General features: G+C 37.5%; 1 protein-coding gene and 2 long non-coding RNA genes across 4 annotated transcripts; all 3 read right to left on the reverse strand.

The window, feature by feature from the left end:
• Positions 1–14,076: 14,076 nt before the first annotated feature.
• On the reverse strand, positions 14,077–18,327 carry LOC140847920 (uncharacterized). Of its 2 annotated transcripts, none has more exons than XR_012128197.1 (3): positions 17,651–18,327; positions 16,283–16,410; positions 14,077–14,246 (listed from the first exon to the last, which is right to left on the reverse strand). It is a non-coding gene; the product is annotated as an uncharacterized lncRNA (long non-coding RNA). The 2 variants fall into 2 exon arrangements; XR_012128196.1 differs by having other exon boundaries at positions 16,273–16,410.
• Positions 18,328–46,624: 28,297 nt separating this feature from the next.
• Positions 46,625–78,879, reverse strand: LOC140845268 (uncharacterized). The gene is made up of 4 exons (XR_012124085.1): positions 78,768–78,879; positions 68,736–68,818; positions 62,893–63,023; positions 46,625–48,466 (listed from the first exon to the last, which is right to left on the reverse strand). It is a non-coding gene; the product is annotated as an uncharacterized lncRNA (long non-coding RNA).
• Positions 78,880–91,074: 12,195 nt separating this feature from the next.
• On the reverse strand, positions 91,075–108,727 carry LOC140845666 (coiled-coil domain-containing protein 144A-like). The gene is made up of 7 exons (XM_073220372.1): positions 108,556–108,727; positions 107,206–107,871; positions 105,652–105,795; positions 99,513–99,689; positions 98,759–98,967; positions 91,565–91,634; positions 91,075–91,212 (listed from the first exon to the last, which is right to left on the reverse strand). The coding sequence occupies exons 1-7, from the start codon at positions 108,604–108,606 to the stop codon at positions 91,075–91,077; spliced, it is 1,455 nt and encodes a 484-aa protein (XP_073076473.1). The 5' UTR covers positions 108,607–108,727.
• Positions 108,728–144,179: the final 35,452 nt, after the last annotated feature.

Below are 144,179 nucleotides of genomic sequence, written 5' to 3' on the forward strand. Positions count from 1 at the left end.
TTTCTATGCAGAAGATCTAGGCCTATCTTGGCTACCCAGGAAATGAACTAAGATACGATATGAGGAGGAGCTTTCGGCATCAGCACTCTCTGGAGGACTTGTGCCGGGGGATGATCATCAAAACGCCTACACAGGGGTCCCGGCGATGCTGCGGTTGTGGCTGCGTCCACCCCACCGTTTCCTGGACTTGCCATTGGAATGAGGAGGGAGATGTCTAGGCTGGCATGTGCATACAGTGAGACAACGAATTTGACCGGATCTGTACTGTTGGAACTCAACCAGGAGTTGGGAGGGGTGCAAGTTGTAGCACTCCAAAATCTTATGACTATAGACTATCTACGGTTAAAAGAACATATGGGATGTGAACAGATCCCAGAAATGGGTTGCTTTAATTTGTCTGATTTCTCTCAGACTGTTCAAGTACAGTTGGACAATATCCATCATATCATAGACAAATTTTCACAAATGCCTAGGGTGCCAAAATGGTTTTCTTGGCTTCACTGGAGATGGATGGTAATTATAGATATGCTTTGTTTATGTCACCGTATTCCTATTATGTTAATATGTGAGCGCAAGTTAGTTAGTAGTTTAAAACCTATACATGCTTAAGGTACTCTATAAGAAGATATGTCAAAGAATCAATCCTCCCATGTTTTCTTCCATATGCTACCTCTATAGCTTTTCTTCTTCCTTCCTAATTACAACCCTTAAATAGAATTCGTGCCTCATATCGAATTTACCGAGTATCATAATTCCTCCAGGTGGTAAAGATACCTCGAGACAAGTGCTGGGCATAGAAGCCACAGGGCATAAATCTGCAAAGAAGTAAAAAGCTAACCTTTTCAAACAATATGGCTTCTCTCTTACTTACCAACTTTACATTTCCCTGTATGGCCCCGGAAGATGACTGGTTAGCCAGAGACGGGTAAGATTCCTCAAGGGAGGAACAACCTAAGACAGGCACAGTCGCAGGGGTGCCATCAGGTGAGAAATTGGGGATCAACAGAGGTGAGGCTCAGAACCTCACCCCCCCCCCCTGTTTTGAGAGAAATCTTCTGCATCCGTGGATGTTTTGCTGCCCTTGTCTAGCTTGGATTAATACTTAGTCCATAGGCACAGACCTGATCATCTACATTTGCCCTCTTACAGCACTAAACTATGTTTTCTACCTTTATCTTGCATCTACCTACCACTTCAGCATTTTATTAAAAATAAATAATAATAATAATAATAAAGGGAGAAATGTGGGATCCACATATAAATCTAGTATAAAAATCAAACGAATATTCATATTTGATCTGATTGTTTATAGTTCATAATGCGTGATCAAAACCGAAAGTTTCTGTGATGAATGCCCTTGTACTGTTCACCATGTAAGAATTTATTCACTATGTAAGAATTCGTTCACCATATAAAAACTGGTTCGTTATGCTTCAGAAGATTGGAGACTGATGAGAATTAGGCTTGAGATGGATTAATGATTGTGCATTGAGCATTGACCCCCCTATACAGAATTTTATTGTTGTTAACAACTATTTGATCAATAAATATGAGAGATGCCCTCTCAAAAAAAAAATTTCCTTTTCAAATGGTTATAAGCCTTTTTTTTGAAACATGGATACCAACAATAACATCTGCCATATTTATGTACAGCCCTTCAATTAAACTTAAAAAAAAAGAAACAATGAGGAATAAGAACACTGTGAGCATTTCAAATATTTTAGTGTACTTCTTTTCAGAGTTAAACATGTATTACAAACTTTACCTGCTCTGGATGTTTGTGTTGCCTTCTCTGCTACTCTTTTATGGCCGACAGAGTCTTTTGCTTCCGTGGCAGGCTGAATGGGTTTTGAAACAAGGTGAATAATAAATAACTTACATTTCATACAATCTGTGGTTATTAAATCAAGATAAAAATATGTAAATTTTACCTCGATGTGATATTTTTCATGAGAACCTAAAAAGCAAAAGGGATATGTAATCAATGATACATTAACAAGAAAGCCAACTATATATTCATGGCAGATATAGTGCTAAGCTGAATCATCATGCTTGGCTATGAAAATTATTACATTAGGATTTGGTGCTTTGTGCTATTTGAGTGTTTAGGACAGCAATAAGATAGAAATATGAATCCAGTGTAAATGCTGAAGAAAAACATAGGACTATATAGGTTTAACAAAACATGCAGTTAGGATTTCAAAAGTAAAACTATGTTTCACATGAGTATAACTAACACAGAAAAATGCACATACTTGAAAGTGAACATGCTGACTGATGGAAATAAAAGTGATCATTAGTCAGAGGAACAAATCATGACCCTGAGGGGATAAATGTGAAAAGCTGATGGTAGAATGCAATGATGTGTCTTTAATGCAATATAGCTGAATCATTTGTAGGGTTATGATCCAAGTATTTGTAAATTTCTTCCATTTGTTCTGAAATTCAGGAAGTACAGAGTTGTGATGGAAATTCAGGGATTGGATGTCTTTCTCATCAGAGAGAGTGTTATGAATTGATCAGTTGGATATGCAGGTTGTAGTGTAATAGTTTAAAAAATACTCTCTTTTTTTAAAAATACCTGTGTGGCCTACTGATATGCCTACATTTCTTGCATCCTCTAGTTTAGCCATCTTTAAATTTCTTGATCCGCTCATGTGAGAAGGTATATAAAAAACACTTCTAAGAGATAATGTATAATGTATAATAAGGTCTCAATATGAAATATGGCTACTGAAAAGGAAGAAAGAAATTTAATTGCCACTGAATTTTTAGATATCAAAAATTTTTATATTTCAAAATCAGTGTAACATTTGCTAAAAATCAGAATTTTAGTATTTAGAGAATGAACTCCCTCATTTCTCATTTCCCAAGTTAGTTTGGCTTGGTGTACAATGATAGCCCTTAAAGAATTTTTGTGAAGCAACTATCTTACCAAAAAGATTATCTTAAGAAAAGACAGCCAGTGCTTCCCTTTCAAATTACTTAAATAACCTGATTAAAAAATGGGCAGAGGATCTGAACAGACCCTTCTCCAAAGAAGAAATTTAGATGGCCAATAGGCACATGAAAAGATGCTACACACTGCTAATTATCAGGGAAGTGCAAATTAAAACCACAATGAGATATCACCTTATGCCAGTTAGGATGGCCCACATCGAAAAGACAAGGAACAACAAATGCTGGAGGATGCGGAGAAAGGGGAACCCTCCTACACTGCTGGTGGAAATGTACATTTGTTCAACCATTGTGGAATGCAATATGGAGGTTCCTCAAAAAACAAAAAATAGAAATATCATTTGACCCAGGGATTCCACTCCTAGGAATTTACCCAAAGAAAACGGGTTTTTGGATTCAAAAAGACATATGCACCCCTATGTTTTTCGCAACACTGTTTACAATAGGCAAGATACAGAAGCAACATAAGTGTCCATCAGTAGGTGGATGGATAAAGAAGATGCCGTACTTATACACAATGCGGCTTCTTCTCAGCCATAAGAAGAGGACAAATCCTAACCATTTGCAACAACATGGATGGAGCCAGAGGGAATTATTCTCAGTGAAATAAGCCAGGTGGAGAAAGACAAGTTCCAAATGATTTCACTCATTTGTGGAGTGTAACAATGAAGCAAAACTGAAGGAACAAAACAGCAGCAGGCTCACAGACTCCAAGAAAGGACTAGTAGTTACCAAAGGGGAGGGGTGGGTAGGAGTGGAGAGCAAGGGAGAAAGGGATTGATTAGCACATATGGTGTGTGTGGAGTCACGGGAAACAGCACAGCACAGAGAAGACTAGTAACTCAGTGGCATCTTACTACACTGATGGACAGTGACTTCAATGCGGTATTGGGGGGAACTTGATAATATGGGTGAATGTAGTAACCACATTGTTTTTCATGTGAAACCTTCAGAAGAGTGTATATCAATGATAACAGAAAAAGGGGACACATGTGGAGGGGGGAGGTAAAGGATTCAGACTGCTATGTAAAGTACTCCCTTAGTATGGCTGTCTTTCCTCCCCAGATGATTAGGTGTCTCTTTCTTTGGGCCTACCTTAGTGCTTTAAAGATTTTTCTTGTATGTCTTTACCATACGAGCTATGAATTATCATCAACGTGTTTATCCCCTTTTGCTCTGAAACTAGGCGACAGTCTCCTATATCATCTTTGTAAAAATAGTCTTTATTTACTTTACTCAATTGTTATTTATTGAGTTCCAGCTAAATACTTAAAGGTTTAAAGAAGACCGAGGACAACAGGAATCAGGAACGGGTTTTTAGAGACAATGCCTGTGCTGACTTAAACAGTGAGGTTAGCCAGAACCAAATCGATAGTGGGCAGGAATGTGGAGGGCATGCAGGACCATTGCAAGACAGGCAGAGCAGCACATGATGGGGTGACTATCTGACTGAACTACACGGATTGGTTAGGCTGGCATGCCCAACAGTTCAGAATGCCAGAGAAGAGGGTGGGCAGTAGAAAAGGCTGATGGTAGGGAGTTAGGTAGGACTCAGATTACCAAAGCCTTCCTTATATGTAATTTTGGATGCCTGGACATAAATGTGTTTTAGGGTGCTTCATGGTTGTTATTTATAGCTGCGATAGGTCGCTCTAAGTCCTGAGGGGAAGGATGAATATGGGTGGGAGAGCAAGCAAATAAATGGAAGCAGATATATTATAAAGCAGTAATGTAAAATAGAGATGATACAGGCCTGAACTGAGAGGATTCTGGAAATATATTTAGGATGCAAAATTACCAGGGCTCATCATAAAATTAAGGTCCCTAGAAAACTAACTCTGCTCATTACTTTGTAAAAGGTATTAGCTAAGAAGAGCAATGGTCCACATGAACTGGTCTAAGTTGCTTATATTTAATTCTGTAGTATTTCTCTCTCACATCTTCCAATGCAGCAGGAACTTCTGTAGCTGTTTTGTTTTAAATGTCCTGCTCTTTGGGTCTGCCCAACTTGCGAGGAAATAGAGCAAACGAGTCTGTTGTACAGGTAAATAACTGGGCTGACAGCTCAAAGTCATCACTACTCTAGGATATAACTGAAAATCTTTTGTGAACTACATTGCTAATTCTAAAGGTAAAAAGAAAAAGAAGATAAAACTAAAGGGTGTGAAGAATATTATATAACATTTTAGTGGATACCTGAGCCTATGACTTATAAAGGGCACTGAATTAACTGGTGCATAAAGTTAGAATACACATTACATGTGGTTAATCAGCAGACATATTACATGTGGTTAATAACAGACTGTTATCCTAGCAGTATTAAAATTGGTTTTCTGTATTTTAGTTTTAAATGATACAATCCTCAAAATAACCAACACTCCTTGTGAATTATTTATTCATTAAAAAATTGTAAGACAAGTTGACAGACTATGTGTACATATCGGAGGCGGCACTGTGTAGTAAATTCCCAATAATTCCCATTACTCCTTGGAAAGCTAACTCTAAATTAAATAAAGTGATAGAAAATACAAGGAATATTTTAATTTTTGGCTTTGGAAGGTGCTCTTTTAGTTACACTTAATGTAGCTGTAACTAATACTTGTGAATTCAGGGCTATAAAAATAAAGCTAGGAGACTACGTTTGGTCTGAGTAGGCAACCTTTAGCTATCTACCTAGTTTCCCAAACAGTCCCTAAACTCTAAACTCAATCCTGTTACACACTCTTAAGTATATTCTCAATACTAGCCTAGAAGAAATTACTCTTTCTCCTAATTCTGTTATTTATATATTGTTTTGGGAGAGACAGAACGCCAATCATTGCTAAAAGGTATTATGTTTGCATGTAGGTTGCATAGAAAGAGTAACCACAAAGATTTTGTCACAAAATGACTTTTGAAAAATCAAAACTACATGAAGCCATGCAGAGGTGATCAGGGGTTGAATTCCCTGTGCTTTTTTTCTTAACTTCTGTGCTCTCACTGTCCTCTGGAAGCTGTGATTCACAAAGGTCAGAGTTTATAATCCTCTAACAGAAACACAGCTCCAATATTAATCTTTCCTTTATCTCTGTGGGTCATCTGTCCAAATTTTGTGGATGCTGACTGATTTTTGTTCATTGACAGTGACACAAATGGACACTTACCTTCAGTTTTCAGATCTCCAGGTGTCTGATTGGACACATCACTGACAGTGATACCAGGCGAGACCGAACCTGAGAAATTGGAAAACAAGATTTCCATGTGTTAGTCTGTAAGTAATGATACAAATATGGCTAACTTATGCAACGTGTTTATCAGAGAAGCACTCCCACATCCTCCCCTCCTCACTGAGACACACTGCTCCCTCACCGCTTAAATGCCCCGTACTGCCATTCACGTAGGTAAGCCTAATTAACTAACCCCGTCTTCGCACAGTTGTCCAGCACAAGCCACTAGTGGTTGCCATTCTCCCAGGAGATGAAGGCCACCTACCAGCAAGAAGGGATGTTCTCGCAGCCACCACATGTGCCAGTTCCCCACAACTACCTCTATCGCCATGAAAAGGCAGAAGAATTTGACACAGGTAAGTCCAACCCAGACATCCTCCCCTGAGAAGGAATCTGGGGAGATAGACCTAACCAATCTCTCTGAAAAAGAATTCAAAATAAAGTTTATAACCATGCTAATGAAGCTGCAGAGAAACATGCAGGAGCTAAGGGATGATGTCTGGAAGGAGATAACACAAATGAAACAATCTCTGGAAGGATTTATTAGCAGAATGGAAAAGATGCAAGAGGCCATTGATGGAATACAAACCAGAGAACAGGAATGCATAGAAGCTGATGCAGAGAGAGATAAAATGATCTCCAGGAATGAAACAATATTAAGAGAGTTGTGTAACCAATCCAAAAGGAACAATATCCGCATTATTCGGATACCAGAAGAAGAGAGAAAAATGGATAGAAAGTGTATTTGAAGAAATAATTGCTGATAACTTACCCAAACTTGGGGAGGAAATAATCATTCAGAGCACAGAAGTACCCAGAACTTCCAACAGAAGGCACCCAAGGAGGACAACACCAAGACACATAATAAATAAAATGGCAAAGATGAAGGACAAGGACAGAGTTTTAAAAGCAGCTAGAGAGAGCAAAAAGGTCACCTACAAAGGAAAAACCATCAGGTTAACATCAGACTTCTCAACAGAAACCTTACAGTCCAGAAGAGAATGGCACAACATATTTAACGCAATGAGACAGAAGGGCTTTGAACCAAGGGTACTGTATCCAGCAAGATTTTCATTTAAATATGAAGGTGGGATTAAAAAATTCCCAAACAAGCAAAAGTTTAGGGAATTTGCCTCACACAAACCACCTCTAAAGGGTATTTTAGAGGGACTGCTCTAGAAGGAAGCACTCCTAAGGCTAAACAGATGTCACCAGAGAAAATAAAATCAGAGCTAAGAAAGCAGAACTATCAAATATTAACTAAAGGGAAAAAATGAAATCAACTACCCCCAAAAGCAGTCAAATGAAACAAAAAAGAGCACACAAATAAACCACCTAACGTACAAAGAATGGAGGAGGAGGAATAAGAAGGGAGAGAAATAAAGAATCATTAGACTGTGTTTATAATAGCTCAATAAGTGAGTGAAGTTAGACAGTAAGATAGTAAAGAACGTATCCATGAATCCTTGGTAACCACGAACCTAAAGCCTGCAATAGCAGTAAGTACATATCTTTCAATAATCACCATACATGCAAATGGAATGAATGCACCAATCAAAAGACACAGAGTAATAGAATGGATAAAAAAGCGAGACCCATCTACATGTTGCTTACAAGAGACTCACCTCAAACCCAAACACATGCACAGACTAAAACTCAAGGGATGGAAAAAGATATTTCATGCAAACAACACAGAGGAAAAAGTAGGTGTTGCAGTACTAGTATCAGAAAAAATAGACTTCAAAACATGGAAAGTCACAAGAGATAAAGAAGGACATTATATAATGATAAATGGGTCATTCCAACAAGAGGACATAACCATTATAAATATATATGCAACCAATACAGGAGCACCAACATATGCGAAACAAATATAGAATTAAAGGAGGAAATAGAATGCAATGCATTTATTTTAAGAGACTTCAACACACCACTGACTCCCAAGGACAGATCTACCAGAGAGAAATTAAGTAAGGACACAGAGGCATTGAACAACACACTAGAAAAGATGGACTGAATAGACATCTATAGAACTCAACACCCAAAAAGGACAGTATACACATTCTTCTCAAGTGCACATGGAACATTCTCCAAAATAGACCATATACTAGGCCACAAAAAGAGCCTCAGTAAATTAAAAATGATTGAAATTCTACCAACCAACTTCTCAGACCCAAAGGTATACAATTAGAAATAAATTGTACAAAGAAAGCAAAACAGCTCATAAACACATGGAGGCTAAACAACAAGCTCCTAAATAATCAGTGGATCAATGACCAAATCAAAATACAGATCAAGAAATATATGGGAAGAATTGACAACAACACAAAGCCCCAACTTCTGTGGGAAAGCAATTTTAAGAGGAAATTATATAGCAACCTAGGCATATTTAAAGAAAGAAGAACAATCCCAAATGAATAGTCTAAGGACACAATTATCAAAATTGGAAAAAGAGGAAGAGATGAGACCTAAAGTTAGCAGAAGGAGGGACATACTAAAGATCACAGAAGAAATAAATAAAATTGAGAAGAATAAAACAATAGCAAAAGTCAATGAAACCAAGAGCTGGTTCTTTGAGAAAACAAATAAAATAGATACACCTCTAGCCAGACTTATTAAGAGAAAAAGAGAATCAACACACATCAACAGAATCAGAAACAAGAAAGGAAAACTCACGACGGAGCCCACAGAAATACAAATAATTATTAGAGAATACTATGAAAATGTATGCGCTAAGAAGCTGGAAAACCTAGGACAAATGGACAATTTCCTAGAGATACACAACCTTCCAAGAGTGACCAAGGAAGAAACACCAAATCTAAACAAACCAATTACCAGCAATTTAATTGAAGTGGTAATCAAAAAACTACCCAGGAACAAAACCCCCAGCCCAGATGAATTTACCTCGGAATTTTATCAGACATACAGAGAAGACATAATACCCATTCTCCTTAAAGTTTTCCAGAAAATAGAAGAGGAGTGAATACTTCCAAACTCATTCTATGAAGCCAAAGACCCCACCAAAAAAAAAAATTACAGACCAATATCCCTGATGAGCACAGATGCAAAAATACTCAACAAAATATTTGCAAACCGAATTGAAAAATACATCAAAAGGATCATACACCATGACTAAGTGGGATTCATCCCAGAGATGCAAGGATGGTACAACATCTGAAAATCCATCAACATTATCCACCACATAAATAAAAAGAAAGACAAAAACCACATGATCATCTCCATAGGTACTGTAAAAGCATTCGACATAATTTGACATCCATTTATGATAAAAACTCTCGGCAAAATGGGTATAGAGGGCAAGTACCTCAACACAATAAAGGCCATATACTATAAGCCCACAGCCAACATCATACTGAACAGTGAGAAGCTGAAAGCTTTTTCTCTGAGATCGGGAACAAGAAAGGGATGCCCACTCTCCCCAGTGTTATTCAACATAGCAGTGGAGGTTCCAGCCACGGCAATTAGACAAAACAACGAAATTCAACCAATCCAAATTGGTAAAGAAGAACTTAAGCTGTCACTATTTGCAGATAACATGACACTGTACATAAAAAACCCTAACGACTCCACTCCAAAATTAACACACAGAAATCTGTAGCTTTCCTATACAGTAACAATGAACTAATAGAAAGAGAAATCAGGAAAACATTTCCATTTACAATTGCATCAAAAAAAATAAAATACCTAGGAATAAACCTAACCCAGTAAGTGAAAGACCTATACCTTGAAAACTACAAGACACTCTTAAGAGAAATTAAAGGGGACACTAACAAATTGAAACTCATCCCATGCTCTTGGCTAGGAAGAAATAATATCATCAAAATGGTCATCCTGCACAAAGCAATATACAGATTTGATGCAATCCCTATCAAATTACCAAAAGCATACTTCAACGAACTGGACCAAATAGTTCAAAAATTCATATGGAATACCCAAAGACCCCGAATAGCCAAAGCAATCCTGAGAAGGAAGAATGAATTGGGGGGGCAGCTCACTCCCCAACTTCAGGCTCTACTACAAAGCCAAGGTAATCAACATAATTTGGTACTGGCACAAGAACAGAGCCACAGACCAGTGGAACAGAATAGAGACTCCAGACATTAACCCAAACTTATATGGTCAATTAATATATGATAAAGGAGCCATGGACATACAATGGGGAAATGGCATTCTCTTCAAAAGATGGTGCTGGCAAAACTGGACAACTAGATGTAAGAGAATGAAACTGGTCACTGTCTAACCCCATACACACAAGTAAAGTAGAAATGGATCAAAGACCTGAATGTAAGTCATGAAATCATAAAACTCCTAGAAAAAACATAGGCAAAAATCTCTTGGACGTAAACATGAGCAACATCTTCATGGACATATCTCCCCAGGGAAGGGAAACAAAAGTAAAAATGAATAAGTGGGACTATATGAAGCTGAAAAGCTTCTGTACAGCAAAGGACACCATCAATAGAACAAAAAGGTACCCTACAGTATGGGAAAATATATTCATAAATGACAGTTCCGATAAAGGGTTGACATCCAAAATATATAAAGAGCTCATGCACTTCAACAAACAAAAAGCAAATAATTCAATTAACAAATGGTCAGAGGAGCTGAAAAGACAGTTCTCCAAAGAAATTCAGATGGCCAACAGAAACATGAAAAGGTGCTCCACATCGCTAGTGATCAGAGAAATGCGAATTAAAACCACAATGAGATATCACCTCACACCAGTAAGGATCGTCACCATCCAAAAGACAAACAACAACAAATGTTGGCAAGGTTGTGGAGAAAGAAGAACCCTCCTACACTGCTGGTGGAAATGTAAATTAGTACAACCATTGTGGAAAGCAGTATGGAGGTTCCTCAAAAAGCTCAAAATAGACATACCACTTGACCCAGGAATTCCACTTCTAGGAATTTACCCTAAGAATGCAGTACACCAGTTTGAAAAAGACAGATGCACCCCTGTGTTTATCGCAGCACTATTTAGAATAGCCAAGAAATGGAAACAACCTAACTGTCCATCAGTAGATGAATGGATAAGGAAGACGTGGTACACAATGGAATATTATTCAGCCATAAGAAGAAAACAACTCCTTTCATTTGGAATAACATGGATGGAACTAGAGCATATTATTCCCAGTGAAATAAGCCAGGTGGAGAAAGACAAGTATCAAATGATTTCACTCATATGTGGAGTATAAGAACAAAGAAAAACTGAAGGAACAAAACAGCAGCAGAATCACAGAACCCAAGAATGGACTAACAGTTACCAAAGGGAAAGGCATTAGGAAGGATGTGTGGGAAGGGAGGGATAAGTGTGGGGATAAAGAAAGGGGGCCTTACGATTAGCATGTATAATGTAGGGCGGGCATGGGGACGGCTGTGCAACACAGTGAAGACAAGTAGTGATTCTATAGCATCTTACTATGCTGGTGGACTGACTGTAATGGGGTATGGGGAGGGGTGTCTTGGTGAAGGGGGGCCCCTAGTAAACATAATGTTCTTCATGTAATTGTAGATTAATGATAAGAAAAAAAGTGTAAGACAAGTTGATAGACTGTGTACATATCAGAGGCGGCACTGTGTAGTCAATCCCAATATTTTCCATTACTCCTGGTCGAGCCAACTCTAAATTCCATAAAGTCATAGAAAATACAAGGAATATTTTAATTTTTGGCTTTGGAAGGTGCTCTTTTAGTTACACTTAATGTAGCTGTAACTAATACTTGTGAATTCAGGGCTATAAAAAATAAAACTAGGAGACTAAGTTTGGTCTTTGGCTATCTACCTAGTTTCCCAAACAGTCTCTAAACTCTAAACACAATCCTGCTATACACTCTTAGGTATATTCTCAATACTAGCCTAGAAGAAATTACTCTTTCTCCTAATTCCCATTTTACATGCCCTGTACTGCTATCCACGTAGGGAAGCCTAATTAACCACGGTCCCTCATTTTTTCTACTTTTATATTTTCTACTATCACTTACTTTGACTTGCTCATCAATCTCTATTACCTATTCTATATTCTGTAGAGCTTAATGAGGAATTAAGATTCTTCAAGGTATGAATTTTATTATTAATGACATTTATGGGTAACCACTTATTTTACGTTTAAGCGTGCATACTGGTTATTGGGTGCTGTAAAGACATAGGTTTCATAAAAGTTGTCAGTGAGTGGCATCACTTTAATTACAGTATGCACCAGGATCTTCAGAATTCACTTGTTAAACCTGGAATAAGCACAGTCAGTTATGTGAGAAAAGACAGCCTTGAGTGGCCTGTTTCCAAGTTAAAAGAGGGCAAGTTGACTCCAGAGTATAGAGTGCCATGAGTTAGGAAATGAATATATAACAAAATTATTTTCTTTAAGACAAAATCATCAGATTTAAACTCTAAATTTTAAGCAAGTGAGCAAAAAAAACCCCGAAATTTGGATGGAAACTTTGAAGCCCTTCCATCACAAGGACTGCTAAAAGTTTCATCCATGAGCCCCGCCTGGCTTAAAGTGGTGGTTGTGAAACATCACCTGGGAGTCCCTGGAGTCCCAAGATCCATCTGCTCATGGGGTCCAAGAGGTCCAAGTATTTTTGCTATAAAGCTCAATGTTACTTGCCATTTCCATTCTCATTCTCTTTACAAGCATACAGTGTAATGTTCCAGAGATATGGTATGTGATAACATCAGAGCTCTAATAGTTAATGCGATGTATGATCATGTACATTTGTATTTAGAATGTTTCAGTTTTAACTTCTAATGTCATGACTATCAATAGATACAACCCATTTAACTAAAACTTCCTAGGAATTCTCAGCAATTTTTAATAATACAGAGGAATCCTAAGACCAAAACATTTCAGAATTACTGTTTTAAAAGTCTACCAATATTTATCAGGGTATAATTACTTTTCGCATTTTTAATAATCAAAGACCTCTCTCCCTCTCTCTCTCTCTCTGTCACAAATGGCCAACATTGGAAGTTGAATAAATTGAGCACCCGGACTGTGTTCATTTCACTACCATTGGGTGAACACCTCAAGATGGGCTGATATGAGTCCAAAGAAACAAAAACTTCCTTTGGCTGTGTCACCTTCTGTGTTTTCCTTCACTGTGTCCTCTATATGAAGGGTCATCAAGCTGTGGCCCACAGGCCAAATCCAGTCTGCCATCTGGCTTCAAAACAGTCATCTGGGAGCAGTCATGCTTATTATTCACTTATGTCTTGTCTACGACTGCTTTCAAACTATTATGGCCCCACTTAGCAGATGTGACAGCACCTGGCCTCTCTCATTCAGGTTTGACTTAATGAGGTATGAAGCTGGTAACAGGCCATGTTAGTGTAACAGTATGTAAAATAAGCTGTGTTTCTCAACGAGGCATGGCTTTTCTGACTCCTGTACTTCCAGCAGGAGTCTTTAAGAGCCTGTCTCAGCAGTACTGCTGCACACCAGTGAAGTTCTGAGTGTCTGCCATTTATGTATGGTTCTTCCAGGAAGGTATTGCTGTGTTCCCAGTTTTAAAGACAGTTATTTTTATTAGTGAGATAAATCAGTATGTAATAAGAAACATTCATGTACTAAATGTAATTCACTGTTATAAAATATTCTATTTTTATTTATCATATTTTACCTTATTTTCTACTTTATTATGACAAGTTCAATTTGTTATAATGTGATTACAGAGGAAAGATACAACATTTAACTTAAAAATCTTTTATGTACACAAAGATATATGGGATTTTAGGAGTCATGACTAAATGATTCATTTTCAGACTATTGAAATAAACACCATCTCAAATTTTAAGTTACTTACATTAGCTTTAAGAATAATTCTGAATATTGAACTATTAAGAAAGAAATTTAGAAAGAAAAAATATACATGTAACTTATACACCGTTTTTCTTCATTGGTCTTTCATTATCAAAACTCCCTTATTCTTACTTTATCTATGGTAGACCACCAAGGGCAATTCAGTATCTCAACTCTTACCTGGAGAAGAGTTTCGATTATTTTGAGAAGAATTTTTAATTCCCTTGTCCACTTTGTACATATCAATTAGTTGGCAAATGCTATGTGTAAAGAAAGGTTACAAATAATATTACTACTTTAGTACTGATTTGAAAAACATTTATCAAATAACATTCCTAAGAATATTTTGGATAATAACAGCTAATACAAAGCCTTAATTAGCCCATATACTCCAAATTTCTAAGTGTTACAAACTTTTTATCAAGCAAATAATTAAATATGACAAGCGGTAAGATAGTAAGGTGGACCAGTCATGAACTGAGGGCACTATAGCTCAGTAAATGAGTCAGACTTAGCGTGCCATAATGGATGGATGTGTCTTGAACTCAGAAGGCCTAGCTCTATAACCAACAGCTTTTTGTTATTGGACAAGCTGCTTCTCTTCAATTCAAAGTCTTGCTCTAGAAATTAGGGATCTTGCTCTAGAAAGTAGGGATCTTGCCGCCTCATTTTACAAAGTTGTTGCAAGGGTTTCATAAGCTACTATACCCCCAAAATGCTCACAGGAACACTCAAGGAATGGAATGATTTGCTCTTCAACTTGAAACTATTTTGGAATACCAAATAAAACCCAGTGGGTTTTCACATGTTCTAACAAGTTAGCTGCCGTGTTCAGAAGACGTAATTATTTTCGGTTAACTGTTCTTTCTTTGTGGTAATTTAGGTGATAAGTAACTTATAAATATACTACCTCATTAAGTTGGATGACAGCATTGTCCCCTATCATTGTAGCTAATCACACCGACGGCACAAACCAATAGAAGTCAAAACCTGGCGCCGACTGCTACTTTTTCCTCTCCATCTACTCAAACTTTGAACTAGCAGGTCTTTATCTGAATGATGTTTCATCTCCATGTCATCTCCAGTTGACTTGAAAGACTTACCCCTACTCTTGTACATGTGGACATGGATGGGGCTTAGCTCTCCTAATGCCAAGTAACCTACTTGAGATTCAGAGATTCCTGTTGAGTGGCTGGCTTTCTTGTGAGGCAGAATCTGAAAGTATTTTGAAACCTGAACTCCACTCAAGGCACTTTGGAAATTTTCATCATTATGGAAAACAGACCACTTAAGGGGTGAACCTTAATTATGGAATCTCAGGCAAACTGGTCCCACTATTTAGGTCAGGGCAATATGGGGTGTTCCATGACCTAAGAAACCTGCTACCCTGTGGGTACAGAACATCCTACGAGAAGGCAAGTCTAATCTCTTCCTGCAGCCTTATCTGAACCTCTCTGCTAATATCTGCAGCTAATGGTCCCACCTAATATCGGCAAACAGGACAGACAATATCCTCAAAGGGTGAGTCATTGTGAGGGTCTCAGGCTAGGGTGCAGGCTCTCCATAAGGCTTTTGAGGGTGTGCAGAAGTGTTGCTGAAGCTAGCAGGCCCAGCTGCCAGAACAGGGAGCTCATGCTCTGGAATAGTGGCTGAACATACAAGCATATGTATGTGAACTGAGAAAAGGTGTGGCTTTTCCAGTCTAGTGTGGATCACCATGAAGACAGGAATCTAGAAAGGCAAGGACATCCTGGGAGCAAAGGTCAATCAGCACTGCCTGTAGGGCCATTTCAGTAGCAATGCTGCAGCAGTACAAGCAGTGGAAACAAACAGAACATAGAGTGTCCTTTCCCGCCCCCTCCAAGGGACTTATGAAAGAGCACTGTCTCTTTGGTCTTAGGGAAACCCTTGGGTTCTTGGAAAATTCAGGGGGGAGAGTATAGGGGTAGTACCCAGGGAAAAAAGCAGGATTTTCTGCTATTGTGAACATGTCCAGGTAACAGTAGAAAATTCGGAGATGTGACATTATTTGTGCCTCATGCATAGCTGATATACATAGAATTAAATGGATAATGTTATATCTTAAAAAAAGTCCTGTGATAAAGAACTGGGCACCATTGCTACCAGTCTAGCTTTTTGCAGGGTTTCTGGCTGATGATGTGCCCTATGTGTAGTGCCAGTCCAAAACTGACTGAACCAAACTACGAAATCACCTGTTACATATTGAGTAACAGTTATTTTAAACATTAGTTCAGTGGTAGCTAGCATTTTAATGTAAATACTTACGTATTCAAACCTCTCTTATAAGCATAATTTTCTGCAGTCCATCCAAGGGTATCTTCCGAAAAGACATCAATATCTTGCTGAAGAAGCAGCCTGGCTATAACTGTTGATCCATTATCTATAGCAAGCATGAGTGTTGTTCTAAAATGACAGAGAAATAACTTCACCCTTAGGAACTTTGTTACTTAAATAGCTAACTTGATACACTTTACCAAGTTAAAATCTTGCCTGTCTGTGTAGAACTGACCATTCTCATGGTCAAGGGTTCATCTTTGTAAATTACCTCCAAGACTAAAAGGAATGGACAAAAAGGAAGCCTTTTGTCCCACTTGGCTATTATGTAGTAGAAGTTGCTACTTTCAAGTCCTCTGGTGGACAAGAAACTATAGTGAGGTCACTTTTCTGAAATCGGTGAAGATTTAAATGAAGAATCCCCCATTTCTTCCTTAGTCCAGTATATTATACTTGAAAAAGACTGAAGTCTGATACATTAAAGCTATTTGCAGGCTTATAACAATATTAGTAATAATGGTAGTACTCATAGTTGCAGTTAAGATGCTAAGTATGTGCTAGGCACTAAACTAAATGATGTATCTATAATCTTATACACAACCATTCTTGAAGGATATATTATAATCCTATTTTATATCAAACATATTGGTGCTGATAAGTAATGTTCCCAAGGTCACACGCCTAACAAGCAGGAAAGTGAGGTATCACACCCAGTCTTGTGAGAACCTAAAGCCCACCTCCTTTCTCTTTATCACCCACCTATGACTTGTCTTCAGTAAATGGAAAGTTTGTTCAACTAAAGCTATCTTTCTTCCTTCTACCATACCAATGAAAAATAAAAACATCAAAATATATTAGAAGTGAAAAAGGATAAAAACTCATGAGCCCATAGTATCTGGTAATAGTCATTAACAGTCACTTAGGAATAACCTAGTAACGTCATTATTCTTTAAAGAAAGCAACTTAAAGCAAAGACACTTCCAAAAGACAAAAATCAATTCCTTTTTATGCTCAAGAGGCATCTTTTAGGAAAAAATGTATGTAAAGTAGAGGTAAAAAAAATACTATAAAAGCATTAAGAAGTCCAAAATTGTGTCCTTAAAAAGCCTGTAGTTTATAAAAACCAATATGAAACCCACCCTTTAGCTAATCTAAAAATCATGAGCAAAATGTCAGATTGCAAATGTCATCAGCTAATATTGTAAAAGAACCCTGCTGTACAGACTGTTGCCTAGTCAGAATCACTGCTTTTCTACTAATGATGTGTTGATATTTTCCACTACGTAATTATCAATTAATCCTACACTTAATCTTGATGTGTTTATCACGACGCTAGAGAAATATAAGGTTTAAGAAAACAATACTGTACCTTTTTTTCTTATCAACAGCATGTACATTTGCTCCTTTAGTTAACAAATACTTTGTCATTTCACACTTTCTTTGCCTTATAGCAAGCAAAAGTGGTGTGAAGCCTTCCTGTAAATCAGCAAAAACAATTTACAATTTAGAAAATCATATATTTCTAAACTGAATAAAAAAGTTATGAAAGATCCTCTGCCCTTAAACATATAATATAGAAGGAAAATAAAAAGTGGCCCCTTCCTTCTCAGCCCTCAGTTTTCACCTGCTGCTCCTTCTCTGGCAATGCCCTTCCTCTACACCTCTTCGACAGACTACCTGCAAAGGCATTCTCCACAACTCACTGCAAATACTGAAGTCTTCCAGGAAGTCTTTGCTTCCCTTCACAGTATTGACCATGGTGTGCTGTACTTGCCTTACTGCTTCCCATCTAAACCAAGAGTTTCTTGAGGACAGGGGCTATTTCTTAATCTCTCTGTATCTCCAAGCTTTAAGATGTAGTAGGAAGTGCTTTAACTATTTTTACTGAGTTAACCGAAGTGAGTCTCTCTAGGGTACTGTTTCTTACAACAATTATTCCAAAGAATATGTACTTTACCAAAAGTTAATGACTATGCCACAGTGAGAATTCCATGTTCTGTATTTGAGAAATATTTTAAAGCTGTGCTTTATATGTCTAGTACTAAGGAAATCTGTTTAACTTTGCTTACTCCCTATCTGTCCAATACTTCTTTGTTGTAAACATTAATATTTGAGGAATTAAGTGTTTCAGGGATAGTTCTGACAGCTTTCCAGTAAAAATGAGGGTTTTCCCCATGTGTACAAAATTGCTTGATTCTTCTATCAATGGTGTCAGGTTCCAAGATGTCAATGTCAGGCACTACTGCTTCGAATGGGTCACTAGAAAATGGACTCTGAATTAAAAGCGACACGCTTCGAATGAAAGGATTGCTTATGACCAAATGGTCCATGGGTTTTGTCTTATAAGAAGATAGTTTTCTTTTACCTTTGCTGTTAGTAAGCTCAATATGAAATTTTAATCCCAATTGTAATGATAACCCTGGGTCCACTAAAAAATCTTTTTATTTAGGATTCCATTTTAATTGCCACTTAAAATTGTATTCCATGCAAAATATGAATCAAATAAAAATATAATGGCTTATCAATAAAACCTCTAATACTGATCTACATGGATTATTTGTAGCATAATGGAAGTTAACTAAATCACTTGCATTTTTAAGGAACAATGCTGAGGGAAAAGATATAATATTCTCTACACTAAACAGATAACCTAACTGACTGTAACCATGATCAACCTCAATAGGTTTATAGACATTCCAGTGGGGATAGGATTACCAATAATACATGTAAAAAAATGTCATTTGAAATACCACTTATAGAAAAGATGGCAGCATAAGAGGTGAGACAGAGAACTCCTAAAATGACACATAATATGAAAATATAATTAATACAACTAATCCTGAAAGAGCAACAGGAAAGAAGGCTGCACCAGACTGCATACACATGGAGAAAAGAGCAGACCTCACAGAATATGGTAACATACCTGACCCGGTGGGACCCAACCCTTTCCCCTACCCCAGCCCAGCAGAAGAGGAAGAAACAGAGCAGGGGGTGAGTGGACACCTGTGACTCCTGAACACCTAGCCCTGGAGATCTGCTCTGGGAGCACGAACCTACATTCAACGCTGCTCTGATTTAGTGTGGTTGGAAAGCTAAGACAGGCTGAATACCTGCAGAGATGGAAATTCCAGCTGCTTGTGGAAAACAGGGATTCATATCTGGCTGATGTGGGTGGGCAGTCTGAGAGACTTCCTAAAAGTGAGAGGGCTGCTAAAGGGGCAAGGATTGTGCAGAGCTTACTGCTCAGGAGAATGGACAAGTAGCCAAAATTGTCTGGGTGCACTCTTCCCAGCAGGTTGGGAGCTTAAACTATCTTTAGGCACTCCATCCCCCTGGCTACATACACAGCTCCAAGGCCCCCACCACCACCATGATACACAGCCTGATGTGTCTTACTCCCGCCTGGCTAGCCTGCAGCTGGCTAGGGATCACAAACCAGCAAAACTTGCCCTGCCATCAGGCCAGCCAGAGGGAAGCTCCGCCTACGGCAGCTACAAACACACAGCATAGAGGCTTACACCTGTGTGTTTGGCCCACTGGTTTGGGCAGTGGAGACAGGCATAGCAGCCCGGAAGCAGGAAACAGCTCTTTCCTCCACCAAGGCACCAACACAGCTCTGCTGCGACCCCCGACATTGCTCCAGGCGCTAAACAGCTCCAGAGAGTAGAGCTTCTGGGCACTACAGGGCACCACAGACAAACTATGAACTGTCAAAGGAACTTGGTTGAAAGCAAAATGATGAATACACTTGAGAAAGATTGAAATGAAATCGACCTCATGAATCTTCCTGAAAGATATTTCAAAATAAAAATCATTGACATACTCATGGAGGTATAGAAAAATATTCAAGATCTCAGGAATGAATTTAGGACAGAGATCAAATAGTTGAAGAACACAATGGAGGGTATTAAAAGCAGATTAGATACAGTGGAGACAATAAATGAAATAGAAATTAGGGATATGGAAGAGAAATACAAAGAAGCTGAGGCACAAAGACTGGAAGAATACTGAGAGAACTGTGTGACCAACACAAATGGAACAATATTTGATTATAGGGGTACCAGAAGAAAAAGATAGAAGGTGTCTTTTAGGAAGTAATTGCTGAAAACTTCCCCAATCTGGGGAAGGAGATAGTCTCTCAGGCCATGGAGGTGCACAGATCTCCCAACACAGGGACCCAAGGACAAAAACACCAAAACATATAATAATTAAAATGGCAAAGATCAAGGATAAGGACAGACTAGTAAAAGAAGCCAGAGACAGAAATAAGATAATATACAAAGGAAAACCCATCAGGCTTTCATCAGATTTCTCAGCAGAAACCTTACATGCCAGAAATGAGTGGAATGATATATTTAATGCAATGAAGAAGAAGGGCCTCAAACCAAGAAAACTTTATCCAGCAAGATTATCTTTTCAATTTGAAGGAGGGATCAAAGAATAACCAGATAAGGAAAAGCAGAGAGAATTTAGCTCCCAGAAACCATCTCTACAGTGTATTTTGGAGGGACTGCTACAGATGGAAGTGCTCCTAAGGTTTAATAGCTGTCACCAGAGGTAATAAAAAGGGATAGACAAAAAGTACAGAATCTGATATATAATATATAAGGAATGGAGGAGGAAGAAAAGGAGGGAAAAAGAAAAAAAAGAACCTTTAGATTGTATTTGTAATAGCATACTAAGTGAGTTAAGTTAGAGTCTTAGATAGTAAGAAAGTTACCCTTGAACATTTGGTAAACACAGATCTAAACCCTGCAATGGCAATAAGTACATACCTATTGATAATCACCCTTAAAGTAAATGGTCTGAAAGCACGAATCAAAAGACATAGTCACTGAACGGACAAAAAACAAGACCCATCTATATGCTGCCTACAAGAGACTCACTTCAAAATCAAAGACATGCACAGACTAAATGTGAAGGGATGGAAAAAGGTAGTTCATGCAACTAATAGGGAGAAAAAATCAGGTGTTGTAGTACTAGTATCAGACAAAATAGACTTTAAAGAAAGTCACAAGAGAAAAAGAAGGACATTACATAATGATAAAGGGATCAATCCAACAAGAATATATAACCATTATAAATATCTATGCTCTGAACACAGAAGCACCTACATATGTGAAAGAAATACTAACTGAATTAAAAGGGAAAATAGAATGCAATGCATTCATTCTAGGAGACTTCAACACTCCACTCACTCTGAAGGACAGATCAATCAGACAGAAAGTAAGTAAGGACACAGAGGCATGAACAAAACATTAGAATAGATGGACCTAATGGACATCTACACTACTCTACACCCAAAAGCAGCAGGACACACATTGTTTTCAAGTGCACATGGAACATTTTCCAGAATAGACCACATACTAGGCCACAAAAAGAGACTCAGTAAATTAGAAAAGATAGAAATTGTGCCAACCAACTTTTCATATCATAAGGGTATAAAACTAGAAACAAACTGTACAAAGAAAACTAAAAGGCTCACAAATACATGGAGGCTTAACGACATGCTCCTAATCAATCAATGGATCAATGACTAAAGTAAAGCAGAGATCAAGCAATATATGGAGACAAATGAAAACACCACCACAACGCAACTACTTCTGTGGGATGCAGTGAAAGCAGTTCTAAAAGGGAAGTATATAGCAATTCAGGCCTATTTAAAGAAGGTAGAACAATCCAAGATGAATTGTCTAAATTCACAATTATTGAAACTGTTCAAAGAACAAATGAGTCCCAAAATCAGTAACAGGAGGGACATAATAAAGATCAGAGAAGAAATAAATAAAACTGAGGAGAATAAAACAATAGAAAAAATTAATGAAACCACTAGCTGGTTCATTGAAAAGTAAACAAAGCTGATAAACCCCTAGCAAGACTTATTAAGAAAAAAAGAGAATCTACACAAATAAACAGAATCAGAAATGAGGAAGGAAAAATCACTACAGACCCCACAGAAATACAAAGAATTATCAGAGAATGCTATGAAAATCTGTATGCTAACAAACTGGATAACCTAGAAGAAATGGACAACTTTCTAAAAAAATACAACCTGCCAAGACTGACCCAGGAAGAAACAGAAAATCTAAACAAATCAATTGCCAGCAATGAAATTGAATTGGTGATCAAAATACTACCCCAGAACAAAAGCCCCATACCAGAGGGATTCATTGCTGAATTTTATCAGACATTTAGAGAAGACATAATACCCATTTTCTCCTTAAAGTTTTCCAAAAAATAGAAGAGGAGGGAATACTTCCTAACTCATTCTATGAAGCCAGCATCACTCTAATACCAAAACCAGGCAAAGACACCACAAAAAAAAAAAAAGAGAAAACTACACACCAATATCCCTGATGAACACAGATGCAAAAATACATAGCAAGATATTAGGAAAGTGAATTCAAAGATACATCAAGAGGATCATACACCATGATCAAGTGGGATTCATCTCAGGAATGCAAGGACAGTACTACATTAGAAAATCCATCATCATCATCCACCAAATTAACAAAAAGAGGGACCAAAACCATACGATCTTTCCGTAGATGCTGAAAAAGGATTTAACAGTATTCAACATCCATTCATGATAAAAACTTTCAAGAAAATCGGTATAGGAGGGCGAGTTCCTCAATATAATAAAGGCCATATCTGACAAAACCACAGCCAACATCATACTTAACAGCAAGAAGCTGAAAGCTTTTCCTCTAAGATTGGGAACAAGACAAGGATTCCCACTCTCCGTGCTTTTATTCAACATAGTACTGGAGGTCCTAGCCACAGCAATCACACAACACAAAGAAAGAAAATGCATCCAGATTGGTAAAGAAGAATTCAAACTGTCACTGTTTGCAGATGACATGATACTGTATGTAAAGAACCCTAAGGACTCCATTCCAAAACTACTAGAACTAATATCTGAATTCAGCAAAGTTGCAGGATACAAAATGAATACAGAGAAATCTGTTGCATTCCTATACGGTAATGATGAACTAGCAGAAAGAGAAATAAGGAAAACAATTCCATTCACAAAAGCAGCAAAAAGAATAAAATACCTAGGAATAAACCTAACCAAGGAAGTGAAAGACCTATATTCTGAAAACTACAAGAATCTCCCAAGGGAAATTAAAGAGGATACCTATAAATGGAAAATCATCCCATGCTCTTGGAGAGGAAGAATTAATATTGTTAAAATCGCCATCGTGCCTAATTGAATCTACAGATTTAACACAATCCCTAACAAAATACTGACAGCATTCTTCAATGAACTGGAAGAGTTCTAAAATTGATATGGAACCACAAAAGAACCCTAATAGCCAAAGCAATCCTGAGAAGGAAGAATAAAGCAGGGGGACCGCGCTTCCCAACCTCAAGCTCTACCTCAAACCACAGTAATCAAGACAATTTGGTACTGGCACAAGAACAGAGCCATAGACCAGTGGAACAAAATAGAGAGTCCAGATATTAACCCACGCATATACGGTCAATTAATGTATGATAGAGGAGCCATTGATATACAATGGGGAAATGACAGCCTCTTCAACAGCTGATGTTGGAAAAACTGGACAGCTAAATGTAAGAGAATGAAACAGGATTATTGTGTAGCTCCATACACAAAAGTAAATTTGAAATGGATCAAAGACCTGAATGGAAGTCATGAAACCATAAAACTCTTAGACATAAGCAACTTCTTCATAAACATATCTCCGCAGGCAAGGGAAACAAAAGCAAAAATGAACAAGTGGGACTATATCAAACTAAAAAGCTTCTGTACAGCAAAGGACACCATCAGATTAACAAAAAGGCATCCTGCAGTATGGGAGAATATATTCATAAATGACAGATCCAATAATGGGTTGACCTCCAAAATACAGAAAGAGCTCAGGCACCTCAACAAACAAAAAGCAAATAACCCAATTAAAATGTGGGCACAGGATCTGAACAGACACTTCTCTAAAGAAGAAATTCAGATGCCCAACTGGCATGTGAAAAGATGCTCCACATCACACAAATCAGAGACATGCAAATTAAAACCTCAGTGAGATATCACCTCACACCAGTTAGGATGGCCAACATTGAAAGGACAAAACAACAACAAATGATGGTGAGGTTGTGGAGGAAAGGAAACCCTCCTACACTGCTGATGGGAATGTAAATTGGTTCAACCATTGTGGAAAGTAGTATGGAGGTTCCTCAGAAAACTAAAAATAGAAATACCATTTGACCCAGGAATTCCACTCCTGGGAATTTACCCTAAGGATGCAGGAACCCAGTTTGAAAAAGACATAGGTGCACCCCTATGTTTTTGGCAGCACTATTTACAATAGCCAAAAAATGGAAGCAATCTAAGGATCCCTCAGTAGATGAATGGATAAAGAAGATGTGGTACATATACACAATGGAACACTATTCAGCCATAAGAAGAAAACAAATCCTACCATTTGCAACAACGTGGATGGAGCTAGAGGGTATTATGCTCAGTGAAATAAGCCAGGCAGAGAAAGACAAATGTCAGATGATTTCACTCATCTGTGGAGTGTAAGATCAAAGCAAAAAGTTAAGGAACAAAACAGCAGCAGACTGACAGAACCCACGAATGGAGTCACAGTTACCAAAGGGAAACAGACTGGGGAGGACGGGTGGGAAGGGAGGGATAAGCGGAAAAAGGGGCATTATGATTAGCATACATAATGTGTGTGGTAGGGGGAGACACGGGAAAGGCAGTTTAACACAGATAAGTAGTGATTCTATAACATCTTACTACACTAGTGGACAGTGACCTTAATGGGGTATGTGGTGGGGACTTGATAATGGGGGGAATCTAGTAACCACAATATTGTTCATGTAGGTGTATGTTAATGATGTATCAATAAATAAATGAATGAATAAATAAAAATAAGCAAATAAAAAGGGAATAAGTAAATATAAACCTCTTATAAATTCTAATTTAAGTCAAGCCTATTCCTGAGATTAATATATGACGTAAACTCTACATTGTAAATTAATACAAACCATCTCAAAAATCTTGAATATTTATCAAAAAATACTATAAAATAGTCTAACGTCAAATTGTAACCTCCAGTGTTTATAGAGGCGAAGTAGGTGACTCAAGGAAGTAAAGACCCCAGGTGGGGACAGGGGAACAGAAAAAGGGGAAGCCCTCTGCACAGCACCACACCTCAGAGTAGGCATGGCTCCACGTTGCAGATATGATCCTTTAAGAGAAGCCTGAAGCCCAGATTTCTACATGAGTCTCCTTCATTTTAAATATTGACTCAATTTATTGGGGCAAATTAAATGTATTCAGGGGCCACAGTTAGTCTATAGTTCACTTGTTTTACATTTTTCACATTTCCCAGTGGTTGTGTATAAAACAAATCGGTGTATGCAAAAATCTTCCCTTTTTTTAGTATCATATGGTTTACCAAAACACTGGGCCCCAACATGTAATAAAAATTGCTATTAAGATTCATAATACCCAGAAATAGGATCACTCCTACACTGTTGGTGGGACTGCAAATTGGTACAACCACTGTGGAAAGCAGTATGGAGGTTCCTCAAAAGACTAAAAATAGAAATACCGTTTGACCCAGGAATTCCACTCCTGGAAATTTGCCTGAAGAAAACAAAATCCCTGCTTCAAAAACATATATGCACCCCTATGTTTATTGTCACACCGTTTACAATAGCCAAAATGTGGAAGCAACCTAAGCATCCATCAGTAGATGACTGGATAAAGATGTGGTACATATACAATGGAATATTATTTTGCTCTGAAAAGGAAATCCTGCCACTTGCAACAACATGAATGCATCTTGAGGGTATTATGATCAGGGAGATAAGCCAGGTGCAGAAAGACAAATACCATATGATTTCACTTATTTGTGGAATATAAAAAGAAGAAAAAGAAAAAGAACAAAACAGCATTAGACTCACAGACACTGAGAAGCGTCTAGTGGTTACAAAGGGGGAGCAAACTAGGCAGGGATGTTGGAGGGAGGAGGAGGGGTACTATAGAACCATCGTGCTGTACATTTGATAAAAACCAAAAATGATTCATAATACCACCTCGAAGAATTTTTCCAATGCTTATGAAAGCTACAATCTATTTTTATTTAATTCTCCCAGATTGTTAATCAAATGGATAACTAGTTCTTAGGACTGCTGAACCTAAACTATTAAAAAAATTCCCATCTCTTTTGTCACTAACTACATGGATTTCGATATTTAAAATTGCAATTCTAATTATGCCAGGAATCTATGAATTTAACAGACATACTGAGACACTCTATCACACGGCTTCAGCTAAAAAGAAGGTCCATGATTTACTACTATTGCCATCGGAGAACCCTGCTTGTGATAACCAATTTGTTGGCCTAATGGCTTTAATGATACCAAAAGATGCAAAATCCTTCAAGGGTCAGCCTCTACTTATTAAGACTATCCAGAAGCAAATTACTAAAGACTCTTTGAGTGCTAGGGAATAACTGATGGCTGGAAGGAAAAACATGTTTTGTTTAGGCCAACAGATATCGCCAGTAATATTCTTTTTAAACTTCTCAGTCACAGAGGTAGGGCCAGATGGAAGTCAGGCTAAAATTGTCAGAAAGGAGAGAGCTGAAGGAAGTAGTAACCTATCAAACTCCAACTCTTCTAGGGATTTCTTAAGTTTGTGAGATCTGCAAATTTATATATTACACTTATCCATTCAGTAGTTGTTAAGCAAGAGCTGTATCAGTACCTCAAGGAAATATTTCCAAATATACATACATATCCAGGCCTTACTGGACTTGGTTTTTTAAAGTTTCCCAGGCAATTCGATTAACCAGCACAACCCTAGCTGAGCACTGGTGCACTGGACAATCACGTCATTCTCATCTCTCACATATGTGGTCAATTCCTGCTATCACTAGAGGATTTTATCAAAGAAAGGAAAGCACAAGAGATGAGTCACTTAGCAAAACTGCATTTGATTTTTCTCGGTGGGGGCAGAACAGGGACTTGTAAGGAAACCCAAAATGTAACTTGATTTCGTTATTCATAAACTCCTCCCTTCCCATCAAGATGTTCTAGATCTGAAGGCAGAGTTTAGCTCCCGTCTACGTGGCTGTTTCTGAGAGAACGGGATATATCAGTTCATTACATCATCTTCCCTCGTTTCCCACCTCATCACCAACTGCTCCCTGCCAGTCTGGTTCCTCAGAGTCCTCCTAATGTTGATCTCTAAGCAAGTTTACAACCCATTCATCCTCTTTCCCAAACAAACAATTATTTTCCCTCAAGGCTGAAGACATCTTGCCTAAACAGAGAAAAGCAAGAAGGACAAAGCAAACACAAAAAACCTCGTCTTGTTCTTTCCCTTCATGTGCCCAAATTCCAAATTGGCCTCCATATTTCTGATTGCACTCTCTCTCCTTTTCCCTTTCCTTTTTGCCTCTGAAACTTTAGCCAGTGAAAGAGGAATCGCTTTTACGTAAGTCAGTTTTTTTAATAAAATAGAAACTCGTCAAGAGTAGCCACAATTTCAGATGATAAAATGCATTTCTTTTGTTTTCTTTTTAGATAAAGCCTATTTCCAAAGCAAACTTGGCTTTCCTGTGTTGCTTGACACCAATTAGAAAAAAACTTGGGTGCGGAAAAAATATTTGAAAGAAAAGCTGTACTTCAGCAAATTCAGTGTTTTCACAAACATCTGCCATGAACGCATGTAACAAAGCTGTACTCTAATGCTTTCTTAGAAGAGCCATTATTTTGAGTGAAATCTTAGTTATTTTAAAATATTTTCAGTCAGGAAATGCTTGATTTTCCAAATATGTAAAATTGATCCTAACTATATTAACCTGTTGGGGCTGCCGCATGGGAGGTAACGTACGTCCAGAAGAAACAGCAGGCAGATCAGCTTCACCATCACCTGTTCCCTACATGCAGCTATAAGCTGGTGAGGAGCTGCATGAGGCTGAGCAGGAGCTACTTTGTGATATGAAAACCCTAAGGTGGTACATGGCTGGCAGAGCAGCTGCCAGTACAAGGGAATTGCCCTGCTGATGTCAAGATGTGACCCAAACCCCTCACTGGATCTTCAGAGCCCTGGGGTCCCAGAGTGCCCAGGTCCTGTGGTGTGCCGCTTCCACATCCCACATGCACTCACCCAGCTCCTCTGGCCTGGTACCAGTTCTCCACCTCTCCTTCCACCCATCCCCAGCAGCACCCATTTCCTAAGGCTCTGCAGAGCAGTCAGCCTCCACCATCACCTCACAGCCCCTCAGCCTTCAGTCCTTTGTGGGCTCTGAGCCTACCACCCCCTCCCAGGCAGTCAAGGGAAGGTCCTCCTCCTCGGGGAAAGCAGGGCCAGGAGACTGTTCTGCCCTCTGTATGGGCATCCTTTCTCTAGCCCTCCCTGACTTGGCTTTGGAGGTGTTTCCATGGTGACAGGGCCCGATGTCGAGTATGCAGTATATGTATGTGTCTACATATACACACACATACGGATGTATATGTAAAAGAATTTTATACATCAATGGCTACTAAAGAAATTAAAAACATGTTATTCAAATTTTTGTAGATAAAGGTGGTGGGTGCATACCTCATTGTTTGCCTCAATGTCTGCGTTGTGCGAGAGGAGCTGTGCCACTGTTGTTACACACTCACCACAAGCTGCATAGTGTAAAGCTGTGTTGCCATAGATGTCACTTACATTGGGATCGGCACCATGGTTTAAAAGAATATGTGCGCATTTCTCTTGCTGGCATTGCACGGCCTGTAGGTATTACACAAAGAAACACAGTATAAATTCTAGGATTTCAAAGTAGACACTCTACAGGTTTCACCAGTGAGTTATACTTAAATGAGAGAAATTGATTTATCTTCTCAGCTATTACATCAAATCCATCTCAGGCTGGCATCGACAGCTCCTACATACCTTGATCAGGGGTGTCCTCTCTAGGTTGTCACGGAGGTTAAGCTCACATTTTCTCTGTAGCAGAACAGTTACCACTTCTGCATGGCCGTTGGCACAGGCCAAATGCAGAGCAGTCCTAGGAAAGTGAGTGGACTTGTTAGGAACAATGCACTCTTCTCAAAACATACAATTATTCATGTAATTGTGAACATTAAAGAGCTAAGTCTTCAAAACAAGTCTACTTTTTCTGGAGAAGGTACAATATTTATCAGCCTTATTACTCACCACATTAATGAAAGTGCAGACTACTTGATAGAAATAGCATGACCTGGGGATTCAGCTCATCTTAGGTTTGAATCTTACACCTTAGTGATCAGTTGGCCTTTTGGTGCCTCAATTTCCTCATCAACATAATGGGGATAAAAGTAAGTTATCTCATGGGATACTACTGTTATATTTAAATAAGAATCTATGCTAAATGCTTTAGAACAGTTCCTAGCACAAACAGCAGGTCAGCAATTATTACACTATTGTTATAATTATTACTATTACTACTCCTTTATAAAGGGAATCCAATTTAGTAAAATGATATAATTGTGCCTACTTTACAAAAATGTTTTAATTAGAGCACTGTGTTTGAATCATTTTAAGATTCTCATTCCCTCACATTTTAACATCTCACATTGGAATGCAGCTATAATTCATAACGCCTGATAACTAATTGGCAGCATTTAAAACGTTTCTTATTGGTGCATAAAATAGTACAGCATCAGACAATCCACTGAATTACATTAAATGAAATAATGGTATACACAACAGATCTACTGCAGTTCACATACTTGGATTTAAATAAATTTTAGTTCTTAAAAGCATTATGATATTCATAAATGACAGATCTGATAAAGGGTTGACATCCAAAATATATAAAGAGCTCACACACCTCAACAAACAAAAAGCAAATAATGTGATTAAAAACTGGGTAAAGGAGCTGAATAGACAGTTCTCTAAAGAAGAAATTCAGATGGCCAACAGACACATGAAAAGATGCTCCACATCGCTTGTCATCAGAGAAATGCAAATTAAAACCACAATGAGATATCATCTCACACCAGTAAGGATGGCTACCATCCAAAAGACAAACAACAACAAATGTTGGCGAGGTTGTGGAGAAAGGGAAACCCTCCTACACTACTGGTAGGAATGTAAATTAGTTCAACCATTGTGGAAAGCACTATGGAGGTTCCTCAAAATGCTCAAAATAGACATACCATTTGACCCAGGAATTCTACTTTTAGGTATTTACCCTAAGAATGCAGCACCCCAGTTTGAAAAAGACAGATACACCCCTATGTTCATCGCTGCACTATTTACAATAGCCAAGATATGGAAGCAACCTCAATGTCCATCAGTAGATGAATGGATAAAGAAGATGTGGTACATACACACAATGGAATATTACTCAGCTATAAGAAAAAAACAGATCCTACCATTTGCAACAACATGGATGGAGCTAGAGGATATTATGCTGAGTGAAATAAGCCAGGCAGAGAAAGACAAGTAGCAAATGATTTCACTCATATGTGGAGTCTAAGAACAAAAGAAAACTGAAGGAACAAAACAGCAGCAGAAGCACAGAACCCAAGAATGGACTAACAGTTACCAAAGGGAAAGGGACTGGGGAGGACGGGTGGGAGGGGAGGAATAAGGGCGGGAAGAAAGAAAGGGGGCATTACTATTAACACGTATAGTGTGGGGGTGGGGGAGTGTGAGGAGGGCTGTGCAACACAGAGAATACAAGTAGTGATTTTACAGCATCATAATATGTCGACGGACAGTGACTATGAATGGGTATGTTGGGGGAACTTGGTGAAGGGGGGAGCCTAGTAAACATAATGTCCTTCATGTAATTGTAGATTAATGATACCAAAATAAAACTAATAAAAAAAGCATTATGAAATAGTGGTTCTTCTGAAATATCAAAACAGAAGCAGAAATTTTAAAAAAATAAGTATTTTGATTTTCATGAAACTTTAAGCCAAAGGAAATTCAGGATTCAGTGATAAGGATAGCTGGTTTTATTCAATATTTACATTTACAGGTTGTAAGAAAATTAGATATGTGCGATGATCAACTTAGGACTGAATACTATTATAAACATTCTAGAAGGCAGGCAAACATTATCTTTTACAATTTTGTATGATCAGAAGTGCTTTTGTTTGAAAGAGTAGGAAAAGCTTCAGTTGAGATTAGATCCTAACACTTCAACTTAAAAATTTTCATCTTGTTCACATGGGAAACATGAAGTTTTTAAGAAGGAAAGAATCCTGAGTAGAATTTGTTTGCTGTTGGAGAATTAAGTATTTTTTTTGGAGTTTTGTGTGTTTTATTTAACAATTTAGGCCATAATATTTGTAACTTAAAACTCTCTATATACTATGTGCATGTATCAAAGAAACCTGTAGTAAATGCTTGATAGGAATGTCTTTCCATGGCTTCTTTATAAAATCCTCAGTTATCTTCTCCTTCTTACATCAGGATTATATCTAAAGAGATCATCAGCAAGGGATTCTTCTTTTGCATGTTGATTTTGCACCTCCATTTCCTGCTTTAACCACTCTTCTAATTCACTATTCTTCCGAGTATGATGGGCTATTAGATCTGATCCTCCAATGATGTGTGGAAGTTTTCCTGCCCCAGGAAATGTGACCTTTCTGAATTTCTTGAAGTTCTTTTGTTGACCATAATCATCACTTCCACCAGATGCATTTCTGGAGGTAGAGTTATTGACCACCAGTGATGTAAACTCAGTAACACCTTCCTTGGAAGCATCTGAGCATCATCCAGAAGTTCATCATTGTTAGAGAGTTCTTTAGTTGACCATAGTGAATCTTTCTTGAGCTCACATTTCTTCCCAATTCCATCTTCTTCAGATACTTCGTTACTTTCTGCTTTTACTTCATCATTAAAAATGCCATTTGTTTCTATTTCCAATCTTGGCCTTTTTCTAACATTGACACCATCCTCTTGTTTTGGAACTTTCACTGCAATTTCTAACTCTGGCTATGTGTTCTTGAATAACTGTTCCAATACTGCATTTTCTATGACCAAATCATCAATTTTTTTCTTTTTTCTGATCTTGGTTTTTCCATAGAAAGAGATTTATTGGCAGAATAGTTCACAGTGGATTTTAAATCTGTATCTGTAAATAAGTTATCTGTTTTTTTTCCCAGTAGGCTCATTCTGAGATAGATGCTGCTCCTTGTTGCAGAACTCAGATTTTTCAAAAAGAAAAAGAAAAATACACTGGTACTACAAATTCCACCTGGAACAATTTTTTGTGGGATAAAAATCTGACCACTTATCTCCACATAATTAGCAGGTATCTCTCCACCATTTATAAATGATTCACCTCTTCCTACTGATAGGAAAATGTTATTTGGGCCTCTAGGTCACTTTCCATTCTGTTCCATTCATTTATCTGTCTTTTCAGTTGTTAATAACTCAACACTCTGATAATTTATAGCACATTTTGATATCTAGAAGGGCAAAACCTTTGTTTAATATACAAGACTTTCCTAAATTTCATCACAATAAAAGAGGGACAGCATAAGAAACCTCCAATTTTTAAAAGTGCGATTATTTTTTATTTGGTTTATGTGAAATTTATAAATATAACAGGAGCACACATTTTGAGAAAATGAATCTTCCTATTTAATAGATAGATTTTCCCACTTCAAAATTCCTTTCCCAGGTCCATCAGTAAAAAGCAGATATATACATAGGTGTGCACCCATATAAAATGGATATTGCATTTTACCCAAAGAATTTTTACAAGTTGACAAATAAAAGTTTTCATTTTTCTCATTATGTATTATGTGCTTTTAGGCAGTATTGTTAGGCACTTTTATTTCATTATGCACTTTTCTGTAATATCTAATATTATGGTATGAAAATGTATACATTAAAAATAAAATGCTATCTATACTCCGTTTTCCTATTAGTGATGTTTAGTTAAATGACTGCCAAACTGTCCATAAGTGCTCTGTAATAATTATGAGTTAGTCTGAAATCGCTTGTTTTTGTCTCTTCTTCTCATACTGTGGGCATGGGCACCAGGTACCCTTTGTCAGGCTTCCGGGACCCAGGTCCTGTGGGGCCTTGGTGCCAGGAGGCACGGCTCCCCAGGTGAGCCTGGAAGGTGAGCGCTTTCCCAGGTCCACCCACCTCCTCCCAGACCGCCTCTGGCCTCCCGGCCCCTCTTACCTATTCTTCTTGTCCGTGTCATTCAAGCCATTTTTCCCCATAAACAGAATCTGCTGCACTCTGGCTACTTTGCCCTTACTGGCAGCCATGTGGATCTTTCTGACATCTTTGCTTCGGATATGGTACTGGGCCTGAAAGTTGACTCCCCAGCAGTCAACCTCTGTGTTAGTGGAATGGTTTCTGAAGGAGCGCAAAGATGGCCAACACTTCAGGCCCTGGGATCCAAATATCCTCTCCATCATAACAAAGCCTCGGGCTTCAGGAGACCTCAGCTCCCCTGCTGCCGTCCGCTCCACAGCACTAGTGCTGTATAAGCCAACCTAGGGGCCACAACAGCCCAGACCCCTGTCAGCAGTTAGCACACAATAACTCCAGGCAACACAAGTGCCCCGCCCAGATGACATCACAGGGCAGGGCACTCAGAGACCAAGGGTGTGGAGAGTGTATGTGCTGGGCCCAGACAAGGCTCATTTCGGCTGATGCTTGAGAGGAGCATTGGGGGGCGGTGTGTGTGTGTGTGTGTGTGTGTGGCTGAGTTGGGAAATTGGCAGAAGGTAGACTAGTCCATACGGAAAAGCTGTGTATGGGGGCAAGAGCAGCGTGAAACTTCAGGATGGTGAAAGCCTCCTCCCTACAAAACTAGACCTAATATTGGAATTGAGCAAAGTTGCAGGATATAAAATTAATAGAAAGAAATCTGTGGCATTCCTATACACTAAAAATGAACTAGCAGAGAGAGAAATCAGGAAAACAATTATTCATGCCTCAGAGCACACATTATCCTGGATTATCTAGGTGGCCTCAATCTAATCACATACATCCTTCACAGTGGCAAATGGAGGCTGAAGAGCCCATCAGAATAATGTAGCACAAGAAAGAACAGAGATTCAAAGCATGAGAGGGGCCTCAAGCCACCATTCCGAGTTTTGAATATGTAGGAAGCCAGACAAGTAATACAGCAATCTGGACAGCTAGCAAGGAGCAGAGGATCTCGGATCTTTGACTGCAGGAACTGTCCTCCGCCTACACCTTGGAAAAGTTGGAGAAGGAAACAAATTCTCTTCCTGAGCTTTAGTCAATGAGACCATGTGAGACTGCTCACCTCCAGAAATGTGAGATAATATATCTGTATATTTAAGCAGCTAACTTTGCATCAATTTCCTATGGCAGCAATAGAAAACTAATACAACCATACTACATTTCTACAGACATACCTAGAAGGGAGGCTGATGAGTGTGAGTCACTACAGTTCAAGTAGGAAAGGGTTAAATCCAGGGCCCATGAAAAGAAAAAGATAAATGGGAGTTTAGTCAATGTCAACCGCCCAAGGAAATGCCCACTGTGAGCCATGTGTCTTATACTGGTCGCGAGATGAAGGCAGAGAGAGACCCTCCTGAATTGTAAGACTGCAACATCCTTTTTGGGACCCAGTTTTACTATTACTATCAAAAGAACTGATAATATTCATATGTGAAAATAAAAATCCATTTCTAAAATACATTTAAATTCATATCTGAAACACTGAACAATTTGTATGAGCCATGATGTTTATTGGAGTGTTATTAGTGAGAGCACCGTAGTGCTCTCATTAGAGCTCAGTAATAAAGAATCTGCATAATAGAGAATTGAAACATGCATATAATACAAAGTTTAAATTAATCCCTCTGTCTTTCCGATTCTACTAAAACTACTAAAAGGCACAAAGCTCTATGTGATGATTTCAAAATACAATATTAAGCGTTTATTTCCATTGTAAACTTTCTACAATGCCCATTATGTTTTCATTTGTGCTTTAGAAATTTAAAGGTAGCCCAAAAGTAAAAGAAATACATTTAGTATGGTGTAAAATGGAATACCATAGTCATTTATTTTATGCCTTTCTTCTAATAAATTTTCCAAAAAATTGATTATCATGCTAGATGGAAACCAGTCAGATAGGAAGCTGCTTAAAAAGTATGCTGTATATCTACAGTTTCCCTGATATGGCCTAATTTCCATCCTTCTGCAGTATGTTCTGTGACTGGAAGGCTGACTTACTCCATGAACATACTCTCTTGCCCTCTTGCTTTGTTCTGTGAGAGAAACTAATAAAAGAAAAGAGGGCAGAAAGTATACCAGGTGATTGTGTATATTTCCCAGCCCTGTCCTGGCAGAGGCTGCTAAGGGTTCACCAAGACCGGCTGCCAAAGCACGTCTTTGTCAGGCATCCTTATGCATATAAAGTGTCCTTCTCATGCCTCTTCAGGCCCAGGTATAGCGTACATATACTACATGCCTTTTAGGTTCTCAAAATCAGCCTTATGTTTTTGTGAATAGTTTATTTAGCTTTAATACCTCAAATTTCAAGTTTTATTTTTTACCATAACATCTACCAAAATTGTGCATGATACAAAAAAACATTTAATACTACTGATTTTTGAAAAGGTTAACAAGTGATAATTAGATCAAACAAGTCTAAAACTGGAAACGGTTGTCAAAAACAACCATTTCAGGTCTCTAGAGATTGAAGACAGATAAAAAACTGAAAAATGGTATTCTTCAAAGCCTGCTAGAATTTTGGGCATCTGTGGGATTGCTGCCTCAGTGCTTCCATCCTCCAACTCCATCCTCAGTGATCAGTGAAAATAATTACCTTAGTCAGGTAGGCCTGGAAATTAAACCCAGTATCTTTGATACCAGAAGCTTAGAATCAACTGGGGCTGGTAGCATAACTTCTGGCATTGACAGCTAAACTAGCAAACTTGGTAAAATACAAATGGGTGGATGTCATAGTTTGCCAGTATGACATCGTGATATCTGTTGAGGAAATTGTCAAATTGACAGATTTAACAGATTGACCCTGGAAAGGAGATAGTTAAATCAGCTCTCCATACATCCCTGGCTAACTGGGAAACTGTGGACAAGGAAGACCCACCAAAATGAAGTGGAAGAAAAGCCTAGGGAACTTGAGAGGAGGCTGAATTTCGACTCCATTTTCCAACCTAAACAGAATAATCAGGGTATAGTGGAAGCCTATGGGTTTGAGATGTCTTCACACAATCTCTTCCCAAATCATTCGCTAGCCATTAAGATACAAAGATATAGAAGTTATCCCTTAGAAGTGAGGCAAAAAATAAAAATAAGAATTAAGGAAATAACTGAACAAAGATATCAGTGACTGCTCAGCATAGGGCAGACAGATTCTGCAGCCAGGCATACTGGAAAAAAATAAAACAAATAAACTGTCAGAAAAAAAAAATCCAGAGCTGATAAAATGAATTATCTAAAGTGTCTAATTATCAACCAAAAATTATAAGACACACACACACACATACACACACACAAAGGAAAATATGGTCCATTCCGGTCAGGGAGCAGTCCACTGAAACTGACTCTGAATGAACAAAGTTGGTGATATATTTAGTTAACAAAAAATTAAGAAGCTATTATAATATGTTCAAATTCTTTCTTAAGGAAAATATGGCAGTATCTCAACAAATAGGTAACCTCCATAGAGAAATTTAAATTAGAATGAAAGAGCCAGATGGAATTTGAAAAGTTGAGAAGAACTGAAAACAGAATTAATAAGAAAGAAATAGACTCATAGATGAATAGAATTTATCAAAAAAATTATTATTGAAGAAAATTCAAAGGATATGGAGGCCTGTGTGACAATGATTAGCGTAGTGACATAAGTGGTGAAAGTTCAAGAAGGACAGAAGAGAAAGGGATGACATTATTCTAGGAAATAAAGGCTGAAAACTTAAAAAAATTCAAAGAAAACATTAACCTATTATTCAAGAAATTCAACAATCTTAAATAGAATAAACACAAAGAGATTTATGCCCAGATACATCATAAGTCAAACTTCTGAAAGACAAATATAAGAAAAAATATTAAAAGCCTCAAAACTTTCACTAAAAATCATCAGCATGCTTAGGAGCTAACTTTATATCAGAAATGATGTCAAATGACTGTGGAGTGACGTATTCAAAGTGTTAAAAGATACAAACAAAAAAGGTAAAAAAGGTCAAACAACATTTCTACAAAACTATCCTTCAAAGTAAAGACAAAATAAAAACTTTCCCAGGAAGTGGGTGGGAGCAGGGGAGGGGACAAAAAAAACAACAACAAAAAAACGTTTCCCAGATAAGCAAGAAGTGAGAGAGAATTCATGGCTACCAACAGACCTTCCATCCATGAAAGATTCAAAGAAATCCTACAATATGGACAAAAATGCTATCAGACAGAAACCTGGTTCCATAGTAAAGACTAAAAAGCACCATAAATAGTAAATATGTTGGCAATTATAAACCCTTCTTCTTTCAGTAACTTATGAAATAATATGACTACTTAAACAATAAATATAATGCTGTATTTTTCAATTTATAACATATATGTAATGTATATCTGACAGAAAGAGCGGAAAGAAAGGAGGTTGAAATGGATCTATATTAAAATGAGGGAAAGTTTCTAAATAATACCAAAATTAAGTCAGTATAAAGTTAAAGTGGACTGTGTTAATTTAAAGATGCCTAATTCAATCCCAAGAGCAAATTCTAAAAAATAAAAACAAAAATAAAAGTGTACAGTTAAAAAAAATCAACATAGGTGTTAAAATACTACATTAAAAATACTTGATTAGCATAAGTAAGGCAATTAAAAGAAACAGAATAAAAAGACATGAACCCCCTACAAAAGAAGCAACAAAATGTCAGATGTACATCCAAGCACATCAATATATATTTTAAACGTGATTGTGTGGAAGAATTTAATCAAATGTAGATATTGTCAGACTGGATATAGGAACCATAAGAGAGGTGGAGCAGCAATATTAACATTAGAGAAAATAGACTTTAAGCCAAGAAATGTTATAGAGAGAAAAAACAGACATCTCATGATGATAAAAATGTCCATATCTTATGAATATTTAAGTTATAAATGTATATACACTTAACAAAAGAAACCTAATATATAATGGAGCAAATAACAGAACTAAAAGAAAAATATTTTTTTAATGACAGAGATTTAGATATTACTATCATAATAATTGATATGACAATTAAAAGTCTGTAGAAATAAAGAAGTTCTAAATAGTACTATCAACCAGTTTTACACACCTGAGACTTGAAAATCATTGTCCACCCCAAAATAACAGAGTATATCCATATTCTTTATAAACACACATGTGATATATTCCAAGATAAACCATAACATAAACCTCAATGAAATTTAAAGATCTGGAATCACGTGAAATATATTCTTCGACTAAGTCAATATTAAATTAGAAATGAAAAACAGAAAGAAATAGGGAAGATCCATAAACATTTGAAAATTAAACAATATCACTTTTCTAAATATGTAATCACACATTCTTCTTTAAGATTACACTAATTTTCAATGAACCTTTTAGGACAGAATCATTCATATACATAGATATTTCTCTATTTATATATAATTCTCTTTACACATACACACACACACCAGTAATACATTTCAAGTAACACACTTCATTTCTATAAAGGAAATGCAAGTGTAGGGTATATTCATGAAGGACTTTAGAAGAGAAGAGGAGATCCCCTCATGTTTAGTAGGTAACCTTAGTAGAAGTGTCCGGTGAAATCCTGTTTGCCAATCATGATTTATTTCAGTGGTGTGGTAGTAAAGACTGACTGGGAAGGTTGGATTCATGAAACACTAGCTGAAAGACAGCCTCACATTTTATCTGCCTCCTCTGTCTCTTCTAAAGATGAGGGAACTGATTTTTGGCCAAAATCATAGGTACTTAATGGTGTAGTTAGTACTAGACATTTATTTTAATTCACTGTATCCAGTTTTATCAACAATCCATCCAAAAAAGTGCCTTTCAGGTCTCAGATAACAAAGATGTGCAACCTCAAATACAATAAACAAATCAATACTGCCATTTATTAATGGCTTGTGGATTAAGGCACATAGTATAGATTGCAACTGGAAAAAGGAAAAATTACAAGTGTTTCAACATCAGTTAAAGGGACAGAATTTTCCAAGTTCTTTATATTTTTTTATCTTAGCCTGCTAAAAGGCCCAGCTTATTCTTTCTTTTTTAAGGTATCACTGATGTACACTATTCTGAAGGTTTCACAAGAAAAAGTGTGGTTACTACATTCATCCTTATTATCGAGTCCCACCCCATACCTCAATGCAGTCACTGTCCATCAGAGTAGTAAGATGCCACAGAGTCCCTACTTGTCTTCTCTGTGCTGTACTGTCTTCCCTGTGACACCACACACACCATGTGCACTAATCATGATACCCCAAAATCTCCTTCTCCCTCCCTCCCCACCTGCTCTTCTCCACCCATCTCCTTTGATAACCCCTAGACCCATTTGTAGTCTGTGAGTCTGCTGCTACTTTGTTCCTTCAGTTTTGCTTTGTCGTTATACTCCACAAATGAGGAAATCATTTGGTATTTGTCTTTCTCTGCTTAACCTATTTCACTGAGCATACCTTCTAGCTCCATCCATGTTGTTGCAAATGGTAGGATTTGTTTCTTTCTTATGGCTGAGTAGTGTTCCATTGTGTATATGAACCACATCATCTTTATCCATTCATCTACTGATGGACACTTAGGTTGTTTCCATATCTTGGCTATTATAAATAGTGCTGCAATAAACATAGGGGTGCATATGTCCTTTTGAATCTGAGAACTTTTTTTCTTTGGGTAATTTTCTAGGGGTGGAATTCCTGGGTCAGATGGTATTTCTATTTTTAGTTTTTTGACGAACCTCAACATTGCTTTACACAATGAACTACTTTACATTCCCACCAGCAGTGTAGGAGGGTTACCCTTTCTACACGTCTTCACCAGCATTTGTTGTTTCTATTCTTTTCGATGTTGGCCATCCTAACTGATGTGACGTGATATCTCAGTGTGGTTTTAATTTTCATTTCCCTGATAATTAGTGATGTGGGGCATCTTTTCATGTTCCTGTTGGCCATCTGAATTTATTCTTTGGAAAATGGTCTGTTTATATACTCTGCCCATTTTTTAATCAGGTTATATACTTTTTGGATGTTGAGGCATCTGAGTTCTTTATATATTTTGGATACTAACCCCTTGTCAGATATCTTGCTTACAAATATATTCTCCCATACTGTAGTATGCTTTTTGTTCTGCTGATGATGTTTTTTGCTGTACAGATGCTTTTTAGCTTGATATAGTCCCATTTGTCCATTTTTGCTTCTGTTTCCCTTGCCTGAGGAGATGCATTCAGGAAAAAGTTGCTCATGTTTATGTCCAAGACATTTTTGCCTATGTTTTTCTTCTAAGAGCTTTACAGTTTCATAACTTACATTCAGGTCTATGATCTATTTTGGGTTTACTTTTGTGTATGGGGTGAGACAATAATCCAGTTTCATTCTCTTGTATATAGCTGTCCAGTTTTGCCAACACCAGTTGTTGAAGAAGCTGTCATTTCCCCACTGTATATACATGGCTCCTTTATCATATGTTAATTGATCATATATGCTTCGGTTTATATCTGGGCTCTCTAGTCTGTTCCATTGGTCTATGGGTCTGTTTTTGTGCCAGTACTTAATTGTTTTGATTACTATGGCTTTGTAATAGAGCTTGAAGTTGGGGAACATAATCTCCACAGCTTTATTCTTCCTTCTCAGGATTTCTTTGGCTATTCAGGATCTTTTGTGGTTCCATATGAATTTTAGAACGATTTGCTCTAGTTCGTTGAAGAATGCTGTTGGTAGTTTGATAGGGATTACATTTAATCTGCAGATTGCTTTAGGCAGGGTGGCCATTTTGACAATATTAATTCTTCCTATCATGAGCATGGGGTGTGTTTCCATTTATTGGTATGTTCTTTAATTTCTCTCATGAGTGTCTTGTAGTTTTCAGGGTACAGTTCTTTCATTTCCTTGGTTAGGTTTATTCCTAGGTATTTTATTCTTTTTGATGCAATTGTGAATGGAATTGTTTTCCTGATTTCTCTCTCTGCTAGTTCATTGTTAGTGTATAGGAATGCAGTAGATTTCTGTGCATTAATTTTGTATGCTGGAAGTTTGCTGAATTCACATATTAGTTCTAGAAGTTCCTGAGTGGATTCTTTAGGGTTTTTTATGTACAATATCATGTCATCTGCAAACAGGGACAGTTTAACTTCTTCCTCGCCATTCTGGATGCCTTTTATTTCTTTCTGTTGTCTGATTGCCATAGCTAGGACCTCCAGAACTATGTTGAATAAACGTGGGGAGAGTGGGTATTCTTGTCTTGTTCCTGATCTTAAAGGAAAAGCTTTCAGCTTCTAACTGTTAAGTATGATGTTGGCTGTGGATTTGTAATATATAACCTTTAGTATGTTGAGGTACTAGCTCTCAATTCCCATTTTATTGAGTTTTTATCATGAAAGGATGTTGAAATTTGTCAAATGCTTTTTCAGCATCTATGGACATCATCATGTGGTTTTTGTCCTTTTTGTTGATGTGGTAGATGATGTTGATGGGTTTTTGAATATTGTATCATCTTTGCATCCCTGGAATAAATCCTTCTTGATCATGATGGATGATCTTTTTGATGCGTTTTTTAATTCAATTTGCTAATATTTTGTTGATTATTTTTGCTTCTATGTTCATCAGGGATATTGGTCTGTAATTTTCTTTTTTTTAAGGTGTCTTTGCCTCATTTTGGTATTAGAGTGATACCAGCCTTGTAGAATGAGTTTGGGAGAATTACTTCTACTTTCTGGAAAACTTTAAGGAGGATAGGTATTATGTCTTCACTAAATGTTTGATAAAATTCATCAGTAAAACCATCTGGTCCCGGAGTTTTGTCTTTGGTAGTTTTTTGATTAGCAGTTCAATTTCATTGCTGGTTATTGGTTGGTTTAGATTTTCTGTTTCTTCATGGGTCAGTATTGGGAGGTTGTATTTTTCTAGAAAGATATCTTCTTCTTCCAGGTTATCCAGTTTATTAGCATATAATTTTTCATAGTATTCTCTAATAATTCTCTGCATTTCTGTGGTGTCCTTACTTAGCTGATATCAGCAAAGCTCCTATACCTTTTTTTATTGATTTCTCAGCACTTTTCTACACTTTTATTTTCATTCTTCTAATACCTTCATTTTATACTTTCTCTGGTAAGAAATATATGGACTTTACTATCTTTTTCCAGTCTGACAATCTTTATAACTGGATAATTGGGTCCATTTAGCTCAACTACAAATATTACATGTATATTTATTTAAATTGCTACTGTTTTATGTGCTTTCTACTTGTCCAACTTGTTCTATTTTATTTTTCTTCCCTTTTCTTTCCTTGTGGCCTTCTTTTACTATATTAATGTTATTTTTCCTCTTATTCTTTGTTAATTTGGAAGTTATACACTCTGACTATTATGTTAGGTCTTTCTGTAGTAAATAATACATCCATTTTTAACATATTAGAGTTCAATATTAACTACATTTACCTCCTTTGCACATATATGTTACTTTTGTAATATAATGCAATTCAGTTCATCTAAATACCTCAAGAAAACCATTATTATTGTTTTATACAGAAAATTTCCACTGAGATTCATTCACATGCTTATCATTTTCCTCCCTATTCCTTGCTTCCCACATCTCCAAGCTCATATCTGGAATTATTTTTGTTTGCTTAAGAAAACACTCTTCAATATTTCTTTTATTAAAAGTCTATTCTTGTTGAATTCTCTGTATCTTTCTATTTGATTGAAAATTACTTAATTTTACCTGGATTCTTAAAAGATATTTATAAGATATGTCAAGATAGGATAGCCTTTATTTTTTTTCAGTACAGTGCAGATATTTTTCAACTGCCTTTCTGCTTACATTTATTTCTATTGCAAGTAGCCATTGCTTCCAGTTTTAACTGAGAAGAAATAAGCCCACTGTAGCCCATTTCTCCATCAGACCACAACTAAATGCACTGGGCAAAATATAAAAGGCAACTACCTGAAAAATCTTTAAGAAGATAACAACAAAGACTCTGGGGATAATAATTAATATAATTATAGTGGTTCTCTGGTTTTTGTTTTGTTTTGTTTTTGCTTCCTTTATCTCCCAGAGTTGACATGAGATCAAGACAAATTAGATCATGAACAACAAAACTGTGATACAAGCCCATCTTTCTCACCAGAGGCCTGAGAAGGGACCCTCTGTGAGTCAGGGGTACTGAAAAAAACACTTAAGACATTTTATTTTTTTCGTTCCCTGCCCTGCTCCAAGGCCAGCCTGTGGAACAGCTGCTCATATGAATGTGGTGAGGAACTTGGAACCTGGGTCCCTGATATAGGAGAACCCCATATCATTTCCTCTCTCTCTTTTTACTGTGCCCTGAGGGGAGGTCACACCCACAAGGAAATGTACAACAATGCAGGAGGCTAAACTCTGAGAGAAACTCTGACTTTCTGGAAAGATCAAGGACAGATACTACCTGGGAGCCAGAGAGTGTGGGAGAACTCCTACAGAGAAGTGAGGTGGGGAAGGGGACACCTTAATTCCATGTGTGAACTGAGAGAAATTCTGGGTTCACCCCCTAGCAGTGTGGAATCAAAACTTGAAAACTCAACAGATAGCTTTCCCACCATGGAAGACAAGACAGAATTTAATGTATGAATCTAAGCATGTTTTTGTCTGCCCTATTCATTCTTACCGTAGTCCAAAAAAATGACTGCCCCTTTTCCACCCCCCAAAAAATATATATATTCAAGCCAAATCCCTGGAACTTTCAAACGTTTCCTTATTTGGAAATAGGATCTTTGTGGATGTAATTAATTACGTATCTTGGGGTGGGATTATCCTGGATTATCTATGTGGGCTCTAAATTCAATGAGTATCCTTATAAGAGACATGTGAAGGAAAACAGGCACACAGAGGGATGTGACTTAGACTTCAGTGCTGTGGCATGAGCCTCGGAAGTCAGGACACACTGACGGTTACCAGAAGATGGATGAGGAAAGGGAGGATTCTGTCTTGGAGCCTCCGGTGGGAAGCAGCAGGGGTGTGAACACAGTCCTTATGCTGCATAACAACTCCATTACTTAGTGACACAGCACATGTTCACTGCCTCTGTTTTTTGTAGGTCAGGAACCCAGGAGTGGCCAGCTGGTTGCCTCCAGATTTCTCATAAGGCTACAATCAAGTCCGTGGAAACTGCAGTCTCTTCTGAAATTTCAACAGGAGAGCATCTCCATCTAAGCTCAATATCCAGCCCCAGTGAGGACAGGATCCATAAGGGTGTGCCTCCCAGCAAGGGGAGCTAATTAGGAGTCATCGTAGAAACCAGCTTGTCAAAGCTGGCTGGTCTCTGGGTATCCAGGTTCCTGCCACACACAAAATACACTGCCCCTGACAGGTTCTTGAGTTTCATCCCATTACAGCACCAGCATACTTCAAGATCTTCAATTATTTCAAATGAGTTGGTCATGGAAAAAAAAAGGTAATGACTTCCTACAGATACTTGATCATGTATCTGGTGAAATAATAAAGAATGGAAAAACATTTTTTTGAAGTATTTACTTGAAGCAAGTCTTGTTTTCACAATTCAAGAATTTAATTTTTGCAAATATATTCAGGTCTACCTTACCCAAAATCATAGCAAATGCCCAATGGGAGCTGGCTTAGGCTTTAGCTGGAACCCAGCACACTAAACCATAGCTCCTGCCCTTCCTCCCTTCCCGTTGTGTGAGCATATAATTTAAATAAAATACATGAGCCCCTGTGCAAGTACAGCTTTAAGACAAGTCCCCAAAGCATCCTTTCCTACTGTATACCATTTACTAAATACATTGTAGATATCTTGGAGCCACCTTGAATAACAATGAACTTAAATTAAAACAGTGTGTCTGAATACTTGTAACTATTTTGTTCAATGATCGGCTGGAAAAAGAAAATTTTCAGATAGCCACTATGTTACAGAATTTCCACAAAAGTAGTTATGAAAATGTCCCTATTCCACAGAATTATTACTGCCAGACACCAGAAAAAAAGAATAGAAGGCGGTTGGCATATTGTTATAGTTACTCCAGTACAGTTTTTGTTTTCTTGTTTGCTTTCTTTTTAACTTTTCTTATGTCTATTCTTCAACTGGTCCGTATAGTAAAATATGATTCATTATTAAAAAATATTTCTATAATATTGAGATGTTAATATTCTTTTTTCCAAATCATGTGTACATATATGTTTTATATAATTTCAGTGAAATTATTTTTAAACTTTTTACCTTAATCTTTTATGTGCATTTTCCAGTTGATCTTTTTTTAAATTTATGTTTCTGCATGCTAATCTCCTGAATAGAATTACCTCAGATGTTTATCTCAGTATTTTCCTTTTTACACTTATTAATAAGAGTCAGATTTATATAGGCCTACACATATATGCTTATACAAGATATTGTTTCTAGGTTCTTTTTTAGAGTGAAAATTAAGAGGACTAGAAAATATCCAGCTATCTAAACAAAACTTTTCTAGCTACTCTCAATCTAATTCTTTCTTTATACTAGTCAGCCTAGTCAGCTGTATCCGTTGTATCATCCGCACAGTCATTACACCTTCACTGAAGTCAGCACAACTTTTACATATTGTTATTATGCCTAATAACTCTTCAGCATTTATGTAGCACTATATGATTCCATATATATATATATGTGAGGCTATTTTGTAACCATTAGTACTTTTGAGTGAGGGCTGCTTACAAGGTCCAAGGACACTTACTTAACTTGTGATCACAGGGAGGAGAAAGAACAGCTAGGTAACTGTTAGTAGAGCAATGGCTCTATCATACTGCAGGGCTCTCCCAGCTGCTGAAACAACACTGGATGGGAGAATCGTCTGCTTTCTTAAGTTTCGTGATGAGCATTTCTCACAAGGTTGAAACGCAAGGAGTAAAATTTGACTTCTCCTTCTTGTTCTTCTTTATCCTTACAGATGATAGAGACATTTGCATTATCACTTTTTTAAATATAGCATTGATTTTTCAAATGCTTGTCTTTTGGGTCACAGCATTCTAGCTGAACATATCTTCCAAGGAAACATAGTTTTCATAAGAGTATTCCTAGGATTATTTGGGGTCAATGCAAATTTGGATGTAGATAAATAGAAAAAAACTTTGAATTTAAAATTTAACTTTCTGTTCTTCTAATTTTTTATATAAATATAGGATCATAGCTCATTTTTAGGACTCTAATTATTGCATGTGATGAAATAAGAGGCAATACTTTCATGAGGTATTTTTCTGATTTCTTTAATCCTAGAAACAGCCCTAAAATGTAGGTAAAGCATGAGAGGGAGAGGAATGCTCCTTAGAGAAGTACTGTACTTTGGTGTTTTTGTCCTTGCCAGTCTGAAAACTCTCGCCATCTTCTATGACTTTAATATGATGACACAACCAGATTAGCAAAGACTGGGTTTTGGGGATCACTATTGTCCAAACTAGGCCTCCTTGTTAGTTGAGGTTCCCAGTTAAGTCTTGGTGTATTTGTACCAATCTGGCACCATTTTTTGGAAAAAAGTCATCTGCCTTTATTAATACCACAATGCAATATAATTTCACACATACCAAATAACCAAAAATTAAAAAGACTGGTGACACCAAGAGTTGAGGTGATCTGTGAAAAGAGAATGGTCAGCTACTGAGTAGAGAGTAAATTACACAGCCAATTGGAAAACGTTTGCATTACCAGGAAATGTGGAACAAGTACATACCCATGTCTATCAATTTCATTTCCGGACATCCACTTCCACATCCCCTTAGGAGATGGGGGCATAGCCATTTATGATGGCACTGCTGTGTTTAGTGGCTGCTGGTCCTTCTCATTTTAAGAAGAAATATTTGCTACACTCTTACTTAGATTTGGAAGCAAAGATGTTTATGTCTGGAGGGTCATATATGTGAGGAGAGCAATGACTTGAAAAGCATTCTGCTTGCAGATATGTCAGAACAGATCAGATCAAAACATCATCTCATTTACCTATTTGCATGAATGTTCATGAATTGGTGAAAGACTTACATATTTCTGCTAGACCATTTACATGTTAGACCTCTGAACTTTCCTTGGGATTTCTTAAACGCTCCAACAAGGCATATAAGAATTGTGGGCAGAAGAGAGTTTGACACAGGCATAGATGATATTTAGTATTTTTCAAAATAGAATAAACTTTAACTGATATCAAATAATCCTTAATGACCTACATCAAAACTCAATATGGTTTATGGTTTTGCATATTTTGTTACACTATACTTCCCCTAGAAGTAAGGGGGAGAAACGATTTGATTTGGTTATTAAAGAATAGTGATAATGAGAAGATAGAGATAATAAAGAAACAGACTGGGGAAAAAAGAAAAGCCTAGAGCAGGAGGAGAAAAAGTTGAGAAACCTTTCCTAGCAACGTAGACATGGCTCTAAGGTTTGATTTCTGGGCCCCACGATGACATCTAACTATTCTTGTGCCAGCACAGCCTCAGGTGAGAGCTTCCAGCTCCACGCTGACTCCTGTCACTCTCCTCTCCCAGCACGGCAAACATTTCCAGCTGCAATTCTAAGATCATTAAAGGAATATCAATAATGCTTTCTGAATTCAGTACTGCTTTAGTCCAGAATGACTTTACATATATATACACATTAGGGATTACATGCTAAATATTTATTTCTACTTATTTAACTAATGTAGATGTTTATGTTTGTGAATGGAAATGTATATGTGAAAGTATTCTTGAAGTGATAAATCAGGCTAAACTCTCAAGATAAAATGATTGCCCTTAGGTAAGTTTTCCAGAATAGCTTTCATGTCGGAAAAAAAAATGGCTCATTCTTAGATCAACCCCAGAAAGTTGATGCAAAATTACATATATACTGAATTTACCAAGGCTGCATAACTCCAAGTATTTCTTGAATCACTACTTACATTGTGCTTTGTGAGGTTTGAAATATTAGTTGCTATTGCTTGTAGCCAGTCAATACATTCTTCACCAGATAGGCACTGAATGATCCCACTGCAGACCCCATCCACAGCAATGACTTGAAAAGCATTCTGCCTGCAGATATGTCAGAACAGATCAGATCAAAACATCATCTCATTTACCTATTTGCAACTTGAAATATCTGTTGATAGCTCTTCCTTCACACAATATGAATACAGCTTCCAATTCACATTTGCTTACTTCTCTTTATGAATATTTCTGTGTTTAGATGGAACACTAAAGATGAACCCAGACAACATACAATTTCAAATATTAGACAAAATCTTGAAATGCAGATAAATTTGGAGCACCTTTGAGAGGTATTATGTAAATGGAAGTGTAAGAAATTTTAGAAAGGTTCTTTTCCCAGTTTACCATAAAATTATACATAGAAGTCTATCTATTAGTCTGGCTACAAACATCTCCTGTTGAATTTTTTTTCAATACATTTTCTGATTTATATTGGAAAGATTAAAAAAATCATACAAATATTAAACATCATATAAATAGCACTTTATGTCATAACCGGCAGCATTTTGTCAGTTGTTTAACCACTTTCAATCTCAGCTTATTCATCTTCTCAAAGACAGTTTGGGACAAGAAATTCATTGCTCACCTTTAAATCTGAATTTTCATGGTCTAAATTTATGTGAATGTTATACATTTTGTTAACAACCAACTTTTATTTAAAATGCAATAGCCAGTCTAAATATCCCTATGGCCTTCTGTTGATTTTTTATTGTTTGTTAGAGAAAAGTAGATTATGCCATCCTAAATTGTTTACCAAAGTGCTAGAGAATCTTAAGTGGCTCCCTATGGCTTTAAAGATTTACTTTTTTTTTCTTTATCAAGTTCTTGCACTTTTAGAAATAAGCTTAATGGACAAGTATAGATAGAAACCCCACATTAAATGGAATGCCTCATGCTTGAGAATTGCCTTGTTGTCCAATAGGATACACTTTAGAAAATGCACACATTATATTTAAATCCCAGTGAATTACAAAGCAATGGCGAAGTTCTGTAGTTCATTACTTAAAGGCTATGTAAACTGCATACATTTATATATTTTCCTTTAAGTTCATGCACTTACTGTCTTCTCTGAGCTTTACAACTAGGTATTTGTAGATATTATACATGTTTTCACTTCCGTAAAGTCAGCCACAGAGCATATGTCTGGCTCAACGTCATCATTAAGCCTGTGTCCCCACTCCCTTCTCGGAAGAGCAGTCTGTGCCTCAGAGCCGGGCACGCGGTAAAGCCTTTCAGTTCTAAGGCACTCTGCATCCAAATTAACGTTTTTGAGAAATTTACTTTCATATCCTTGACCACTTTCAACTGATAGCAGGGAAGTGTTCAAATATAATTATTTGTTTTATCTTAAAAACACATGAAAACATCTAAGAGGTACAACTACTGTCTGTCGCTATGAAATAACATTCTTTTGAATTTATGACAAAAAATATGTATAATAGCAAGAGTATTACAACTTCACATGACTTTGTAAGCTTTAATTTTGATATTCAGCAGTGAGCAAGACATTTAAAATATACAGACAGAAGCTCAACCATCCATGGAAAATGAGAGCTAATTTGAGTTTAGTAATATACATTTGTTTCCGCTCTCTGATTATCATAACCTTTGCTTCATGTACCATGAATTAAAGCATGTCTTGAACATATTTGTCCTCTGTGCCTTAAATTAATCATGACTGCTTGATATTTTTAGCTGATTAAAACACATAGATTTGAAATCTGAAATCTATGTAATCGTATATTTTACGTAGTCCCTATATGGAATAATTCTGAGTGACTATTCTTTTCTAAACCCAGGCTTATATATGAATATACATCACTTTTGACATTCTGTTTCAAAGGTTGATTTAATGGAAACCCTTCCATGAATGTAAGTGAAGTATTTGAACAGTTTCTTTGTCACATATGGCCTGTTATAAAATAAGGCTGATCATAAAGATTTCAGTCTGAGTATATTTCTGCCTTTACAATTGGATAAATGAGAGTACTGGCAAATTACTCCATTTAGATGTGCCTCAACATTCCGTATAGGAAAATGTAATAATGTGCTTTACAGCTTTAACAAGTATTTATAGAGTAAATGACAAGATCCAAATACTTTCACAAATAACTGGAGCTCTGAACAGTTTTCTTCTGAATAATCCATTAACGTGGTCTTGATTGCAATGTTTGAAGTGTTTAGTAAGAATGTCTCTTATTCTTTCATGGAGCACTTGGGATGAACTGAGGTGCTTTTGTTTTTATTTGTACTGTTTAGAAAATGTAATTCTTTGGAAATAATAATAGTAAAAAATTTTATTTGTTTCATCTTACTTGATGGTATAATTTCCATATCAATAGACTCCATTACCCATTGATTTAGAATTGTGAGACATTAAACTTTAATAGTATTTACAATGGTTTGAAGATATTCAGTCAAAATTATTATTCTTAGTACACACACACACACACACACACACACACACACATTTGCCAAAAAAAGTTACAAAATTGAAGAGTTAGATGATCTGAAGTTTTAAATTCAGATTATTTTTTCTACTCCTTACTCAATATTTTAAGTATGTTTCTAAGGATCCTTAATCATTACTCTGACAATGAAAATTATTTCTCAAAAGTTGCTGAATTTCAGTGTAGGTTTATTCATTTAAAATACAAACTTGGTTTTCCTTGGTATGAAAAATATTCACCTCACTATGAAAATTCATAAATAATTTTCAGTATTAACACAGGTAATAATTTGGGTTTAGATTCACTGTGGATTTTATACCACATGAAGAGATATGTAGGAAAATGTTATATGTGTGAGGAGTGAATAGGAAAAGGCAGAGACAGGAGGCATTCCAAGCACACGGAGCAAAAGTTGTGGAGACTAATGTATACACACTTGGAGTGGCTGGATTGGCACATCCAGGGGGAGTGTGGGATATCATCATGGAAAAGCAGCAGGCTCAGAGTAAGAGGACTTTGTGTGTCACGCAAGGGTGTTTAAGTCCACGGAGAAACCCTGCTGACCTCTGCATACAGGTCAGATTTGTGGAGGGAGCGGTCCTCTTAGACCAGTTAGGACAGTATTGTAACTGGTCAAATATGAAATGACATAAAACTGAAATGAACACGAGTGAGAGTGAAATAGGTGAAGGGGATTAAAAGTATAAACTTCTAGTTATAAAGTAAATAGTTATGGGGATGTAACACATAGAATAGGGAATTTAGTTAATAACGTTCTAACAACTATGCATGGTGGCAGGGTTTCTAGTTTCATTACGGTGATCATTTCTTATGTATATAAGTGTTGAATCACTATTTTGAACACCTAAAACTAATATAATGTATGTCAATAATACCCCAGTAAAAATGATGCAATGTTAAACCTTCTTTTAGGTGTATTTGTATGCAATTTCTAAAATCTGTTATGTCCTGTATAGTTTTATCCATCATGTTTTAAAATGTGTCATAGAAATAGCCAAATTTCCTTGTAAATTGCAGTATAATAAACTCTCATCAGATTTTTAACTATGGCCATTTTTGAGTCTTTGGCCATTTACAGATAGTTATTATTTTACTTCGATGCTTTTGCCAAAGTGTTCTTGTAAAAATGCCTCATTTTCAAGGAGATTCACGGAAAGACTGACAAGTACAGGTTTCTGATAATGAAGATCAATTTGGGAGAGGCAACAATGGACCTTTGAGGTGCTTCCCAAGGCTACCTGCAGAGCCCCACAGTGTGTCATGGGATGTAGACCTGAGATCCGCCCCTTTTTCTCTTTCCCCGCATCAGTAAATGGGCCCTTTGCACTGATGGTAAAGCATTAACGTGTAGATGTGTCTCTGCTGCAGGACATTCTACAGACTTAGCTGGAGCATCTGCAATGGAGAGCATGGGCAGTGCATCCACAGAAAATTAAAGGTCCAGACGCTGCCATAAGGAGTCTGGGAGTCTGTCTGGGTGAGGTGTTAGTCATTATAGAAGCAGTGATTGATGAGGTACAAGCCTATCCAACCCCCTAAGAAGGTGAAAGAGGTGTAAGCCTTTGTAGGGACTTGGGGGTTTTGGAGGACTTCTATTCCCCATCCGGCACAATTTCTTTGCTCCTTACACTGCTTGGTAAAGAAAGGATATATATGGGAGTGGGATTAGAGCAGCAAATGGCCTTTGAGAAGACAAAGATACTAGGAACACAGATGAGTGCTCTGAGCATTTCCCAAGCAGGGCTCCCATTCGAGTTAGATGTGTCCATGACTCCAGAAGGTATGGCTGAGACAAGCAAAGGAGAGAACACCCCTGGATTTTGGTCCCAGCTCTAGAAGGGAATGGAAATGTGATATACCCCCATAGAGCAATCACTTCTTCAGTGTATATAGCACTTCAGATATAGCCTTTCAGGAAGGAGCATCATATCACAATAATATTTTACCTTCCTATCAAGGGGTGGGTTAATAGGTGGGTTGACTCCAACCCACATTTTGACTACGTGGCATCTCCCTCCTGCAGCAGGGGAGTACCCTGTCCAGAGCCACTGTCTCTAGAAATGCAGATGCTATGAGGCCTTGTAGAGCATGGAGATGCTCCAGCTGCCCCCACCCCTATTCCTATGGCAGCCCCTATGTCCTGTAAAGAGGGTTCTGGGGAAAATTCCTGCTAATTCCTCGTATACCCAAGGCTGGAAAGAGGAACAACCTACAGTGGGCAGTGGGCTGAACTCAGAGGAGTCTAGCTGCTGATCCCTTAGGAGCCCTGGCTGTTAACCCTTTGTATGCACACTTGGGATGTCCTACAGGAAGGAACCCAGGCTTGGAATGGGAAGCTGAGCAGTGGATGATCACAAATAAGTCCTTGTCGAGTCAGGATAGGTAGAAAGACATTTGGGTTTGCCTGTAAGCACTTGAGGCACCCTCACTGTCTTCTGTTCCCTGGCACACTCAGACAATTACGAAGCTTATACTCTAGTCCAGGAATGAGGCCTAACAACGGACCGTTCCATAGATACAGCTGATGGGGTGGACAGCAAGAGCAACCACTATGTGTCTGGGTGGGATGGCATATTGCCCAGGATGCCAGATTACCCTTGAAGTACAAATGACTTGGTTAATTCAGTAACATCATGTTATGTGTGTGCTAAACAATACCCAGGGCAGCTGCCAAAGAGTTCGGCCATTCACTGCCATTCCTAACTGGTAAGGGATTAGCAAATCACTTATATTGACCGCCTTCCTCCCCGAGAGGGTTCTATGTTTTGGTCTGTGTGGACACTACATCTAGCCTAACCAAGCTTTTTTTGTTTCTGAGCAAACTAGGCTGCTGTCACAGGGGATTAGAGAAGCTAAACACCATGTATGGATACTTTTGTCAAATAGACAATGACCAGGGATCATATTTCGGAGATCATGATGAGCAATACTGGGAAAAAGCACATAATGTTGAATGGAGATTCCATTTCCCCTATGACCCACAAGCAGCAGGGTTAGTGGAAAGGAAGAATGGAATAATACTGAAACAGCAGATTAAGTTACTGACAGGTAAAACCACCTTGCTCAGGAAAACTGAAGTAATGCCCCAGGCCTTGACACATTTGAATGATCAACAAGCAGGGTTCATTGTTCCACATGCCAGACTGGGGACACTACCAAAATACCCAGTACTGTAAAGACATGGAGACTGTGGAAAACAGCCACCGCCCCAGCTCTCACTGTGGACCCACATGCTATGCTGTTGAGAGCATCAAGCTCCACCATGGCTGGAAAGGAATTATCTGCTAGAATGTGCAGGGGGTTGTCCCACCCGATGGTGAGTTACATCACACCCCTGGGTGAGGGGAATTAGTCAGTCTCCACTGGGATCCCATTGTCCTGCTGCAAGCAAGACCCATGGAAAGGCATTATACCTGGGATGGAACATGTACCATTGAAGAAGGTAGAAGGTGGGGGACTAGCTGGCGTATCCCACACCTACTTACTCCATCTCCTTACATTGGACATTGCTTTCTTCCCTGGCCAACATGTGTGGTATGGATAACCAGGTGAGGTTCTTAAAGCTGCCAAACTCCCTCTCCTCAAGGCTATGTGGGCACATTCTGTTTTTCACTGGTAAAATCATTTGGCCACCATGTTTGTCCCCTCCTTTGGCCTGGAGGACATAACAGTGCACATAGAACTCCTTACTAACCTCACCCAACAAGCTTTGAATGACAGCTGACAAAGCCTGTCTTTATAGAGCACTGAATGTCTCTAATGAGAAAAGCTGTCTGTCCTCCAAAATAGGACAGAGTGGGAGCTGTTGCAAGGATGCAGCCCTGAGAGAGGAAGGCGGTGCTGAGACCATCTGGACGGTATATGTGACTGAGCCCAGGTAAGGCCTCTCCATAAACGTTAAGATTCTGGCAGGTGGGGGCAGACATCTACTGGTCTTGTGACTACCCAAGACGAGCCTTGTGAATAAGTTCCCTTGCTTATTCCATCTGCCATCTACCAACTAGAGTGGTCTTCCCCTTTCTTTGGCCTCTCCTTGTCCTCCATGTAAGGGAGCTAGTCTGTGATACAACAATGTGGAACAGGCAGAGTATATATGAAGACCATGCTAGAAAAAGACACACTTGCCACAGATTGTGGAGTAGGTGAAGCCAAGTAGGGTTTAATGCTGTATAATTAAATATTTTTTTGAAAATATTGACTGTTCTTGGTTTACATGGAGCACAGGCCTTGTGGACTTACTGGCCTACTGAGTAAATGGAAAACACCAATCAGTTGACCCACTCAGGAGCTGCATGCTTGGACCACATGTAAGAAGACAGAGATGGAAGAGCCAGGGTGTAGGACCCCCATGAAGGGAAGCTGCTCCTCCCCTGGCCTCTCCTTCCCCTCCACACCCGTGGCGTGATGTGCCTTGAATGTGGCGTCCCTTCTGTCCCATCACATTACAAGTAGCAGGTTCCTACACTTGGTTTCCTTTTCTTTCCTGCCAGGATCCTTGCAGCAAAACATTTCTCAGCTAATTCACTGCAGCAATTACTCTACCCAAATTCACCTCAAAACTAACCACTTTCTCAGTCCTCTCGGTATTTCTTTTCTGTAGTTGATCTGATCAAGCCCTCTTCTGCCCTTACAACCCTGGTGTCTCCGGTCAGGGTCAGTGCCTTTTCCTACTTACTTGTTTCTTCCTATTTCATACAATCACTGATTCTGCTTCCTCCTCAGATCCTGTAAAATATACATTCCTAAAAGTCCAATCCTTCAATGAGCAACAAAAATTGAGTACTTATTATAAGCCAGGGTCATAGTCTGTTCTGTCATTAGACACCCTTTTGATAAGACTCTTGATAACAGCACATTTTTCACAGCCACCACTCTTTCATACTGTTCAGATGTGAAACTTCATCCATAGCTGCCCACATATCCTCACACCTCAGCAGAAAAAGGCTAAGCACTCTTGGAAGGGCACTGGGAATTGTGCTATCACTGGAATTTTCCAAAATAACAGCACAAATCAGTAGACTTTATTTCAGTACTGTTGATTTTCAGAGTACTTGAGAAGCATGCAATAGATGATACTCTACTCAAAAAAAGAACCAGAGAGATGGCATTCTGCCTCAAAAAAACTCATTTAATTAATATTTATTGGGTGCTTTTGGGCCATAAAGCCTGATAACCACTGGACATACAGAGATAAATAACGATGTTTCTAAAACTAAAATACACACACACACACACACACACACACACACACATATATAATACATATTTATAATTATATATATATATATATTATACACTCAACAATAGACATCCTCATATCCTTTTTTTCTACATAAGGAAAATGAAGCTTAGAAATAAAAAAAAACAGTCAAAGTCCCCCCAACTTCTATGCCCCATTCTAATACCCTGACACTGTAATGTCCTGCAGCATTATAACCCTTCAGCATTGAAATACATATTTCTAAATCACGGTCAGTGCCATATGATGAACATAAACTATCTCACACTAAAAAAAAAATACTGTGATGCTTTAATTTATATATGCAGAATAGTATATGACTGTAACAGCTCTGTTGGAATTCCATATGAGAAGTATTAAATCATTGAAATTAAAATCATGGGCCTTGGGCAAAACCCACTACCAAGTAAAATCCTCGATTTGGAACCAAGTAAACAATTTTCTGTATTTGTCCTCATGAATTAGTAATTTATACTTTCCTTTTTTTTCCCTCACTGCCCTGTGAGTTCCTTCAGGGAAAGAACCAAACACAATGCCTTCCAATTATAGATATTAAATCATTGTTTATTGAATGAACAAGTGCACAATAAATTAGCTCTCGACTCTGAATTGCTATGCAGTCCACTCTGAGCAGTGCTATACTTATAACTTCTTATTACTGTAATATTTATTTAGTGTAATTAATTCAATCGATAAAAGTTGTTGATGTGTTGAGATGTCATAAAAATAAAAATGTATAGTCATTTGGACAAACGCAAAGGATTTCTTTTTTATCATAAACTGACTTAGCTAAAGACTTTTGCATTATGTATCTGCATAATTTTTTTTTAAGTAAAAGCAAAACAAAACACAAACATACATGTTTTAAGAAAATATCATTAATGGAAATATCCAGAGAGTTCTTAAGGAGGATGGAAAATAGAACCAAAAGAAAGAAATAAAGAGAAAGAGAAGATACATTTAAATAAATACTTATGTGAAAAGAATATACATCTTGATGAATTTTTAAATATATATAATTCTAATCATATCAGAAATACACCCAGACAGAAAAGAAATTAAAGTGTTCTAAGTCTCTAGCTTTGTTGTAAGAAGTAAAATCAATAAATTATATTAAACTGTAATAAATCATGTGTATATGGTGTTATGGTCTTAATGTTTGTGTCCCCCTCAGATTCATATGTAGACAGCATAAACACCAGTGTGATGGTAGTAGGAGGTGGGGCCTTTGAGAGATGCTTAAGCCATGAGCGTAGAGCTCTAATGAATGGGATTACTATTTTATTAGAGAGACCTCAGGGAGAACCTGGCCCCTTCCACCCTGTGAGGACACAGGGAGAAGACAGTAGATATGACTCAGGAAGACAGTCCTCATCAAAGAGTTTGACTGTGCTGGTGCCTTGATCTTCTAGCATCAAGAACTATGAAGTAAATTACTGTTGTTTATCCACTCAGACTGTGTTATTTTGTTATAGCAGTCTGAAAGGGCTGAGACATAAGGAGTAATATTTAGGCAATAACCAGAATAAAAGAATGTATATGTAGCAATATTATAGAAGGAATATTTAACAATAAAATCATTCAACTATCATAAAAAGTTTTAAAAAAAGGAGAATATAAAAAACTGGTGTGTTGAGACAAAAGGACATTTTCTTGAAATATACAAAATTCAAAGCTCAACAGTAAATAAAAAACAAAAAGTCAATCACAAAATGATCAAGAGACAAAGAGACATTTCACCAAAGATTTCATGTGACAAATAAGCACATGAAAAGATGTTCAATACATTAGGATATGCAAATTCAGGTCACAGTCTTATATTGCTACATACCTATCACAATGCTAAAATAAAAGATAGCAACAACACACCAAATACTGGCAAAAATATACAGAAACTGGATCATTTATACACTGCTGTTGGGACTGTAAAATTATACAGCCACTCTAAGAACAGTTTACTTGTTTCTTTAAAAATTAAATGTGCTATTATCAGACAACTCAGTAATTAAGCTCTTGAGCACTTGCCCAAAGAAATGAATGTATGTCGACACAATAATGTATGCATAAATATTTAGAATAGCCCAAAACTGGAACAACCCAAATGTCTTTCAAAGGGCAAATTTTTAAAATGTGCTACGTCTATACAATGGAACAATATCAGAAATAAAAATGAACTGGAAAATGCAACACCTTGGAAGGTTTAGCAGAGAATTATGCTGAGTGAGAGAATGCAATCCTATGAGGTTACATGATGTAGGTGTCCATTTGTATAACATTCTTAAAATGACCAAATTGCCAAGAAGAACAGATCAGTCTGTTGTCACAGGTTGGGGACATGGTAGGCCATGGCTATGGAAGGGCAACAGGAGGTCTTTGTGAGGATGGAACTGCGCATCGTGGCTGTGTTAGTGGACACAGGAAACGAACGTGCGACAAAGTTCTGTAGAACTGAACACACGCACACACACACTCACACATGTGAAATCTGAATGAGTAGTAGATTTAACAACATCAGTTTCCTGAATGTGGCATTGTATTGTAGTTTTGCATGGTGATACCCCCTGGGAAAATGGATAAAGGGTCAATGGAATCTCTCTGTAGTATTTTTTACAACTATATGAGAATCTACAGTTACATAGAGATAAAACATTTAATCATAAAAAAGGTAGAGTACTGAATAGAGAATAAATACTAGAACATCAGATATAGTCCCAAATATACCAGTAATTACATTAAAATTTACTAGAATTAATGATCCAATTAAAAGACTAAGATTGTTACTTTGGATAAAAGAAGGAAAAAAAACCAAATATATATACAGCTCTGAAGAGACACATTTTATAGAAGTAGGACAAAGAAAAGTTGAAAATAAATGGATAAAATATACAATGTAAATATTAACCAATAGATATCATGTGCAATTCTTGAAGGCAAGAAGCAATTCCAAACTACAGAACATTTCATAATGATAAAAGGTCATGCATCAGAGGTTATAAAAATTCTAAATCAGCTTGTGTCTAAGAATGCAGAATTATATATATATATATACAGCAAATACTGACACACTAAAAGGAGTATCACAAAATAGATACAGCCATCATAGTGGGAGATATTAATACACCTTTCAATATCTGATAAAATTATCAGGCAAAAATATCATTGGTGATGAAGAGGATCTGAACCCCTTAATGAGAAATATGACCTTTTTATATAAATATATAGAACACTGCACTAAAGGAAAATGGCAATGCAGTCTTTCAAATGCATATATAACATTTGCCAGTTATTCATATACTGGATCAAATTAAATCTCAACAATCAAAGGATTTAAATCGTTCAGCATGAAACTGTCCTTAGTAACAGAAGAGATAATTAGAAAATCCAAAAATATTCTGAAACTTTGCAATTCACTTTTAAATAGTCTTTGTGTCAAATAAGTAATTATAACCCAAATTAGAAAATATCCTTAAATGAATACTAAAAAAAGATGTTAATATCTGTTCTTATGGATACCCAATTTTAGCCCAGTTCTAGCCCCGTTCCTCCCAAATTCTCCCTCATACAACTAAAGAACCTTGGACATAACCCAACAACAAAAACAGGCCGTCCCTGAAGGGTAAGATAATAATGTTGATTGCCTAGGGACTTTGGACTTAAGAAATGACAAAGTAGCAAGTGCCCTGGGTTTTCTGCCTGCCTCCGAAGTATCTTAGGCAGTGTTCTAGAAGCCTCCAATCCCAGGACCACCAATAGCAAGACAAAACAAGGCTCCATAGAAAACCCATTCTACCTTGCTAAAGGCCTAGGAAATCAGTAGTCTAAAAGTATTTGACCTTTTTGACAACTTTCTCTAGTCCCATCAAATGTCAATGGAATCACTGTCCCTCTCCCTAAGGTTTCAGCAAGCTGAATGGGGAACTGGTCTCCCACCCATCCTGATTCCACCACCTGGTGGTGTTTGAAGGGCCACGCAGGAAGCTGATCTTCTATCCCCTACCTGAAAGAAGCAGGCAGCACTCCAGTTCTACCCAGGATAGAGTCAGCGGGGTCCAGGAGAGAGCTGAGCCTCCGTACCCAACCCCAGCAATGAGGCTGAGGGAGGTGGTAGGAAGTGGGGCTGGTCAGTGCTCTGCCTCGCCCGTGCTGACCGCCACGGCGGAGCAGGGAGTTCAGCGTCTACCCACTGTCCTCACCAAGGAGGAGTAAGGGGGTGACAGGTGTGGCTGGTTGCCTCCAGTTCTCCCTCCACACTCCACCCCCCGTAAGCAGGATCTCGCCATGGAAAACTGAGCTTCTACCACCTCCTGTAACAACAAAGCAGTGGGCATCAGCCCTGCCCATCCACCCTCCAGGAGGCAGCAGGGAACCGAGCTGACACCCCATTCAAAGGCCCTGAGGTGATGGAGCTGGCCTCTGCCTGCCACCAGGATTCGGTAGGTGGGCCTGAGAGGTGGGCCACCTTACACCCTAGCCATCTGCCGAGAGGCAGTGTCAGTGGGCATTCCACTGCTTCTGGGATGGTGTCAGCAGGCAACTTGACACACACACCCATCCAGTCTCACACTTCACCTCCACAAAGGGATTGCCTGCTAAGAAAAGAAGATTACAACCCAGAGTCCTGTAATTTAATATCCAGAAAGTCCAAAAGGAAATTTAAAAAGTCACTTATTTTACCAATGCCAACTTGAAAGAGAGGAGACAATCCAAAGACACCAGTGCTGAGGAGAACAAGGTACTGAGATTGTCTGATGAAGATTTTAAGTTGCCATCATAAAAATACTTCAAGTAATTACAAATGCTCTTAAAACAAATGAAAAAAAGAGAATTTTTAGCAAAAAATATAAAGACAGGTTATAAAAGAGAACCAAGTGGACATGATAGAACTGAAAAACACATCAACAACAAAAAAAGTAAAATGCTGAATGGGCTCAGTGGCAGAGTAGAAATGACAGACGCTAGAATAAAAAATCTTGAAGACAGATCAATATAACTTACTGTCTGCATAACAGACAGAAAAGTGGTTTTTAAAAAAAGAATACATTTTCAGGGATCTGTGGAACAAGAATACAAATGCCAGCATTTGTATCAACAAAGTGCCAGAAGAAGAGAAGAAAGAATGTATTGGCAAAGTATTTGAAAGCACAGTGGCCAAAAACTTCCGTCATTTGGTGAAAGTCATAAACTTTTAGATTTAAGAAGCTAAGTGAAGCCCAGGGAGAATAAATCCAAAGAAATCCGTGCCAAGGAACAGCATAATTAAACTTCTGAAAACTAAAGAAGGGAAGAAAATTAAAACAAAACAAAACAAAGCAAAACGTTTTTTTTATGAGTGAGTGTGGAGATTCAAAGGCAGTGGGACAATATTTTTCAGGCACAAGAAAAGAACTGTCAACTCCAAATTCTATATCCAGGAAAATGATCCTTAAGAATAAAATAAAGATATTCTCAGACAAAGGAAAACCAAGAGAATTTGATATTAGCAAATTCACCTTTAAAGAATGGCTAAAATATATCCTCTAAATAGAATAGAAATGTTAACAGAAGGCTTGGAACTTCGAGAAGAAAGAATGTTGGGCTATGAAAGCCTTGGGTTAAATATAATAGATTATTGTTCTTTCTATGAGCTTTTTAAACCACTTCTGATGATTGAATCATAAATCATAATACCACTTGATACAATTCTTGATGTATATATAGGAAATTAAAATAATTTCATTTACCAGGTGGACAAGATAAAAGGGCCTAAATGGAAATAATGTTTCTGTATTTCATTCAAAGTGGTAAGTCATTAACAACAGTAGCGTGATAAGATATGTACACATATTGTAGTAGCTAGAGCAACCACTTCCTTTGTAAAACTATACACAGTGAAATACTCAAAAATTCTATAAATAAATCAAGATGTAATAGTAAAACTGTGGGTACTGCTAAAGCAGACTTTGATGGAAATATGTAGCTCTGATTACATATATTAGGAAAGAAAGTCTGAAAAATTAATGACCAAACTAGGGCTTGACAAACTATTGTCTATGGGCCAAATTCAGCCTGTTTCATAAATTATTATTAGAAAAGAGTCCTGCACATTCATTTATACATTGTCTATGCCTGTTTTCAAGATACAAAAGCAGAGTTCAATAGTTCAATAGTTCTGGCAGAGACATTAGGGCCTGCAGAGCCTAAAACGCTTTACAGAAACATTTCTGGACCCCTAGAACTTCCATCTCAAAAAACTCTAAGTACAAAAAGTCAAGCCAGAGAATTTAAGGAATGGAAACAAGAAACAGAAACTCATGATTTGTAATGTATGCACATATGAAGAGCTTCAACAAAGTCCAAAATTAGTCCTTTGAAAAAACAAACTGATAAAATTTATAATCCCTTAGTAAAACTGACCAGGATAAAAAGAGAAAAATTGAGTCTATCAACTATGAGAAAATAAATTTTGCTATTTCACTGAAATCTACCATTTCCTTGAGAGAAAAACAACTTACTGAACTAACACACGAAATAAAAAACAAAACAATAAAACCAGCACTGAATCCATTATGATAATTTAGGAATAGAGGCTGGGTTTTAGCTAAGGATGTTCACCGTCAGATTTGTAAGCGGCTTACTGTATTCTAACTCTTTTGTAGTTCTTCCTCCTACTAATAGAGATGTGCTGAAGGTAGGAATCATAATCATTACACTCAAGTTATAAGTTTGACTGTAGGTCTCATTTTCCATCAGCAGACAGTCAGAACACAGTAACACAAACTCACCGACACAAATCCGTCCCAGGCACATACTGAGAGAGGCGCGAGTGCAGCAGGGGGATCAGCCTCAGGTCGCACCACCGCTTCTCCCATCGCAGGCCCGGAGACGCTGGCCATGAGGAACATGACAATGTGTCCTGAAAAGATACAAACATTGGTAGTGTTTTCTTTCTTTCTTGTGTGTGTGTGTTTTATTTAAAGTTTCTGTAGTTTAAGTTTCTGTGTCACAATCCTTTTCATTTGGGGGATATTTTATCCCCTAGATACTCAGAAGGCATTTATAGAATACCACAAGAAATCCATGCGCATCAGCATACAGTTGTACTTGTTGACTTCTTTAGTAATGGAATTCTATAAGAAAAGTGAGGTTAAAAAGGGTAGTGAAAGCATATGAAAAATGTGGGGAGGGGAGAAAGAAGGAAAAATAAGGTATGACAGCACCTAATTCACTGAAGAACAGGACAGATGGGCCAGATGAAATGGCAATGAATTAGTGAGTGACAAAAACAAAATGGGTTGTAGTCCATTCAATTAGCCAAAATTTCCTGAGTATCTGCTCAGCACTAAACACTGGTATAAGTTTTTGTAATTTATCAGTAACTTGTACATACTTTAAGGTAGAATGAGTATTCTTATACAACAACTTTTAAAAAGTACTGAAGGAAATGCATGTCCTTGGTTTTCATGTTAATTAAATATTTGTCTTTTCTCATATTGTTTTCATGTTATGTTGAATTAACTACTGCTGGTTTAAAATTACATGTATTTTAAGTTTCACTAGAAGTGTGGGGTTTTTCCCTCATGTATAGAGAAAACATATATTTGAATAAAATATGAGCTTTCACTTGATGAGGATGTATGCTTCTTTCATTGTTATCAGCTTCACAGTTGAAATTTCTTCCTGGGACCAGTACCTGTATTTGTGTGGACATTTGTGACAGCCCAGGGTATAAGGATTCCAAGGCTCAATTTGATCTGGGAACTGTTGGCACTGACTTTTTCCTAATTTATAGATTCTTTAATTTTTGAGTGACGATGTCAAAGAAGGTCCTATTTTAGTCTAGATGTTGAAACCCTGTTAGTTGAAATATTAGCCTTCTCTTTCAGGTATTAATTCCTTCAAAATTGCTTGGGAGAAAAAAAAACTTCCATTATTTTCACAAAAGGTTGAGTGTTCTTTGACACTGTGTTATTTGTCACCACTTGTGCTAGTAAAAACCTGCTAAATTCTGGGATTAGTTTAGAATACCCAGAAGGGTGACCTGGTGAAGACTGCTCAGTGGGGCCCTCCAGTGGTAATTAGCCTCTAAGACACCTATCGTTTGACACAAGACCGTTTTTTTTAATGCTTATCTGGTAATTACAAAGGCACAACCTAGTTCCATGTTTATGTTTCTCTTGGTTTTCATGTTATAGATGGTCAGCATGTGACATGGGGTCAGCTGGGTGGCAGTACAAAGGGTGGTAAGGGCTCAGGCTCTGAATCAGAATCAGATCACGTGGGCTCAAGATCCACCTTTCCCAGTGAACTAATCCTTCCACCTAGCAGCAAGTTATTTAAACTCTTTGTGCCATACTGTGCCTATCTCCAGAAATAAGGCTATCATAAGGCTCTTCTAACAAAGGAAAAACATAATGCTCTTTAAGAAGCATTAAGTTATTGCTTCCCCACCTTTTCTGCATGAAAGCCATGAAGAAACAATAATCCTGTGTGACAAGGACACTGGGGTTAACAGACTAGGTTCCTACGGAGGGAACAGAACTGACCACAGGGTGTCTAAGTGCCCAGGTCTCACCAAGCTGCCCTATAACCAAGCCCATGTCAGCTACAGGAGGAACTTGCTCACAGGATCCAGGGCCCAGGGGCTTCTGCAGAGGTGTACAGTAGAGAATTTACCCAGGTCATCCAGCCTGCAAATGATAGTGCCTGGGGCACTCAGACCTACATCTTTCTGATTCCAGGGACCTATCATAACACAACATTAAACAGTCATGATCGGAGGCAAAAACATGCAAAGAATAACTGAGAGCTCTCTCTTGAATATTTCACAATTTCACTATGTAATTTTAGGCAAATTATTTAAAGATGTTTCCTGATCTGTCTTGAAAAGCACAGAGAGTTCCCCTTACTTTATACGTTCTATAAAGAAATGGGATAGAAAATGTAAAAGAATATTAAAGACATGGGCAATGGAACATTGGAGAGTATGATGTTTTACAAATTGTATTTTACAGACTTTATAGACTGGCTGATATGGAAACACCTGTGATCTTTGACATTCCTCTAAGATAGCATCTCAGCTTGATGTCTTTGTGTATCAGAGTTATAAAACATCACTTTCAGCTTCTGAACTGATCCAGCTTAATGTATTTCACTTTACAGATATGCTATTTACAGTGGAATACCTAGTATCCTTTGAAGGTTATCCTTATTTATTTGAATTATGAAAATAGAATATAAATTTGCTTTCTAGTCTTCTTTCTGTAATAGTCCTAGAGTTATTTTTAAATGGAAAAAAGATGATCTAAGAACATAATGATTTTTATGGTTTTAAGGCCCTCAACAGCTATTTTCCAAGAAATTTGTTCCTTGATGCCAAAAACGTTGTTTCCTACAATATTAATAAATGAATGGGAAAGATAGCATTTACATAGTCTCTGCTTTAAAACAGACTCTTTTCCCAAGACTTAACACATTTCAAGGTATACTGTCACACAATAACTTCAAGAACAATCATGTTACCAAAATAGAATTGCATACAGGGCAAAATACTAATGTAAATTTTGTTGAGGACCTGGCATAGAAAGTATTCATTGAAGTTATACACTTAGGAAAAATGTTTCTCAGAATCTGGCTAGCTGATTATCTGAATGTAAGTCTCCCAGTGAGCACAAAGCAAATTCCTTTTCTCCTTGGCTGGGAAACCAGATATTCATATACCCTAAAATTTGGTGATCTCAAGTCCTTAGAAAGATAGACTATATTTTTATACAAGACAGTGGAGTGATGTTAATATGAATTATTTTCCCATATGTTTAAAATGCTGTTTCAGAAAACTAAAATAGTGCCTACTTTACTCAAAATTGGCTTCAGAGAATAACTGAGGCATAGGTATTAAAAAATGGAGTTTCCTGGGTCCAGGAGAGAACTCAGGATTTAGACATAGATTAGGGGACTGAATGTTTCTCTGAAGGAGACTTTCTATAATATGCACATATTCTTTGGAAAATATGTGTCACAATGCATACTTCCTTCCAGGTTCCCACTGTTCTTTGTTACTTAGTGATAGGTCAGAAGAAAACATGCCTTTGCTCCTAATTTTACAAACTTGTGAGTAGAAATGTCCTCCACTCTCCACCTCATCAGAGCCTACTCAAGATAGGAAGAGAAAGAGAACAGCGCCATCTGTGGGAGTCTGTGCGACCCCATCAGGACCAAAGACTTTCCCCTATGGGTGACAGGGCCAATATTTTGTTCATGGTCCCTCAATCAAGTCATATGTTCAAAGTCTCTAGCAGCCCTTTTCTCCAGTATTAGAATGTTGGTATCCTGGTATCCAGTGTTCCTATCCTACTTGTATTACTTACAGTTCACTTTATGCATTTGTCTGTAGATCTGAATTTTAAATTTTTTGAGTCAGGAACCTTAATTAACTTTTCTCCATGGTACCTAGAGGAGTATTTCTACAGAGTAGGTTCTCAGTAAATACTCATTTAATTAAAATGCATTGAGATTATTTTCTTATTTTTAATGTGCTTTATTTGAATTTTCTTACATCATGGATCTTATTCTCTATAATCATAAGTATCATTAATTCCCTTGGACTTAGATATCTTCAGCAAGTCAAAAGAATGTTCAATCTTCATGCTAAAAAAGGAAATAAAATGTTTCTCTTAAAAATAGAAAGACATAACTCCAGTAAGAAAAATGTATGAATAATTGGTTAAAATTTTATATGGCTGGATTTATGTAGAACAGTCTTGTACAGAATTACTGAGTGATTTTCTTGCTTTAACTATGTCTTTCTGAAAGAGGACATTATATCAAGCAAACACACAGAGACACAATTCATAAATCAATTACATAGGTGTTTTTGTGTATGTCAATGGAATGAGTTAAAAACAAATGTGAGTTCTTCTTACTCATAGACCTCTACTCTGACTTCTCTACTAATTATTATTACAAAGAGTGCAAGGATGAGAATTAGAATAAAAATGTTACCAAACACTCTCACAGAAATTAGCTCTTCCTTCTTGTCTTAGGAGCAGAGGTGAGATGGGGATTCTTGTGTGAGTAACATGTGGAGGGAGAGTTCTCAGGAGAAACCTATGGGGACGAGGGAAGCAATAAATGAGGCAGGAGCAACCTGGCGAGTGAGATAGACCTATGGGAGGCTCTGTGCCATCTGCCAAGGCCCTGCCTTGGGGGGGGTCTGCCTTTCCATTCCATCAAGTTCTTGGCTGCAGCCACTGCAGGGGAGGCACGTGGGTCCTGAGTCTCAGGCAGAAGCTCCTTAAGGGAGGGGCAGCTGGGGATGGGGTGGCCACACTCAGCAGCTGAAGGCAGAGGCACCAGCCCAGCAAAGACACCGGAGGGGCATCAAAAGTATCAAAGCATCTACATTGCAAGGAGAAAGGTGAGAAAAGCCATTGCTAACATAAGAGGTGAAGATCTGGTCGGAGCCTGTAAGAAGATTGTAGAATTGAGAAGGAAGCTGAGGGCAGCACTAATTCAGTCATTAGGATCTTGCCATCTTCTGAAGATCAGTGCTTTAAACATCCTCTATAATGACAATTATTTCTCTGGCAACGAAAAGAAGGCGGCCAGATGAAATACACCCAGGTGGTTGGCTTACGCTGTACAGGTTACTTGGTCTGGGGGATCTGCGGCACAAGGTGAGGGACAGAAGTGGAGCAATGAAGGCCATGCAGGCCTGAAGATGTTCAAGTGCAGCATTTGAAGTAAAATACACAATTAGGTCAAGAATTTCAACTGGAGGATGAATCATACAAGTCAGAAAAAACTATATGTCTCATATATACTAGTTTGTAGAAGAGAAAAATAAAATTCTACTTAAAGCCAGCTCTGCTGCTCTTCACATTTGTGAGCACAGGGGACAACTGTTAGGCTTAACATATGACCAGAGAGAACTGTTTTGTCCTTAAGTGTGGGAACATTTTGAAGGGTAAAATACAAGGGGTTTCATAGGAGAAGATATTTATTTAAAAAAAAACTTGTTTACTCTAAAATCCAAATGAAAAAGATAATTGAATATTTATAAAACATATATAAAATGAGCATGCCAACTTTATCAATTATGAAATACCTGTATAATTTAATATTCATTACATTTTGACATAATGAGAAGGTTAGATATCCTCACTTTGCATTAATTCCTTGGTATACTTGACAATTGCTAGAAACCTTAGCAAGAAGATTGCTAAGAAATTGCTAACAAGTAGCACATTAAATTGCTACTTTAAACCATCTGATTTTGAAAGAAAAATGATAAAAGTAATGTCAAATCATTTAGAGCATGAAAATACATGGAATATGCAATGTTACAAAATGATTATATGACATTGTATGTGACCTCTCAAAAGTCTCTATAGCTTACAAAGGGCTAAATATAGATATGAGAGGAGAAAAATGATATAAAAAAAAACCTGACCTACTTATTTTTTCCTTCCTGGCTTTATCATAATACTCAAATGATGAAGCAACCAAGAATTTCAAATATATCTGAGAAAGCAGGATTAAGGGCAGTTTTGCACACTACAACTATATATGTTCTCTTAGGCTTTCTTTGTTTTACATCCTTACTAATCTGAACTGTGGCTCATCTTACTGTATTGTTGGGATGGTAGTTGAGGTGTAAGCCACTGTCACAGAGAGGGGAAGAAGTTCCGCTGCTCTGGTCACTGGGAGCACCTGTGGGGAGAAAAAAACAGCCCGCTGGTTAGAATGTTCCTGACTGACGCATTCCACATTAAATATTTTAGTATACTCCATATAGCAAGCAAAGCAGGTAGTAAAAATACATTTTCATTTCACTTACATCAAAGCTAGAATTTTGACTGTAGGCTAAGTGACTAAAATGAGGCCCTAAAAGAGACTTGCCAATATTTACTATTAATTTCAGAAAAACATACAACCTTATAAAGTATTACTTTATTTCATTATCTGGAGTGACCTCCACTTATGAGCCATACTTATAATAGTGTGGAATTTTGTTTGTCTATCAAATGCTATTTATTGTCATGTTTCAACCTACTAACTAATACTATATTTAAATACCATCATTTTCCATGATGCAAAAAACATTTGCACATACTCTGTCTTTACAAGTGTTCTTGGCATATTCTATAATTGGAAGTGCTCTTATTGATGCTATCCAGTTTTGTGAAATTGCAACTAAAAAGCTTATTAGATCCTCATGAGATACCTACTAAGATCTAATTTTTTAAGATGAGTAATGTGTCTTAACGATTTGCAATTTTCTAAGATTTCAGTTATTTAATAATTTTTATGGCCAGGATTAGAATACATATTTCTTGATTTCTGTTTCATTGATTTTTTGAAAAACATTATTTTTTGGAGTTTAATGTTGATAAATATGAGCTACTGATGTAATTGACCCCCAATTTTTATTTAAAATATTATGCTTAAATACAAGCATCAGAGGTCATGATAACACTCAACATATGAACCAATGAGCTCAAGGAAGTAAATTAATTTTTTCTTCTCTTTTATTACTCTAAAGTTTCATACATTTCTTGGTGTTAAGGAGATTATAGGCTTTTTTTGCTACACTAGCTTGAATATAGTTTTTCTACTCTTTAAATCTTAATAATTTCATACTTTGTTTTAGCTACTTTTTCTTTTGATGTTTAACAGCATTTCTCTCTTTTGAGACAATGTTTTTAATACATACACATATTACTTTAAAACATCCATTTTGAACTGAATAAAGTGAAACCCCAGTATGTCAAATTCTGTGACAGTGTCTAAAGCAGTCTTTTGAGTGAAATTTAAAGATTTAAAAAATTTAAATATTTAAGTGAAATTTAAAATTTAAAGATTTATTAAAAAATGTAAAGGTTTAGTGTACAAAATAAAGCATGTGTAAGCTCATTTATGTTTCAATTTTAAGAAAGTAGAAATGGAAGAGCATATTAAAACACAGTAAATGGGAGACAGAAAATGTAAAAATAAATGTGGAAAGCAGTGAGATTGAAAACAAAATAATTGACAAAATTAACTAAGATAAAAATGGGTCTTTTGGAAACAATAATAAAACCTATAGCAAAAATATTCTAGCAAAAGAGTGAGAAAATACAAATTATAGATACAAGGAATGAAGGAGGTGGCATTTCTGCAAGTCAATACATATGAAAAATAATAATGAAAGGATATGGTTAATAACTTCATGTAAATAAATTGACAACTTGTTTGATATGGAAAAACCCTTGAAAATTTTACCAAAAGTTACGAAAGGAGAAAAGAGACTATCAGGGAAGTCTCATATCCATTCAAGAGATTAACTCATACAAAATAAAATACTCTAGGCTCCCATTACTTCTGGTGAATTTATTCAATTATTTTTTTAAAAAAGTTTTTGTCACTGTAAAATATATTTTTTCTGGAAATAGAGGAGTTCTAACTTCACAACTTATATGATGGCATAAAAACCCTGGCTCCAAAATCCCACTTAAACATCACAAGAAAAGTACATATGGGTATCCCTCATGAACACAGATTTGAGAAAAAAAATGTTTTAACAATTTATTAGCAAATTAAAACCAGCAATATACAAAAAAACATAACACTTCATGACCATGTAGTGTTTATCCTAAGCACAAAAGCTTGTTTTGACATTCAAAATCAATTGTTAAAAATTCACCATATCAAGGATTCAAGATGGTGGCATGAGACGTGAGACGGAGAATTCCTCCCAAAACCACAGATAGTATGAAAATGTAGTTAATTGATACAACTAACCCTAAAACAACAAGAAGAAAGAAGGCTGAACCAGACTGCATACAGACCTTACGAACAGAGCAGACCTCACAAAATAGGCTGAAGTACGAGAGCCTTAATCCCGCGGGACCCAAGCCCTTCCCCCACCCCAGCTCGCTGGCAGGAGGAAGAGAAACGGAGCAGGGTAGGGGGTGGAAGCTAGAACTGTTGAACACCAACCCTGGAGGTCTGCTTTGGGAGCAGAAACCTACACTGTGTGGTGCTCTGGACGTTGGGAAGCTCAGACAGGTGGAGAGCTTGAGAGACAGAGATTCCAGCCATTTGTGGAAGAGGGGTTCTACACCCGGCCTCTCTGGGACAAGGGAAAGGCAGGCAGTCTGAGAGGCTTCCTCCCAGCGAGAGGGCTGCTGATGGGGCAGGGTTTGCACAGGGCTTCCTGCGCGGGGGAGGGGAGAGCTGGACAAGGTTGTCTGGGCACGTTCTGCCCAGCAGGTTGGGAACTTGCAGCAGCTTCAGGTGCCCCATCCCCCTGGCTGCCTACTCAGCTCTGAGTCCCCCCACTGTGATATGCAGCCTGCTGCACCTTCCTTCTGGCCTGCCAGCACTGCTCACAAACCTGAAGTCACTGTGCTGGCATCAGGCCAGCCAGAGGGAGGCCCCACCTACAAAAGCTAGAGACGGGAAGCACAGAGACTTACACATGCATGATGGCCCACTGGCTCTGACACTGGAGACAGGCTCCTCAGACAGAAATCAGGAAACAGATCTTTCCTCCCCCCAGGCACCAGCTCTGCTCCCCTATGACCCCCAACCTCACTCTAGGGGCTGAGCAGCTCCAGGGACTGGAGCTCCTGGGCACTAGTGGGCACCACACAGAAATATGCAACGTCAAAAGCATATGGTTCAGACCAAAATCTCACAAACCCCAGAAAAAGGGTCAAGTGAAACTGAACTCACCAATCTCCCTGAAAGAGAGTTTAATATAAAAATCATAAACATGCTTACAGAGGTACAGAAAAATATTCAAGAACTCAGGAATGAGTTTAAGTCAGAGATTCAACCTTTAAGAAATTCCATATCTGAAATGAAACATACAATGGAGGGATTTAAAAGCAGATTAGATGTAGTAGAAGAGACAGTAAATGGAATAGAAATTAGAGAAGAGGAATACAAAGAAGCTGAGGCACAAAGAGAAAAAAGAATCTCTAGGAATGAAAGAATATTGAGAGAACTGTGTGATGAATCCAAACGGAACAATATTCATATTATAGGGGTACCAGAAGAAGAAGAGAGAGAAAAAGGGATAGAAAGTGTCATTGAGGAGGTAATTGGTGAAAACTTCCCCAATCTGGGGAAGGAGATAGTCTCTCAGGCCATGGAGATCCACAGATCTCCCAACACAAGGGACCCAAGGAAGACAACACCAAGACATATAATAATTAAAATGGCAAAGATCAAGAATAAAGACAGACTTTTAAAAGCAGCTAGAGAGAGAAAAAAGATCACATACAAAGGAAAACCCATCAGGCTATCAGCAGACTTCTCAACAGAAACCTTATAGGCCAGAAGGGAGTGACAAGATTTATTTAATGCAATGAGGCAGAAGGGCCTTGAACCAAGAATACTATAGCTGGCAAGGTTATCATTTAAATTTGAAGGAGGGATTAAACAATTTTCAGATAAGAAAAAGTTGATAGAAAAAGTTGATAGAATTTACCTCCCACAAACCACCTCTACAGTGCATTTTGGAGGGACTCCTATAGATGGAAGTATTCCCAAGGCTAAATAGATGTCACCCAAGGGAAAGACAAAGAGTACAGAATATGATTCATAAAATGCAAAGAATGGAGGAGGAAGAAAAGGAGGAAAATCAAAAAGAGAAACTTAAGGTTGTGTCTGTAACAGCACACAAAGTGAATTAAATTAGACTGTTAGATAGTAAGGGAATTAACCTTGAACCTTTGGTAACCACAAATCTAAAGCCTGCAATGACAATATGTACATACCTATCGATAATCACCCTAAATGTAAATGGTTTGAATGCACCAATCAAAACACACAGAGTCATTGAATGGATTAAAAAATAAGATCCATCTATATGCTGCCTACAAGAGACTCACTTCAAACCCAAAGACATACACAGACTGAAAGTAAAGGGATGGACAAAGACATTTCAAGCAACTAACAGGGAGAAAACAGCAGCAGTTGCAGTACTTGTAACAGACAAAATAGACTTCAAAACAAAGAAAGTAACAAGAGACAAAGAAGGACATTACATAATGATAAAGAGGATATAACTGTTAGAAATATCCATGCACCCAACACAGGACCACCTACATATATGAAACAAATACTGACAGAATTAAAGGGGGAAATAGAATGCAATGCACTCATTTCAGGAGACTTCAACACACCACCCACTCCAAAGGACAGATCAACCAGACTGAAAATAAGTAAAGAGACAGAGGCACTGAACAGTGTATTAGAACAGTTGGACCTAATGGACATCTACAGAACACTCCATCCAAAAGCAACAGGATACACATTCTTCTCAAGTACATATGGAACATTTTGAAGAATAGATCATATAGTAGGCCACAAAAAGAACCTCAGCAAATTCAAAAAGATTGAAATTGTACCAACATCACTGTAATACGAAAACCAGGCAAAAACACCACAAAAAAAGAAAATTACAGACCAATATCCCTGATGAACATAGATGCAAAAATACTCAACAAAATATTAGCAAACCAAATTAAAAAATATATCAAAAAGATCATTCATCATGATCAAGTGGGATTCATCCCAGGGATGCAAGGATGGTACAGCATTCGAAAATCCATCAACATCATCCACTACATCAACAAAAAGAAGGACAAAACCCACATTTTCATCTCCATAGATGCTGAAAAAGCATTTGACAAAATTCAACATCCATTCATGATAAAAACTCTCAACAAAATGGGTAGAGAGAGCGAATACCTCAACATAATAAAGGCCATATATGATAAACCCACAGCCAACATTATACTTAACAGCGAGAAGCTGAAAGCTATTCCTTTAAGATTAGGAACAAGACAAGGGTGCCCACTCTTCCCACTTGTATTCAACATAGTACTGGAGGTCCTAGCCATGGCAATCAGACAACACAAAGAAATAAAAGGCATCCAGATTGGCAAGGAAGAAGTGAAACTGTCCCCCTTTGCAGATGACATGATATTGTACATAAAAAACCCTAAAGAATTCACTCCAAAACTACTAGATCTAATTTCTGAATTCAGCCAAGTTGTGGGATACAAACTTAATACACAGAAATCTGTTGCATTCCTATACACTAATGATGAACAAGCAGAAAGAGAAATCAGGAAAAGAATTTCATTCACAACTGCATCAAAAAGAATAAAATACTTAGGAATAAACCTAACCAAGGAAGTGAAAGATCTGTACCCTGGAAACTATGGGACACTCTTAAGAGAAATTCAAGAGGACACTAATAAATGGAAATTCATCCCATGCTCTTGGCTAGGAAGAATTAATATTGTCAAAATGGCCATACTGCCTAAAGCAATCTACAGATTCAATGCAATCCTTATCAAAATACCAACAGCATTCTTCAATGAACTAGAGCAAATAGTTCTAAAATTCATATGGAATGACAAAAGACCCCGAATAACTAAAGCAATCCTGAAAAGGAAGAGTAAAGCAGGGTGAATTATGCTCCCTGACTGCAAGCTCTACTACAAAGCCACAGTAATCAAGACAATTTGGTACTGGCACAAGAACAGACTAATAGATGAGTGGAACAGAATAGAGATTTTAGACATAAACTCAAGCATATATGGTCAATTAATATACAATAAAGGAGCCATGGATATACAATGGGGAAATCACAGCATCTTCAACAGCTGGTGTTGGCAAAACTGGACAGCTACATGCACAGGAATGAAACTGGATTATTGTCTAGCCCTGCACACAAAAATTAACTCAAAATGGATCAAAGACAGAAAACTCTTAGAAAAAAATATAGACAAATATCTCTTGGACATAAACATGAGCAACTTCTTCATGAACATATCTCCCTGGGCAAGGGAAACAAAAGAAAAATGAACAAGTGGGATGATATCAAAGTAAAAAGCTTCTGTACAGCAAAGGATACCATCAGCAGAATAAAAAGATATCCTACAGTATGGGAGAATATATTCATAAGTGACATATCTAATAAGGGGTTGACATCCAAATTATATAAAGAGCTCAGGCACCTCAACAAACAAAAAGCAAATAAGCCAATTAAAAATATGGGTAGAGGAGCTGAACAGACACTTCTCCAAAGAAGAAATTGAGATGGTTAACAGGCACATGAAAAGATTCTCCACATCGCTAATCGTCAGAGAAATGGAAATTAAAACCACAATGAGATATCACCTCACACCAGTTACGATGGCCAACATCCAAAAGACAAACAACAACAAATATTGGTGAGGATGAGGAGAAAGGGGAGTCCTCCTACACTGCTGGTGGGAATGTAAACTAGTTCAACCATAGTGGAAAGCAGTATGGAGGTTCCTCAAAAAACTCAAAATAGAAATACCATTTGACCCAGGAATTCCACTCCTAGGAATGTACCCTAAGAATGCAGCAGCCCAGTTTGAAAAAGACAGATGCACCTGTACGTTTATCGCAGCACTATTTACAATAGCCAAGAAATGGAAGCAACCTAAGTGTCCATTAGCAGATTAATGGATAAAGAAGATGTGGTGCATATACACAATGGAATATTATTCAGCCATAAGAAGAAAACAAATCCTACCATTTGCAACAACATGGATGGAGCTAGAGGGTATTATGCTAAGTGAAATAAGCCAGGCAGAGAAAGACAAGTATCAAATGATTTCACTTATCTGTGAGTATAACAACAAAGCAAAAACTGAAGGAAAAAAACAGCAGTAGACTCACAGACCCCAAGAATGGACTATGGACTAACAGTTACCAAAAGGAAGGGCACTGGGGAGGGTGCGTGGGAAGGGAGGAATAAGGGGGAAAATGGGGCATTACTATTAGCACACATAATGTGGGGGTGGGCATGGGAAAGGCAGTATATACACAGAAGACAAGCAGTGATTCTATAGCATCTTACTACACTGATGGACAGTGACTGTAATGGGGTATGTGGTGGGGACTTGATAATGGGGGGAGTCTACTAACCATAACGTTGTTCAAGTAATTGTACATTAATGATAACAAAATACAAAAATTAAAAAAAGAAATTTGCCATATCAACAGAATAAGAAAATATATATTTCAATGGCTATAAAATAATTTGAGACAACTCCCTGAAATTTATGTTAAAATGAAAAAAAAATTACATAACCAAGATTTGAAGTCACCTCCTAGATCTAACAAAGTGTTTCTGTGAACACCTACAGCTAATATACTTAATGGTAAAAGAGTGGAAATTTCTCCCCTAACACCTTGAGCAACAGAAGGAAGTCTGCTCTCAATACTCAACATTTTATTGGTGATCCTTGCCATTGCTTTAGGCTAGAAAAAGGAATTACGGAAATATACGTTGGAAAGGAAGAAGCAAAACTTGTTACTTGCATTTGAAATAATTGTACATGTAGAAAAACTTAAAAGAGTGTACAAATAAATCCTACTGGAAAAAATTAAACTATGATGTAGAATATGTCAATACATAAAAGTAAATTTTATTTCTATGTGTTAGCAACAGATAATTGGAGAATGAAATTTTAAAAACATCATTTATAGTAGAGTAGAATAGAAACATAAAATACTTAAATTTAATAAAGATATGCAAGGCACTGAAAACAAAATGTTGCTGAGAAAAATTAAAACATAAATGGAAATTTATCATGTTCATGGATTGAAAGACTAAAAGTTGTTAATTTGTTAATTCCCCAAATTGTCTATAAATTCAACTTAGTCCCGTTCATAAGCACAATAGGTTTTTATAGAAATTGATGGTATTTTCTAAATGTATGCAGTAATGCAAATGATCTAGAATAGCAAATCTTGTAAAATTGCAAAGTTGGAGAACCTATCCTAGGTGACTGTTTAAAGACATTATAATTCTACAATAATCAACACTTTGGTTTTAGTGGAAGAATAGGCATACAGATTAATGAAAATAAAAAAGCTATTTCTTGATTCTTAATTCCTACCTTAGATACATACACACACACACACACACACACACACACACACACAAAAGTAACTAATATAAGAGATTATAAACTTAAACATAAAGCCAATGTCACAAAATTTCTAGGAAAAATGTAGGGGATTCTCTTTCCAACCTCGATGTAGGCTAATATTTCTTAGAGAAGATAAAGCAATAATCATAAGTGCCAAAAACAACCATAAAATGATAAATTACGCACTATCAAAATTAAAAACTGCAAGCATACAACACCTTTAGGTCAAACATAGGTAGCCACAGACTGAAAGATATTTGTTATACATAGCTGACAAAAGGCTTATATCCATAATATTTTTTAAAACTCCTGCAATGTGAAAATATAAAGACATACCAGTGGAAATGGGCAAAACTTGAGCAGACACATTACAAAATAAGATATGCAAATTGCCAATAATATACCCAAATGAAACATGATAAGGAGCTTATCATTATTAGTCTTCAGAGAGATGTAAATTTAAACTACCATGAAATACCACTACACATACAGCCGAATGGGTAAAAAAGAACTTTTACCATCACATACTAGAATAACCACAGAGCAACCAGAAGTCTTATACACTGTTGGAGTAGACAGTGAAAGATCTTTAAAATATGTCCACTTGAGAAGTAGGGTTGGCAGTTTGTTAACAGGTTCATTATACAGCTCTCCTGTGACTCAGCAATTCCACTCTTAAGTACTAACGGTAGTGACATAAAATTATAAGACTTCCAAAAGCTTTGTACAAGAATGTTTCTAGTAGCTTTATTTAAGTAGCAAAATACCAGAAACTGCTGTTGTTAATCAATAGGATAATGTGTTAATAAACTTTAGTACATTCATACAATTGAATATTACACAGCAATATAAATGAGGAAACTACTGAAATATGTGTGATTGCTCATAATGAAAGAAACCAGACATATGAGACTAAATACAATATGATTCCACTCTAACATGTTGTAGAAGAAGAAAAAATATCTGATGACAAGAAATTAAACTGATGATTGTTTCTGGGTTGTTATTTATTGGGATGACGCACAGAGGAAACATGCAAATGTGTGCATTTTTCAGAATCCTTCCAATTGTGCCTTTAAAGATATTTACACTTGGTTGCATGCAAATTATACCTCAGTATAATTATATTGAGGTAAAATATTAAAAAAATATATTCTTCTTTGATTTTTTTAGCAAAAATGGTAGATAATATACATTTCGTTTCATAATCCAAAAATTGATACAGAAATTCTTAAGTAGCTCTTAGGAAACTCATTTTATTTCTACATAGACTGGAGCTTCTTTCAGTCTCCCTGTTCCCATCTGGACAACTTACGTGTAAATGCCTATTTAAAAAGTCTAGTGGACAAATAAGAGCATATCATTTTCTAGTGAGAGTAAATACATTAATCAAATATTCTGAATGAAATTTGATACAAAATATCTATGTTTGATATGATACTTATTTTTAAAATGTGTCCCCAATTGCAGGTTGGAAAATAACTGTAAATGCGGTGAATACATTCTAAAACAAAAATAACATCTGTTCCTTTTGCATAAGGGTTAAAAGAATGCTTTATGAGATAAAAATGTAATTCAGGCAGAAATCCCAACTTTAAAAACAAATTACCAATTGCTGTCAGGAAGTAATGGTTTAGAAAATAAACACGCTGATGTGGGCATTTTACCTATTCTTCAAAAATGCTTACATGTACAATCTTCTTTTAGTGGGAGTTTGAGGAAAGCAGGTGCCCTTTTTAAAAATGACACTGTTTGGGTCACTTCTTCTCCAGCATTCCGAAGAACCTGAACCTAAAGTAACAGAGAATGAAAATGATACCATTATCAGTATGTTCACAAAATTTTATATGATCACAAAACCTTTAAGTGATTGGTTCCTTTCCCACTTCTCTTTTTTCCCTGCTGGTCAGAAACATTTTATGAAAGAGGGAACAAATTATCTAAATTATTGTCAAGATACAGTCATCAACTTCTTATTCTGCCCGTTATTCTATAGTCCCCTGTTCATACACTATGTCATCATCTTCCATTCATATTTTTGATCCCTCTTGAGTTGATGGACATTATGAGGGACGTGGTATTAATAACTATTTATTGATCATTTATTACACACCAATTTGAGAAATAAGAATAAATTATCCTGCAGATGTTCAACAGAGAGCTAATTCAAATTAAAGTGCCCAATTCACTCAAACTCTTTTGTAAAACAAATAGGTATTACTTTCCTATTATATTATTATGTATCTTTTTTTCCTTTCCCTGAAAACTTGTAATAATCATGGAGACTGTCAACTCTCAACACCTTCCAAATTACAGAATTTATAGATCTGGTTAAAATAATGCCAATTTCTTCAAAAATGATTCAAGAGAAAAGAAAGAAATACTAAAAGAAGTATAAGAAGTTGAGTAATTATTTATATCAAACATACCTAGAAAAGATATAAGTACATTTATAATTTTTGATCTCACATCAACTAAGAGGAGCATTATAAATATCTAACAAAGAGGTAGTTAATAGACATGGGAACATAAGCTGCTTTTAAACATCTAAAAAAGGCTCAACCTCAGGTCATTAAAGAATTTGCTATCAAACCGATTTAGAAAAACTTCTGGTCCCAATAAGATGGCATAGATGCATCTCTCCCTGCTACCACCCAAAAAGTACAACTATAAACCCTAAAAAAAAAAATGCAGGAGACAATGAACAGTGATACTACCCAACAGAACTATCTACTCACTGTGGGGCAAAGCATTTCTTTCCCGTGAGTGGCACCAGGGGACCCAACCTAGTAAAAACCTCCCGCCTTCTCAAAGGGCAGCAGCAGGGACCAGGGGGAGCCCCAAAGACACAAGGTAAGCCAGTCGAGACCAAAGTAACACCAAACAGGCACAAAAAATTATGCTGTCCACAGAATCAACAGACTAGGACCTGTATTCTAAACAGATTGAATTCCTGATTAACAGAAAAAGAAAATCTTAAATAAAGGCCAGTCTCTGAATATAAAGAGCAAAGTGACTGGGATGCAGTCAAATAGCATTTACACTAAGCACCATGAAAGTCATAATTTGAATGAGGAAAAGCCATCAACTAACACCAACTAGATGAATCACATACTGGAATTATCTGAGAAGGACTGTACAGCCACCAACAAGAAACTACAAATTACCAGACCAAATGAAAAATTACAAAATATCAGTAAAGAAATACAAATTTTAAGGAAGAATTAAGTGAAATTGTAGAACCAAAAATTACAATAACAAATTTAATAACTTTCTGGATTGGTTCAGTAACACAGTGAAGATGGCAGGGGATAAAATTAGTGCACTTGAACACAGAACAATACAATTAACCCAGTCTTAGCAACAGAAAAAAACAGACACACACAAAAAGCAATGTATTTCATCACATTAAAAGTAGGGAAAATCTTTTAAAATGAATGAAGCATATAATCATTTCAATAGATGCAAAGAAGCATTTGATAAGCTCCATTTGATAAAAACTTAGAGAAAACTGAGTGTACAAAGTAGTATCTTTGATATTATAAAGGACATATACAAAAAATAATGTAAGAACCATCTTAGTTAATGGTGAATTGTTGAGACACCTCTCTTTGAGATCAGAAATGAGGCAACAATGTCCATTATGTCCACTTCTCCTTAGTCTTTTTTGAAGTCTTTCTTCAACAAGGCAAGAAAAGAGTTGATGAAATGTGTTAAGAACTAGAAGAAGAAATAAAACTGTCATTTAGAGGTAACCCTATTTTGAATAGAGAAAATCCTTGACAACCTATAGACATTGTTACATGAGACATTACCAAGTAAGGTATTAAGGAAGTTTAGTGTGGAATAGCATAGATACTAAATAATATGCAAATATCAATTGGCTTTAATATCAATAACAAATACAACATAAATTTTTAAATAAATGGGAGGATATACTGTGTCATAGATTGCTAGACTTAATAGCATGAATAAATTTGTTCTCTCCTACTTTTCTATAGATACAAGAGAATACCATTTAAGCAAGTCCCATTTTTTTTTTTCATTTGTTTTTGGCTTAGTATGAACTCATCAACTTGTCTTCTGTTTTCCCTTGACATTTAATATTGTTATGATCATTATTTTAAAACTGTATTGGAAGTTTACATGCCAGGGAAATATATGGGGTGGCAGAATGCAATAAATACTCATGTTCTATAGTAAGTGTACAATAGGTGATATCTAGTGCTAACGAATAACAGTATGACAGTCTTAAGTGTAAACATAATAAATTAGACATCTACAAATTAAATATGTTAAATATGGTTGCCTCAACAATAGGCAATGGGCAACTGTTTTTCTTTCAAAGCTTTAGATTTGTACCTCAGTCTTGAATTTTTGTTCAAGTGTAACAGAAAGATAGATAGTTTTGTTTTATTTTTAATAAAAGGTCAATTAAGGTTATCTAGGTAATCAGAATTTCAAGTCTTTGATGCATACACATTTTTAAGATAATATTTTCATTGGAATATAGTTGATATACAGTATTGATTTCAGATGTACAACAGTGATTTGATACTTATATGCATTACTAAATGCTCACCACAGTAAGTGTAGTTATCCCAATTACCATACTAAGATATTACAATATTATTGGTTGTGTCTCTCTGCTGCACTTCCATTCCTGTAACTTATTAACTTTACAGTTTGAAATTTTTATTTAATTAATGCAGGCATATCATCTTTTCAGTGCATATTTCACCAGCCTGATATTGTCAGGTTGGGAAATGTTGGGTCTACAGTATAAATAGCGATGAATGTCATCTTCCTACAAAATCAGAAATCTGCACCAATAAATCCAGTTCTTTTTCATTTTTGTTCACATTTTATGATGTGAATCAAATGTCTATATTTTAATCTGACAATGTATGAGCAGAATTATTCTATCATGTTGCCTTGGGTGAGTATGTGAGCAAAGTGGCAGAGACTGGTAAACAATGACAATCAGTAAGAACAGAAAAGAGAAATGGAATTAAATAAATACTTACAAGTTTATTAAACCATGAAAAACCTAACATGAACTGACTGTTCTGAAGTTCCATTTATCTGTTAAAAGAGAATCATTGAATCGTTTTGTTTTCTTGACCCTTTTCTCCTTCCCCTTGGAGGCCACTCTGTCTTACATGAGATTTTAAAGAGGAATTCAGCTCTCTGCCACTGCTTTGGTGTATAAGGTCAAAATGCTCATATCAGGGGATTGCTTTATATTTTTACTTATAAAGGCTTTATTTTTGTAGAATAGTTTTAGACTCATGGCAAATTGAGGGGAAAGTGCAGGGAGTTCCCACAGACCCCCTGCCCTGACAGGCACAGGCTCCCTATCATCATCATCCTCACCAGAGTGGGCTGTTTATTGTAACTGATGAGGTGACACGGACACGTCATTGTCACCCAGAGTCCACAGTTTACATAGGGCTCACTCTTAGTGGTGAACATTCCTAGGTCTGGATGAATGTATAGTGACACGTATCAACCATTATTGTATCATACACAGTATTTTCACTACCCTAAAATCCTCTGGGCTCTGCTAGTCTTCCCGGACCCCCAATCCAACCTTGGGGATTGTTTGTAATTGATGAAAAGAGGGACTTGTGTTTGCCAGCACGTATTTTTAAGCACACGTCTGGAAACACATGTATACACACTCATCTTCAGGGCAATAAGAACAGTGACTCAGCTTGTGAGGGTCACAGTTCCTCAGCAGCTTAGCATGAAGTCAGAATGACCAAATAGGATTGAGAGCTCAAGAAAGAAGGTAGGCACTGCTGCTCATGGACAACCACAAGGGAAAACCGTCACCCAGAATTTGATATCACCTTGGACTCATCCCTCTTGACGTTGTTAAGTGCAGTAAATCACTTTCTTAAAGTGCTCACTCCTGGACAAAAAGATTAAGCACGACCTTGAGGAATATTTTTAAACAGGTGGCTTTACAGATACAACAACTAGACTAACTTTAGATACAGTAATATGCTTTACTCTTCATGTTAATGGAGTGGCTCCATGCACACACTGAATAAAAAAAGCCTTTCATTACATAATTGTGGGAAAAAAGGACTTGACTTATTACATGTATTATAGGGTAAGAGTTTGAGATGAAACTGGAATTTAAAGGCTTTCCTCAGTGGGTTTAGAGGGTCCTCTGGCCATTGTGTGTTTCACACCCTGGTGTTCAGAGGAATCTGCAGGAGCAGAGGAGGCAACATGCTGCCCTTCCTGGGGTTCAGGTACAGGTGTGTATGTTCACACGTAAAGGTTACACATAGGGTCAGAGTGGCTGCCAGTTCTCAGGGCAGAAGGTTAGGCCTTCTTAAGAGAGAATTGTTTGACCAAGGAAGGGGTCTACAATATTCACAAGACCTGGTGCTTTTGGGCTGGATATTAAATTAAGTGTAAAAGTAGAAATTACCCAACTGGAAAACAAGGTATAGAACCATATCTAGGAAAATCATATTGCATCACCATTGGAAAGAGGGGTAAATCAATTGTGAAAAATCAAATATAGTGTAGAATGTGGAGGAAGCAATGCAAAAGAAGAAAGCAATTTGGAATGATTTAGAAATATCATCTCTCACTTTGAATTGCTACCACCAAGGCATATAGAACAATGCTGAAAAAGCTAGGAATAGATGGAATATTGGATGGGTTTAGGACTATCATGCACATAACAGCTCAAGAAAGGTAATGTGACATTCCAAAGAATATATTTCATGCATTTTTTCATTTCATCATCTTTCCTGCATTTTTGTTTGTATAAAACACTCCATACATAAAAAAGTAGAATAAAAGGCCTATGGGCAATAATAGTCTAAGTGTTATGTTGTTTTGAAATGAAAAGTCACAGCAAAAATGTATATCTGGTTATGTGTTGAAAAGAATCAATAATATTTTAATATTTCTGAATTACTAAAATTTCATCCTAAAACTGTTCAAGTATGCAGTAATTTCTGGGTTTTGGTAACACAACTAAGAATGAAGGTTGACTAATACATTTCAGTACTAATAATCAAGATATAATAATGATATAAGTATATATATATATTAATTTTAATATGAAAAAGAACCAGTTACTTGAGCAAAGCAAGAGTGTTGAAACAGTCAATCAAATTTTATTGGAATATTTAAAGCTAAAATATTGACTAAAATGACTAAAAGCAATTCCAACACTTTAAAAGACCCCATTAGAACAAGGTTCTATGCAATAAAAGTGGGTGAAAAGTTATATTCTAAGTGAGCTGAACTTTAACTCAACAAGTAAAATCCATTGTTAGCTAGCTCCCATGGCTATAGATCTGCCTTCCAGCATTTGTTTTAATTCTAAGGTGACTTCCTCAATGATTCAAGCAATATTTTACTTTGTTTTCTTATTGTTGTATGGCCAATTAACTAGTTTAAATCCTATTAACAAGTTAAAATAAATTTTAAAGTTGATAAAAGCTTTACTTTAAAAAAGATGTCAGTAACAGATGGGTTCAACACTGTTTCCTCTAATTCTTGAAGAAGAAATCATTCTAGCATTAAATTATTAAAGTGTCTTTTATTCATTGATTAAGTCAAACTAGAGTTAGAATTAATAAGAAAGACTGGCATAAACAGTATGAGGAACAGAGACAAGAGACTGTAGGATCTGAAGAGTCAAAAGTTAGCATAAGTACAGCCATCTTAAGGCCTAAATACCACCCCCTAACCCAGAAGAAAGAAAATCATTAGAATCTTGAAAAACAAGTTAGTTAGCCTGTGTCAATTGTAGTGACCTTTAGTTAGCCAACCGTAAATCAGTTAATCATACATGCCTAGCTTATCTTGCTAGAACCACCCTAGACATTCTGAAGGTGATCTCATCTAACCAGACCCCAGGATGTGGCGCCAGCAAAAGATTTATGAGCCTATAGAAAAAACCCTGTATTGTAATTATGGAAAATTTTACCCCTTTTGAAAATGCTATAAAACCTTCTGGCTTTGTGTGCTCTGGGTCCTCGTTGAGACCCGCTGCGACGGGCTGACTTGGACCCCAACTAGTTGGCTTCCGAATAAATTCCTCTTGCTTGTTGCATCAAGAAATGTCTTTGGTGAGTGATTTGGGGCGGCGCCTTCCTCAGGGGAATCCAACAAGACCATTATTAATGTGAACATGGATATTATAATTTTAAATACTCTAGTAATATTTGGAATCCAACAAGCGACAAATAAAATTGTACTATGACCAACTAGGTTTTATTTCAAAATAGCAAACCTGGATAAATAACAAGAAGTTAATATCAATGTAATTAATTTCATCAAGAAGTTAAATATATACATTATCTATCTATTAATACATAGCAGATAGATGATGATAGTGTGATAGGAGACAGAGAGAGAGAATTTGAGTTTTTAATCCTATTAGAGATTCTGAAAGGACATTTGGTCTAATTGAGCCACAATTCCTAACAAAAACTTTAATAAAAATAGGAATAGAAGAACACCTAGTGGTATTTCCTGAATGTGCCTGGCTGTTCCCTGGGCCTAGCATGGTCTTTCCCTAAATATTTACATGGCTAAACATCCTTACCTCTTTCTACACATGAAAAGATGCTCCACATCGCTAGTCATCAGAGAAATGCAAATTAAAACCACTATGAGATATCACCTCACACCAGTAAGGATCTCCACCATCCAAAAGACAAACAACAAATGTTGGTGAGGCTGTGGAGAAAGGGGAACCCTCCTACACTGCTGGTGGGAATGTAAATTAGTTCAACCATTGTGGAAAGCAGTATGGAGGTATCAAAATGCTCAAAACAGACCTGCCATTTGACCCAGGAATTCCCCTCCTAAGAATTTACCCTAAGAATGCAGCAATCAAGTTTGAGAAAGACAGATTCACCCCTATGTTTATCGCAGCACTATTTACAATAGCCAAGAATTGGAAGCAACCTAAATGTCCATCGGTAGATGAATGGATAAAGAAGATGTGGTACATATACACAATGGAATACTACTCAGCCATTAGAAGCGGAAAAATCCTGTGAAATAAGCCAGGTGGAGAAAGACAAGTACCATATGATTTCCCTCATCTGTGGAGTACAACAACAAAGCAAAAACTGCAGGAACAAAAGAGCAGCAGACTCACAGAACCCAAGAATGGACTAGGTATGGTGGGTGGGAAGGGAGGGATAAGGGGATTAACGGGCATCATGATTATTGTCACACATAATATAGGGGGGGCATGAGGAAGGCAGTATATATAGCACACAGAAGACAAGCAGTGACTCTATAGCATTTGACTATGCTCATGGACAGTGACTGTAATGGGGTATGTGGTGGGGACTTGATAATAAGGGGAAGGTAGTAACCACAATATTTCTCATGTGAAACCTGAGCATAAGATTGTATATCAGTGATACAATAAAAACATAAATGAATAAATAATTTTTAAAAATGGCACAGAGGTCATAAAAGGCCTCAGGAAAAAAAAGGTGTGCTTTTTGAAAGGCCTCTAGCTATTGAGGACCATTTGAAGCCTTGATAAGCAATATTTAGTGCTTTAAATGAAGAATTAAAAAACACTCTCTCAAAACACTTGTAAGATCTTTATTCCAATTCTAAGTAAAACCCAATTCAGCTTTAGATAAGGAGCATTATGAAGTGTGGTTTTTTTTTTTGTCTTGGAATAATTTCTGGTTTCATACCTTTGTGGTCTGAGAAGCTGGTTGGCATGTTTTTAATCTTCTCAATTTACTGAGGCTCTTTTTGTGGCCTAGTATGTGATCTGTTCTGGAAAGTGTTCCATGTGCACTTGAGAAAGCTGTGTATCCTGCTGCTTTTGGGTGGAGTGTCCTTAGAGATGTCTGTTAGGCCCATCTGTTAGGTCCATCTGTTCTAATGTGTTCAGTGCCTCTGTCTCCTCACTTATTTTCTGTCTGGTTGATCTGTCCTTTGGAGTGAGTGGAGTGTTGAAATCTTCTAAAATGAATGCATTGCATTCTATTTCAGCCTCTAATTCTGTTAGGAACATGCAAATACATGAAACAAATACTATGTTGAGTACATAGATATCTGTAGTGGTTATATCTTATTGTTGGACTGACCTCTTTGTCACTACATAATGTCCATCTTTGTCTCTTGTTACTTTTTTTGTTTTTGAAGTCTATTTTTTTGATACAAGTACTGCAACTCATGCTTTTTTTCTCCCTATTATTTTCATGAAATATCTTTTTCCATTCCTTCACTTTTAGTCTGTGTGTGTCTTTGGGTTTGAAGCGAGTCTCTTGTAGGTAGCATATAGATGGGTCTTGCTTGTTTATCCATTCTGTAACTCTGTGTCTTTTGATTGGTGCAGTCAATTTACATTTAGGGTTATTATCAATAGATATGTACTTATTGCCACTGCAGTTACCGAAGGTTCAAGGGCAGCTTCTTTACTATCTAACAGTCTAAGTTTAACTTGCTCATTACAGTAGTTCAAACATAATCTAAAGGTTCTTTTATTCCCCCTCTTTTTCATCCTCCTCCACTCTGTTTATTTTAGGTGTCATATCCTGTATTCTTTGTGTATCCCTTGACTGACCTTTTGGGTAACTGATATAATTTTGCATTTGCTTAGTAATTACTTGGTCTACTACCTTTACTATGGTTTTATTTTCTCTCGTGACAGCTATTTAGCCTTTGGAGCAGTCCCTTTAAAATACTCTGTAGAGATGGTTTCTGGAAGGTAAATTCCCTCAACTTTTTCTTATCTGAATATTGTTTAATCCCTGCTTCAAATTTAAGTGATAATCTTTCCAAGGAGAGTATTCTTGGTTGGAGGCCTTGTTTCATTTCATTAAATATGTCATGCCACTCCTTTCTGGCGTGTAAGTTTGCTGCTGAGACGTCTGCTGATATCCTGATGGGCCTTCCTTTGTATGTGATCTTTTTTCTCTCTCTGGCTTCTTTTAATACTCTGTCCATGTCCTTGATCTTTGCCATTTTAATTATTATATGGCTTGGTGGTGTCTTCCTAGGGTCCCTTGAGTTGGGAGATCTTTGCATCTGCATGGCTTGAGCGACTCTTTCCTTTCCTAGACTGGGAAAGTTTTCAGTATTTCCTCAAAGCTGCATTTTCTTCTTTTCTCTTCTTCTTCTTTTGATAGCCCTGTAATGTGAATATTACTCCATTGGGATTGGTTGCAGAGTTGTCTTATTATTCTTTCATTCCTAGAACCTTTTTTCTCTCTGTGCCTCAACTTCTTTATATTCCTGTTCTCTAATTCCTGTTCCATTGACCATCTCCTCTTCTAATCTGCTTTTAAATCCCTCAAGTGTGTGTTTTATTTCAGATACTGTATTTTTCATATTTCCCTCTCTCTTGAAGTTGTCCCTGAGATCTTGAATATTTTTCTGTAACTATGTGAGCATGTTTATGATTTTTATTTTGAAATCTTTATCAAGAAGATTGGTGACTTCAGTTTCACTGAGCCCTCTTTCAGGTGTTTGAGGTATCCTGGTTTTACAAAATTCTTTTGCTGTTACATCATTCTGATGATGACTATGGAACAATACCTTTGTGTAGGTGGCACCCTCTAGTGCCCAGCTCTACTCTCTGGAGCTATCCAACACCTGGAGGGTTGGTGGGGTCACAGGTGCACAGCGCTGGTGCCTGCCAGGAGGAAAAGTTCTTTTGGTAGCATGAAAATGCTACCTGGCTGCAGTGTCTGTATCCTCTGCCAGGTCCAGTAGGCTGAGAATGGAGGTAGGAACCTCTGTGTTATGCCCCTGTGTTATGTACCCTAGGTGGGGCTGCCCTCCACGTTACCTGGTGCAATGGTGGTAGCATCAGCTGTGCGGACTCATGCCTGCTGGGAAGAATGAGTGGCAGGCTACATATCACAGTGAGGGGGGTCTCAGCACTGCACTGCCAGCCAGGGGAATGGAGCATCTGATGGTCCTGAATGTTCCTAATCTGCTGGGCTGAGTTTGCTACTTTACCCTTTTTTTTAAGGTCTTTCCTTTTCTGCAGAGGTAGGCAGTGTGTTGCTGTCTTTTGGGTCACTCTTTTAGGGTTACTGGTATTTGCTGTGTTTTCATTACATGTGGTTTTGGGAGGTGGTTTCTGCCTCAGTTCTCTCACTGTCAGCCATCTTTTTCCCCTCCATGAGACAAGTACATTTTACATTTATTTCAGATCATATAGTTTTTCCTCAAAATCTGTGCATATTCCTGTGACGTCTTCAAAAGTAGACCTTGAGTGGGAGTTAACCCATCCATAGATCCTAGAGGAGCAGCTATAGAGGATTCAAATTCAAATTTAGCAGCATCTGGAAAGAAACAGAAACAATTATACTCTTCATATAAAATACTTTAGAGTTAACATGTATGAGTTAATAAAAAGAAGTTGGGGCCTTTAAGAGTGTTGAAAATGAAAAAAATCTCTACACAACTGCGGTACAATATACAAGACTACTAGGAAATATAACTTGCCCATAGTTACACACAATTAATTCCAATTGTGGCTAAGTATCAGAGCTTCTGGTTTTCTTATTACAAGATGGAACTATAGAAGATAAAGATGACACAGTTCACCGTGACAACCATATTCTGTAAATGGGAAAAACAGACCGACAGCCAGTTCCCACACAGTCAGGTATACCATGACAGGTATAAAACAGGGTGCTATTAGAAAACACAGAGGGGACATCCAAACTGATATTGCAGGAAAAGGGAAAGATGTGCCAGATAGAGGGAAGAAGCATCTGCAAAGAGCTAGAGATGAGGAAGAACATTTGTGGAACTGTAAGTAGTCTAGTTCAGTGAAATGCTAGAGCAAATGTGCAGAGTAGGGTAAGTAGCAAGAGATGAGACTGAAGGACTTGGCAAGCACCAAATTTTATTTGGGTGTTTTTATTCCTTGCTAAGGTATTTGTAATTTTTCGTGAGAGTAGAAAGACAAAACCAATGACCAAGTCAATGGCTAGAGATTTAAATGTCATCCTTCAAGTGACACTTAAAATTGCCTATTAGTAGGTGCATCTTGGTTTTTTGGCCTTAAATCACTGCCAGAAACATGAGAAGCTGACAAAGCCCATGTGTTCTGAGAAGTGCAGGATAAGAGTTCTAAAGGAATAGCAGAAGTAAAAGAAAAGGTATAGCCAAAAATAAGAACAGACTGATGGATGTGTTGAGATTTTAAAAAAATCTATGGAACATGCTGAATAAATGAGGAAGAAGTATATTCTTCACTATGAATGGCTGTGCCCTCACATTTTCTTATTAGATATGTATAAGAAACAAATATTTACATAATACCTATTATCTGAACAATGGAAAGAGTTGCTATTTATTATTCAGAGTTCATTTCAGAAAGCAGTGACATCTAAATTTAATTAACACATTTTGGCAACATACCTTCTTTTTGTGCTCTAGTTATATTTTTGTCAAATTCTTGCTCCATCTGAAATAAGTCAAATATTATTTGTCATTTTTAAGTTAAGCAAGACATTATCATGTGAGTGACACATAGCTGATGAAGTATGGCCTTTAACTAATAGTTTTAGAGACTAGACTTACCTTAGGGATTGCTTACACAGAAAAATAATCACATGAATAAAATAAATTCCTACTTAATTTTAGATAACATATCTGCAATGTTATTTTGATTAATCTGATAAAAAGTACAATATTGGTGTATGTTAAATACATGATTTCAGAAAGGTGATATTTGATCTTACTATTAAGAAGAAATTAAACCAATTCAAGTCATATTATACACTGACTGCATTACTTTGCCAGACTTAGAAAAACTATCCTGTATACAAGCTTTATCAGTTTTTTTACTCTGATGAATTTTTCCTTCAAAAGGGCTTTCTATTATTGTACTTTTAGATAAGGTATAATCTGTGCTATTAATTTTTCAGCACAGGATCTAAAATACATAAAATGAAGAAAGTGGGAGTGTCATAACAATGTCATGTAAAAATTCCTGCAAAAAGTTACGTGAAATCATTTTTCTATCTGTACTATGACTACAAAATCTCTCTCTACTGCATATGGACACAAAGATTTCAGAATATCTGCTTGAAGACAGGAATAATAGAGGCTAGAGCCAGTTTTCAAACTTAATTTCTGATTCATAACTTTCTAGAATTAGAAACAAGGCAAATAATACTCAATTCTTTAATGACGATTTTGTTGCCTTTCTGGAAAGTAGGAGTTTTGATGCATCTTTTTCAATATGCAGCTTTTCACGAAATTTAAAATGTGTCAGTTTAGTTTCACTTACTGAATAGAGTTAAGATTAGGTATCTCTTGAAAATGAGAAATCCAACAACTTTAAAAAATAAAATTTCTGTCTCCTTTCTCAGAAGCACAAAGAATTATGACTTTTAAATAGTGAGCACTAATCAGTTAAACAACTAGAATTTCAACAAATTAAGAACAAGAATTACATCACAAATTTGAAACCTGGGGGAAAAAGGATAGTATAACTAACCTTGGCAAAGAATGTGTCCATTTCCTTCTCTCTATGTTTGCTACTGATCTCTGCTAACTTCACAGTAATCCTGTGGAGAGTGGTGCAAACAAATGCTTATTATTTCATTTTTCCCTAAGTGATACCTAAATGCCTTGCATTAAAAAGTTACCACAATAGTAAATTGAATTTCTTACAAAACAGTGTTTCAGCATTGAAAATCTGCTGAAGATCTATTGTATACAATTAAGTACATGTTTTTCTAGGGTGACTAGTAGCTAACAAGTAATTCAAAGTAGGGAAGGGAGAGAAACGGCTATTCATGATATAGAGGGCTTACAAGTAGAACTTCCTGCCTTCTGGAATGGCTGTATTTACAAGATTCATGAGGAGACACTTAAACCTATTTAGTAAACCAGTTTAGAGATAAAAGATAAAGCATCCATCGAAGACATTTTCAAGCATTTGCTTTTACCACCCTTTATGTCTCATTCATTATCTCAGAGAAATTAGGCATTAGGCACTGAGGCATAATTGAGAGCAACAATCTGTAGGGGAGGAAAAAGGGTGTGGGTGACCAAAGAATAAAATAGCTCTGGAGGCAGTTAGCATGTAACATCGTCACCAAGGTATCCATCCTTTCTGTTTTCCACGTACTCCCTCAGGCAGACCACAGTGTTGTTATTATTTTTTTATTTTGGTATCATTAATCTGCAATTACATGAGGAACATTATGTTTACTAGGAACCCCCTGCACCAAGTACCCCCCCACAAACCCCATTACAGTCACTGTCCATCAGCATAGTAAGATGCTGTAGAAACACTACTTTTCTTCTCTGTGATGCATAGCCCTCCTTGTGCGTCCCCTACATTATACATGCTAATTGTAATGTCCCCTTTCTTTTCCCGCTCCTTATCCCTCCCTTCCCACCCATCCTCCCCAGTCCCTTTCCCTTGGGAACTGTTAGTCCATTCTTGGGTTCTGTGATTCTGTTGCTGTTTTTCTCCTTCAGATTTTTTTTTGTTCTTTTACTCCACATATGGGTGAAATCATTTGGTACTTGTCTTTCTCCACCTGGCTTATTTCTCTGAGCATAATACCCTCTAGCTCCATCCATGTTGCTGCAAATGGTAGGATTTTTTTTCTTCTTATGGCTGAATAATATTCCATTGTGTATACGCACCACATCTTCTTTATCCATTCATCTACTGATGGACAGTTAGGTTGTTTCCATTTCTTGGCTATTCTAAAGAGTGCTGTGAGAAACACAGGGGTGCATCTGTATTTTTCAAACTGGACTACTGTGTTTTAGGGTAAATTCCTAGGAGTGGAATTCTTGGGTCAAATGGTATTTCCATTTTGAGCATTTTGAGGAACCTCCATACTGCTTTCCACAATGGTTGAATTAATTTACATTCCCACCAACAGTGTAGGAGGGTTCCCCTTTTCTCCACAACCTTGCCAACATTTGTTGTTGTTTGTCTTTTGGATGGTGGAGATCCTTACTGGTGTGAGGTGATATCTCATAGTGGTTTTAATTTGCATTTCTCTGATGACTAGCGATGTGGAGCATCTTTTCATGTGTCTGTTGGTCATTTGAACTTCTTCTTTGGAGAAGTGTCTATTCAGCTCCTCTGCCCATTTTTTAATTGGATTATTTGCTTTTTGTTTGTAGAGGTGTGTGAGCTCTTTAGATATTTTGGATGTCAACCCTTTATCCGATCTGTCCTATATGAACTTCTCCCATACTGTAGGATGCCTTTTTGTTCTATTGATGGTGTCCTTTGCTGTACAGCAGCTATTCAGCTTTATATAGTCCCACTTTTTCATTTTTGCTTTAGTTTCCTTTGCCTGGGGACATATGTTCATGAAGACGTTGCTCATGTTTATATCCAAGAGATTTTTGCCTATGATTTTTTCTAAGAGCTTTATGGTTTCATGACTTACATTCGCGTCTGTGATCCATTTTGAATTTACTTTTGTGTATGGGGTTTGACAATGATCCGGTTTCATTTTCTTACATGTAGCTGTCCAGTTTTGCTAATACCAGGTGTTGAAGAGGCTGTCGTTTTCCCATTCTGTGTCCATGGCTCCTTTATCATATATTAATGGACCATATATGTTTATGTTAATATCTGGAGTTTCTATTCTGTTCCACTGGTCTGTGCCTCTGAACTTGTGCTGTTACCAAATTGTATTGTTTATGTGGCTTTGTAGTAGAGCTTGAAGTTGGGGAGTGAGATCCCCCCACACTTTATTTTTCCTCGTCAGTATTGCTTTGGCCATTTGGTGTCTTACGTGGCACCATATGTATTTTAGAACTATTTGTTCCAGTTTGTTGAAGAATGCTGTTGGTATTTTGATAGGGATTACATTGAATCTATAGATTGCTTTGGGCAGGATGGCCATTTTGACAATATTAATTCTTCCTAGCCAAGAGCATTGCACGAGTTTACATTTGTTAGTGTCTTCTTTAAGTTCTTGTAAGAGTGTCTTGTAGTTTTCAGGGTATAGGTCTTTTATACTTCCTTGGTTAGGTTTATTCTTAGGTATTTTATTCTGTTTGATGCAATTGTGAATGGAATTGTTTTCCTGATTTCTCTTTCTGTTAGTTCATTGTCAATGTATAGGAAAGCCACAGATTTCTGCATATTAATTTTGTATCCTGCAAATTGCTGAATTGTGATATCAGTTCTTGTAGTTTTGGAGTGGAGTCTTTAGGGTTTTTTATGTACAGTATCATGTCATCTGCAAAGAGTGATAGCTTAAGTTCTTCTTTACCAATTTGGATTGGTTGTATTTTGTTGTTTTGTCTAATTGCCATGCCTAGGACCTCCAGTACTATGTTGAATAACAGTGGGGAGAGTGGGCATCCCTGTCTTGTTCCTGATCTCAGAGGAAAAGCTTTCAGCTTCTTGCTTTTCAGTATGATGTTGGCTGTGGGCTTATCATATATGGCCTTTATTATGTTGAGGTACTTGCCCTCTATACCCATTTTGCTGAGAGTTGTTATCATGAATGGATGTTGAATTCTGTCAAATGCTTTTGCAGCATGTATGGTGATTATCATGTGGTTTTTGTCTTTCTTTTTATTTATGTGGTGGATTATGTTGATGGATTTTCAGATGTTGTACCATCCTTGCATCCCTGGGATGAATCCCACTTGGTCATGGTGTATGATCCTCTTGACATATTTCTGAATTCGATTTGCTAATATTTTGTTGAGTATTTTTGCATCTATGTTCCATCCCTTGATATTGGTGTGTAATTTTATTTTTTGGTGGGGTCTTTTCCTGGTTTTGGTATTAGGGTGATGCTGGCTTCATAGAATGAGTTTGGGAGTATTCCTTCCACTCAATTTTTTTTAGAAATCTTTAAGGAGAATGGGTATTATATCTTCTCTGTATGTCTGATAAAATTCCGAGGTAAATCCATCTGGCCCGGGGGTTTTGCCCTTGGGTAGTTTTTTGATTACCACCTCAATTTTGTTGCTGGTCATAGGTCCGTTTAGATTTTCTGTTTCTTCCTTGGTCAGTCTTGGAAGGTTGTATTTTTCTAGGAAGTAGTCCATTTCCTCTAGGTTTTCCAGCTTGTTCGCATATTGGTTTTCACAGTATTCTGTAGTAATTCTGTGTATTTCTGTGGGGGTCCGTTGTGATTTTTCCTTTCTCGTTTCTGATTCTGTTAATGGGTGTTGATTCTCTTTTTCTCTTAATAAGTCTGGCTAGGGGCTTATCTATTTTGTTTATTTTCTCAGAGAATCTGCTCTTGGTTTCATTGATATTTTCTATTGTTTTATTCTTCTCAGTTTTATTGATTTCTTCTCTTACCTTTATTATGTCCCTCCTTCTACTGACCTTAGGCCTCATGTGTTCTTTTTTTTCCAATTTCAATAATTGTCACTTTACACTATTCATTTGGGATTGTTCTTTAAATATGCCTGGATTGCTATATACTTTCCTTTTAGAATTTATAATGGTTATATTCTCTTGTACTGACCCCTTTATCATTATGTAATGTCCTTCTTTATCTCTTGTTACTTTGTTTTGAATTCTGTTTTGTCTGATACTAAAACTGCAATACCTGCTTTTTTCTCCCTGTTGTTTGCATGAAATGTCTTTTTCCATCCCTCTACTTTTAGTCTGTACATGTCTTTGGGTTTGAGGCAAGTCTCTTGTAAGCAGCATATAGATGGGTCTTGCTTTTTTATCCATTGTATTACTCTGTTTCTTTTGATTGGTGCATTCGGTCCATTGACATTTAGGGGTGATTATTGAAATATATGTACTTATTGCCATTGCAGGCTTTAGATTCGTGGTTACCAAAGGTTCAAGGTTAGCTTCTTTACTATCTTACCATCTAACTTAACTCACTTACTGAGCTATTGTAAACACTGTCTGATGTTTCTGTATTTTTCTACCTTCTTATTCCTCCTACTCCATTCTTTATATGTTGGGTGTTTTATTCTGCGCTCTTTTGTTTCCCTTTGATTGCCTTTGTAAGTAGTTGATTGTATTTTTTGCCTTTAGTTAGTATTTGGTTGGTCTGCTTTCTTCGCTGTGATTTTATTTTCTCTGGTGACATCTAATTAGTCTTTGGAGTGCTTCCATCTAGAGCAGTCCCTCTAAAATACCCTGTAGAGGTGGTTTGTGGGAAGCAAATTCGCTCAACTGTTGCTTGTCTGGGCATTGTTTAATCCCTCCTTCATATTTAAATGATAATCCTGCTGGATACAGTATTCTTGGTTCAAGGCCTTTCTGTTTAATTGCATTAAATATATCATGCCATTCTCTTCTGTCCTGTAAGGTTTCTGTTGAGGTCTGATGATAGCCTGCTGGGTTTTCCTTTGTAGGTGACCTTTTTTTCTCTCTCTGGCTGCCTTTAATAGTCTGTCCTTGTCCTTGATCTTTGCCATTTTAATTATTGTGTGTCTTGGTGTTGTCCTTCTTGGGTCCCTTCTGTCGGGTGTTCTGTGGGCTTCCGTCATCTGAGAGACTATTTCCTCCCCCAGTTTGAGGAAGTTTTCCGCAATTATTTCTTCAAAGATAGTTTCCATTCCTTTTTCTCTCTCTTCTTTTTCTGGTACCCTTCTAATGCGAATACTGTTCCATTTGTATTGGTCACACAGTTCTCTTCATTATCTTTCATTCCTGGAGATCCTTTTATCTCTCTCTGCATCAACTTCTCTGTGTTGCTGTTCTCTGATTCTGATTATATTAATGGCCTCTTGCACCTCATCCAGTCTGCTCTTAAGTCCTTCCAGAGATCGTTTTATTTCTGTATTCTCCTTCCCAACCTTATCCATTAGCTCCTGCACATTTCTCTGTAGCTCCATCAGCATGGTTATGACCTTTATTTTGAATTCTTTTTTAGGAAGATTGGTTAAAACTATGTCGCCAGGTTCCCTCTTGGGGGATGTCAGGGTTATTCTTGTCTGGATCAAATTCTTCTGCCTTTTCATGGCGATAGAAGTAGTCTTGGGCAGTTGGTGTGTATTTCAGCTGGGAGAACAAAGTCCTTTCACCTTCCTTTCCTGTGAGAACAGCGACCCCTAGCAGCTTGTGCTGTTCAGTTGTGCACAGATGGTGCCTCTGAGTCTTCCCCTGATGGCTGCAGAGTAGGCTCTGGGCAGTTGCTGTGGGTTTGGCCTCTCCCAAGCTACTCGCTGCCATGGCGGGGCTGCACCAGAGGGGGGATGGACGGGAGGCTGTTTATCGCCGTGAGAGGCCTTAGAGCTGTGCTGCCTTACAGGGGGTAGGGTACCCAGAGTTCTCTGGGGTTCCCAGCTGCTGATCTGAGTGTGCCAGGATCCTTCCATCCAGCTGTGAGGCCCCTGTCTCTTTAAGACTTTTGAAAAAGCACTCACTTTTCTTTTGTCCAACGGGCACTGTTTGCGGGGACCTGCTCGCAGATTTTACTGTTCCATTTCCCTAATTTCCAGTGCACTACGTACCGTGTGTTTTCACTCCTGGTGTGGATGACTAGGGCTGCGTGTTTAGCAGTCCTGGGCTCCCACTCCTTCCCCGTTACAACTCCTTTTCTCCCACTCGGGAGCTGGGGTTGTGGGGGTGCTCGGGTCCCACCGGGCTGCAGCTTGTATCTTAACCCTCTTCGTGAGATGCTGAGTTCTCACAAATGTAGATGCAGCCTGGCTGTTGTACTGTATCTTCTGGTCTCTCTTTTATGAATAGTTGTATTTGTTTTTATTTTTAAAAATATGTATGGTTTTGGGAGGAGATTTCCACTGCCTTACTCACGCTGTCATCTTGTCTCCTCCTCCCCCCACAGTGTTATTTTTAACCACTTTGTGAATTATAGTGCTGTTCATCCCTATGTCAGTCTTTATTTCACACGAATGCCTTTATGTAGAGTAGAAAAATTATGATAGTTTGTTCCATGAAGCCCTCTAGTGATAACACCAAAGATTACAATCAGGAAAACAAAACTTCCGTGCAGCGGATGTGCTAATGTGAGGAAAATGGAAGTTACTATTGCCAGGATCCTCACCAGAACCTAAACTGGTCAATTTAATTGTCCTGCTGCTAGGCCACTGCTTCCACACCCATAGGCAATAAGCTATTAATGGCTGAGTCATTATATAAAGAACCCTTCCCAGAGGCAGAGATGTGGATTACGGACCTGCAGAGTGTTGGGTGCATGTGATTCTAGTGTCCAACTACTGATGGGAGAATAAAGCCAGGTAGAAACCTTTTAACCCCAGGAACGTTCCCTTGTCATTTCTCCATCTCACTGAATTCATAGAGAACTTGCCTGGGGCTGAAGCCCTCAGGCAAGACAGCTGAGTAGTAGTACTTGGCCCTTTGAGTTTAAGATGTAATCTTCCAAAAAATAGTTAAACTCATTAATATTTCTATTTAGTGGAATTCTTTAGGAAGTCATTTTATAATAATATCACTGTCTAAGTTAGAAAGCTTCAAAAACAATGAGCTTCAAGACTAGTAGATCAGGTTAACTATGAAAATATTAAAAGGAAAAAATAAAGTCATTTAAAACCAAGAAAGGGGAGAGGGGTACAAAAACTGTCTTGAAGGAACATTTTAAATGTAAGTTCATTTACAAATATCATTTTCCAGAATATACTATCCAGTTAGCTTTCAGTCCTACTAATCTTATAAACCTGGCTCCATAGAAATAATGCTTTAGAGGCAAACTAATGAGCTTAATTTATTTTCTATGATTCTGTTTTGACTTACTTGTCTAGTTGCTTTGCCAATGACAGGGTGGTATTTACTTCTTCTTGGTGTAATTGTTTATATTTCTCCAATTCCGCTCTAATGGAATCTTCTTGAGAAATTTTTTTGGAGAGTTGAAGTTCCAGATCTTTAATTCTGAATTCCATTTGCATTCTAAATGAAGAATTATCCTTCTCTCTCCACTGCTGTAATCTCTTTTGTGATTCATCCTTTAAAACAAATTAAAAGAATGCGTTTTTTAAGTAAGTATAATCTGAATAATTATAGCATATTTGTTTCCCTTAGTTTTGACTCAGTGTTTCAGAAAGCAATTTTAAATGTGAAAAAAAAGACTTGAAGTTTAATATATTTACCTTAACCTCATCTGAATTAAATGTGCATTATAAAAATAAGGTTGAATCATTCTTATTTTAGTACTCATATAATCTGACATTTCAAAGAATAACAATCTATAGTTAAAATATTTAAACAATATAATCCAAGAATATGGTATACTTTTTAAATCACAATTTCCTTTTCCTCTTGTCAACCAGTCTTAAAAGTTCTGATTGTCTAATGAGAATGATTCTGAAAGATGGATTTTGTGATAATGATGGAAACTGAAATATTTAGGAGAAACACATGCTCCCATGCTCCCAGAAATATATGAAACCAACTGGCATAAAAGTAGAGGAAACAGAGATAAATATATATATATCAAAAATGTAATCTGCAGGGAGATGAATTAAGGCACATTACAGATTAATAAATTAACCTGTAAAAACCAATCGACTTCTTTTAATTTTTCTACTGCTTTCGGTCTTGCTCTTTCTTCATTGTCCCGTCTGTACTGTTCCATCTTACTGTGTTCTAGTGACATCCTTGCCATGTGAGTTTTAAGGTTTCTGACTTCTGAAGATGAAAGTTCCAGTTTTCTTGAAAGATCAACAACCTACATGAATTAAATAAGTGAGCTTTGTAATGAAGGTAGACTGAGAATAGCCCAAGTCAAAGCCAGTATCAATTAAAATAAATTAAGTTATAAAATGTTACTCATACCATAGTAGAATCTTAGAACACTGAACCTTGAATTACTCAGACAATCAAGAACAAAATTAAAACTACCAGGAGTCAAAATAATACACCCTTTGCTGTCATTTTTGCCATTACAACATTTGCACTTGGTTTAATGCTCTTATTCCCATGTTGTTTCTCCATAAAGTTATTATATGCCACCTCTCAGTAGGAAAGGTCCCCCATCCTAACACTTCATAATTAAAAAAAAGTTTCAGAACTATCACATTGAGTTATTTAGCCCTAAGTCAATAAATGCCTCCCAAAATAAGACTCTAATGATCTATAAATATGTATTCTAATGCCATAAGCCTTTTTCTCAACTACAAATGTTTTATGCTAATTCAAATCAGTTTCCAAGGAAAGGGTTGTCACAGTTAAGGAGAATTCATATCTCGCAATATGGAATTTTAGTGAGATGATTCATACGTTTTTCTGAACAATACCACAACTCCATAGTGCTATCTTGTCATCTTTTGTTTCTTACCACCAAATAAGAAAACATAATTAACAAAAAGAAAACCTGTTGTAATTTCAGCGATACCGAGCTGGGAAGAACTACTTTTGTTTAGATACAGTGGTTATTTGGTAAGACAAGGTGAGTGGATGTGGTTTTTACAAATTCTTACAAATTTTACATTTCCTGTGAAATTCCCTACTCTTTCATATGTGTGGCCTTACTACCTGGTTTCTAGTGAAGAGCATATGGTGGAACTGCTGTGTGAACCCATGGCTTGGTTAGAAAGTGTAAATACAGCTTCCATCTGATATTCTCTATTCTCTCTCTAGGGAGGCTTACCCTAGGAACCCAGCCCCCTTGCTGTGAAGCACCCAGGGCACCTAGTGAATCCTCACAGAGATGTGCCAACTGAGACTGATGTAGCTTCTGTGCCAGCCAAAAGCTGACTTCAACTGCCAAACAAGTGCATGTGGCACCTTTAGGTGATGCTAGTCCCCAGTGGTGTATCATCCCAGATGATGCCAAGTGGAGAAGAAAGAAGCTCGCCTCACTGAGCCTTGCCTAAACTGTAGATTTGTGAACAAAATAAGTACTGTTTTGAGCTACTAGGTTTTGAGGTGGTTCATCATGCAGCAATAAATAACTGGCACAGATACTGATATTAAAAATGGGGTGCTGCCATTAAAAAACAAAACAAAACAACTAAAACACAAAAAGAGTGCCTTTGAACAGGGCAATAGATGGAACCTCAAAGGAGGTGGAGAAGAGTCAGAATGAAAACCAGCAGGGCCTCCGGGAGCATGTTAGTGGAAGCCTGACGGCCCCTGAAGAGGCTGACAGCAAGGGCTTCTAGGCAGGGAAAGACAGTGACACTGGAACCTGGAGGAAAGGGGACTCTTGCTCCAAAGCAGCTGGAAGTAAAGATCAGTGAGCAAGATAAGCTGAAGAATTTTACACATAAAGGAACTAGGGCTTACTCGGGTCAGATATCTGTTTCCCAATTACAGCCTTTCCTCATGTCTAATTGCCAAATAATTCTAAAAGAAATGACTTCTGAACTGAGATAAAATCCAGGGTGCTGCCAGGAGAAAACACAACCAAACGTTGCAGCCAAGACTGTAAAATCCTTTGTTAGCATCTCAGAAAGATGTATGGTGGTGCCTCAACTTCTTCTAACGATCTTCAGAGTTTATACATTTTAAGGCACCATCCTACAACAGCTTCACAGGAAGCCCAAAGTGAAGAGCTTATCTCAAAATGAGTCATGAGGGTCCCTTTCCTATTGGCATGAACCCCAATAAAATTCACAGGAAACTGTTTAAAAACAGTATTAGCAAAAACACTGCCTGGTAGCCTGGACTGAGAGATGGAGAGAATACAAATGAAAAGAGGCCTTTGGGTCTTAGAAGTTCTACAGGGAGGAAGCAGGCTGAAAAAACAGATGCAAACACAGGTCCTCTCTTATGAACAAGACAGAACTGAGAGCTCAGAGGCACAGCAAAGGGCCACGGAGAGGCATTCCCATGATTAGGACTAAGTCTTCCTCAGAGAACTAGCAGCCTGCAGCAGGCTGCCTTTCAGAATTGCTATGGACTAATGTGTCTCCCATTTTCCATTCTGAATGAGAGTCTTGAGCAGGTCAGCAGAATGTTGGCTCTGTGGGTGGTGGTAGATGACTTGGCTCTTCAGTTCTCAATCTTTGTATTGAGAGGAATTGTACTCCAAGGGCTAAACTGTAGAAACCACAGCCCAGGCTCCTGTCCCATCTGCACCTGATGAAGATGTAAGATCTCAGACTCCAGCCTGAACTGGATGCCATCGTCACTGAGGCTTGGCATGCAGGTATAGGGTACGGGTGAGTGTGTGTTTTTTGCCTTTTCCTTTTTTATGGAAATGTTTTATATATCTTGACCAGTGTTTTGGCTACATGGATATATACTTTGTTGTTGTCTCTTTGGCTTTTTTATTTTAAGTATAGGTGACATATGATATTACACTGGTTTCAAGTATATAACATAGTGATTGGAGTATGTTTTTCATGTGGGAGGGTAATTAAAAATTGTGCTTTTTAAATGTGTCTCTACTTTTAAAACATCCATTAATTTCTTTTAAAAAGGAAGGTTATGGGCCAACCTTACTGACTTTCTCCCAGTGAACAGAATATGGTGAAGGTGATGCTGTATGAATTCCAAGGCTGGTTGGCCTGGATAGGCCAGGTGTTCCAGCTGCCCAGCCCAACTAAAGTCCCAGCCAGGGCCTGGCACCAACAATCGGACATGTGGGTGAACTAGCCTCCAAATGATTCCAGCCTCAGCCTTCGAGCTGTCCCAGCTAAAGCTGAAGGAAGCAGAGACAAGCTGTCCTGGCCACACTTTCCTGATGGAGGTTTGTGAATAAGATAATGTTATTTAAGCTACTGAACCTGGGAGGTTATTAGGGTAAAACAGATAAGCAGAAAAGTGGTGAAAAAAGGGATAATATGAAAACTAACTTATTTGTGGTGAACTGATTTTCAACAAGGGTGCCAAACAGTAGAAATGAGTCCCCTTTAAAATGGGTTATAATAAATGTTGAGATTAATTTATTAATGGAAAACAATGCTAATGAGAAGAAGCAGATGACTAGAAGACCTAAGAAGTTTTTCTAGGGTTCCTTTCAATTACAAATTCTTACCCCTAGGCATACATGCCTCTTCAGAATTTTTCCTCAAGTTAGGGGATAGGGAAGACTGGTAAGCAAGGAGAGACATAGGATTTAAAGAATAACAACTGAAATACTTTCGTAGCCAAAAATGACGCCTTTTGTCCGATTTTAATTAACTGAAATTCTAATAGACAGCATGGAGTATTTATTAGTCAGTCTAGCACTCAATCTTCATTTTACTTTCCTCAGTGAGGAAATAAAGAGAACATTAAGGAATCATTTTTAATCTCAGTAGTAAAATAAATGCAGTGTCCTTTGGACTATTTAAGTACAATTTCTCCTTTATCTTACCTCAAGGTTGTCAGTATGGGGAGGTAAGACCATCTCATCTTTATGTTGCACCGTAGTACCTCTGCCTATCATACAATTTAGCTTTGAAATTCTGATTAAGTCAATTGTTTATTCAATGACTTGGTTGAATAATTACCTCACTTTTAAGAATTGTACTCTTGACGTTTTTTTTTTTTCTTGGGATAGGAAGAAATAGGATTCTGTCAATTATGCACTGAGCTATAAAGTATAGCTATCCATCTCTTTCGATTTAAGTAAAAGGAGGTGGATACGGAGAACTGAGGTTTCTGAGAACAGGATCAGCACCAAGAACAAGGTTGGCCTCAGGATTACACACAAGAACCAGGTCAAAAGAAGATTTAATTGTGAATTGCAAGATGACAGATTAGCAAGACTTCCAAAGAGAAAGCCAAAAGCCCAGATTTCATCTCTTCCTTCCTAGATGGTGAAATCTATGGATCAGTCTATGCCCCATAGTGAGTCTCCGAAACATAATGAACTACACAGACTGAGTCAGCAGATCCTGCGACCCAGACATGCAAATGGGAGTGAGGTGGAGGAACACTGGTGAGAGACTAAAGGTGTGAATGGAGAAAAGAAAGGGAATGGGCTCTACCTTTGTTGTTAGCCTGACTTCCCATCATGGCACAGCCAGCAGGGCACAAGCTGGACAAAGGCTCTCTGAAGCTGAAAGTGTCTGCATGAGCTGAGAGAAGCAAGTGGTAATATTCAAGATGACCGTGAAAGAGTCCTCACAATATTTGATTTGGTACTGGCATAAGGATAGACATGCTGCAACCGTATTAGAATTGGGAATACAAAATAAACTCTGGTGAACTGATTTTCAACGAGGGTGCCAAAAGGTTAAATGGGTCAAGAATAATCTTTTTAACCCATGGTACTGGGGCCACTGAATATCCATATACAGAAGAATAAAATCAGACCTCTACTTTGTAGTATATATACAAAGTCAACTCAACATGTAAGCGCAAAAATTATAAAACCCAAGGGAAAAAACAAAGGTGTGTATCTTTGTGACTGGATTTGGCAATGGTTACTTAGATGACACCAAAGGAGAAAAGCAGATTAACTGGATTCATCAGGACAGTGAAAAGGCAAGCTATAGAATAGGAGAAAATACTTGAAAACCCTTTATCTGATAAGGGATCTGTATCTAGAATATAGAAATAACTCTTTTAATTCAATTATAAGAAGACAGTCCAATATTAAAATAGGCAAAGGAATCGAACAGCCAGTTCTTCAAAGAAGATAACTGAATGGATAATAAGCATAGGAAAAGATGCTCAAAAACATTATTCATCAGAAAAATGCAAATCAAAACCACAGTGAGATGCCATTTCATACCCACTATAGGATGGCTACAATAAAAAAGACAGATGATGACAGATATGGTAAGAATGTAGAAAAGCATCAGAACCCTCAAGTACCACTTGGGAAAGAGTAAGATAAGAATCTTACTTAACTTCCTGCCTTTTACTGTGCTGTTTACAGCTGGGCCTGCATGCGAAATTAGTTGCCTGGGTTGCAAGTTATTTGATTAGTGGTGAAGGAGAAAAAGACCAGCAGATAGGTAAAGTGAAAAAATAAATTGGGCCTGCATAATTAACACAAGAAAGACATGGGCTATGCTGAGGTACCCTCCTTTATCTGGGGAATATTCAAACATTCCAGGCCAAGTTGTTCCTGGCCTTTTGAGCGTTAACTGATTAACTCTGGGTCTTTTTCAGTGGGCTTTTTCCTGTCCTTACTCTTTTTCCACCTCACTCATATCTATTTTTCTGACTAACAGCTGGATGTAGATAATTTTCTTAATTCTTATTGTTTGGATGCATACTATACATGATCTGAATCTTTCCACATTTTTACGGAATATGTAAAGAGGAAGGAAATGAGGGAGGTATCTCATTTCAAATGGTTTATATAATGACCTTTTGTACAATTAACCTGAAATCCACAAAATAAATGTATTCTACATCTGCAACAGTGAAGGTAACAAAAATTACAACTTTCTGAAACATTCCATTAAACATTATGCTGTGATTTTATTTGGATTGCCTCATCATGGCAAAAGAGAGATCTGTAAAAAAAAAAAAACAATGGTTGGTACTAACAAATAAAGCCTCAACTGATGTGAAGAGTGATGCGTAATTCTGTTTTCCTAAGGATAAATATTGTAAGAAAAAATGCATAATATAAATGGCAGAACTAAAGTCAGAGTTTAATAAGTGCATTGTAAAGACAGAATTGTAATAAATTTGTTGTAATGAAAATGTAAAAGCTGTCCACAGAAATTAATATTCTAAAACACTGTGTATTATTTCATTAGCTATAGATTAACTGTTGGTACGTTAAATTTTACACATACCTGACTTAGGGCTTGATTTAATTTCTTCTTTAAGTCCTGTCTCTCATTGGTATAGTAGGAGGCAGCTTCTAGCAAACTCTCTGACTCAAATCGTTGTATTTCCACATCAGCCCATTGTTGTTGGAGTTTGTGTCTCACAAGTACCTAATAACATATTTGTTGTTAATATGTAACTCTAACATACGTGTTTTGAAAAATGTTACTGCATTCATCAATTCACCTTTTCCTCATGCATACATATTCCTGTTTACTGAATTTTGTGTGATCCTCCTGCCTAATCAGTATTGTATACTTTAGACAATGAATTCGGCCCCACTATCCACTCCCCCTAAGAATTTGCAGAGCTTTACCACCTAGGGAAGTCTCAAAAAAAACACAAAAACCATATACGTGAGACTTGGAGGTGGTAAATTATATGTTGTGAAAGGTTTTCCCTCTTTTTTCCTAGTAACTTAAACTGACTTCAGAGTTCCTCACATACTGAATCCTCTGTGTGAGTCCTTGAAACAGATCCCCATCTGAGAATAAATGTGAAGTCATGTCAGTGGGACTCAGGCCCTAGGTAACCAGGCCTCTACCTGCCTCCCTGACCTTGGCTCCTATAATGCACTCCATTCCTGCTATAGACAAATCCTGCTGCCACTGCACATTAGTCTGAAAAAGAGCTCCAATCACAGACAGTTACAGTTCTCTTTGTACTGGACACACTTATTATATCCAGTAAGTTTGTTATGTACTAACCTACATTTCTCCTTGAAATGAGAATTGTGAGCAAACTCTTTGTAAATATGTTTGAAGTAGATTTTAAATAGCAATGGGAAAAATCTAATATGTTTTTTTGCTATATGTCACCACATTTGTCTTAAAATATGATGTTTTGGAGAGCAGATGCCTTTGAAAAGGTCATAATACACGATTTGAGACTAAAATGTTTCCAAATTTAATTCAAATTGACATGAATCACAATAAAATTACACCAACTGAAAATGTATAAAAGCTACTGAAGGAAAAGGACTGTGACATACAGCATCGGCCCTTCATCTCATCTGGGAAATCTGGAATAACTGTCAAGGTGATCCACTTGATTGAATCTAGAGTTTCATTTTAAGTATGAGCATTTCCACTTATCTGCTTCATCACGGTATTAAAATGTGATGACACAAAGACTAAAATTATTATTTAAGCAGTATAAGACTAAATTATAAATGAACATAGTCAACACAAATGTCTTTCTTCAAAATAAAGCACCTGCCAAATTAATTTTTTTGCTGGCTACAAGCATGCCTTTAAGATATTTATAGTCTATATCCTTTTTATATTCAATAGACTCAACACTTTTCCATAATCAAATATTACTTTGAATTTTTATTTCAGGAATTTTGAAAAATGTTTATTTTCCTGGATACTTACTTCTAGTTCTCTTTTCTCATTTTCACCTTGTTTCATTCTTTCTTTGAGACGATTAAAATCATCGAGTAATTCTTTATTCTTTCCTTCTAGGGTAAGACATTTTTCCCTTTCAGTTTGGAGTTCATTTTTAGCTTTGTTCTGAGCAGTATTCAGTCGCTGTCGGAGCAACTCATTTTCACTTTGTAGTTGAGATAATCTGTTTTCTAAGAACTCCTGCTTTCTGATGTATTTATTCAGTTTATCTTGTTTGTTCTCATACTTGTGTTCACTGTTCTTCTTTTGACAGGGTATGTGGCTTAGGTCTGTTTGCACACTTTCTAAGTCCAAAGTCTTTTCTCTAAGGGCATCTCTGGTGTGACTCAGCTCAATTTCCAGGCTACTGACTTTACGTTCAGCTTTAGAAAGCTGTTGAGAAAGAATGCTCATGTTTTCTTCCTGACTAGACAGAAACCACTCATTTCTTGCTCTAAGACTATGGAAAGCAAATCCTAGTTCTCTTTCTGATGCCTGACTTTGCTCATGATCACGGGTAGCAGTAGACAGTCTAGAATTGTCTGATACAACTTCTGTCTCCAATCTTTCTTTGCTTGCTTTTTCATTCTGCAACTTAGAATGTAGCATTGTATTCTCAGATGTCAGGAAGTCAAGCCGTCCACCATACTGGAACATTACTTTTGTAGATGTTTCCTTAATCACTGTTTTCTTTTGAAGATCATCTTTTTCTTTTATAATTTCAGTGTCCTCAAGATATTTCTTTTCTTTCTGATTTTTCATTGCTTGTGTTTCTGGTTTTAGCATGGCAATTTTATCCTGCAACATGTAGATTTTAAGCAATAGATGTTCATGACTATCAGAAATCTAAGTAAAAGGAGACTTTCAGCTAGCACTCAATTAAAAGACTTATCATGATTTCCTCTGAAAATAGGGGACAAGCTGAATGTTTATACAATGAAAAATTTTGTGATTAATGGATATCCAACTGAAAAAAAACTAAGTTGGATCCAAATCTCAAACTTTACTCAAAATTTAACTGAAGAATTACGACTCAGAAGGCATAAACTAGAATAATAATGAATCTAGCTACACTGAAAAATTGACTTCAAAGTCTGAAATCTAACCAATTCAGTTACCCTAGAGTAAGAGCCTTAGATCGGCATATATTTGGGCATATTTTATTTCCTAAAATTCTTTTTCCTAAAGATCACCAAACTTCTGCTTTAACTCATTTGTGATGAGTTTTAAATTATTTTTTTTACTCAATTTGCCTAGTTTGATCCACATTTCCTCACACTTTTGCATGAGGAAGACCTGAATATATAGATGTATTCTATGACATTTCTCATTCATTTTTGCAAGTAGTAAAATTTTAGACTTCCTATGAAGTGATCTATTGACTCTGAAGGACTAGTTGAAAAGGTAATTTCATTTAAACTATGTTACAACATTAAAGAATAGTCAACAATATTAAACCAGAAATTAAAATTTTTTATATACCTGTTGGTGGTTATAGTCACTTCCATCAGGCCGTTCTTTCTTTGACATCATTATGACGTCTTGTTCTGCTGACAAATTGATATATTCAGTTAAATTGAACTACAACAGAATGGTTCAATAAAAGCCATACTCTTAAAAAAAGAGAAAATAACATTTTATCAATTGAGAGTTTAAATTAAGCTTCATCTTTATCTGAATACTTATTTAGGAAATATTTCTAGCTTATGTACAACTTCAACAAACACTTGGGAAATACTAGAAATTGCCAGGATAAATGCATACAAACATGTAAAAGCCTCATTCAAAAATCCATCCATCTAACATCAAACAAAATAATCAGAAAAAAAACCAAAATTTAAAAATGCAGAAGAAACATATAAAGCCACAAGATACTCTATTTTCTACCTCAAAAGTGTACGATCTTAACAACATGCTAGGCTTCAGCTACATTATTCAGGAACCAAAATTATTACTTTCTATGACTTTATTGGGGTATACACCACCCCTCCTTTACCTGAAATGTTTGGCTGCACTATTATTGACAAACTCCTCTTCCTCTTACAAGATTCAGACTGCTGTACAAAGCCCTCCCTTACTATGGCTGTCTTTCCCCCTATGAATAGGTGTTTCTTTGGGCCTACCTTAGTGTTTTATAGATTTCTCTTGTATGTCTTTACCATAAGAGCCATAAATTATCATCTACGTGTTTGTCCCTTTGCTCCGAAACTATAGGGGACAGTCTTGTAAATCATCTTTGTATAAATAGTCATTAGTTACTTTACTCAACTGTTATTTATTGAGATCCAGCTAAATACTTAAAGGTTTAAAGAAGACCGTGGACAACAGGAATCAGGAACGGGTTTTTAGACATAATGCCTGTGCTGCCTTAAACAGTGAGGTTAGCCAGAACCAAATGGGTAGAGGGCAGAAATGTGGAGAGCATGCAGGACCACTGCAAGACAGGCAGAGCAGCACATAATGGGGTGACTATCTGACTGAAATACAGGGATTGGTTAGGCTGGCATGCCCAGCAGTTCAGAATGCCAGAGAAGAGGGTCGGCAGTAGAAAAGGCTGATAGTAGGGAGTTAGGTAGGACTCAGATTACCAAAGCCTTCCTTATATGTAATTTTGGATGCCTGGACGTAAATGTGTTTTAGGGTGCTTCATGGTTGTTACTTGTAGCTGAGATAGGTCACTCTAAGAACTGAGGGGGGGATGAATATGGTTGGAGAGCAAGGGAATAAATGGAAGCAGACATATTATAAAGCAGTAATGTAAAATAAAGATGATACAGGCCTGAACTGAGAAGATTCTGGAAATATATTTAGGATACAAAATTACCACGGCTCATCATAAAATTAAGGTCCCTGGAAAACTAACTCTGCTCATTACTTTGTAAAAGGTATTAGCTAAGAAGAGCAATGGTCCACATGAACTGGTCTAAGTTGCTTATATTTAAATCTGTAGTATTTCTATCTCTCATCTTCCAATGCAGCAGGAACTTGTGTAGGTGTTTTGTTTTAAATGTCCTGCTTTTTGGGTCTGCCCAACTTGAGAGGAAATAGAGCAAACAAGTCAGTTGAACAGGTAAATAACTGGGCTGACAGTTCAATGTCATCACTACTCTCAGATATAACTAAAAATCTTTTCTAAACTACATTGTTAATTCTAAAGGTAAAAAGAAAAAGAAGATAAAACTATAGGGGTAGGAAAAATATTATATAATATTTTAGTACATACCTGAGCCTATGACTGATAAAGAGCACTGAATTAACTGGTGCATAAAGTTAGAATACACATTACATGTGGTTAATCAGCAGAAACATTACATGTGGTTAATAACAGGCTGTTATCCTAGCAGTATTAAAATTGGTTTTCTGTATTTTAGTTTTAAATGATTCATTCCGCAAAATAACCAACACTCCTTGTGAACTATTTATTCATTAAAAAATTGTAAGACAAGTTGACAGACAATGTGTACATATCCGAGGCGGCACTGTGTAGTAAATTCCCAATAATTCCCATTACTCCTGGGAAAGCCAACTCTAAATTACATAAAGTCATAGAAAAATACAAGGAATATTTTAATTTTTGGCTTTGAAAGGTGCTCTTTTAGTTACACTTAATGTAGCTGTAACTAATACTTGTGAATTCTGGGCTATAAAAATAAAGCTAGGAGACTACGTTTGGTCTGAGTAGCAATCTTTACCTATCTACCTAGTTTCCCAAACAGTCCCTAAACTCTAAACTCAATCCTATTACACACTCTTAAGTATATGCTCAATAGTAGCCTAGAAGAAATTACTCTTTCTCCTAATTCTCTGTTATTTATATATTGTTTTGGGAGAGAACGAATGCCAATTTTTGCTAAAAGATATTCTGTTTGCTTGTAGGTGGCCACAAAGATTTTGTCACAAAATGATTTTTGAAAAATCAAAACTACACGAAGCCATGCAGAGGTGATCAGGGGTTGAATTCCCTGTGCTTTTTTTCTTACCTTCTGTGCTTTCTCTGTCTTCTGGAAGCTGTGATTCACAAAGGTCAGAGTTTATAATCCTCTAACAGAAACACAGCTCCAATATTAATCTTTCCTTTATCTCTGTGAGTCATCTGTCCAAATTCTGTGGTTGCTGACTGATTTTTGTTCCTTGACAGTGACACAAATGGACACTTACCTTCAGTTTTCAGATCCCGAGGTGTTTGACTGGACACATCACTGACCGTGATACCAGGAGAGTTCGAACCTGAAAAATCGGAAAACAAGGTTTCCACGTGTTAGTCTGTAAGAAATGATACAAATTTGGCTAACTTATGCAACGTGTTTATCAGAGAAGCTCTCCCACATCCTCCCCTCCCCACTGAGACACACTGCTCCCTCACCGCTTACATGGGCATTTTATATGCTCTGCATTGCCATTCACGAAGGCAAGCCTAATTAACCACGGTCCATCATTTTTTCTACTTTTATGTTTTCTACTATCACTTTGACTTGCTCATCAATCTCTATTACCTATTCTATATTCTGTAGAGCTTTGTTTATCAGGAATTAAGACTCTTCAAGGTATGAATTTTGTTCGTATTAATGAAATTTATGGGTAACCACTTATTTTAAACATGCATAAAAGGTACTGGGTGCTCTTGAGACATAGATTTCAAAAAAGCTTCAGGGAATGGCATCACTTTAATTACATACAGTATGCACCAGTATTTTCAGAATTCACTTGTTAACCTGGGTAAACACAGTCAATTTATGTGAGAAAAGAGCCTTGAGTGACCTGTTTCCATGTTAAAAGAGGGCTAGTCGAGGCCAGAGTGCCATGAGATAGGAAATGAATAACAACACTTTCTTTTTAAGACAAAATCATCAAATTTAAACTTTTCTAAACAAGTGAGCAAAGAAAAAGAAATTTGGATGGAAACTTTGAAGCCCTTCCATCACAAGGACTGCTAAAAGTTTCATCCATAGGCCCAGCCTGGCTTAAAGTGGTGGTTGTGAAGCATCACCTGGGAGTCCCTGGAGTCCCAAGATCCATCTGCTCATGGGGTCCAAGAGGTCCAAGTATGTTTGCTATAAACTTCAATGTTACATGCCATTTCCATTCTCATTCTCTTTACAAGCACACAGTGTAATGCTCCAGAGAAATGGTATGGTATGTGAAACATCAGAGCTCTAATGGCTAATGTGATGTATGATCATGTACATTTGTATTTAAACATTTTCAGTTTTAACTTCTAATGTTGTTACTATCAATAGATACAACCCATTTAACTAAAAGTTCCTAGGAATTCTCAGTAATTTTTAATAATACAGAGGAGTCCTAAGACCAAAACATTTCAGAATTACTGTTTTAAAAATCTACCAAATATTTATTAGGGTATAATTACGCTGTGCATTTTTAATAATCAAAGACTTCTCGCTCTCTCACACACACACACATACTGCTAATTGGAACGTCTGGGTGGCTTAATATCATTAGTGTTAAGATGTGATAAAAACAATTGAGATGTAAGAAAGAAGTTTTACTCTAGGTACATGAAGCATAGAATTCAAATAAGCTTTCTAAAACACTGGAAAACTCTCAGAGTCTAATAATTAACCTCTGGGAATTCCCTAAGATATACAGGGATTTTAAACTGGGAATGTCAGGGTATCAAAACATAAAAGTAGAAACTTCTGAATTAAAGGTTTTATTTTAGAGGCGCAGCCAGGATGGCGGCATAAGTAAAGCAGTGGAAATCTCCTTCCAAAAACACATAAATCTATGAAAATATAACCAGAGGACACAGGACAACATCCAGACCACATCCACACCTGCAAGACCCAGCGCCTTGCGAAGGGGGTAAGATACAAAGCCCCGGCCTGGCGGGAACTGAGAGCCCCTTCCCCCGGATACCGGTGGGTGGAAAGAAACTGGAGAGGTTTTTATTTTTGGCAAGTGCTTTTTGTAAGCCTTCAAGGGACTGGGACCCCGGTGCTAGGGAGGCAGGGCAGCAGGACCGGTGAGCAGGTGTCTGGGACCGGCGCCTGAGGACAAAGAATATCGTGCGTTTTTCCCTTTATTTTTCTTTGGCGAGTGCTTTTTGGAAGCCTTAAAGGGACGGGGACCCGGATGCCAGGGAGGCAGGGTGGCGGGACTGGTGGGCGGGTGACTGAGACTGGTGCCTGGGGATGAAGAAAATCGCGCGTTTTTCCCAATACTAGGTAGGCAGTGTGGCGGGACTGGTGGGTGGGGGCCGGGCTCCTGCGCCTGAGGACAAAGAAAATCGCGTATTTCTCCCTTTTTTTTCATTTTGGCGAGTGCTTTTTGGAGGCCTTAGTGGTACAGGGATCCCAGTGCCAGTGACGCAGGGTGGCATGGCCGGTGAGCGGGTGCCTGGGACCAGAGCCTGGGGATGGAGATGGTCGCGCGCTTTTTGCTTTTTTTTTGGTGAGTGGTTTTTGGAGGCCTTGCAGGGATGGGTACCCTGGTGCTAGGGAGTCGGGGCAGCAGGACCAGTGAGCGGGTGCCTGGGACTGGCGCCTGAGGACAAAGTAAATCGCGTGTTTTTTTCCTTATTTTTTTTTCTCTTTTCTTTTTCCTCTTTCGTTGTTGCTGTTGTTCTTTTGGTTTGGAGAGTGCTTTTTGGAAGACTTAAAGGGGCAGGACAGGACACTTAGACCAGAGGCAGGGAATCTATGGGTCTCTGGGCACTCTAACCCGCTGGGCAACAGGGAGCACAGAGGCCCCTTACGGAGATAAATAGCTCCTGGCCGCTCCCCCTCCAAAGGGGCTCCACCATTTTGGAGGAGCAGCCCCAGCCAGGCCACACCCACAGCAGCAGCGGAATAAACTCCATAGCAAATGGTCAGGTAGCAGAAGCCCTGTCTGCGCACAGCTGCCAAGCATAAGCCACTAGAGGTCGCTATTAACCCAGGAGAGGAAGGCCACAAACCAACAAGAAGGGAAGCTCTTCCAGCGGTCACTCGTACCAGCTCTGCAAACTATCTCTATCACCATGAAAAGGCAAAACTACAGGCAGACAAACATCACAGAGACAACACCTGAGAAGGAGACAGACCTAACCAGTCCTCCTGAAAAAGAATTCAAAATAAAAATTATGAACATGCTGACAGAGATGCAGAGAAAAATGCAAGAGCAATGGGATGAAGTCCAGAGGGAGATCACAGATGTCTGGAAGGAGATCACAGAAGTGAAACAAGCCCTGGTAGGATTTATAAGCAGAATGGATAAGATGCAAGAGGCCATTGAAGGAATAGAAACCAGAGAACAGGAACGTATAGAAGCTGACAAAGAGAGAGATAAAAGGATCTCCAGGAATGAAACAACACCAAGAGAACTATGTGACCAATCCAAAAGGAATAATATTCGTATTATATGGGTACCAGAAGAAGAAGAAAGAGGAAAAGGGATAGAAAGTCTCTTTGAGGAAATAGTTGCTGAAAACTTCCCCAAACTGGGAGAGGAAATAATCGAACAGACCATGGAATTACACAGAACCCCCAACAGAAAGGATCCAAGGAGGACAACACCAAGACACATTATAATTAAAATGGCAACGATCAAGGACAAGGAAAGAGTTTTAAAGGCAGCTAGAGAGAAAAAGATCACCTATAGAGGAAAACCCATCAGGCCAACATCAGACTTTTCAACAGAAACCCTACAGGCCAGAAGAGAATGGCATGATTTATTTAATGCAATGAAACAGAAGAGCCTTGAACTAAGGATACTGTATCCAGCACGACTATCATTTAAATATGATGGCGGGATTAAACAATTCCCAGACAAGCAAAAGCTGAGGGAATTTGCTTCCCACAAACCACCTCTACAGGGCATCCTACAGGGACTGCTCTAGATGGGAGCACTCCTAAAAAGCGCACAGAACAAAACACACAACATATGAAGAATGGAGGAGGAGGAATAAGAAGGGAGAGAAGAAAAGAATCTCCAGACAGTGTATATAACAGCTCAATAAGCGAGCTAAGTTAGGCAGTAAGATACTAAAGAAGCTAACTTTGAACCTTTGGTAACCACGAATCTAAAGCCTGCAATGGCAATAAGTACATATCTCTCAATAGTCACCATAAATGTAAATGGACTTAATGAACCAATCAGAAGACACAGAGTAATAGAATGGATGAAAAAGCAAGACCCATCTATATGCTGCTTACAAGAAACTCACCTTAAACACAAAGACAAGCACAGACAAAAAGTCAAGGGATAGAAAAACATATTTCAGGCAAACAACAGTGAGAAGAAAGCAGGGGTTGCAGTACTAATATCAGACAAAATAGACTTCAAAACAAAGAAAGTAACAAGAGATAAAGAAGGACACTACATAATGATCAAGGGCTCAGTCCAACAAGAGGATATAACCATTCTAAATATATATGCACCCAATACAGGAGCACCAGCATATGTGAAAAAAATACTAACAGAACTAAAGAGGGAAATAGACTGCAATGCATTCATTTTAGGAGACTTCAACACATCACTCAACCCAAAGGATAGATCCACTGGGCAGAAAATAAGTAAGGACACACAGGCACTGAACAACACACTAGAACAGGTGGACCTAATAAACATCTATAGAACTCTACATCCAAAAGCAACAGGATATACATTCTTCTCAAGTGCACATTGAACCTTCTCCAGAATAGACCACATACTAGCTCACAAAAAGAGCCTCAGTAAATTCCACAATATTGAAATTCTACCAACCAATTTTTCAGACCACAAAGGTATAAAAGTAGAAATAAATTCTACAAAGAAAACAAAAAGGCTCACAAACACATGGAGGCTTAACAACATGCTACTAAATAATCAATGGATCAATGAACAAATCAAAATAGAGATCAAGGATTATATAGAAACAAATGACAACAACAACACAAAGGCCCAACTTCTGTGGGACGCAGCAAAAGCAGTCTTAAGAGGAAAGTATATAGCGATCCAGGCACACTTGAAGAAGGAAGAACAATCCCAAATGAATAGTCTAACATCACAATGATCGAAACTGGAAAAATAAGAACAAATGAGGATTTAGTATACTTCTTTTCAGAGTTAAACATGTATTACAAACTTTACCTGCTGTGGATGTTTGTGTTGCCTTCTCTGCTCCTCTTTTATGGCCGACAGAGTCTTTTGCTTCCGTGGCAGGCTGAATGGGTTTTGAAACAAGGTGAATAATAAATAACTTACTTTTCATACAATCTGTGGTTATTAAATCAAGATAAAAATATGTAAATTTTACCTCGATGTGATATTTTTCATGAGAACCTAAAAAGCAAAAGGGATATGTAATCAATGATACATTAACAAGAAAGCCAACTATATATTCATGGCAGATATAGTGCTAAGCTGAATCATCATGCTTGGCTATGAAAATTATTACATTAGGATTTGGTGCTTTGTGCTATTTGAGTGTTTAGGACAGCAATAAGATAGAAATATGAATCCAGTGTAAATGCTGAAGAAAAACATAGGACTATATAGGTTTAATAAAACATGCAGTTAAGATTTCAAAAGTAAAACTATGTTTCACATGAGTATAACTAACACAGAAAAATGCACATACGTGAAAGTGAACATGCTGACTGATGGAAATAAAAGTGATCATTAGTCAGAGGAACAAATCATGACCCTGAGGGGATAAATGTGAAAAGCTGATCGTAGAATGCAATGATGTGTCTTTAATGCAATATAGCTGAATCATTTGTAGGGTTATGATCCAAGTATTTGTAAATTTCTTCCATTTGTTCTGAAATTCAGGAAGTACAGAGTTGTGATGGAAATTCAGGGATTGGATGTCTTTCTAATCAGAGAGAGTGTTATGAATTGATCAGTTGGATATGCAGGTTGTAGTGTAATAGTTTAAAAAATACTCTCTTTTTTTAAAAATACCTGTGTGGCCTACTGATATGCCTACATTTCTTGCATCCTCTAGTTTAGCCATCTTTAAATTTCTTGATCCGCTCATGTGAGAAGGTATATAAAAAACACTTCTAAGAGATAATGTATAATGTATAATAAGGTCTCAATATGAAATATGGCTACTGAAAAGGAAGAAAGAAATTTAATTGCCACTGAATTTTTAGATATCAAAAATTTTTATATTTCAAAATCAGTGTAACATTTGCTAAAAATCAGAATTTTAGTATTTAGAGAATGAACTCCCTCATTTCTCATTTCCCAAGTTAGTTTGGCTTGGTGTACAATGATAGCCCTTAAAGAATTTTTGTGAAGCAACTATCTTACCAAAAAGATTATCTTAAGAAAAGACAGCCAGTGCTTCCCTTTCAAATTACATAAATAACCTGATTAAAAAATGGGCAGAGGATATGAACAGACCCTTCTCCAAAGAAGAAATTTAGATGGCCAATAGGCACATGAAAAGATGCTACACACCGCTAATTATCAGGGAAGTGCAAATTAAAACCACAATGAGATATCACCTTATGCCAGTTAGGATGGCCCACATCGAAAAGACAAGGAACAACAAATGCTGGAGGATGTGGAGAAAGGGGAACCCTCCTACACTGCTGGTGGAAATGCACATTTGTTCAATCATTGTGGAATGCAATATGGAGGTTCTTCAAAAAACAAAAAATAGAAATATCATTTGACCCAGGGATGCCACTCCTAGGAATTTACCCAAAGAAAACGGGTTTTTGGATTCATAAAGACATATGCACCCCTATGTTTTTCTCAACACTATTTACAATAGGCAAGATACAGAAGCAACATAAGTGTCCATCAGTTGGTGGATGGATAAAGAAGATGCGGTACTTATACACAATGGAACGGTACTCAGCCATAAGAAGAGGACAAATCCTAACCATTTGCAACAACATGGATGGAGCCGGAGGGAATTATTCTCAGTGAAATAAGCCAGGTGGAGAAAGACAATTTCCAAATGATTTCACTCATTTGTGGAGTGTAACAATGAAGCAAAACTGAAGGAACAAAACAGCAGCAGGCTCACAGACTCCAAGGAAGGACTAGTAGTTACCAAAGGGGAGGGGTGGGTAGGAGTGGAGAGGGAGGGAGAAGGGGATTGAGGGGTATTATGATTAGCATATATGGTGTGTGTGGAGTCACGGGAAACAGCACAGCACAGAGAAGACTAGCAACTCAGTGGCATCTTACTACACTGATGGACAGTGACTTCAATGCGGTATTGGGGGGAACTTGATAATATGGGTGAATGTAGTAACCACATTGTTTTTCATGTGAAACCTTCAGAAGAGTGTATATCAATGATAACAGAAAAAGGGGACGCATGTGGAGGGGGGAGGTAAAGGATTCAGACTGCTATGTAAAGTACTCCCTTAGTATGGCTGTCTTTCCTCCCCAGATGATTAGGTGTCTCTTTCTTTGGGCCTACCTTAGTGCTTTAAAGATTTTTCTTGTATGTCTTTACCATACGAGCTATGAATCATCATCAACGTGTTTATCCCCTTTTGCTCCAAAACTAGGCGACAGTCTCCTATATCATCTTTGTAAAAATATTCTTTATTTACTTTACTCAATTGTTATTTATTGAGTTCCAGCTAAATACTTAAAGTTTTAAAGAAGACCGTGGACAACAGGAATCAGGAACGGGTTTTTAGAGACAATGCCTGTGCTGACTTAAACAGTGAGGTTAGCCAGAACCAAATCGATAGTGGGCAGGAATGTGGAGGGCATGCAGGACCATTGCAAGACAGGCAAAGCAGCACATGATGGGGTGACTATCTGACTGAACTACATGGATTGGTTAGGCTGGCATGCCCAGCAGTTCAGAATGCCAGAGTAGAGGGTGGGCAGTAGAAAAGGCTAATGGTAGGGAGTTAGGTAGGACTCAGATTACCAAAGCCTTCCTTATATGTAATTTTGGATGCCTGGACATAAATGTGTTTTAGGGTGCTTCATGGTTGTTATTTATAGCTGCGATAGGTCGCTCTAAGTCCTGAGGGGAAGGATGAATATGGGTGGGAGAGCAAGCAAATAAATGGAAGCAGATATATTATAAAGCAGTAATGTAAAATAGAGATGATACAGGCCTGAACTGAGAAGATTCTGGAAATATATTTAGGATGCAAAATTACCAGGGCTCATCATAAAATTAAGGTCCCTAGAAAACTAACTCTGCTCATTACTTTGTAAAAGGTATTAGCTAAGAAGAGCAATGGTCCACATGAACTGGTCTAAGTTGCTTATATTTAATTCTGTAGTATTTCTATCTCACATCTTCCAATGCAGCAGGAACTTCTGTAGCTGTTTTGTTTTAAATGTCCTGCTCTTTGGGTCTGCCCAACTTGTGAGGAAACAGAGCAAACAAGTCAGTTGTACAGGTAAATAACTGGGCTGACAGCTCAAAGTCATCACTACTCTAGGATATAACTGAAAATCTTTTGTGAACTACATTGCTAATTCTAAAGGTAAAAAGAAAAAGAAGATAAAACTAAAGGGTGTGAAGAATATTATATAACATTTTAGTGGATACCTGAGCCTATGACTTATAAAGGGCACTGAATTAACTGGTGCATAAAGTTAGAATACACATTACATGTGGTTAATCAGCAGACATATTACATGTGGTTAATAACAGACTGTTATCCTAGCAGTATTAAAATTGGTTTTCTGTATTTTAGTTTTAAATGATACAATCCTCAAAATAACCAACACTCCTTGTGAATTATTTATTCATTAAAAAATTGTAAGACAAGTTGACAGACTATGTGTACATATCGGAGGCGGCACTGTGTAGTAAATTCCCAATAATTCCCATTACTCCTTGGAAAGCTAACTCTAAATTACATAAAGTGATAGAAAATACAAGGAATATTTTAATTTTTGCCTTTGGAAGGTGCTCTTTTAGTTACACTTAATGTAGCTGTAACTAATACTTGTGAATTCAGGGCTATAAAAATAAAGCTAGGAGACTACGTTTGGTCTGAGTAGGCAACCTTTAGCTATCTACCTAGTTTCCCAAACAGTCCCTAAACTCTAAACTCAATCCTGTTACACACTCTTAAGTATATGCTCAATACTAGCCTAGAAGAAATTACTCTTTCTCCTAATTCTGTTATTTATATATTGTTTTGGGAGAGACAGAACGCCAATCATTGCTAAAAGGTATTATGTTTGCTTGTAGGTTGCATAGAAAGAGTAACCACAAAGATTTTGTCACAAAATGACTTTTGAAAAATCAAAACTACATGAAGCCATGCAGAGGTGATCAGGGGTTGAATTCCCTGTGCTTTTTTTCTTAACTTCTGTGCTCTCTCTGTCCTCTGGAAGCTGTGATTCACAAAGGTCAGAGTTTATAATCCTCTAACAGAAACACAGCTCCAATATTAATCTTTCCTTTATCTCTGTGGGTCATCTGTCCAAATTCTGTGGATGCTGACTGATTTTTGTTCATTGACAGTGACACAAATGGACACTTACCTTCAGTTTTCAGATCTCCAGGTGTCTGATTGGACACATCACTGACAGTGATACCAGGTGAGACCGAACCTGAGAAATTGGAAAACAAGATTTCCATGTGTTAGTCTGTAAGTAATGATACAAATATGGCTAACTTATGCAACGTGTTTATCAGAGAAGCACTCCCACATCCTCCCCTCCTCACTGAGACACACTGCTCCCTCACCGCTTAAATGCCCCGTACTGCCATTCACGTAGGTAAGCCTAATTAACTAACCCCGTCTTCGCACAGTTGTCCAGCACAAGCCACTAGTGGTTGCCATTCTCCCAGGAGATGAAGGCCACCTACCAGCAAGAAGGGATGTTCTCGCAGCCACCACATGTGCCAGTTCCCCACAACTACCTCTATCGCCATGAAAAGGCAGAAGAATTTGACACAGGTAAGTCCAACCCAGACATCCTCCCCTGAGAAGGAATCTGGGGAGATAGACCTAACCAATCTCTCTGAAAAAGAATTCAAAATAAAGTTTATAACCATGCTAATGGAGCTGCAGAGAAACATGCAGGAGATAAGGGATGATGTCTGGAAGGAGATAACACAAATGAAACAATCTCTGGAAGGATTTATTAGCAGAATGGAACAGATGCAAGAGGTCATTGATGGAATACAAACCAGAGAACAGGAATGCATAGAAGCTGATGCAGAGAGAGATAAAATGATCTCCAGGAATGAAACAATATTAAGAGAGTTGTGTAACCAATCCAAAAGGAACAATATCCGCATTATTCGGATACCAGAAGAAGAGAGAAAAATGGATAGAAAGTGTATTTGAAGAAATAATTGCTGATAACTTACCCAAACTGGGGGAGGAAATAATCATTCAGAGCACAGAAGTACCCAGAACTTCCAACAGAAGGAACCCAAGGAGGACAACACCAAGACACATAATAAATAAAATGGCAAAGATGAAGGACAAGGACAGAGTTTTAAAAGCAGCTACAGAGAGGAAAAAGGTCACCTACAAAGGAAAAACCATCAGGTTAACATCAGACTTCTCAACAGAAACCTTACAGTCCAGAAGAGAATGGCACAACATATTTAACTCAATGAGACAGAAGGGCTTTGAACCAAGGGTAGTGTATCCAGCAAGATTTTCATTTAAATATGAAGGTGGGATTAAAAAATTCCCAAACAAGCAAAAGTTTAGGGAATTTGCCTCACACAAACCACCTCTAAAGGGTATTTTAGAGGGACTGCTCTAGAAGGAAGCACTCCTAAGGCTAAACAGATGTCACCAGAGAAAATAAAATCAGAGCTAAGAAAGCAGAACTATCAAACATTAATAAAGGCAAAAAATGAAATCAACTACCCCCAAAAGCAGTCAAATGAAACAAAAAAGAGCACACAAATAAACCACCTAACGTACAAAGAATGGAGGAGGAGGAATAAGAAGGGAGAGAAATAAAGAATCATTAGACTGTGTTTATAATAGCTCAATAAGTGAGTGAAGTTAGACAGTAAGATAGTAAAGAACGGAACCATGAACCCTTGGTAACCACGAACCTAAAGCCTGCAATAGCAGTAAGTACATGTCTTTCAATAATCACCATACATGCAAATGGAATGAATGCACCAATCAAAAGACACAGAGTAATAGAATGGATAAAAAAGCAAGACCCATCTACATGTTGCTTACAAGAGACTCACCTCAAACCCAAACACATGCACAGACTAAAACTCAAGGGATGGAAAAAGATATTTCATGCAAACAACACAGAGGAAAAAGTAGGTGTTGCAGTACTAGTATCAGAAAAAATAGACTTCAAAACATGGAAAGTCACAAGAGATAAAGAAGGACATTATATAATGATAAATGGGTCATTCCAACAAGAGGACATAACCATTATAAATATATATGCAACCAATACAGGAGCACCAGCATATGAGAAACAAATATAGAATTAAAGGAGGAAATAGAATGCAATGCATTTATTTTAAGAGACTTCAACACACCACTGACTCCCAAGGACAGATCTACCAGAGAGAAATTAAGTAAGGACACAGAGGCATTGAACAACACACTAGAAAAGATGGACTGAATAGACATCTATAGAACTCAACACCCAAAAAGGACAGGATACACATTCTTCTCAAGTGCACATGGAACATTCTCCAAAATAGACCATATACTAGGCCACAAAAAGAGCCTCAGTAAATTAAAAATGATTGAAATTCTACCAACCAACTTCTCAGACCCAAAGGTATAAAACTAGAAATAAATTGTACAAAGAAAGCAAAACAGCTCATAAACACATGGAGGCTAAACAACAAGCTCCTAAATAATCAGTGGATCAATGATCAAATCAAAATACAGATCAAGAAATATATGGGAAGAATTGACAACAACACAAAGCCCCAACTTCTGTGGGAAAGCAGTTTTAAGAGGAAATTATATAGCAACCTAGGCATATTTAAAGAAGGAAGAACAATTCCAAATGAATAGTCTAAGGACACAATTATCAAAATTGGAAAAAGAGGAAGAGATGAGACCTAAGGTTAGCAGAAGGAGGGACATACTAAAGATCAGAGAAGAAATAAATAAAATTGAGAAGAATAAAACAATAGCAAAAGTCAATGAAACCAAGAGCTGGTTCTTTGAGAAAATAAATAAAATAGATACACCTCTAGCCAGACTTATTAAGAGAAAAAGAGAATCAACACACATCAACAGAATCAGAAACGAGAAAGGAAAACTCACGACGGAGCCCACAGAAATACAAAGAATTATTAGAGAATACTATGAAAATGTATGCGCTAAGAAGCTGGAAAACCTAGGAGAAATGGACAATTTCCTAGAGATACACAACCTTCCAAGAGTGACCAAGGAAGAAACACCAAATCTAAACAAACCAATTACCAGCAATTTAATTGAAGTGGTAATCAAAAAACTACCCAGGAACAAAACCCCCAGCCCAGATGGATTTACCTCGGAATTTTATCAGACATACAGAGAAGACATAATACCTCTTCTCCTTAAAGTTTTCCAGAAAACAGAAGAGGAGTGAATACTTCCAAACTCATTCTATGAAGCCAAAGACCCCACCAAAAAAAAAAAATTACAGACCAATATCCCTGATGAGCACAGATGCAAAAATACTCAACAAAATATTTGCAAACTGAATTGAAAAATACATCAAAAGGATCATACACCATGACTAAGTGGGATTCATCCCAGAGATGCAAGGATGGTACAACATCTGAAAATCCATCAACATTATCCACCACATAAATAAAAAGAAAGACAAAAACCACATGATCATCTCCATAGGTACTGTAAAAGCATTCGACATAATTCGACATCCATTTATGATAAAAACTCTCAGCAAAATGGGTATAGAGGGCAAGTACCTCAACACAATAAAGGCCATATATGATAAGCCCAAAGCCAACATCATACTGAACAGCGAGAAGCTGAAAGCTTTTTCTCTGAGATCGGGAACAAGAAAGGGATGCCCACTCTCCCCACTGTTATTCAACATAGCAGTGGAGGTTCAAGCCACAGCAATTAGACAAAACAACGAAATACAACCAATCCAAATTGGTAAAGAAGAACTTAAGCTGTCACTATTTGCAGATAACATGATACTGTACATAAAAAACCCTAACGACACCACTCCAAAATTAACACACAGAAATCTGTAGCTTTCCTATACAGTAACAATGAACTAATAGAAAGAGAAATCAGGAAAACATTTCCATTTACAATTGCATCAAAAAAAATAAAATACCTAGGAATAAACCTAACCCAGTAAGTGAAAGACCTATACCTTGAAAACTACAAGACACTCTTAAGAGAAATTAAAGGGGACACTAACAAATTGAAACTCATCCCATGCTCTTGGCTAGGAAGAAATAATATCATCAAAATGGTCATCCTGCACAAAGCAATATACAGATTTGATGCAATCCCTATCAAATTACCAAAAGCATACTTCAACGAACTGGACCAAATAGTTCAAAAATTCATATGGAATACCCAAAGACCAAGAATAGCCAAAGCAATCCTGAGAAGGAAGAATGAATTGGGGGGGCAGCTCACTCCCCAACTTCAAGCTCTACTACAAAGCCACAGTAATCAACATAATTTGGTACTGGCACAAGAACAGAGCCACAGACCAGTGGAACAGAATAGAGACTCCAGACATTAACCCAAACTTATATGGTCAATTAATATATGATAAAGGAGCCATGGACATACAATGGGGAAATGGCATTCTCTTCAAAAGATGGTGCTGGCAAAACTGGACAACTAGATGTAAGAGAATGAAACTGGTCACTGTCTAACCCCATACACACAAGTAAATTAGAAATGGATCAAAGACCTGAATGTAAGTCATGAAATCATAAAACTCCTAGAAAAAACATTGGCAAAAATCTCTTGGACGTAAACATGAGCAACATCTTCATGGACATATCTCCCCAGGGAAGGGAAACAAAAGTAAAAATGAATAAGTGGGACTATATCAAGCTGAAAAGCTTCTGTACAGCAAAGGACACCATCAATAGAACAAAAAGGTACCCTACAGTATGGGAAAATATATTCATAAATGACAGTTCCGATAAAGGGTTGACATCCAAAATATATAAAGAGCTCATGCACCTCAACAAACAAAAAGCAAATAATTCAATTAACAAATGGTCAGAGGAGCTGAATAGACAGTTCTCCAAAGAAATTCAGATGGCCAACAGAAACATGAAAAGATGCTCCACATCGCTAGTCATCAGAGAAACGAGAATTAAAACCACAATGAGATATCACCTCACACCAGTAAGGATCGTCACCATCCAAAAGACAAACAACAACAAATGTTGGCAAGGTTGTGGAGAAAGAAGAACCCTCCTACACTGCTGGTGGAAATGTAAATTAGTACAACCATTGTGGAAAGCAGTATGGAGGTTCCTCAAAAAGCTCAAAATAGACATACCACTTGACCCAGGAATTCCACTTCTAGGAATTTACCCTAAGAATGCAGTACACCAGTTTGAAAAAGACAGATGCACCCCTGTGTTTATCGCAGCACTATTTAGAATAGCCAAGAAATGGAAACAACCTAACTGTCCATCAGTAGATGAATGGATAAGGAAGACGTGGTACACAATGGAATATTATTCAGCCATAAGAAGAAAACAACTCCTTTCATTTGGAATAACATGGATGGAACTAGAGCATATTATTCCCAGTGAAATAAGCCAGGTGGAGAAAGACAAGTATCAAATGATTTCACTCATATGTGGAGTATAAGAACAAAGAAAAACTGAAGGAACAAAACAGCAGCAGAATCACAGAACCCGAGAATGGACTAACAGTAACCAAAGGGAAAGGCATTAGGAAGGATGTGTGGGAAGGGAGGGATAAGTGTGGGGATAAAGAAAGGGGGCCTTACGATTAGCATGTATAATGTAGGGCGGGCATGGGGACGGCTGTGCAACACAGTGAAGACAAGTAGTGATTCTATAGCATCTTACTATGCTGGTGGACTGACTGTAATGGGGTATGGGGAGGGGTGTCTTGGTGAAGGGGGGCCCCTAGTAAACATAATGTTCTTCATGTAATTGTAGATTAATGATAAGAAAAAAAGTGTAAGACAAGTTGATAGACTGTGTACATATCAGAGGCGGCACTGTGTAGTCAATCCCAATATTTTCCATGACTCCTGGTCGAGCCAACTCTAAATTCCATAAAGTCATAGAAAATACAAGGAATATTTTAATTTTTGGCTTTGGAAGGTGCTCTTTTAGTTACACTTAATGTAGCTGTAACTAATACTTGTGAATTCAGGGCTATAAAAAATAAAACTAGGAGACTAAGTTTGGTCTTTGGCTATCTACCTAGTTTCCCAAACAGTCTCTAAACTCTAAACACAATCCTGCTATACACTCTTAGGTATATTCTCAATACTAGCCTAGAAGAAATTACTCTTTCTCCTAATTCCCATTTTACATGCCCTGTACTGCTATCCACGTAGGGAAGCCTAATTAACCACGGTCCCTCATTTTTTCTACTTTTATATTTTCTACTATCACTTACTTTGACTTGGTCATCAATCTCTATTACCTATTCTATATTCTGTAGAGCTTAATGAGGAATTAAGATTCTTCAAGGTATGAATTTTATTATTAATGAAATTTATGGGTAACCACTTATTTTACGTTTAAGCGTGCATACTGGTTATTGGGTGCTGTAAAGACATAGGTTTCATAAAAGTTGTCAGTGAGTGGCATCACTTTAATTACAGTATGCACCAGGATCTTCAGAATTCACTTGTTAAACCTGGAATAAGCACAGTCAGTTATGTGAGAAAAGACAGCCTTGAGTGGCCTGTTTTCCAAGTTAAAAGAGGGCAAGTTGACTCCAGAGTATAGAGTGCCATGAGTTAGGAAATGAATATATAACAAAATTATTTTCTTTAAGACAAAATCATCAGATTTAAACTCTAAATTTTAAGCAAGTGAGCAAAAAAAACCCCCAAAATTTGGATGGAAACTTTGAAGCCCTTCCATCACAAGGACTGCTAAAAGTTTCATCCATGAGCCCTGCCTGGCTTAAAGTGGTGGTTGTGAAACATCACCTGGGAGTCCCTGGACTCCCAAGATCCATCTGCTCATGGGATCCAAGAGGTCCAAGTATTTTTGCTATAAAGCTCAATGTTACTTGCCATTTCCATTCTCATTCTCTTTACAAGCATACAGTGTAATGTTCCAGAGATATGGTATGTGATAACATCAGAGCTCTAATAGTTAATGCGATGTATGATCATGTACATTTGTATTTAGAATGTTTCAGTTTTAACTTCTAATGTCATGACTATCAAAAGATACAACCCATTTAACTAAAACTTCCTAGGAATTCTCAGTAATTTTTAATAATACAGAGGAATCCTAAGACCAAAACATTTCAGAATTACTGTTTTAAAAGTCTACCAATATTTATCAGGGTATAATTACTTTTTGCAGTTTTAATAATGAAAGAGCTCTCTCCCTCTCTCTCTCTGTCACAAATGGCCAACATTGGAAGTTGAATAAATTGAGCACCCGGACTGTGTTCATTTCAGTACCATTGGGTGAACACCTCAAGATGGGCTGATATGAGTCCAAAGAAACAAAAACTTCCTTTGGCTGTGTCACCTTCTGTGTTTTCCTTCACTGTGTCCTCTATATGAAGGGTCATCAACTGTGGCCCGCAGGCCAAATCCAGTCTACCATCTGGCTTCGAAACAGTCGTCTGGGAGCAGTCATGCTTATTCACTTATGTCTTGTCTACGACTGCTTTCAAACTATTATGGCCCCACTTAGCAGATGTGACAGCACCTGGCCTCTCTCATTCAGGTTTGACTTAATGAGGTATGAAGCTGGTAACAGGCCATGTTAGTGTAACAGTATGTAAAATAAGCTGTGTTTCTCAACGAGGCATGGCTTTTCTGACTCCTGTACTTCCAGCAGGAGTCTTTAAGAGCCTGTCTCAGCAGTACTGCTGCACACCAGTGAAGTTCTGAGTGTCTGCCATTTATGTATGGTTCTTCCAGGAAGGTATTGCTGTGTTCCCAGTTTTAAAGACAGTTATTTTTATTAGTGAGATAAATCAGTATGTAATAAGAAACATTCATGTACTAAATGTAATTCACTGTTATAAAATATTCTATTTTTATTTATCATATTTTACCTTATTTTCTACTTTATTATGACAAGTTCAATTTGTTATAATGTGATTACAGAGGAAAGATACAACATTTAACTTAAAAATCTTTTATGTACACAAAGATATATGGGATTTTAGGGGTCAAGACTAAATGAATTCCTTTTCAGACTATTGAAATAAACACCATCTCAAATTTTAAGTTACTTACATTAGCTTTAAAAATTATTCTGAATATTGAACTATTAATTAAGAAATTAAGAAAGAAAAAATATACATGTAACTTATACACCGTTTTTCTTCATTGGTCTTTCATTATCAAAACTCCCTTATTCTTACTTTATCTATGGTAGACCACCAAGGGCAATTCAGTATCTCAACTCTTACCTGGAGAAGAGTTTCGATTATTTTGAGAAGAATTTTTAATTCCCTTGTCCACTTTGTACATATCAATTAGTTGGCAAATGCTATGCGTAAAGAAAGGTTACAAATAATATTACTACTTTAGTACTGATTTGAAAAACATTTATCAAATAACATTCCTAAGAATATTTTGGATAATAACAGCTAATACAAAGCCTTAATTAGCCCATATACTCCAAATTTCTAAGTGTTACAAACTTTTTATCAAGCAAATAATTAAATATGACAAGCGGTAAGATAGTAAGGTGGACCAGTCATGAACTGAGGGCACTATAGCTCAGTAAATGAGTAACACTTGGCGTGCCATAATGGATGGATGTGTCTTGAACTCAGAAGGCCTAGCTCTATAACCAACAGCTTTTTGTTATTGGACAAGCTGCTTCTCTTCAATTCAAAGTCTTGCTCTAGAAATTAGGGATCTTGCTCTAGAAAGTAGGGATCTTGCCGCCTCATTTTACAAAGTTGTTGCAAGGGTTTCATAAGCTACTATACCCCCAAAATGCTCACAGGAACACTCAAGGAATGGAATGATTTGCTCTTCAACTTGAAACTATTTTGGAATACCAAATAAAACCCAATGGGTTTTCACATGTTCTAACAAGTTAGCTGCCATGTTCAGAAGACGTAATTATTTTTGGTTAACTGTTCTTTCTTTGTGGTAATTTAGGTGATAAGTAACTTATAAATATACTACCTCATTAAGTTGGATGACAGCATTGTCCCCTATCACTGTAGCTAATCACACTGACGGCACAAACCAATAGAAGTCAAAACCTGGCGCTGACTGCTACTTTTTCCTCTCCATCTACTCAAACTTTGAACTAGCAGGTCTTTATCTGAATGATGTTTCATCTCCATGTCATCTCCAGTTGACTTGAAAGACTTACCCCTACTCTTGTACATGTGGACATGGATGGGGCTTAGCTATCCTAATGCCAAGTAACCTACTTGAGATTCAGAGATTCCTGTTGAGTGGCTGGCTTTCTTGTGAGGCAGAATCTGAAAGTATTTTGAAACCTGAACTCCACTCAAGGCACTTTGGAAATTTTCATCATTATGGAAAACAGACCACTTAAGGGGTGAACCTTAATTATGGAATCTCAGGCAAACTGGTCCCACTATTTAGGTCAGGGCAATATGGGGTGTTCCATGACCTAAGAAACCTGCTACCCTGTGGGTACAGAACATCCTACGAGAAGGCAAGTCTAATCTCTTACTGCAGCCTTATCTGAACCTCTCTGCTAATATCTGCAGCTAATGGTCCCACCTAATATCGGCAAACAGGACAGACAATATCCTCAAAGGGTGAGTCATTGTGAGGGTCTCAGGCTAGGGTGCAGGCTCTCCATAAGGCTTTTGAGGGTGTGCAGAAAAGTGTGTTGCTGAAGCTAGCAGGCCCAGCTGCCAGAACAGGGAGCTCATGCTCTGAAATAGTGGCTGAACATACAAGCATATGTATGTGAACTGAGAAAAGGTGTGGCTTTTCCAGTCTAGTGTGGATCACCATGAAGACAGGAATCTAGAAAGGCAAGGACATCCTGGGAGCAAAGGTCAATCAGCACTGCCTGTAGGGCCATTTCAGTAGCAATGCTGCAGCAGTACAAGCAGTGGAAACAAACAGAACATAGAGTGTCCTTTCCCGCCCCCTCCAAGGGACTTATGAAAGAGCACTGTCTCTTTGGTCTTAGGGAAACCCTTGGGTTCTTGGAAAATTCAGGGGGGAGAGTATAGGGGTAGTACCCAGGGAAAAAAGCAGGATTTTCTGCTATTGTGAACATGTCCAGGTAACAGTAGAAAATTCGGAGATGTGACATTATTTGTGCCTCATGCATAGCTGATATACATAGAATTAAATGGATAATGTTATATCTTAAAAAAAGTCCTGTGATAAAGAACTGGGCACCATTGCTACCAGTCTAGCTTTTTGCAGGGTTTCTGGCTGATGATGTGCCCTATGTGTAGTGCCAGTCCAAAACTGACTGAACCAAACTATGAAATCACCTGTTACATATTGAGTAACAGTTATTTTAAACATTAGTTCAGTGGTAGCTAGCATTTTAATGTAAATACTTACGTATTCAAACCTCTCTTATAAGCATAATTTTCTGCAGTCCATCCAAGGGTATCTTCCGAAAAGACATCAATATCTTGCTGAAGAAGCAGCCTGGCTATAACTGTTGATCCATTATCTATAGCAAGCATGAGTGTTGTTCTAAAATGACAGAGAAATAACTTCACCCTTAGGAACTTTGTTACTTAAATAGCTAACTTGATACACTTTACCAAGTTAAAATCTTGCCTGTCTGTGTAGAACTGACCATTCTCATGGTCAAGGGTTCATCTTTGTAAATTACCTCCAAGACTAAAAGGAATGGACAAAAAGGAAGCCTTTTGTCCCACTTGGCTATTATGTAGTAGAAGTTGCTACTTTCAAGTCCTCTGGTGGACAAGAAACTATAGTGAGGTCACTTTTCTGAAATAGGTGAAGATTTAAATGAAGAATCCCCCATTTCTTCCTTAGTCCAGTATATTATACTTGAAAAAGACTGAAGTCTGATACATTAAAGCTATTTGCAGGCTTATAACAATATTAGTAATAATGGTAGTACTCATAGTTGCAGTTAAGATGCTAAGTATGTGCTAGGCACTAAACTAAATGATGTATCTATAATCTTATACACAACCATTCTTGAAGGATATATTATAATCCTATTTTATATCAAACATATTGGTGCTGATAAGTAATGTTCCCAAGGTCACACGCCTAACAAGCAGGAAAGTGAGGTATCACACTCAGTCTTGTGAGAACCTAAAGCCCACCTCCTTTCTCTTTATCACCCACCTATGACTTGTCTTCAGTAAATGGAAAGTTTGTTCAACTAAAGCTATCTTTCTTCCTTCTACCATACCAATGAAAAATAAAAACATCAAAATATATTAGAAGTGAAAAAGGATAAAAACTCATGAGCCCATAGTATCTGGTAATAGTCATTAACAGTCACTTAGGAATAACCTAGTAACATCATTATTCTTTAAAGAAAGCAACTTAAAGCAAAGACACTTCCAAAAGACAAAAATCAATTCCTTTTTAAGCTCAAGAAGCATCTTTTAGGAAAAAATGTATGTAAAGTAGAGGTAAAAAAAATACTATAAAAGCATTAAGAAGTCCAAAATTGTGTCCTTAAAAAGCCTGTATTTTATAAAAACAAATATGAAACCCACCCTTTAGCTAATCTAAAAATCATGAGCAAAAAAGTCAGATTGCAAATGTCATCAGCTAATATTGTAAAAGAACCCTGCTGTACAGACTGTTGCCTAGTCAGAATCATTGCTTTTCTACTAATGATGTGTTGATATTTTCCACTACGTAATTATCAATTAATCCTACACTTAATCTTCTGATGTGTTTATCACGACGCTAGAGAAATATAAGGTTTAAGAAAACAATACTGTACCTTTTTTTCTTATCAACAGCATGTACATTTGCTCCTTTAGTTAACAAATACTTTGTCATTTCACACTTTCTTTGCCTTATAGCAAGCAAAAGTGGTGTGAAGCCTTCCTGTAAATCAGCAAAAACAATTTACAATTTAGAAAATCATATATTTCTAAACTGAATAAAAAAGTTATGAAAGATCCTCTGCCCTTAAACATATAATATAGAAGGAAAATAAAAAGTGGCCCCTTCCTTCTCAGCCCTCAGTTTTCACCTGCTGCTCCTTCTCTGGCAATGCCCTTCCTCTACACCTCTTCGACAGACTACCTGCAAAGGCATTCTCCACAACTCACTGCAAATACTGAAGTCTTCCAGGAAGTCTTTGCTTCCCTTCACAGTATTGACCATGGTGTGCTGTACTTGCCTTACTGCTTCCCATCTAAACCAAGAGTTTCTTGAGGACAGGGGCTATTTCTTAATCTCTCTGTATCTCCAAGCTTTAAGATGTAGTAGGAAGTGCTTTAACTATTTTTACTGAGTTAACCGAAGTGAGTCTCTCTAGGGTACTGTTTCTTACAACAATTATTCCAAAGAATATGTACTTTACCAAAAGTTAATGACTATGCCACAGTGAGAATTCCATGTTCTGTATTTGAGAAATATTTTAAAGCTGTGCTTTATATGTCTAGTACTAAGGAAATCTGTTTAACTTTGCTTACTCCCTATCTGTCCAATACTTCTTTGTTGCAAACATTAACATTTGAGGAATTAAGTGTTTCAGCGATAGTTCTGACAGCTTTCCAATAAAAATGAGGGTTTTCCCCATGTGTACAAAATTGCTTGATTCTTCTATCAATGGTGTCAGGTTCCAAGATGTCAATGTCAGGCACTACTGCTTCGAATGGGTCACTAGAAAATGGACTCTGAATTAAAAGCGACATGCTTCGAATGAAAGGATTGCTTATGACCAAATGGTCCATGGGTTTTGTCCTATAAGAAGATAGTTTTGTTTTACCTTTGCTGTTAGTAAGATCAATATGAAATTTTAATCCCAATTGTAATGATAACCCTGGGCCCACTAAAAAATCTTTTTATTTAGGATTCCATTTTAATTGCCACTTAAAATTGTATTCCATGCAAAATATGAATCAAATAAAAATATAATGGCTTATCAATAAAACCTCTAATACTGATCTACATGGATTATTTGTAGCATAATGGAAGTTAACTAAATCACTTGCATTTTTAAGGAACAATGCTGAGTGAAAAGATATAATATTGTCTACACTAAACAGATAACCTAACTGACTGTAACCATGATCAACCTCATTAGGTTTATAGACATTCCAGTGGGGATAGGATTACCAATAATACATGTAAAAAAAAGTCATTTAAAAAACCACTTATAGAAAAGATGGCAGGATAAGAGGTGAGACAGAGAACTCCTAAAATGCCACATAATATGAAAATATAATTAATACAACTAATCCTGAAAGAGCAACAGGAAAGAAGGCTGCACCAGACTGCATACACATGGAGAAAAGAGCAGACCTCACAGAATATGGTAACATACCTGACCCGGTGGGACCCAACCCCTTCCCCTACCCCAGCCCAGCAGAAGAGGAAGAAACAGAGCAGGGAGTGAGTGGACGCCTGGGACTCCTGAACACCTAGCCCTGGAGATCTGCTCTGGGAGCACGAACCTACATTGCACGCTGCTCTGATTTAGTGCGGTTGGAAAGCTAAGACAGGCTGAATACCTGCAGAGATGGAAATTCCAGCTGCTTGTGGAAAACAGGGATTCATATCTGGCTGATGTTGGTGGGCAGTCTGAGAGACTTCCTAAAAGTGAGAGGGCTGCTAAAGGGACAAGGATTGTGCAGAGCTTACTGCTCAGGAGAATGGACAGGTAGCCAAAATTGTCTGGGTGCACTCTTCCCAGCAGGTTGGGAGCTTAAACTATCTTTAGGCACTCCATCCCCCTGGCTACATACACAGCTCCAAGGCCCCCACCACCACCATGATACACAACCTGCTGTGTCTTACTCCCGCCTGGCTAGCCTGCAGCTGGCTCGGGATCACAAACCAGCAAAACTTGCCCTGCCATCAGGCCAGCCAGAGGGAAGCTCCGCCTATGCCAGCTACAAACACACAGCATAGAGGCTTACACCTGTGTGTTTGGCCCACTGGTTTGGGCAGTGGAGACAGGCATAGCAGCCTGGAAGCAGGAAACAGCTCTTTCCTCCACCAAGGCACCAACACAGCTCTGCTGCGACCCCCGACATTGCTCCAGGCGCTAAACAGCTCCAGAGAGCAGAGCTTCTGGGCACTACAGGGCACCACAGACAAACTATGAACTGTCAAAGGAACTTGGTTGAAAGCAAAATGATGAATACACTTGAGAAAGATTGAAATGAGATCGACCTCATGAATCTTCCTGAAAGATATTTCAAAATAAAAATCATTGACATACTCATGGAGGTATAGAAAAATATTCAAGATCTCAGGAATGAATTTAGGACAGAGATCAAATAGTTGAAGAACACAATGGAGGGTATTAAAAGCAGATTAGTTACAGTAGAGACAATAAATGAAATAGAAATTAGGGATATGGAAGAGAAATACAAAGAAGCTGAGGCACAAAGACGGGAAGAATACTGAGAGAACTGTGTGACCAACACAAATGGAACAATATTTGATTATACGGGTACCAGAAGAAAAAGATAGAAGGTGTCTTTTAGGAAGTAATTGCTGAAAACTTCCCCAATCTGGGGAAGGATATAGTCTCTCAGGCCATGGAGGTGCACAGATCTCCCAACACAGGGACCCAAGGACAAAAACACCAAAACATATAATAATTAAAATGGCAAAGATCAAGGATAAGGACAGACTAGTAAAAGAAGCCAGAGACAGAAATAAGATAATATACAAAGGAAAACCCATCAGGCTTTCATCAGATTTCTCAGCAGAAACCTTACATGCCAGAAATGAGTGGAATGATATATTTAATGCAATGAAGAAGAAGGGCCTCAAACCAAGAAAATTTTATCCAGCAAGATTATCTTTTCAATTTGAAGGAGGGATCAAAGAATATCCAGATAAGGAAAAGCGGAGAGAAGTTACCTCCCAGAAACCATCTCTACAGTGTATTTTGGAGGGACTGCTACAGATGGAAGTGCTCCTAAGGTTTAATAGCTGTCACCAGAGGTAATAAAAAGGGATAGACAAAAAGTACAGAATCTGATATATAAAATATAAGGAATGGAGGAGGAAGAAAAGGAGGGAAAAAGAAAAAAAAGAACCTTTAGATTGTATTTGTAATAGCATACTAAGTGAGTTAAGTTAGAGTCTTAGATAGTAAGAAAGTTTCCCTTCAACATTTGGTAAACACAGATCTAAACCCTGCAATGGCAATAAGTACATACCTATTGATAATCACCCTTAAAGTAAATGGTCTGAAAGCACGAATCAAAAGACATAGTCACTGAACGGACAAAAAACAAGACCCATCTATATGCTGCCTACAAGAGACTCACTTCAAAATCAAAGACATGCACAGACTAAATGTGAAGGGATGGAAAAAGGTAGTTCATGCAACTAATAGGGAGAAAAAATCAGGTGTTGTAGTACTAGTATCAGACAAAATAGACTTTAAAGAAAGTCACAAGAGAAAAAGAAGGACATTACATAATGATAAAGGGATCAATCCAACAAGAATATATAACCATTATAAATATCTATGCTCTGAACACAGAAGCACCTACATATGTGAAAGAAATACTAACTGAATTAAAAGGGAAAATAGAATGCAATGCATTCATTCTAGGAGACTTCAACACTCCACTCACTCTGAAGGACAGATTAATCAGACAGAAAGTAAGTAAGGACACAGAGGCATGAACAAAACATTAGAATAGATGGACCTAATGGACATCTACACTACTCTACACCCAAAAGCAGCAGGACACACATTGTTTTCAAGTGCACATGGAACATTTTCCAGAATAGACCACATACTAGGCCACAAAAAGAGACTCAGTAAATTAAAAAAGATAGAAATTGTGCCAACCAACTTTTCATATCATAAGGGTATAAAACTAGAAACAAACTGTACAAAGAAAACTAAAAGGCTCACAAATACATGGAGGCTTAACGACATGCTCCTAATCAATCAATGGATCAATGACTAAAGTAAAGCAGAGATCAAGCAATATATGGAGACAAATGAAAACACCACCACAACGCAACTACTTCTGTGGGATTCAGTGAAAGCAGTTCTAAAAGGGAAGTATATAGCAATTTAGGCCTATTTAAAGAAGGTAGAACAATCCAAGATGAATTGTCTAAATTCACAATTATTGAAACTGTTCAAAGAACAAATGAGTCCCAAAATCAGTAACAGGAGGGACATAATAAAGATCAGAGAAGAAATAAATAAAACTGAGGAGAATAAAACAATAGAAAAAATTAATGAAACCACTAGCTGGTTCATTGAAAAGTAAACAAAGCTGATAAACCCCTAGCAAGACTTATTAAGAAAAAAAGAGAATCTACACAAATAAACAGAATCAGAAATGAGGAAGGAAAAATCACTACAGACCCCACAGAAATACAAAGAATTATCAGAGAATGCTATGAAAATCTGTATGCTAACAAACTGGATAACCTAGAAGAAATGGACAACTTTCTAAAAAAATACAACCTGCCAAGACTGACCCAGGAAGAAACAGAAAATCTAAACAAATCAATTGCCAGCAATGAAATTGAATTGGTGATCAAAATACTACCCCAGAACAAAAGCCCCATACCAGAGGGATTCATTGCTGAATTTTATCAGACATTTAGAGAAGACATAATACCCATTTTCTCCTTAAAGTTTTCCAAAAAATAGAAGAGGAGGGAATACTTCCTAACTCATTCTATGAAGCCAGCATCACTCTAATACCAAAACAAGGCAAAGACACCACAAAAAAAAAAAAAAGAGAAAACTACAGACCAATATCCCTGATGAACACAGATGCAAAAATACATAGCAAGATATTAGGAAAGTGAATTCAAAGATACATCAAGAGGATCATACACCATGATCAAGTGGGATTCATCTCAGGAATGCAAGGACAGTACTACATTAGAAAATCCATCATCATCATCCACCAAATTAACAAAAAGAGGGACCAAAACCATACGATCTTTCCGTAGATGCTGAAAAAGGATTTAACAGTATTCAACATCCATTCATGATAAAAACTTTCAAGAAAATCGGTATAGGAGGGCGAGTTCCTCAATATAATAAAGGCCATATCTGACAAAACCACAGCCAACATCATACTTAACAGCAAGAAGCTGAAAGCTTTTCCTCTAAGATTGGGAACAAGACAAGGATTCCCACTCTCCGTGCTTTTATTCAACATAGTACTGGAGGTCCTAGCCACAGCAATCACACAACACAAAGAAAGAAAATGCATCCAGATTGGTAAAGAAGAATTCAAACTGTCACTGTTTGCAGATGACATGATATTGTATGTAAAGAACCCTAAGGACTCCATTCCAAAACTACTAGAACTAATATCTGAATTCAGCAAAGTTGCAGGATACAAAATGAATACAGAGAAATCTGTTGCATTCCTATACGGTAATGATGAACTAGCAGAAAGAGAAATAAGGAAAACAATTCCATTCACAAAAGCAGCAAAAAGAATAAAATACCTAGGAATAAACCTAACCAAGGAAGTGAAAGACCTATACTCTGAAAACTACAAGAATCTCCTAAGGGAAATTAAAGAGGATACCTATAAATGGAAAATCATCCCATGCTCTTGAAGAGGAAGAATTAATATTGTTAAAATCGCCAACGTGCCTAATTGAATCTACAGATTTAAAACAATCCCTAACAAAATACCGACAGCATTCTTCAATGAACTGGAAGAGTTCTAAAATTGATATGGAACCACAAAAGAACCCGAATAGACAAAGCAATCCTGAGAAGGAAGAATAAAGCAGGGGGACCGCGCTTCCCAACTTCAAGCTCTACCTCAAACCACAGTAATCAAGACAATTTGGTACTGGCACAAGAACAGAGCCATAGACCAGTGGAACAGAATAGAGAGTCCAGATATTAACCCACGCATATGTGGTCAATTAATGTATGATAGAGGAGCCATTGATATACAATGGGGAAATGACAGCCTCTTCAACAGCTGATGTTGGAAAAACTGGACAGCTAAATGTAAGAGAATGAAACAGGATTATTGTGTAGCTCCATACACAAAAGTAAATTTGAAATGGATCAAAGACCTGAATGGAAGTCATGAAACTATAAAACTCTTAGACATAAGCAACTTCTTCATGAACATATCTCCGCAGGCAAGGGAAACAAAAGCAAAAATGAACAAGTGGGACTATATCAAACTAAAAAGCTTCTGTACAGCAAAGGACACCATCAGATTAACAAAAAGGCATCCTGCAGTATGGGAGAATATATTCATAAATGACAGATCCAATAATGGGTTGACCTCCAAAATACAGAAAGAGCTCAGGCACCTCAACAAACAAAAAGCAAATAACCCAATTAAAATGTGGGCACAGGATCTGAACAGACACTTCTCTAAAGAAGAAATTCAGATGCCCAACTGGCATGTGAAAAGATGCTCCACATCACACAAATCAGAGACATGCAAATTAAAACCTCAGTGAGATATCACCTCACACCAGTTAGGATGGCCAACATTGAAAGGACAAAACAACAACAAATGATGGTGAGGTTGTGGAGGAAAGGAAACCCTCCTACACTGCTGATGGGAATGTAAATTGGTTCAACCATTGTGGAAAGTAGTATGGAGGTTCCTCAGAAAACTAAAAATAGAAATACCATTTGACCCAGGAATTCCACTCCTGGGAATTTACCCTAAGGATGCAGGAACCCAGTTTGAAAAAGACATAGGTGCACCCCTATGTTTTTGGCAGCACTATTTACAATAGGCAAGAAATGGAAGCAATCTAAGGGTCCCTCAGTAGATGAATGGATAAAGAAGATGTGGTACATATACACAATGGAACACTATTCAGCCATAAGAAGAAAACAAATCCTACCATTTGCAACAACGTGGATGGAGCTAGAGGGTATTATGCTCAGTGAAATAAGCCAGGCAGAGAAAGACAAATGTCAGATGATTTCACTCATCTGTGGAGTGTAAGATCAAAGCAAAAAGTTAAGGAACAAAACAGCAGCAGACTGACAGAACCCACGAATGGAGTCACAGTTACCAAAGGGAAACAGACTGGGGAGGACGGGTGGGAAGGGAGGGATAAGCGGAAAAAGGGGCATTATGATTAGCATACATAATGTGTGTGTGGGGGGGAGACATGGGAAAGGCAGTTTAACACAGATAAGTAGTGATTCTATAACATCTTACTACACTAGTGGAAAGTGACCTTAATGGGGTATGTGGTGGGGACTTGATAATGGGGGGAATCTAGTAACCACAATATTGTTCATGTAGGTGTATGTTAATGATGTATAAATAAATAAATGAATGAATAAATAAAAATAAGCAAATAAAAAGGGAATAAGTAAATATAAACCTCTTATAAATTCTAATTTAAGTCAAGCCTATTCCTGAGATTAATATATGACGTAAACTCTACATTGTAAATTAATACAAACCATCTCAAAAATCTTGAATATTTATCAAAAAATACTATAAAATAGTCTAACGTCAAATTGTAACCTCCAGTGTTTATAGAGGCGAAGTAGGTGACTCAAGGAAGTAAAGACCCCAGGTGGGGACAGGGGAACAGAAAAAGGGGAAGCCCTCTGCACAGCACCACACCTCAGAGTAGGCATGGCTCCACGTTGCAGATATGATCCTTTAAGAGAAGCCTGAAGCCCAGATTTCTACATGAGTCTCCTTCATTTTAAATATTGACTCAATTTATTGGGGCAAATTAAATGTATTCAGGGGCCACAGTTAGTCTATAGTTCACTTGTTTTACATTTTTCACATTTCCCAGTGGTTGTGTATAAAACAAATCGGTGTATGCAAAAATCTTCCCTTTTTTTAGTATCATATGGTTTACCAAAACACTGGGCCCCAACATGTAATAAAAATTGCTATTAAGATTCATAATACCCAGAAATAGGATCACTCCTACACTGTTGGTGGGACTGCAAATTGGTACAACCACTGTGGAAAGCAGTATGGAGGTTCCTCAAAAGACTAAAAATAGAAATACCGTTTGACCCAGGAATTCCACTCCTGGAAATTTGCCTGAAGAAAACAAAATCCCTGCTTCAAAAACATATATGCACCCCTATGTTTATTGTCACACCGTTTACAATAGCCAAAATGTGGAAGCAACCTAAGCATCCATCAGTAGATGACTGGATAAAGATGTGGTACATATACAATGGAATATTATTTTGCTCTGAAAAGGAAATCCTGCCACTTGCAACAACATGAATGCATCTTGAGGGTATTATGATCAGGGAGATAAGCCAGGTGCAGAAAGACAAATACCATATGATTTCACTTATTTGTGGAATATAAAAAGAAGAAAAAGAAAAAGAACAAAACAGCATTAGACTCACAGACACTGAGAAGCGTCTAGTGGTTACGAAGGGGGAGCAAACTAGGCAGGGATGTTGGAGGGAGGAGGAGGGGTACTATAGAACCATCGTGCTGTACATTTGATAAAAACCAAAAATGATTCATAATACCACCTCAAAGAATTTTTCCAATGCTTATGAAAGCTACAATCTATTTTTATTTAATTCTCCCAGATTGTTAATCAAATGGATAACTAGTTCTTAGGACTGCTGAACCTAAACTATTAAAAAAATTCCCATCTCTTTTGTCACTAACTACATGGATTTCGATATTTAAAATTGCAATTCTAATTATGCCAGGGATCTATGAATTTAACAGACATACTGAGACACTCTATCACACGGCTTCAGCTAAAAAGAAGGTCCATGATTTACTACTATTGCCATCGGAGAACCCTGCTTGTGATAACCAATTTGTTGGCCTAATGGCTTTAATGATACCAAAAGATGCAAAATCCTTCAAGGGTCAGCCTCTACTTATTAAGACTATCCAGAAGCAAATTACTAAAGACTCTTTGAGTGCTAGGGAATAACTGATGGCTGGAAGGAAAAACATGTTTTGTTTAGGCCAACAGATATCGCCAGTAATATTCTTTTTAAACTTCTCAGTCACAGAGGTAGGGCCAGATGGAAGTCAGGCTAAAATTGTCAGAAAGGAGAGAGCTGAAGGAAGTAGTAACCTATCAAACTCCAACTCTTCTAGGGATTTCTTAAGTTTGTGAGATCTGCAAATTTATATATTACACTTATCCATTCAGTAGTTGTTAAGCAAGAGCTGTATCAGTACCTCAAGGAAATATTTCCAAATATACATACATATCCAGGCCTTACTGGACTTGGTTTTTTAAAGTTTCCCAGGCAATTCGATTAACCAGCACAACCCTAGCTGAGCACTGGTGCACTGGACAATCACGTCATTCTCATCTCTCACATATGTGGTCAATTCCTGCTATCACTAGAGGATTTTATCAAAGAAAGGAAAGCACAAGAGATGAGTCACTTAGCAAAACTGCATTTGATTTTTCTCGGTGGGGGCAGAACAGGGACTTGTAAGGAAACCCAAAATGTAACTTGATTTCGTTATTCATAAACTCCTCCCTTCCCATCAAGATGTTCTAGATCTGAAGGCAGAGTTTAGCTCCCGTCTACGTGGCTGTTTCTGAGAGAACGGGATATATCAGTTCATTACATCATCTTCCCTCGTTTCCCACCTCATCACCAACTGCTCTCTGCCAGTCTGGTTCCTCAGAGTCCTCCTAATGTTGATCTCTAAGCAAGTTTACAACCCATTCATCCTCTTTCCCAAACAAACAATTATTTTCCCTCAAGGCTGAAGACATCTTGCCTAAACAGAGAAAAGCAAGAAGGACAAAGCAAACACAAAAAACCTCGTCTTGTTCTTTCCCTTCATGTGCCCAAATTCCAAATTGGCCTCCATATTTCTGATTGCACTCTCTCTCCTTTTCCCTTTCCTTTTTGCCTCTGAAACTTTAGCCAGTGAAAGAGGAATCGCTTTTACGTAAGTCAGTTTTTTTAATAAAATAGAAACTCGTCAAGAGTAGCCACAATTTCAGATTATAAAATGCATTTCTTTTGTTTTCTTTTTAGATAAAGCCTATTTCCAAAGCAAACTTGGCTTTCCTGTGTTGCTTGACACCAATTAGAAAAAAACTTGGGTGCGGAAAAAATATTTGAAAGAAAAGCTGTACTTCAGCAAATTCAGTGTTTTCACAAACATCTGCCATGAACGCATGTAACAAAGCTGTACTCTAATGCTTTCTTAGAAGAGCCATTATTTTGAGTGAAATCTTAGTTATTTTAAAATATTTTCAGTCAGGAAATGCTTGATTTTCCAAATATGTAAAATTGATCCTAACTATATTAACCTGTTGGGGCTGCCGCATGGGAGGTAACGTACGTCCAGAAGAAACAGCAGGCAGATCAGCTTCACCATCACCTGTTCCCTACATGCAGCTATAAGCTGGTGAGGAGCTGCATGAGGCTGAGCAGGAGCTACTTTGTGATATGAAAACCCTAAGGTGGTACATGGCTGGCAGAGCAGCTGCCAGTACAAGGGAATTGCCCTGCTGATGTCAAGATGTGACCCAAACCCCTCACTGGATCTTCAGAGCCCTGGGGTCCCAGAGTGCCCAGGTCCTGTGGTGTGCCGCTTCCACATCCCACATGCACTCACCCAGCTCCTCTGGCCTGGTACCAGTTCTCCACCTCTCCTTCCACCCATCCCCAGCAGCACCCATTTCCTAAGGCTCTGCAGAGCAGTCAGCCTCCACCATCACCTCACAGCCCCTCAGCCTTCAGTCCTTTGTGGGCTCTGAGCCTACCACCCCCTCCCAGGCAGTCAAGGGAAGGTCCTCCTCCTCGGGGAAAGCAGGGCCAGGAGACTGTTCTGCCCTCTGTATGGGCATCCTTTCTCTAGCCCTCCCTGACTTGGCTTTGGAGGTGTTTCCATGGTGACAGGGCCCGATGTCGAGTATGCAGTATATGTATGTGTCTACATATACACACACATACGGATGTATATGTAAAAGAATTTTATACATCAATGGCTACTAAAGAAATTAAAAACATGTTATTCAAATTTTTGTAGATAAAGGTGGTGGGTGCATACCTCATTGTTTGCCTCAATGTCTGCGTTGTGCGAAAGGAGCTGTGCCACTGTTGTTACACACTCACCACAAGCTGCATAGTGTAAAGCTGTGTTGCCATAGATGTCACTTACATTGGGATCGGCACCATGGTTTAAAAGAATATGTGCGCATTTCTCTTGCTGGCATTGCACGGCCTGTAGGTATTACACAAAGAAACACAGTATAAATTCTAGGATTTCAAAGTAGACACTCTACAGGTTTCACCAGTGAGTTATACTTAAATGAGAGAAATTGATTTATCTTCTCAGCTATTACATCAAATCCATCTCAGGCTGGCATCGACAGCTCCTACATACCTTGATCAGGGGTGTCCTCTCTAGGTTGTCACGGAGGTTAAGCTCACATTTTCTCTGTAGCAGAACAGTTACCACTTCTGCATGGCCGTTGGCACAGGCCAAATGCAGAGCAGTCCTAGGAAAGTGAGTGGACTTGTTAGGAACAATGCACTCTTCTCAAAACATACAATTATTCATGTAATTGTGAACATTAAAGAGCTAAGTCTTCAAAACAAGTCTACTTTTTCTGGAGAAGGTACAATATTTATCAGCCTTATTACTCACCACATTAATGAAAGTGCAGACTACTTGATAGAAATAGCATGACCTGGGGATTCAGCTCATCTTAGGTTTGAATCTTACACCTTAGTGATCAGTTGGCCTTTTGGTGCCTCAATTTCCTCATCAACATAATGGGGATAAAAGTAAGTTATCTCATGGGATACTACTGTTATATTTAAATAAGAATCTATGCTAAATGCTTTAGAACAGTTCCTAGCACAAACAGCAGGTCAGCAATTATTACACTATTGTTATAATTATTACTATTACTACTCCTTTATAAAGGGAATCCAATTTAGTAAAATGATATAATTGTGCCTACTTTAC

This window comes from Manis javanica, chromosome 2 (assembly GCF_040802235.1).
Source record: "Manis javanica isolate MJ-LG chromosome 2, MJ_LKY, whole genome shotgun sequence".
In the NCBI taxonomy this organism is placed as follows: Eukaryota; Metazoa; Chordata; class Mammalia; order Pholidota; family Manidae; genus Manis; species Manis javanica.

What these genes read in the sequence shown, in the direction of transcription:
- LOC140845666 (XM_073220372.1), bottom strand. Translation starts at nt 108,606, where the DNA reads ATGATGTCAAAGAAAGAACGGCCTGATGGAAGTGACTATAACCACCAA. An exon ending in TAAATCAAGCCCTAAGTCAG is followed by an intron (nt 99,690 to 105,651) that starts GTATGTGTAAAA and finishes TAATTCATGTAG; the next exon opens with GTTGTTGATCTTTCAAGAAA. An exon ending in AAGTCGATTGGTTTTTACAG is followed by an intron (nt 98,968 to 99,512) that starts GTTAATTTATTA and finishes TTTGTTTTAAAG; the next exon opens with GATGAATCACAAAAGAGATT.